The sequence below is a fragment of the Homo sapiens genome, chromosome 7 (assembly GCF_000001405.40).
Source record: "Homo sapiens chromosome 7, GRCh38.p14 Primary Assembly".
In the NCBI taxonomy this organism is placed as follows: domain Eukaryota; kingdom Metazoa; phylum Chordata; class Mammalia; order Primates; family Hominidae; genus Homo; species Homo sapiens.
This window is the reverse complement of record NC_000007.14, coordinates 135542698-135656114: the sequence shown is the minus strand read 5'-3', so window position 1 is coordinate 135656114 and position 113417 is coordinate 135542698. Positions and strand designations below refer to the sequence as shown.

General features: G+C 39.7%; 1 protein-coding gene and 2 pseudogenes across 2 annotated transcripts, besides 5 other annotated features; all 3 read right to left on the bottom strand.

Moving 5' to 3' along the window:
- LOC101027084 (MAX pseudogene) lies at positions 2810-4281 on the bottom strand (annotated as a pseudogene).
- Positions 4563-5654, bottom strand: LOC124901801 (protein max-like; annotated as a pseudogene).
- Positions 7362-98198, bottom strand: NUP205 (nucleoporin 205). Of its 2 annotated transcripts, none has more exons than NM_001329434.2 (43): positions 98143-98198; positions 84868-85010; positions 82290-82461; positions 79701-79845; positions 78987-79146; positions 78091-78319; positions 77189-77364; positions 71108-71283; positions 68424-68540; positions 68123-68260; positions 64515-64665; positions 62923-63128; positions 61386-61568; positions 58697-58747; positions 57908-58117; positions 55146-55245; positions 54608-54745; positions 53121-53310; positions 51655-51775; positions 49889-49970; positions 49200-49364; positions 48744-48868; positions 41842-41956; positions 40050-40199; positions 39389-39460; positions 38868-39025; positions 38433-38513; positions 37512-37703; positions 36425-36692; positions 36227-36325; positions 33190-33338; positions 30760-30951; positions 29754-29875; positions 28004-28142; positions 25645-25771; positions 20458-20534; positions 18056-18184; positions 17432-17558; positions 12757-12923; positions 11097-11220; positions 10519-10647; positions 9884-9957; positions 7362-7711 (listed from the first exon to the last, which is right to left on the bottom strand). In NM_001329434.2, exons 8-43 carry the CDS (start codon positions 71249-71251, stop codon positions 7559-7561), a joined length of 4965 nt encoding a protein of 1654 aa, NP_001316363.2. In that variant the 5' UTR covers positions 71252-71283; positions 77189-77364; positions 78091-78319; positions 78987-79146; positions 79701-79845; positions 82290-82461; positions 84868-85010; positions 98143-98198; the 3' UTR covers positions 7362-7558. The 2 variants fall into 2 exon arrangements, with proteins under 2 accessions (NP_001316363.2, NP_055950.2); NM_015135.3 differs by having other exon boundaries at positions 77200-77364.
- Positions 38040-38334: a silencer, noted in NCBI's record as "tiled region #5720; K562 Repressive DNase matched - State 15:Elon". NCBI's record gives its function as "represses a minimal TATA promoter and a strong SV40 promoter by Sharpr-MPRA in K562 cells {active_cell/tissue: K562}" and the evidence as "EXISTENCE:reporter gene assay evidence [ECO:0000049][PMID:27701403]".
- Positions 97488-97607: an enhancer, noted in NCBI's record as "active region_26721". NCBI's record gives its function as "activates an Ori minimal core promoter by ATAC-STARR-seq in GM12878 lymphoblastoid cells {active_cell/tissue: GM12878}" and the evidence as "EXISTENCE:reporter gene assay evidence [ECO:0000049][PMID:35858748]".
- Positions 97678-97737: an enhancer, noted in NCBI's record as "active region_26720". NCBI's record gives its function as "activates an Ori minimal core promoter by ATAC-STARR-seq in GM12878 lymphoblastoid cells {active_cell/tissue: GM12878}" and the evidence as "EXISTENCE:reporter gene assay evidence [ECO:0000049][PMID:35858748]".
- Positions 97798-97847: an enhancer, noted in NCBI's record as "active region_26719". NCBI's record gives its function as "activates an Ori minimal core promoter by ATAC-STARR-seq in GM12878 lymphoblastoid cells {active_cell/tissue: GM12878}" and the evidence as "EXISTENCE:reporter gene assay evidence [ECO:0000049][PMID:35858748]".
- Positions 98228-98357: an enhancer, noted in NCBI's record as "active region_26718". NCBI's record gives its function as "activates an Ori minimal core promoter by ATAC-STARR-seq in GM12878 lymphoblastoid cells {active_cell/tissue: GM12878}" and the evidence as "EXISTENCE:reporter gene assay evidence [ECO:0000049][PMID:35858748]".

The following is a 113417-nucleotide window of genomic DNA, read 5'->3' as shown; positions in this document are numbered from 1 at the left end:
AAGCCATTCTGAATGGCTTCAATTCAGCCATGTGTAATTAAGCAATTACATATAAATTCAGGATGTGTAATTACCTCATACACATCAAAAAGAAAAAACCCAATAGAAAAAAAAATGGGTAAAGCCTTTTGAAGGGGGGAAAGAATGGTACACAAAATATGCAAATCAATTGAGATAATATTTTATACCCATTAGATTGGCAAAATTAAAAAGCATGACAACTGGGCCGGGCGCGGTGGCTCACGCCTGTAACCCCAGCACTTTGGGAGACCGAGGTGGGTGGTTCCCGAGGTCAAGAGATCAAGACCATCCTGGCCAACATGGTGAAACCCTGTCTCTACTAAAAATACAAAAATTAGCTGGGCGTGGTGGCATGTGCCTATAGTCCCAGCTACCCGGGAGGCTGAGGCGGGAGAATCGCTTGAACCCGAGAGATGGAGGTTGCAGTGAGCCGATATCGTGCCACTGCACTCCAGCCTGGGCAACAGAGCGAGACTGCATCTTAAAAAAAAAAAAAGGCCGGGGGCCCATCCCGGTTGCAAGGTTTTTTAAGAACAAGATATTTGAAGTATCCCTCCATGGATCACTTGTTATAATGGGAAACACATATTTTACAACAAAGATGTGTGTCAAATACCACCTTAACCAAGTGGTCAAGCTTAATATAATTGGACACACTGATATGCACCTCCTCCTGATGTGATACACTGAAGGCACATATCAGCTGTACAAGTGTGGTATTCTGGCCACAACTGTTTAACCTGTTTAAAAGAAAACAAATTGTAGGACCTTTTCCAAAACAGCTAAAAAATGTCAGTTATAAAAGCCTCCCATCCTCCGAAAAGCCAGGGAACTGTTTTAGAATAAAAATTGACTAAAGAGATAACTAAATATTGGGCCAGGTGTGGTGGCTCACACCTGTAATCCTAGCACTTTGGGAAGCCGAGGTGGGCAGATCACTTGAGGCCAGGGGTTCGAGAGCAGACTGGCCAACACAGTGAAACCCTGTCTCTAAAAAAAAAAAAAAATTACAAAAATAGGCTGGGCATGGTGGTGCACGCCTGTAATCCCAGCTACTCAGGAGGCTGAGGCACGAGAATCACTTGAACACGGAAAGCAAAGGTGGCAGTGAGCCAAGATCGAGCCACTGTACTCCAGCCTGGACAACAGAGTGAGACTCTGTCTCAAAAAATAAAAAAAAGGGATAACTAAATATAATGTGGTTTTTTTTTTTGTTTGTTTGTTTGTTTTTTTGAGACGGAGTCTTGCTCTGTCGCCCAGGCTGGAGTGCAGTGGCGCGATCTCGGCTCACTGCAAGCTCCGCCTCCCGGGTTCACGCCATTCTCCTGCCTCAGCCTCCCGAGTAGCTGGGACCACAGACCCCTGCCACCACGCCGGGCTAATTTTTTGTATTTTTAGTAGAGACGGGGTTATCACCGTGTTAGCCAGGATGGTCTCGATCTCCTGACCTCGTGAACCGCCCGCCTCGGCCTCCCAAAGTGCTGGGATTACAGGCGTGAGCCACCGCGCCCGGCCAATGTGTGATTCTTAATTGGATCCCGGGTTAAAAAAAAAAAAAAAAGTTATAAAGTGCATTTTTGGGACAATTGAGGAAATTTTAATGGACAGATTAGATATTTTTATTGTATTTTATTGTCAAATTTCTTGGATATGATAATGGTGTTGTGGTTAGGAAGGAAAATATCCTTGTTCTTACTTGTTAAAATATTTAGCAAGTAAGTGTCATCATATTTAGTAAGTGTCATAGTGTCTACAATTTAGGGAAGAAAACTAGCATATATATATATACACACACACAAAAAAAGCAAATGTGCAAACTGTTGACAACTGGCGAATCTAGGTGAAAACTGTATGGGTTCATGGTACCTTTCTTCCAACTCTTTTGAAGATTTAAAATTGTTCAAAATAATTGGGAAGGCCGGGTGCTGTGATCCCAGCAGTTTAGGAGGTGGAGGCAGGCAGATCACCTGAGGTCAAGGAGTTGGAGAACAGCCTGGCAAAGAAGGTGAAACCTCATCTCTACTAAAAATACAAAAACTAGCCGATCATAGTGGCGAGCACCTGTAATCTCTGCTACTTGGAAGGCTGAGGTAGGAGAATCACTTGAACCCGGGAGGCGGAGGTTGTAGTGATCTCAGACTGTGCCACTGCACTCTAGCGTGGGCGACAGAGCAAGACTTAGTCTCAAAAAATAAATAAATAAATAAATAAATAAATAAATAAATAAAGTTGAGAAAACACTAGACAAATATTTAGAAAAGATTATGTTGTATATTAACAGCTGTTACAGCCCAGATTAAGTTCAGACATAATTTCTATATTACTAACTGACCAAAACTACAGTAGTAATGACTAGGAAGAGAGTATGTACCTCTTTTTGATTTTCTAACCCACCAAACTGATTCACTCAGTAAAAATGCCATATTTAAATCCTGCATTTATTTAAAATTTAAATGTAGCTTTTCAAAACAAACTATCCAACACTGGTTTTATCCTCTCTGCTTGCTTCGGTGAAGAGTGCGTGCTGCACCTGGCGCCCTCTCTCCATGCCCCAGGTAACAGAATGCAGAGGTCAGGCTGAATGTCAGCCTCTCCCCGCTGTGTCACACAAACATTTCTGGTCAGCAGTATGATGCAGCTGCAGGCCTGCCCGCCTCTCCCTCCCACACACTTCTCCACTGCCCCCGATTCTGATCCACAGTCAGTGGTAATTTGGGACAAAATGATAAGAAAACAATATGAAACACAGTAAATCCAAAATCTTTATTTTTTTAAGACTATAGTCTTGTAGTCTGATAGTAAAGGGAGGAAGCCTTAACTTGCAAGGATATGTACAACATACTTTTTATTTCTATGGAATGGAATCAAACCCAGACAGAGACTACAGAATATATACTAGAAATTAGCAAATGCCAGGAACGGAGCAGGAAAAAGACAAATGAGGCCTAAACACACAAAACCCTTCACTGGGATCTGTTGACTGCAGCCAGAACCAGGGCTGGATCACACAATGGAGGCAGGTACCAGGGCCGCAGGAAGGGAAGTAGCTGGGGCAGGGAAAGGCCCACACTGGGATACCGGTTTAGCACCAGGTAAATCACTCTTGGTATTTATATACAAAATCAGTTGGCTCTATTTCTTAGACATACACACAGAAAGCAAGATTTGATCATTACTTTATGAATCTGTCACTTTGCAATACCGGTATTATCAAGAAATAGGGACAACTCACTCAGATTCAAATTTCAGTAGCAGGAAATAAATATCGAAACACCATCATTGGCCCTCAGTACAAAACCTCTACATCACCCAATATTGCCCTCCCTACCCAACCCCAAAGGACCACTCCCTGGTGGCTGCGACTTCACTGCTGCCATCTCCAATACATACCACAGGTGTCATGCAGCCCTCCTTAAGGCTGGCACCGTAGGCTTAAACAATTGGCTGAGAAGCAGGAGAGAAACACGCCAAAGGTTCTGTGCTGCAAACACGACCCCTCTTTTTTTTACACCACAAACTTCTTTAAGGATCTGGTCACTCAATTGGAGGGATAAATAGCTTTTTAGAAAAAGAGAAGAAAGTCTTTAAAAAGGAGAAAGTGTAAATCTGATTACTCCAAACCAGTCATCTTTTTTTTTTTTTTTTTTTTTTTTGAGATAGAGTCTCGCTCTGTCACCCCGGCTGGAGTGCAGTGGCACAATCTCAACTCACTGCAACCTCCGCCTCCCGGGTTCAGGCGATTCCCCTGCCTCAGCCTCCTGAGTAGTTGGGACTACAGGCACGTACCACCACGCCCGGGTAACTTTTGCATTTTTCAGTAGAGACAGGGTTTTGCCATGTTGGCCAGGCTGGTTTTGAACTCCTGACCTCAGGTGATCCGCCCGCCTCTGTCTCCCAAAGTGCTGGGATTACAGGCGTGAGCCACCATGCCCGGCCCAGTCATCTTCTTAAAGTCATCTTCTTAAGAGCAGTTCACAGATTCTCAAAGTCTGTTAAACAGAGGTGAGCATGGACCTGGAGGCAGCCTGGGTGGGGCAGGTGTCCTCCAGGCATGTGCCTGGGCAGGGCTGCAGGAGCTGGTGGAGTGGGCAGGATACTGTGCTCAGAGGTCAGGCTGGCCATCTGTCCTCCACAGAAAAAGCTGCCAAGCTAGGGTGTTTTGGTCTAAAAATTCTTGGTGGAGACAGGGAATCCCTGAAGGGAACACTTTTTTTTTTTTTTAAGTTATAGTAGAAATGGGGAAGGAGGACAAGAGCTTTTTTGGGGGGGTGGGGTAGGGAGGGGGCTGGAGTGCAGTGGTGCCATCTAGGCTCACCGCAACCTCCATATCCTGGGCTCAAGCAATTATCCTGCCTCAGCCTCCGGAGTAGCCAGGATTACAGGCGTGCACCACCACGCCAGGCTAATTTTTGTAATTTTAGTAGAGACAGGGTTTCACCATGTTGGCCAGGCTGGTCTCGAACTCCTGACTTCAACTGATCTGCCCGCCTCAGCCTCCCAAAGTGCTGGGATTACAGGCGTGAGCCACTGTGCCAGGCCCCAAGAGCTTTTACATAAAAATTTAAAAAACAATTTTTAAGGGAGAAAGAGAAAAATAGTCTCTCAAATGGTTCTGAGGAAACGGAAAGGAGGATGATGGAGACAGTGTTTATTGCTGGCCTGCCCTGAGTAACTCAGCTGGCCTCCATCTGGAGTTTCTTCCTACTTCAGGCCTCTTCAGGCTCCAACTCTGAGCTGCAGTCGGAGCCCCCATCAAAGGCAGAGGTGGTGCTGCCCTTGGCATTGGTGTAGAGGATGCTGTCTGAGGAGGGATAGTTGGCCTGTGGCTGGGCACTTGACCTCCCCTTCGGTGCACGGACTTCCTCCTTCAGAAGAGCATTCTGCCGCTGAGGTCATCAATATCTCAGTGGCGTGTGGTTTTTCCCTTCGCATATGCTGGATATACTCTATGGCCTTCTCTCCTTGGAGTGTTGGGACTGCGTCCCACAAACTGGAGGCTGCCTTTGATGTGGTCCCTACGATTTCATTCCAGTGCATTATGATGGGCCCATTCGTCAGCCGCAGATTGAAATCTCTGTTGTTGCTTGTCACTCTCCACCCCGACGTCATCATTATCACTCACTTCCTACAACCCAGGGAGCAGCCACTGCAGCAGCAGTAGTCGGGGAGGCGGAGGGATAGAGGAATCTGAGGAAGTCACTGACAAGAAGCAGAGTTCCCCTGCCTACACACACACACTCACTTGCTCTCACTCACATAAAACACAGGCAAGAACCACCTCCTCACTCCTAAAATCCCAGTTCAAAATTTAGCTATATGTCTTGTCTGTTAAGAAGGCTTCATACTTCAGAAGTTTATAAAATGCTTTGATTTCACGCCTAGGCTCTTTGCTAATCATTTCTAGGTTCATACCTGTGCTCCAGATGACAGAGATAACCATATGCCTGACCAGTGGAGCACTATGCACTGTAACTACATTTTGGATCCATTTATTTATTCTTTCACATCCAGGACTTTTATTTATTAACAGAATGTTTTCCAGCTAATGTTTATATCTGGTGGGCGGTAAATTAATTACAAAATATAACACTGACAAAGCCTTTATATTTTTCTTTTTTTAAACCTGACAGCATAACTTCCTCTAAGATAAAGATGTTTTAAAGATGCTTGAAGGCCAGATGCAGTGGCTCATGCCTGTAATCCCAGCACTTTGGGAGGCTGAGGCAGGCAGATCCCTTGAGGCCAGGAGTTTGAGACCAGCCTGGCCAACATGGTGAAACCCCGTCTCTACTAAAAATACATTAGCTGGGCATGGTAGCACACGCCTGTAATCTAGCTACTCGGGAGGCGCAGGCAGGAAAGTCACTTGAGTCCGGGAGGTGGAGGTTGCAGTGAGCCACGATCATGCCACTGCACTCCAGCCTGGGTGACAGAGTAAGACCCTATCACCAAAAAAAAAAAAAAAAAAAAAACCACAAAACCCAAAAACCAACGCTTGGAAGCCATAGAAGTTTTATTGTAAGCATTTAAAAACAACAACAACAACACTAGGCTGGGCGCGGAGACTCACGCCTGTAATCCCAGCACTTTGGGAGGCCAAGGTGAGCGAATCACAAGGTCAGGAGATTGAGACCATCCTGGCCAACATGGTGAAACCCCGTGTCTACTAAAAATACAAAAATTAGCTGGGTGTGGTGGCGCACACCTGGAGTCCCAGCTACTCGGGAGGCTGAGGCAGAAGAATCGCTTGAACCTGGAAGGCAGAGGTTGTGCTGAATCGAGATCATGCCACTGTACTCCAGCCTGGTGACAGAGCAAGACTCTTTCTCAAAAACAAAACAAAAAACAAAACAAAACAAAAAAACACTATGACACTATAGAATAATTATCAATTTTATTCTATAGTGTTATAGCGTTTATTCTGTTACTAAATGAAAGCAAAGACTTCCTCTCAGCAGTCTCTCCTATGTATTAGGCTGAAGTAATTGCTGTCTGGAAAAGGAAATTTGCAGTTTCGGATGATGTAGTTACTTGAACATGAAAACAACTGGGTAAGAAATAGAGTGGTGATCATGTAAATGTTTTGTCCTAGTGATAGCCATCATATTAATTATATGAGAAATATTGGCAGATGATTAATTTGAGAAATTTCACAATCATTTCTAAGGAACAAACACAAATTACTGTAGAGTCAGCTCTCCATATCCCCACGTTCAAAATCTGCAGATTCAACCAACCACAGATCACAAATATTTGGGGGGGAAAAAACCAGTGTAACAGCAAAAAATAATACAAATTTAAAAACGTAGTATTAACCACTATTTATATAGAATTCATATTATATTAGGTATTGTAAGTAATCTAGAAATGATTTAAAGTATACAAGAAGATGTATCTATATTATATGCAAACACAATGCCATTTTATATAAGGAACATGCATGCCAAAACATAGGTTTTGGTATCCGTGGGAGCCCTAGAACCAGTAATCACCAGATACCAAGGGACAATTGTATTGTCAACTTACGTGCAGAAAAGAAAAAAACAAAAAAAAGGAAAACCTAAATAATTTTAGGAAAAAGCTTGACTTTTTCAGACATTTTCACAGTATTGAGTACACTATTCTATAAGAGCATGGCTATATTTTAGTAACCCTGAATATTGTTAATAGTGTAATGTAGCTACAAAGGGTGAAAAAATTAGAATTTTCAGACTATGCCTTTAATCTGGCATTCAGAATAATATCTCTATGGGAAAATCACCACTGTTGAAGGTTTATTTGTTAGATTCCTGATAATGCTGATCAAAAGATAAAAGATCAAAAGATTAACCATACATTTGTTTTGTTTTTTTAAAAAGTATTTATTTTTTACTAGTGAGGATGGAACTAGGGGAAGAAGTTTACAGAAAAGATGTCCATATACAAAGAAAGAAATAGCAAAATATTTTTGGTCATAATTTAGAAAGAAACTAATCTATAAAATGGAGACAATTCTCCCCAATTCATCTCTCTCATAGAAGAGCATAAGCACGGGCTCTCAGTTCCTTGATATCCTCAAGAGGCCACGGATACGTCTGACAAGAGCCTGTATGAAACTATATCGAGATCGAACTTTTGAATATAATCCTTCAATGTCCAGAAGTTTCTTTTGTAGTGATTCTCCAAAAGCGTTGATTGCATCAGCCTGAAGCTAGCGGTGACACAAAAGACATTTTGTTAAAATTGTTGTCTCAAATATTTCTTTTATTCTAAGTCTTCCAATTTAAAACACTTTAGAATTTTTGTAATGTGGTTCTTTCAATGTAAATACTTTTGAATTTTTGTAATGTGTTACTAAATTAACTAAACATTCACATTTTCTACCTTAGAATTTTTTGGTTTAATTCTCATGTTTTTCCTGCTTTCTTTTCTTGTATAAATTTAAAAACCTGCTTTAAATAGCAATGAATGTTGATGCTGATGCTGATATACTAACATACACACAAAAACATTTCCTGAAGGGCCATACAAGAAGTCAGTAAGACTGGCGGGGGAGGGAGGGAAGGAGAATGCAGGGAAGGAAGGGAGGGAGGGAGGACAGGAGGGTAGGTGGGAAAGAAGCTTTTACTTTTTACTTCATTTTGCAATTTTTAAAAACCCACTTGCATGCTTTTGTTTTCAAAAAATATTAATGTGGGGATACACCTGTTATATGCTTTAGAATTCATATATATTCTAGAATGCATATGTAGTTTCAGATGGATCTTTTTGATGTTATACTAAAAGACTAAAATTAAGTACAATATTAGATCAATCTACCTGTTTTCAGTTTTGCATTAAAATCACAACACAGAGTGTGAGATTATTTATTAATCCTGCATTTTTTTCTAGCTTTTTCACAAAGCAGTCTAAATGAAATAGTAACAGTTATTACTTCAAAATATATTTATTTTTGTTGTCCTAGCTACTCAGGATGCTGAGGCGGGAGAATCACTTGAGCCCAGGGGGTTGAGGCTGCAGTGAACTGTGGTCACACCACTGCATGCCAGCCTGGGTAATGGAGTGAGACCTTGTCTCTCAGACAAAACAAACAAACAAACAAACTTCTGAATAATCTTCTTTGGCTAATTTTGCACATGGCCTCAATTAACACTAGTTCTCCTAAACAAGCCTAGCCACAAAACGAATTCCTTTTATAAAGTCACTAAGGGGCGAATGTAGTCTGGATTGGGATGGGAGCGTGGTATTCATGATATCCAGCAAGCTGTGCTTTGGAGGCTGCTGTAACTGCACCTTTCATTCCCAACCTTGTTTTAAGAAAAATAGCAAAAAGAGGGATTTGGGAGGAGCAGAGGCTTTATCAAATCATGGCTAAGGACATTCAGATGGCTAGCAGAGGATCTAGCTGTAATTCATTTTCCCTAACATCACACACCCTGATACCTGCTTTGTTAGAAACATAACTTTGCTATTAGTTTAATATGAGGTTTTCATTGTAATTGTTTTTGGCATACTCTTCATTCATTCTAACACTACTGATCAACAGGTTAGTAAGAGCACAGTGTTGTGTACTATGGTCTATGACGGCGGGATTTGTATTGGCTGCTCTCAATCTCACCATTAAATTATTTCCTGAAAAATAAGTGCTGAGTGATACTTTGTACCTAAAAAGTTCTACAAAGCTAATCAAAAGACATCAGGAGTTTCCAGATCATAATGCCTACCAATCACGGAATGCTTACCATGTTCTAGGTACAACACTAGCAGCCTCACATACATGAAACCTCACTTAATTCTGACAAAACCCTCTGAGGTTGAATCCTCCTATTTCTTAGATGAAGCAATTGAGGCTCGGAAGTTAAGTAAGTTGTTCAAAGTCATATAGCTGTTAAAATGGTCAAGCTAGAGTTCAAACCAGGTGTCTGTAAGCAACCCTGAAAATCATAATCTTATTAACATACCAGGCTTTCCTTTTTACTTACTTACTTACATTCATTCATTTATTTATTTATTTATTGGAGACAAGGTCTTGCTTCACTCTTTCATTCATTTATTGGAGACAAGGTCTTGCTCTGTTGCCCAGGCTGGAGTGCAGTGGTGCAATCACAGCTCACTGCAGCCTCAGTCTCCCAGGCTCAGGTGATTCTCCCACCTCAGCCTCCCAGGTAGCTGTGACTACAGGTGCATGCCACCACAGTATGCCAATTTTTTTTTTTAAGAGACGGGGTCTCACTATGTTGCCCAGACTGCTCTCAAACTCCTGGGCTCAAGCAATCCTCCCGTCTCGGCCTCCCAAAATGCTGGGATTACAGATGTGTACCATCACACCCAGCCCTTTTACTTTAATGAAGAAAAATAAAAGAATATGAGAATAGAACCTTACCTGGTCTAAATCATGTTGGCTCACTATAGCCAGCCCACTTCTAAAATCTAGATTGGTTTCTGAGGCGAAGGAATCTAGAGATAAAAAAACAGAGTCATACCGGCTGTGCAAGTACCTATCTACCACACAGTGGAGGAACCTGATGACAATGAATAATAACAATAGCACCATGAAAAACACGGCTCAAGATTGGGAACTCAATTTTCAACTTTTAGCAAATGGAAGCCCCTAGAAAGCATTTCACTGGTCCAGACCAGGGTTCTCAGCTTTTCTCTATTTCCTTCCACCTAAGGGATCCAATATATGGCCATCAGTCACAGAGGCCCACTCCAGCAATAAGAATCAGCATAATAGCAGACCTCCTCCATTCTTCTAGAGCTGGATCAGCCCCCTAACTGCAGCAAGAAGCTAAGGAACAGCTGATGAGCAGGCTCTAGAATATTCTTATGCTCAGCACAATGTCCCGTGAACAGAAAGTAAAATGCAAGAAATAGCTACGTCTAGTGACTAAACAGCTCTTGATTCACCCAATTCACTCTAAGTAATCTGGAAACAAAAATAAAAAAAAACTGGTACTAGCTTTTCAAGGCACAAATAGGTATTTATGGTTCATTAATTTTTAGCAGAAAGTTTACCTTGCAGTCTTCTGCTTTTAAACAAGGTTCTCGAGGCAAATAAGGAATCTTGAGAATCCGTGGGCATGCAATGTAACAAGTAGTACTCCAGATGGCGCCAAAGAATAAATAGGCAGGTCTCTATGATAACTATACCAGAGCTCAGATTAAAGGAACATAATCTCATCAAATATGTTTTACACACCAGTTTCGGAGGAGAAGAAAAAAGGACAGACTGCACTCACTTAATGAGGTACCCACAGCCTCAGTCTAACAGACAGGGTCTCACTGAAGGCTCCTCAAGAGGAAGCAGCAAGGTGTGCTGAGGAAAGAGGTGGGGACCTTGGGGTCCTGTGCCAGCAGTCTCATGTCCCTACCTTCTTCCCTAACAGAAAGTGCCCATGTATTTTATCAGTATTACCAGCTACTCTAAAAGATAAGAACAAAAACTATGATTTGGAAATACATTAGGCATTTACTGGGAAAAAATTAAGTTTATCTCCTTCCACCTGGTTTTGGTGCCCAAATAATATGAGAATAAGTGAACAGTTCCTATATTTCAAGGTCATCATTCAAGTGCATGATTTCATAAAGGATACAAGAACAAAGGGAAAGCAGTTTAGCTCGATTGTTGATCACCTTCACCAAGCGCCGTCTTGCTAGAACATATTTCTGAGCAGTGGAGATTTTATCAACACCAGCAGGCATCACAGACTGACACAACTAGAAGAAACAAATGTGGTATTAGAATGACATCAACTGGAATGAAATTTTTAATGAAAAACTACTATCAGCAGGTCACCATGATAAATGCTATGAAAAACACTCAAATTTAAACATCCTTGCAGATAAGAGTTTTTATCTAAGAAGCTAGCAATTTTTAAAAATTACAGCCAAAGAAGCAAATTCACAAATGAACATTTATCTGCTGCCTTTTGAAAAAGTCTGTCCCTGAAACACAGTCAGGGTTGCTGATGAAACCCTGAATTTCCTGTCACATTAAAACAAACCAAGACAAAATGATAGGTTTTTCAAACAGTAGCTATAACAATCCCATGGAGAATTTCTAACAGTTGTCAGGTATCTTCTGCAAAAAATACAAGGTAGACACCTAGAGCATAACTAAAATCTGATCATCAACCAAAGCTCCCATGACCACTTCTCAATGTGGCACACACACAAGCACAGTTGTTCCAGCTAATGTTCTGATGCTGGGTTCCACAGAAGGCGTACTGAAGTGAGGCTGATGGAAGGCCACGCGCTTCATGATGATGATGCAATTCCTCTTACAAGTACAAACATCACTGATTAGCTACACATTAGAGGAAGGACTGCCAGGCATGAACCCAAAATTTCAGGGGTTACCTAAACCCAGTCATTGACTCCTGCCTCACCCTGTTCCTGCCAGCTACATGCCTTTGGGTAAGTTATGCAAGTCTTCTGTGCCTCAGTTTCCTCACATGAGAAATGAGAATAGAAACAATATCTGCCCGGGTGTTAGGTAGAACATGTAGTTCAGGGCCTGGCATGTTGTAGACACTCAATAAATGTCCCCTGAGTTTACCAGAAAAGTGGCAAGAGGGAGTAGGCATGGACTACTCATAAGAGTAACATGGAAGTTTTTAGAAAACTTGGTGCAAACCAGGAATGACAAAGTGGCTCAACATTCAGGCTGCGACAGGACACCAGGAAGCTTCAGCACTGCCTTAGGAACTGGCCAAGAGATGCCTTACATTCAGCTGTGCCAAATGGAAAAGGCAGCAAGCTACTTAGTAGCAATCCTGGTAATGCAGCATCTTTAGTTATTAATACTGTAAGTAGAGGGAATGCTTCTGGGTCACTGAGGGAAGGCAGTCAAGTCTCATATGCTATCCCATTTGTTTGAAAGATTTGCTAAACAGATATTGAAGATGCTGAAGGCACAGAGACATTTACCCAAGTTCTATTAAAAAAAAAATCTGTAACAGAAGCCTTTCTCAGAACAGATTTTAGAGTATAAATGACCCAAAACTCTTCATTCAAAGGCCAGCTGCCTTTCTATTTTCTTGAACAGGTGCTACACTTCACTGTTTTTCAGTCAAGAGTTTCTATGCTTATAAGGCTGGTGCTACGGCGAAGGAGTCTTCTTCAAATCACACAGAAGAATCATTCCAATTCCTTCAGTCATACTGTATACGTTGTCTTTACTCAGTCTGAGTACCCTGGCCTAGTAACAGCAATGATTTCTCAAGTCCCCCCAGCTCATTATAAGATTCGTACCTCTTTTATCTCATCTGGGGGAAGCTGCTCTACATTTTGTAGCTTGCTGACACTCTGTCGATGACTGTCATAATAGCTGAAGAAATCATTAGCACTCTGTTTCAGCAGGTAGATGATAATGCCTAAACCAGGCAGGCGCCAGTATGGAACCACTGGAGCTTGGGTATCTAATAGAGGTGATGACATAAAACAATGTTCCACTTATAAGCATTTCATATGAATTTCAAATGACCTGTTTTAAAACAAGGGATGCCCCAGAATTTAAGGACATGTAACCTGTCATTAAAACCAACCCAAGATTACTTTTAAATGCCATTTATAATTTAAAGAACAAATGGTTAGGAGCCACTGTAATCAGGTACATACATAAGGCTGGAAATCCTGCGAGAATAAAGAAATCTGACTGATGCACATTGGCAGAGCCTACCCTTTATTAGGCAAAGAGTCCTTTGAGAACTCTATCAAAGTATAAACCTTACACACACACACACACACACACACACACACACACACACCCCTCCACATCAAAAACAATATACACAATTGTGGGGTTTCTTAACACCAAGTGACTAATTCCTGCTTTGCCTGATGGCTCTAGTTGTATGGATTCATTTCTGGTCTGCATCTTTCTGGTTACTAAATTGCCAGCTCAAAGTCATTCTTTCAAAGAGACAAGAATAGTAACTGAAATATTCAAAAAATATAAATGGATTTAAACTTTAAAAAATCTTTTGCCACAACAGCTACATTACGGTAGTAAAACAAAATGATCTGCCTTTTACCTGGCTACTGGCTAATGAAGATGCAAAGGAACAGTGGGATGTCATAAAAGTTGTTTGCAGAGGGAAAACTAGAAAGCAATAACAATATTATCCTAGGACAGGCACGGTGGCTCACACCTGTCAACAATTTGGAAGGCTGAGGAGAGAGAATGGCTTGAGGCCAGGAGTTCAAGACCAGCCTGGGCAACAGAGACCCCGTCCCTACAGAAAAGAAAAAAAAAATCATCCTAGAGATAGTCTGTGTAGTGCAATTAGAGCAATCTCCTCTAGTGACTAAGGGATTTCGTGGAAACATTGTGGCAATTTCTTTTTTTTTTTTTTTGAGATGGAGTCTTACTCTGTCATCCAGCCTGGAGTACAGTGGTTCGATCTCGGCTCACTGCAACCGCCACCTCCTGGTTTCAAGCGATTCTCCTGCCTCAGCCTCCCGAGTAGCTGGGATTACAGGCGCATGCCACCACACCCAGTTATTTTTTGCATTTTTAGTAGAGATGGGGTTTCACCATGATGGCCAGGCTGGTCTCAAACTCCTTACCTCAGGTGATCCACCCGCCTCGGCCTCCCAAAGTGCTGGGATTACAGGCACGAGCCACCACACCTGGCCCAACACTGTGGCAATTTCAAGTTCAATTTGGAGATAATCTTTGTTTAATGACCCAAACTGCCATGAATACTGAAGGAGAGATCTACATTTGCTTTTTCTTCACTATCAACTCCCTTAACTTTGCTCTAAAGTCTGACTCATAGATCTTTTTCTTTCTTTCTTGTTTTTTTTTGAGACAGGTTTCTTACTTTGTCACCCAGGCTGGAGTGCAGTGGCACAAATAGGGATCACTGCAACCTCAACCTCCTGGGCTCAGGTGATCCACCTCAACCTCCTGGGCTCAGGTGATCCTCCCACCTCAGCCTCCCAAGTAGCTAGGATTAAAGGTGCACGCCACCACACCCAGCTAATTTTTTTGTATTTTTTGGTAGAGATGAGGTTTTGCCATATTGCCCAGGCTGGTCTCTACCTTCTGGGCTCAAGCAACGTACTGCCTTAGCCTCCCAAAGTGCTGGGATTACAGGCGTGAGCCACCACACCTGGCCAATCTCATACATCTTTATACAGAGGGGAAGAGACAGAAGAGTCCTTTGTCTGTGGATGCTGCCACCAACTAAGACATCCTAGACAAATTCAGTTTGCCAGGTATCCTCTTCTAGTCTACAGCAAGATGTGACAGTTTTCACAATACATTGTTATAGAGAGCCTTCTCCTACTGAAATTAGGTATCCTGGTCCCCAGATAACATTTGTATAATCTCTACCCTGGTAGGAAGATACCCACAAAGAGGATGATTGAATGCTTGGAGGACTCCAAAGCATTTCAGGAATTCTTACCATACTAACTTGCCCAAGTCTAGAAAATATTTGCGCATTCAGAGGCTATCAGGTTTGTATAAACCTTTCCCCTCATGCCTTGGCCTGATTCCAACATGCAGATATTGGAATCCCCCCATGGTGGCCCCTTTTTATCCTATCTTCCTGGCAGCAAACTTTTTTTTTTGTTAGAGGCATGATCTTGGCTCACTGCAGCCTTGAACTTCTGGGCTCATGTGATCCCCCTGCCATAGTCTCCTGAGTAACTGGGATTACAGGCTCAGCCATCATGCCCGGCTCCAAATTTCTGAATACAGGAGAAAACAAGAACTATATAGAATTAACTTGTTTAAGCCAAAGGAACTATTTTACATGTCCAGTCTAATTTAACTATTTTACTCTATAAAATAGAACTACAAATCTTTGTAGCTACTTCCCCAGTTTCTTTAAGACATCCTGTCACCTAAGACTACTCCCTTTCAATCACTGAAAGATACCTTTAAATAAAGGTTATTTTATTAGCTATTAAGGACTTAGTTTGTCTTAATATGACAAACTAAGATTCTACCAGTCAGTACTCTTCTCCCCCATCCATGGCATAAAACGAAAAAGCCTAGACATAATACAAACAGAAGCAGACACTGGTAGGAGAAGGCAGAGATTTTGTGACAAAAATCAGAATAGTAGATGCCTGGGCCGGAGTGGAAGGAAACAATCAAATGCAATCAAAGGCAGGAAGAAATCTTTAAGGAACAGGGAATTGTTCTGTATTTTGGCTGTGGTGATGGTTACCCAACTTTATATAATTACCAAAAAGCATTCAAACTGTATACCTAAAATGGGTGAATTTTGTTGTACATAAATTACAACAACAACAAATTTAATACTACTAGCTAGGACCTTTTATAATAGAATTTATCTAACAAAGTTCTTAGCATAATTTATATAGGATAAGGTTGAATGTTGCTAAACTAATATATTTTTCTTTTTTTCTTTAACTTGAAGTTCTGGGATACATGTACAGAATGTGTACGTTTGTTACATAGGTATACATGTGCCATGGTGGTTTGCTGCACCTATCAACCTGTCATCTAGGTTTTAAGCCAAACATGCATTAGATATTTGTCCTAATGCTATCCCTCCCCTTGCCCCCTATCCCCTGACAGGCACTGGTGTGTGATGTTCCCCTCCCTGTGTCCATGTGTTCTCATTGTTCAACTTCCACTTATGAGTGAGAACATGTGGTGTTTGGTTTTCTGTTCCTGTGTTAGTTTGCTGAGAATGATGGCTTCCAGCCTCATCCATGTCCCTGCAAAGGACATGAACTCATTCTTGTTTATGGCTGCATAGTATTCCATGGTGTATATGTGCCACCATTTATTTATCCAGTCTATCATTGATGGACATTTGGGTTGGTTCCAAGTCTTTGCTATTGTAAATAGTGCTGCAATAAACATGTGTGCATGTGTTTTTATAGTAGAATGATTTATAATCCTTTGGGTTAAACTAATTTTTTTTTTTTTTTTTGAGACAAAGTCTCACTCTGTAGCCCAGGCTGTAGTGCAGTGGTGTGATCTCAGCTCACCGCAACCTCCGCCTCCTGGGTTCAAGCAATTCTCCTGCCTCAGCCTCCAGAGTACCTGGGATTACAGGCGCGCGCCACTGCACCCGGCTAACTTGTTGTATTTTTAGAAGAGACAGGGTTTCACCATGTTGGCCAGGCTGGTCTTGAACTCCTGCCCTCAGTTAATCTGCCTGCCTCGGCCTCTCAAAGTGCTAGGATTACAGGCGTAAGCAACCACACACCCGGCCACTAATATACTTTTCATAATGTCATTTTATACTATTATTATACTAAACACATATTTTTTGTGATTAAGTAATTTTCAGGGATAGTAAGATCTTGAAGAAGATGAAAATGTGACAAAATTTTTCTCACAGATCTCAAACAAAGACTTCCTGAAATCACCAACAGTCAATTCCATTATCCCCACCAAGATACTAATGGGCTTTTTCTTCTGAGTGTTCCATAGGATAACAGCTTTACCCATTATCCTGCCCCATATTCAAACATTCCCTACTGAATCATTAAAGAATTATAGGGTAAGTTGGCCTAATTAGTATCTAAATTGTATTTCGTTATGTTATAGAAATTTGGAGCTATAATAAAAAACCCAGTTTAGACACTGAATTCAGCTTAACATGATTTAACATATAAAACTGTTTGTTGTATTTTCATCTTTTCCACCCAGCCACCTGACTCCCCAATTTAGATCCTTTGAGCCCTCAAGTGCTATTCAAAACATGGTTCCTCTAGATTTACTCTCAGTAAATCCTGAATTTCTCTATTCTCTCCAGTCTTGTACATAGGTCTAATAATAATACCTCCCGCTCAACTTTAAAACTTATTTAAAATGTTTCCCATTAATGACACTTAAAAGAAAATACTGCATCTTACTGGAGCCAAGCTGGAGAGCTATGTCATAACCATAGCAACTTAGTTCCTTCAATACAGAATGAAAAACTAAGCTCACCTTGCCGCGGTCCATCTCTATTAACTGTTTCTGAAAGGCTAGGAGTGAAGAGACACACAGCATGCTGGAAGGTAGGGGAACTCTGTAACATGAGTGACTGGCAATATTCCATTACATTGGCACAAATCTATAATCAAAAAACAGTAACAAAAATGTTAAGACCCTGAAATGTCTCAATTAGCATGAAAATCGAGATTTGAAGAAGAAAAGGTTATCAATCAATTTGTAAAATGACTCACATCTGTGTATTCTTTTTTTTTTTTTTTTTTCAGATGGAGTCTCCCTCTGTTGCCCAGGCTGGAATGCAGTGGCGTGATCTTGGCTCACTACAACCTCTGCCTCTTGGGTTCAAGCAATTCTCCTGCCTCAGCCACCCCAAGTAGCTGGGCACACAGGCACGTGCCACCATGCCCAGCTAAATTTTTTTTGTATTTTTAGTACACACAAGGTTTCACCATGTTGGCTAGGATGGTCTTCAACTCTTGACCTCAGGTGATCCATCCGCCTTGGCCTCCCAAAGTGCTGGGATTATAGGCGTGAGCCACCGCACCAGGTCCACATCTGTTATTTTTATCAACATTTTCCAAAAACATAAAAACCTTAGAGAAGTCACATGGTTCTTACCTGCTGCATAGCCAGTTCAATCTCATCTTTCTTGCTTACTTTATCTCCCTCCACATTATCGTCTTGAAATTTAAACTGACGCAGTCTGTCAGAGCCACCAAAGCGACTTAGTAGTCCTAAGCACTGGCGCTAACAAGAAAAAGATATCTTGTTAAATGTATTTAAAATTAGTAACCTCTCTTTCTTGAGGGATAGAAACAAGAAAAACTCAGTGGAGAATGGAATCAGTCCTTAAGGCATCTAATATCTTACTTAAAACTGAGCCAACTAAAAGTAGCATTATTAAAATTCAACTTTTTGCAAAGGTATTTGATTGGTAGCTAACAGATGAAAAGAGTACCCTTTTTTTTTAAAGCAATAAATCCCAGTATCATCTAAATGTTTGCCAAATAACTTTCTGCATTATATCAAAGTAGGTATTAATTCTTTGGAAGATACTCATTAAATGAAAAACAAGTTTATAAACAAAAGAGAAGCAAAATGAGAGGGCAGTCACAAGATGGACACGTTTGTGATAATTTTGTCTACCAAGGCACAAATCTAAAAGCTGTTACTCCTGTGGTTGCTCCCAGGGACTTCATAAAGGGGTTACAAACACACAGATCACCTTGGAAGATAAATGCAAATGTCCCCAGTTTCAAATGTTAATACTTCTCACCTGAGAATACAGTATTTCCCATGGTTCTCAAAGAGAAAGGACAAGCTTTTCAATATTGGCAGTATATCCAGAGGTTAGCCGATGGCTTTCAAATTAGAGACATGGGTTCCAATAACAGGTACAACTTTTTGCTCTGTGACCTGGAATTTCTCACGCCTGCATGTTCACATTTCTAAAGTGGTAATAACAATTCCTATCTTATAAGATGGCTGTCAGGATTCCCTGAGACATGGTATTATATTTAAAGTGCTTAGCACAATGTTCTGCACATAGTAAGTGTATTTTAAATGAAACATATATTTTAAAAATTGGTAATACAATATACAGATTTAGATACATAGAGAGGTATACACGTACATAATACACACTGTCTTATTATTTTATTTATTTATTTTGGAGACAGTCTCTCACTCTGTTGCCCAGGCTAAAGTGCAATGGTCTGATCTCAGCTCACTGCAACCTCTGCCTCCTAGGTTCAAGTAATTCTTGTGCCTCAGCCCCCCAGGTAGCTGGGACTACAGGCGTGCACCACCACACATGGCTAATTTTTGTATTTTTAATAGAGATGGAGTTTAGCCATGTTCCCCAGGCTGGTCTCAAACTCCTGGCCTCAAGCGATCCACCCACCTCAGCCTCCCAAAATGCTAGGATTACAAGAGCGAGCCATCCCACCCGGCCACTGTAAGTTTCGATAAGGCAAAACATATTAATGAGACTATAATATAAACTTATTTTGCCAAAATAGTTCTATCTATGTTTAACATTTATAAATGTGTGTTTGCCGCTTCTTACAGATAAAATAGATGCATTCAAACATTTCCGAAGCTCACCTTATGAAAGATCCATCAAAAAGGTGTCTTCCTCCATACCAATAAAAGATGACTTAAAAAACCCAAAGTATTTGGGTTTTGTGGGTGAGAGTACAATCTTTTCTGGAATGCTGTTTGACAATTATGATTTCAAAATGATGTACTATGTGTATACCCTCGGTCCCAGTGATACCATGTGTTATTTAATCCAGAGTAAAATATGTACACAAAAATGCTAATAGTAGCATTTTTCTTATGAAATCTTGAAAAACAGCGCATGAAAAAAGGACTAGTTAAGAAAATTGTTGTATCAAAAACAATGGGATATAAACACTAGTACATAAATACAATTACTCTGCAGTCAATACAAAGTAAAGATGCTCAGACCAAACCAGGCCAAGAGGCTCCCAGAAAGACTGATAAAATATCTAATTGACAAACTAATATGTTAGAACATATTGAGAGGAGATTACAGAGCTTGTAAAGAATCTGGGGATAAATTAGTAATAAGTACATAAAAACCAAGCAAATAAAAAAGAAAACTCTAGGGCAAACAGTCTGCTCGTGGCTTATTCACAAATGACATTTACACAGTCATAATAATGTAACACTAAATATTAATGTAACCAAAACTATGATGTAATTATATTGAGTTTCAGGGGGTGTTATGGGAAATGTATACATTGTATGATGGAAGAAAAGGAGTAAAAACATCTAAATTCTCATCTCCTCCCCATCCCCCAACAATGGAAAGTCAACAGATGATTACTAAAATTAGAAAATCAAGAAGCAGCAATATAAGCATATTATTTAGAAAAACTAAAGAACCAAAACAGTTGAAAGGGGTTTCCCAAATCTAGGGGGCACAATGGGGAGGATGGTATATTTTGTAACATGTCTTATAACTGCTATTTAAAGAAATAAGAATCAGTTACCTGGAATCTTCCAATATGTCCCTGTAGCTCCATTAGAGACCCTTCATTTACATCAACGTCAAGTTCACTTAATATTCCTATAAAATGTAGAATGCTTTAAAACATATTATTATAATAAACAAAAACATTAAAAACTAGGAAGAGAGGTTCTAATATTTTATATTGTTTATGTGCATGAACAGATATTCTTGCCATAAAAAAGTTTTGAGAACTATGATTTTACAAAGACTGTAAGTACCTGTTATATATTAATAACAGCACCGGTACATGCGCATTCAAAGCCAATCTAAAATGCAGAGTGAAATGATCTTAAAAGGCATTTTTAGTTTTCAAGAAAAATCTAATTTTTTTATAATGATAAAAGTAATTTTCTAAATTACTTTCTCATAAAGGAGTTTTTAGAATATGAAACAGTAAGAATAAAATGCATTTCTTTTTAACACCTCTAAATATACATAATTTGCTTTTGCTTTTCCCCTAGGCAAAGTACAATTTACAAAGAAAACAAAAACATTTCCATTCAACTTCTTAGTTTGGACCCGTTACAAAATTCCTAAATCGAAATGACCCACCTCTAATAGTGCCATAGCCTCTCCTGATTTCTAATGAGCCTGCCAGTGACCATAACATGTCATTCTCCCCATCAGTTTGTTTCCTTGTTCCATCACTAATCATGCTGAGGAATACCCACCTAAACCTATCCTAGCCACTCAAATTTCCTATGTATTTTCAGATTCCTTTAATTCACTTCGTACTCACTTCCAAGCATAGACTCCATAGCACATAACCAAGAACCTGATCCTTCTCTCCTCATAATGACAAGTCCTCCTCTTTTTAGATTAGCTCAGCCCTCAACACAAACTGACAGAAAATCCTATCATCTGGTACATGTGGGCTCGTTATACCTCTATCCGTGCCTCACCGCTTCCCGAGAGCTTATCCTGTCCCACCTTCAACTCCTCTGAGAGTCTCCTCCCAGGATCGCTTTCTCTTCTAACATACTAACATCTACCCTGCCACAGAAGAGTTTTCCTATTTGAAAATAGGCTAAAGTCTTTCTTGTACTCCAAAACAAAACCAAGCAAAAACTTGGTTAGTATCAATTTTTGGAAAGTTTTTCTTCAGTTGCTGCTTGTATTCATAATTCTTATGCCCTCCTTTCCCATCTGAACTCCTTGAAACCTTGATTTTGCACCTAACGCTATCATGAAACTAAGACTTTTTTTCCTCTTTGTCCTCAAACTTGCTGAACTCTGCACCAGGTATTGCTGTTCCAAAGTTCACTTTCCCCTGCATGTCAACTGCTGCCTCAATTTAAAAGGACTTCCAGTTCTCAGGTTCCGTAAGATCTTTCTGCTAAATGCCATCTAACTATTCTATGTATATCAATCACTCTCAACTCCAAAATACTTTTCAGAATATCTGTGAGCCAGCTGGGCATGGTGGCTCACATCTGCATTTTGGGAGGCTGAGGTGTGAGGACTGCTTGAGTCCAGGAGTTTGAAACCAGCATGGACAACATGGTGAGGCCTCATCTTTATCTGAAAAAATGAAATTAAAAAATATATATATCTGTGAGTCACAGAAACAAAATAAATCTGCTGATAAGATTTGTGGAGGTACAACATACACGGTAGTGGGCTAGGCAGCATGGGGGATACAAAGTTACAAACAGAACTGCAATCTAATGGGAGCGTTTAAGACAAATGTGCATAAATTATAGCAAATTATAGGATAATACAGGGCTGAACTGTACACAACAGGGTTGATAGTAGTATAACTTGTTTAAAAGTGTTTTCAAAAGCTTGGGAGGATATTTGGTATTATTTTTAACAAAAATGTTAAGCACATATATTTCTGATAAAGTACTGCCAGGAATTTATCAAGTCTTATCAGTTCAAATGGACAAAAATGGGGCCGGGTTCAGTGGCTCACGCCTGTAATCCCAACACTTTGGAAAGTTGAAGTGGGAGGATTGCTTGAGGCCAGAAGTTTGAGACCAGCCTGGGCAACATAGTGAGACCTTGTCTCAACAACAAAAAATTAAAAATTAAAAAAGTAATAAAAATAAAAACAAATGTAAAAAATGTTCATGAATGCATATGTAAATATATAGCTAGAGGTAAACAGATAAGTACACACACACATATACACACAAAATTATTAAATGCCACACTGTTTAAAATTTTAAGAAGCTTGGAAACAGTCAACATGTCATAGAATCTGATTAAAAAACAAAGTACTAGCTAGGCATGGTGGTGTGTGCTGTATTCTCAGCTACTTGGGAGGCTGAGGCAGGAGGATCATTTGAGCTCAGGCGTTCCAGCTATGATCATGCCACTGCACTCCAACCTGGGTGACAGAGTAAGACCCAGTCTCTAAAACAAACAAATAGGCCAGGCGTGGTGGCTCCTGCCTGTAATCCCAGCACTTTGGGAGACTGAGGTGGGAGGAATGCTTGAGGCCAGGAGTTCGAGAACACCTGGGCAACATAGCAAGACCCTGTCTCTACAAAAAATAAAAAATTAGCTTGGTGTGACAGCATGTGCCTGTAGTCCTGCTTACTTGAGAAGCTGAGGTGGGAGGATCACTTGAGCCAGGTAGGTCGAGGCTGCAGTGAGCCACGATTGCAGCTTTGCACTCCAGCCTGGGTGACAAGAGTGAGACCCTGTCCCCCCAAAAATAAAAACAAAAACAAACAAACAAATAAAACAAGGGTCTGGTTAACTATCTCACAACTGGAAAACCAGGCAGTCAATTAAAAAGGATGGGCAGGAGCTGTATGTGCTGATGAGAAAAAATCTCATGGAGACCCTGCAATTTACAGAAGTACATTGAGAGTAATTAGTTAAGTCCTGGAAAAAATCAAAGGAAAAACCATTAGGAGTTCCACCCCACAACACTACAGGACCTTAGTAGAGACAAGAAGGGTGGCCTGACTTGGTATCATCTTAGGACACTGGAATGAACTGGTGAACGAAGCACACCACAGGCTGGGTGGAATAGACCCTGGGATCTCCTTGGAAGAAGCACAGGCTCCAAGTAACTCAGCTGGCACTGTACTCAGCCCTGGCCAACTCTCAACGTCTCTCAACCCAGAGGGCTCAGCCACCGAGACAGCCCAGACAAAAAAAATTATTGGGGATTATAGGGTGGATTCAGAGGTTGCCTCAGACATCTCCAAAGCAACATAAAAATGGAGGTAGTGTAGCCTCGTAGTTACATATATAGATTCAAAAGACGTACTGCCTGGGAAACTCTATACTATGCAGTGTTATCTGTGTGACTTTGGACAAGTTAACCTCCCTGTGCCTCAGCCTCCTCAGCTGTAAAATGTGGATAATGACAGTTCTACCTCATAAGACTGCTGTGTCTTCCAATCAATTAACATGTCAAGTATTTAAAACAGTACCTGGCACATACATGCTTAATAAATGCCAGCTACTATCATTTATATTACATATTCTAAGCAAAAGAAAATCATAATCGGCCGTCCTGTCATTAAAGAACAAAGACAACCTTCAGACATTCTTAGAGAATTTCAGGAATATGAGACAGCATGCTTTTTCTTGAGGGAAGGAACCTCAGTACAAATTAAAAATACCAAGAGATAGGCCGGGCGCGGTGGCTCAAGCCTGCAATCCCAGCACTTTGGGAGGCCGAGGCGGGCAGATTACAAGGTCAGGAGATCAAGACCTGGCTAACACGGTGAAACCCCGTCTCTACTAAAAATACAAAAAATTAGCCAGGCGTGGTGGCGGGCGCCTGTAGTCCCAGCTGCTCGGGAGGCTGAGGCAGGAGAATGGCGTGAATCGGGGAGGCGGAGCTTGCAGTGAGCCGAGATCGCGCCACTGCACTCTAGCCTGGGCGACAGAGCAAGACTCCGTCTCAAAAAAAAAAAGAAAGAAAGAAAGAAAGAAAAAAAAAAATACCAAGAGATAAATCAAAAGAAAGAACTCGTGAATGGTGACGCCATGGTGGGGAACACAACTGGTGTTTTGCAGTGAATCCATGTAAATATACAACTAAAACTAAGTAGCTGAGGATATTATGGTTGCATAACAGATGTAAATGTTACAAAACCTGACAAGGTTAAAATGATATAAGCAAACATCATCTGAGGGTGGAAGAGGAAGTGTAAAAGAAGTCATCATTTCATCTTTCCCATCAGGGAGTTAACTGATTCAAAATTTACATGTAGTAAAGAAATTATAAGGGGGGAAAGTAACCAAAGTATCTTAATAATGTTTCATAATGTTTTTCCTTACTCGCAGTGATCTTTTAAAAGGTGACATACTCTAGTAGTAAAGAAACATTTGTCTGGAATTTGGCAATTCCTTTCGTTTCTCTTCAATTAGATTTTTGTCTGTGTTCATGTAAAATTCACATGTATACCTATGTAACAAACCTGAATGTTGTGCACATGTACCCTAGAGCTTAAAGTATAATAAAAAAATAAATAAATTCATGTAAAATTAAATATTTGTTTTTTAAAACAGCATGTAAAAGGTCATCCTATTCTCATTAGTTGCCTCTGTATGTCTCTGTTGCTTTCTTTCTCTCTCTCCCCCTCCCTTTCTCATATGTACGTACACATAAAGCAATGTTTGAAAATTTATCAAATGTCAACATTTGGTAATTTCTAGGTGGTGAGATTTTGAGTGTTAGTTATCTCCTTTTGAATATTTTTATAATAAGCCTATATCTTAAAAAAAAAAAACAAAACAAAACAGAGACGGAGTCTTGTTCTGTTGCCCAGACTGGATTGCAGTGGCATAATCTTGGCTGACTGCAGTCTCAACCTTCCCAACTCAAGTAATCCTCCTACCTCAACCTCCCAAGTAGCCAGGACCACAGGTGAATGCCCCAACACCCAGCTAATTTTTAAAATTTTTTGGTAGAGACAGGGTGTCTCTATGTTGCCCAGGCTGGTCTTGAACCCTTGGCCTCAAGCAATCATCCTGCCTCAGCCTTTCAAAGTGATGAGATCACAGGCATGAGCCACCACACCCAGCCAAGCATGTATCATTTTATAAACATAAACTTATTACATAAATAAAGGCTCTGTTAGCAGTACCAATTTCAAATAAGTCATATATAGCTGCAAAGTAACAAAAAAACTCATTCTATTAATTTATGTCAGTCTTTAAAGAATTATTAAAAATCCTTTCAACATAATCAACTCACCAGGAAGTGCTGCTTTACTTATAATTCCTGTCAGCAGAGCCAATTCCTGCAAAGACCCAGCACTAACATCCTGACAGCGCAGAATTGCTTGTATGGTATCAGAATGTGAAATAAGAAACTGCAATACCTAAGCCATTGAAAAGGAAGAGGAATAGAAAAAACAGGTAGAAGTAGAAAATTATATATAAATGCATAATTCATTTTATAAATAATGTTGAAGGAAGTAACCTTCAACTTTACCATAATACTCAGTAATACAATACTCAGCCTCACAATAAGTGAGGATGAGTAACAGATAAGCAATTGTTTTCTGCACTCACATATTTATCTCTTCAGGAAGTAAACATTTAAAATTCACAAGACTAAAGGATTATTTTAAAGCTTATAAGTTAATACATTTGGAGACTACTGTAGAAGAATATAACTCAGAACTACTGTATGAAAACTATTATCTGACCCCTATTTTCTTTATTGTTTGGCCAAATGAACTAGAGTAAGAATGTAATATAAATGGGTATAAAAATGACTAGTGAATTCAAGAAGCTGTTCTATGAAACAGTAACTAGCATGACATGGGGAAATCACATAAAAGCTTTTGTCTAATTCTTTTTTTAAAAAAATTCATTTTTATTATAATAGAGATAGGAACCAGGCATGGTGGCTCACGCCTGTAATCCCAGCACTTTGGGAGGCTGAGGCGGGTATCACCTGAGGTCAGGAGTTTGAGACCAGCCTGGCCAACATGGTGAAATGCCATCTCTACTAAAAATACAAAAATTAGTCAGATGCAGTGGTGCACACCTGTAATTCCAGCTGCTCAGGAGGCTGAGGCACAAGAATCACTTGAACCTGGGAGGTGGAGGTTGCAGTGAGCTGGAATCGTGCCACTGCACTCCAGCCTGGGTGACGAAGTGAGACTCTGTCTCAAAAAAAAAAAAAAAGAGAGACAGAGAGAGAGACAGAGAGAGAGAGAGAGAGAGAGAGAGAGAGAGAGAGAGAGATAGGGTCTCACTATGTTGCCCAGGCTGGGCTCAAACTCCTGGCTAAAGTGATCCTCCCACCTTGGCTTCCCAAAGTGCTGGGATTACAGGCATGGGCCACCACACCTGGCCATAACTCTCCTTTTGATGCGGTTAAAAAAAGGAGATATAAATCCTGACCTCCCAGCTCTACCCTTCCACTTTGGCATTTTATAATGTACACTCATGGAGTCCTCTTTCAGTATTTTCACTTAGGAATATCTCAACTAGCTTACAAACATTTTAAAGGCAGACTATATGCCAAAACAAGCCAAGGATGTGAATCACTCAGAATTGTGATCATTTTTGTTTTTTAATAAAGATTCCTAGCCTAAGCTTATAATGTCTGGTCACAGAACTCAGTCATCTGTGCTTCTCTAAGAGGCTCCTCAGGTGATTCTGCTTCAGTCAATACAAGATTGGTGTTAGGGAACCAGTGTCTTATATCATAATGTCCCACTTCTACTAAAAAATCTTAATCTCAATCTAGGGGAAGAAAGGCAAAGTCTCTGAGTTTTAAAAAGTACTAACTTGAAGACCACATAGGCCTAAAAGAAGTAGGACGTCAACCCAGATTGCTATGATATAAAATAAGGTGCCACTTTAGAACAGCAGCATCTACCTTGGTGAGATGGCCTAAGGCCTGATGGTAGAGAAAGCAGAAAAAATTACCAGAAATCAAAGTGTTTTAGGACACAGTTCCAAAATACAATAAAGCAATACAAGGTTGTAGATTCATGATAAGCCTAATCAATCAGTGAAAGGCTAAATTACATATAATATTAATTTTTAAAAAAATGTGTGTTGGAATGTTAGTGTTTCACTGAAAAGTAATCAAAATAAAACTAATTTCTGGTATTTAAAAAAATTTTGACAGCAAAATCACTCATTTAAATTATTTCATTCTCTATCATATATAAATGCAGTATTATCATCTGTCAGTCTCCCGAAGTGCTGGGATTACAGGCGTGAGCCACCATGCCCAGCCTGCAAGGCCTAGCATAGCCCTCTCTCAATAGATACCTGGTTAAATTACACTTTAGAAGCCAGCTTACTCCTATCACAATAACTGCTTTCTTTTATAGAAGAACAAATTTCAATCTCTTGTTTCCTGTCTTATGATTCTATTAATTAGCTACAGTGTTTCATTCAAACAACAGTATAAAAATGGACCAATGTAGTTAAGAACAAAGTACAGGGGCCTCTTTTCTCTACCCTGCTCTGCCACAAACATTAGGACTAACGTAAATTCACTTAAGCATTCTATGTGTGTAAGGTTTCTGTACTTGTAAAATGAGGATTTTGCTCTAGACAATATCTAAACAAAGGGTTCACCTTACCTGCCCTGCTGCCTGCAAGTGCTGGGCCATACTAGATGTGAGGATGACCTGGCACAGCTGGAGAGCTGGGAGGAGAATCTGGCGGTAGCGATCCACTGGGGTAGGGATGAACATTGGAGGGTCTCTCATGCCAAACATGCTTATTTCAACCAAACAAGGAGAAAACATTCCAAGAATTAAGGTATACTCTCGGCAATTCCTTAACACTGATATGGCAAATAAATCAGAGCCGGCTGATTAAGATGTGAATCAACTAGTGAGTACTCTGCATCCCATATATACATCCGCGGTCCAGAGAAAGATGTGTCTTCCTAAACTCATAGCTTAGTTAGTAAAAACAGTTATTTGAATTCTGAAAAATCTTATCGAGGAAAACCTATGTAATTTGACAAGATAATGCTTGAAACTTCCAAAACATTTTTATTCTTCTCTAAAGCTTCCTTGGGCCATATAGGCTGTTAAGTAAGAAACAGATTTAAAAAGCTACTTTCCCTAAAATTCTCTCTCCTCTACCCAAGCCAAAAATCCACTATGCTGCCCATTGTATAGGGTGAGTACCACTTACCCAAAATGCTTGGTACCAGCAGTGTTGCAGATTTTTTTGGATTTTGAAATATCTGCATTATACATACTTACTGGTTGAGCACCTCTAATCTGAAAATCCAAAATCCAAATTGCTCCAATGGGCATTTCCTTTGAGCATCATATTGGCACTCAGAAAGTTTGAGATTTAGCAGCACTGCAGATTTCAGATTTTCAGATTAGAGAAGCTCAATCTGTATAAAAATAAAACAAGATTTAAGAGTCAAAATGAGGCTGTAAAATCACTTAACCTTTCAGAGTAGGTCTCAGAACATCGTATTAATAAGCTAATATTTATTGTTAATGTTTATATTTAAATTTTTAGACCAAAAAAATGGCTGCCTATTGAGGGGGAACGAAAGCAGAATAAGAAAATAAGAGACAGGCTTTGCACAGACAAGTGATAATAGCATGCCATGAACTAAAGAGTATTTAACTCAACCCACTTTACCTAAGGTGAAAGTAATAACTCTCATGTTTGAAACTTTAGACCGCAATACTAAAATAAATGTTTTTCCCTGGAGGTAAAACAGTTCTGTAGTTAAGCCTTAAAAATCCAAACATTCAAGTTGCTAATAGATCCTTTTAAAACAATTACTAAACTCAAACTAAGTATTATTTACTTCTAGGAAGGTATGCTATCTACCTAACAATGCTGCAGTCATGTAAACAAAAAAGAAAATCAAATCAAATTTTCCACATTCAAATCGAATGTGAAACTAAGAAATCAGCTGAAAAGCTTGAAACTTGAAAACAATTCCATTTGAAGCTTTTGAATTAGCAAGCAGTAAGCAAAATATTGAAATCAGAAAAAATATATATATAATCTGAAATTCTATTCAAATCATCCGGAACAGGAAATCCATAACAAATTATAATTTTACTACAACTCTTTAAAAGATAGTGTAACTGCAAACAAGTATTTCAATTGAACATAATAATAACATTGGGCAAGTACACATTTACTAAATTCTCTCCCACTCCTACCTACTTTTTCCCTAGTAGCAACTTCCATTTATTAGTAAATGACAGGGGCACAGTATGACCAAAAAAACCCACACCAAGATGAAAGAGAATTGCTAAGCGGCAAAATTATGTTTGGAATTTTTTCTTCCCTTAATAATCCTTTACTGGGAGTTTAACCAAATTAATCTATACAGACACTTACCTCTGCGGGTCCGTTTCTGGGCGCATGTCATAGACTTGGCATTGAGCTAGTCTCACAATCACCCCTGATCTTAGCAGCTCTAATGCACCCTGCTGTATCTTTGCCACTCTTGTGAGAAATGCCTGAGGAGTTACAAGAGAAAAATCATCAGTGCTGAAATCATGTCCAAGGGCCTCAGAGAAAAGTGCAACACTTTGATGGCAAATTTCTCATCCTTAGTTATCACTGAAGAGAAATCTGGGCTAGTGACAGGTTACATTATACCGCTTTCTTCCTAGGATTTTCATGAGGACTCAGTGTTCAACATATCTAAAGCGCCCACAGACAGTAGCTTGCATGATTCAAGTATTCGTTTACAGTGTGGGTCCTGTTATTATCATGTGGGCCCATGGAGGGCAAGGAATTTTGTCTGTTTTGCTAACAGCTGTGTCTCTAGTACCTAGTGCCATGCCTGCCGTTTTGCAGGTATTTAATAAATACCTGTTAAATAAATGAAGGAGGAAAAAGGAGTAAATGAAGAATCTAAAATTTCAGTGCTTCTATTATCGTAACATTTGTGATCCTTTTAACTAGGAGGAAAAAGAAATTAAAACAGATTTGCAGGCAAAGAAACAATGAATTATATACTATATTGAAAATGCTGTGTTTAGAATAGAACTAGCATATCTACATGGAAATTTTCAATAGGCAACTACTATAGTCTAAATTGTATTGTGAGAGGACAATTTTGCTCTGTCCTCACGGAGCACTGGCTGTCATATTGCCATCATGAGCAACCTGAGTGAGTGAGGGAAGCAGCAGTCCCATTATCCAGCTATCCCTTTGAGGATCATTTCACTCATCTTTTGCACACTAGGAAGATTCCAAAGTTTAAAACTCCTTAAAAAAGGATTCCAGCTTATGATAGAAATATTCAGAATGTATGCCACATTAATTTTCTTTAATACATCTATAGCCAAGAGAAAACGACTTCTTGATCTAACATCAAATGTCTAGAAAGCCTTACCATTTTAGATTCATAAGTATAAAGTGCTTTTAAAAGGGGAGGCTGTGGGGTGAGTAAGCTCTGCAAAGTACGGTCATCTTCTACCAAGCTGTCTACGAGGACCTTCAAGTAGCCACTGTTAGAAAGATACAAAAGCCACTGCTGCTGTTTATCCACGGAGACAATTCTATCAAGTAGAGCCAGGGCCAGCATCTGAAGGAAGAATAAATTAAAGTCCAAAACATGTAGATGCTACCAAAATCAACAACAGTAACTGAATTTATCTGACATCAGATATGAAATATGAAGAATGTTTTTCATAAAGAGAATGTTACTTGCAACAAAATTTCCTTTTTATTTTTTTTTGAGAAGTTAAAAACTATGGCTCCAGAACCTCAATTTATCAATAAAGGAAAGCTCTCAGGTAAAGATGTATTTCCAAAACAAAACCTAACACGTTAAACTAGTGGCATTAGATGTATTTTAGTAGACTCTAACATTGCTTGTTAGAGAAAAGAAATTTTTTTAACAGCTGTTTTTTCTCACTGTGAAGTTTTATAATGCTCATTACAGAAAACACAGAAAAATAATAACTAGGTTGGGCACAGTGGCTCACCCCTGTATCCCAACACTTAGGGAGGCAGAGGCAGGTGGAGCACTTGTCAGGAATCCGAGACAAGCCTGGCCATTAAAAAAATTAGGCCGGGAGCGGTGGCTCACGCCTGTAATCCCAGCATTTTGGGAGGCCAAGGCGGGTGGATCACGAGGTCAGGAGTTCAAGACCAACCTGGCCAGGATGGTGAAACTCCATCTCTACTACAAATACAAAAAAAATTAGCTGGGCGTGGTGGTGGGCACCTGTAATCTGAGCTACTCGGAAGGCTGAGGCAAAGAATCACTTGAACCTGGGAGGCAGAGGTTGCAGTGAGCCGAGATCGTGCCACTGCACTCCAGCCTGGGTGACAAAGCGAGACTCTGTCTCAAAAAAAATAAAAATAAAAATAAAAATTACCCCAGCATGGTGGTGCATGCCTGTAATCCCAGCTACTCGGGAGGCTGAGGCAGGAGAATTGCTTGAACCTGGGAGGCAGAGGTTGCAGTGAGCCGAGATCATGCCACTGCACTCTAGTCTGGGCAACAGAGCAAGACTCTGTCTCAATAAAAAGAAAAAAGAAAAAAAAAGTAATAACTACACAATCTGATAAATACAGTTCATCCATTTTGGTCTGTCTCCTACCAGTATTTTTTCTATGCATACAAATATTTTAAAATTTTTAAAACATAACTTAAAAGGTGGCCGGGTGTGGTGGCTCATGCCTGTAACCCCAGCACTTTGGGAGGCCGAGGCGGGAGGATCACGAGGTCAGGAGATCGAGACCATCCTGGCTAACATGGTGAAACCCCGTCTCTACTAAAACTACAAAAAATTAGCCAGGCGTAGTGGCGGGCGCCTGTAGTTCCAGCTACTTGGGAGGCTGAGGCAGGAGAATGGCGTGAACTCGGGAGGCGGAGCTTGCAGTGAGCCGAGATTGCGCCACTACACTCTAGCCGGGGCGACAGAGCGAGACTCCATCTCAAAAACAAACAAACAAACAAACAAAGAAACGTAACTAAAAGGTTATGCCAGTTTATTTTTTAAAATCCTATTTCCTATGGTCTTCAAAAACATGATTTAATTGCTACATAATTTTGCTACATAATTTTCCATTAAGAAGAAGTTATCTTCTCACTGCATCATTACCAGTGTGCCACCATACTGTACAAGAAATATAAATACAAATTCTCCACAAAGCAATTAGGCAGACAAAGATCTATTCAGTACAAGGCAATTTATTCAGCATTCTCTTAACCAAAGATCTTTATTAAGCAGCGTTTCTGTTGTTTCTACCAGTCAACCTCAAAATTAGCAAGAAGATAATTCTGAAAGGCAATTCTGAATTAAGATTCTAACAAAATTAAACACAACATATGAATAAATAAAACAGAAGTCTCAAATTATAGCAAATAAGAAAATACAGTATATTATAAAAAATGATTCTTAATATGTACCATACATTATTAAAAGTTGAATCAATTTATTTTATTTTATTTTTTGCAGCAGGGTCTCACTCTGCAGCCCAGGCTGGAGTGAAGTGCCTCGATCACAGCTCACCGCAAGCAACCTCTGCCTCCTGGGCTCATGCAATTTTCCCACCTCAGCCTCCCAAGTAACTGGGACTACAGGTGCATGCCACCATGGCTGGCTAATTTTTTGTATTTTTTGTAGAGACGGGGTTTCACCATGTTGCCCAGGCTAGTCTCAAACTCCTATACTCAAGAAATCCACCCACCTTGGCCTTCGAAAGCACTGAGATTACAGGCATGAGGCACCACACCCAGCCGTGAATCAGTTTATACCTTAATAAGTCAAAATACTTATTCAATTATAATACTAAATAAGAGTTGCTTTACCCTTCCAATCTCATGACCATCACAAGCATCTCGACAGACCACTTCCATGAGGGCGGCGCCATAACTTTCAATAATGGCTATGTTTTCTCGCTGTAATTTGCTAAATACATCTTCAGGGGCTGTCAGCCTTTCCCACATGGTTTTCTTGGCTAAAAGGATTAAAACAGAAAAAAACACTCCAGTAAAAAGCAGTGTAATAACTGAGTAATTATACCTCACATGCTAGGTATGAGCTAAGGAAGAAAAAAAAAAAACGCAACAAAAAAATCCTTCCATCACTGCTTGTACACAAAGGCCCACTGACCGGTGGGTCCAAGCAGGTTAACTCTAATAACACAATGCACCTATTTCATGCATGTTTCATAACACTAAGATAATAATTGTACCTGGAAAAGGATAAATCATTCTGAAAGAGATCAAAATGAATTACAAGACTCCATGAGAACCAACGTCCTGTATTTATCCTGCTCATCAGTCTTTTTTTTTTTCCTTCTTTTTTTTTTTGAGACAGAGCCTGGCTCTGTCTCCAGGCTGGAGTGCAGTGGCATGATCTTGGCTCACTGCAGCCTCCACCTCCCAGGTTCAAGCGATTCTCCTGCCTCAGCCTCCCCAGTAGCTGGGACTACAGGTGCATGCCACCATGCCCAGCTAATTTTTGTATTTTTAGTACAGATGGGGTTTCATCATGTTGGCCAGGATGGTCTTGATCTCCTGACCTCGTGATCTGCCTGCCTTGGCCTCCCAAAGTGCTGGGATTACAGGTGTGAGCCACCGTGCCCAGCCGCTAATCAATCTTTTATCTTTTATTGAGATCTTTTAAAATTGCCAGGCGTGGTGGCTCACACCTGTAATCCTAGCACTTTGGGAGGCCGAGGCGGTGGATCACTTGAGGACAGGAGTTCAAAACCAGCCTGGCCAACATGGTGAAACCCCGTCTCTACTAAAAATACAAAAAATTAGTGGGGCGTGGTGGTGCACACCTATAATCCCAGTTACTGGGGAGGCTGAGGCAGGAGAATCACTTGAACCCAGGAGGTGGAGGTTGCAGTGAGCTGAGATCGCACCGCTGTACTCCAGCTTGGGCTACAGAGTGAAGCTCTGTCTCAAAAAACAAAAGAAAAGAAAAGAAAATTTAGCTAGAAAGGATCAGGTACAATGTAGACAAAAATTTGCCTCCAAAAAAATCAGATATTTTTATTCTTTTTTTTAGTTGAAATACTTATTAAAAATAAAAGCACACCTATTATAAAAATAAAAGCACAACCATTATACAATGATTAGGAACAGTATGATCATACATTTTATGTAAGACCCACAAACATACTCTTATGTGAGACTCTTTAAAAATTTCACAAGTACATTAAATAAAGCAATAACTTGTATTGGAAACTAATCTCATTTTTTCCAACTGCTACATAGCAGCAGTTTTTAAATTGGCATCTTGATGACTTCTTATAAAAAGCCTATTGTAGAGCCCCACCTAGTGGTTAAGTGGTGACTTGGCCAATTCAACTAAATGGAATGTTAAGAAAAACACACACACAAAAGAAAAATGTGGGAGGTGCTGAGTGGAGAAATCCCATTACTATCTCTTTTCTTAAAAGAAGCTCATGTTTGCTTAAAAAACTTCTCTAAACTATTCTGTTATTTTTCCTCATCTTACAAATATTCTCATGCATTATTTATGTGGGTGCTACATGCCTATAAATCTACCATTTGGCTATTACTACCTTATAGGGTACTATGTATGGCATAAAATACAACCACCATAAGGATAATGAGATCAAGTCAACCTTACGTACACAGTGGTTTTTAACAGTGTATACAAAATAACACTCACAAAGGTGAAGAGCCCAAAGAAAATCCATTATCAGAAGGTGCTCTGACAACTTCTTAACAAATGGCAGAATAACTCTGAATAACTTGATTGAACATCAAATGTCTATAAAGTATATAAAGCATTATATACTGATGTGTTGAACACTTAATAACATTTTCATGTCTTAAGATTAGTTTCAATTAAAAATGCTAACTTTTTAGAAAGCAGCATTTAGCAATATTTTAAATGTGCCTAACTTTTGACCAAGAAATTCCACTTCTTGGAATTTATCCAAACAAAACCTCACTAGTACAAAAAGATACATGTATACTATTGATGAGTTTATACTGGAGAAGGTCATTCATTTGAATCTTTTTAAAATAAAAGTACATACTTTTACACATGGAAATTCCACCATTAAGCAGTATCCTTTTTGAGAAATATAGGCATATAAAAAAAGTTGATGTAGCATTTTTGTAATAAAAATTTAGAAACAATTGAAATGCCTGTGAATAAGGAAAATGGCAGATAAGTGTTTCATCCATATCATGGAATAACAAAGACTTTTGTGTTTCTTTTTGAGACAGAGTTTCACTCTTGTTGCCCAGGCTGGAGGGCAGTGGCGCAATCTGGGAAACCTCTGCCTCCTGGGTTCAAGCGATTCTCCTGCTTCAGCCTCCTGAGTAGCTGGGATTACAGATGCCTGCCACCATGGCTGCTAATTTTCTGATTTTTAGTAGAGATGGGGTTTCACCATATTGGCCAAGCTGGTCTCGAACTCCTGACCTCAGGTGATCCACAGGCCTCGGCCTCCCAAAGTGCTAGGATTACAGGCGTGAGCCACCATGCCAGGCCGAGATATTTTAAAAGAATCAACTAGATAAGTACTCTGATGTAGCACAAAGGAAAGAAAGACATTGGACCATTCTATGTAGAGCACACTGTTCAGTCGGACTTGAGGCAAGTGAGGGAGTTACAGAAGTATATAAAGCTAAAGTATTATTTGAAGGTTATCTTAAAAGTAGTACTCATGTACTACTTCATAATTCTTAAAAACTAAACATTCTTCCTCAACTTTTGAGTAAATGCTTTAAAAATGACACTAACACTCATTTTTTACAGTTGTGATTAGTCAAAAGATGGAGAAGTGATTTTTTTTTTCAATTTAAAGTAACCATCTCCCAATCCAGAAAAGATTAGGAATTGATCTCATTCTACCTGCTTCTAAGGTGTCTGGTTCATCAGGTCTCTGGGCAATCTGTAAGTAATAAAGCAGAGAGCCATACAAGTGAGTCCTCACTCGTTGGAATCCACCACCTAGGGAGATTAGGAAGATGTCAAATGAAAATCTTTTCTCAATTAAAGTTAAAACAAATACAAAAGATAGAATTTATAGACAATTTAAATGAAAAAAACCTGTCTTCAAAATGAAGTCTAACAGTTTCTTCAATATGATGTAAAGTGAAGAATCTCCAATAGAAGCAAAACCCACTAATGGGTTCTCTTCAGGAGGAGGTGAGGTGAAGCAACTATCAAGCATAAAAGCGTAATGGGCCTCTGCTGGTCCCAAGACTGATGTTTCCTTCTGTTCAGTGAGGACGGCCTGGCTTAGGTGAGCAGTCAGTGTGAACACTGCCCCGGCGACCACAGGCATTAACTCTTGCGCAGCTTCATCATCCAGTATCTTAAAGGACAAGGGCAAATTAGAGTGAGAATCCTGCTTTCAGCTATAATCATTAACAAATTTCATAGCTTTTTTTTTTTGAAGACAGGGTCTCGCTCTGTCACCGAGGCTGGAGTGCAGTAGCATAATCTCAGCTCACTTCAGCCTTGACCTCCTGGGCTCAGGAGGTCTTCCCACCTCAGCCTCCCGCAACTGTGACTACAGGTGCACACCATCATGCTCGTAGAGATGGAATCTCACTATGTTGCCCAGGTTGGTCTCAAACTCCTGGGCTCCAGTGATCCTCCCACCTTGGCCTCTCAAAGTTCTGGGATTGCAGGCATGAATCACTGCACACAGCCCATTAACAAGTTTTATATACATTTAGCTTGTCAACTATGGTAACAATATAAGAATGGAATACAGAAATTAGTCAAGAAAGAAAGAAAGAAAGAAAGGAATCTAATATATACAGAGAAATTTAAACATGATGCTAGGTAATGGGTGTTCTTAACCAGAAGGGATTCCTATCAGAATTCCCTAGGGAGGTTTTCTTTTTGAAATTCACATAAATGGTCTCACCACTACATTCAGTAGGTCTGGGGTGGGCTCTGTCCATGTGAATTTTTACAAAGCTCCCGAGATAACTCAGACACACACTCTGGTTGAGAGCCACTACTGTACAGAATTAATCCCTTTCTCAAGGAAAGTCTTAACGTTGGTATTGCACAATTCTATTTTACTCCCAATCGAAAATGGAAAACAATTAGGATGCCAAAATATATTTGTTTAAATGATACATTCGTTCAGCAGTATAAAGTATTTTAGGAAGTACGTCACCTTATCATGCACATCTTGTAAAATATCACGAATAATCAGTTGTCGATCCTCTGCCTGAATGAGGTCCTGGGGACAAGCTGTCAGTATAATTTCTACTAGTTGCCTCCACGACTCCAGAGCATGACGTTTTGCATGAAGACACTGCAGCAATTTATTTCTTCCTACCACATACTGAAGTACAGTGCTGATTTCCTAAAGCCACAGGAATTGAATCACAAGGTTAAACAGGCAAATAAGATCAGTTATCTGTCAGTTACTCAGAAAATATTTATTTGGAAACCTACTACATGCATGCCAGGAAGCAGGTATCTTTTCATATTATTTCAGTAGCCAGGGCTATAAAAAATATTAACATATAAGGTGTGTATGTGTGTGTATGTGCATGAAAGGTAGGGGACAGAAGTGGCATAGATAAATATGTATTTTTTGACACCATCTTCTTTCTCCTTGTACCTGTCTACTTATACTTGCTTACTCTAGAGCACTAGAATTATCTAAACTCCAAGTTCAATGGCATGTTTCTCTGACATCTCTTTTATTTCTTTGCCTCTTGCTTTGGCCTGGCCGGCTGTATCTCCATTCATGTGGTTCTTCCCACCTGACCTCTTATCTGTAACTTTCCACTTGTGATGACAAATGACCCTCCTCTCTCACTGATGGGGACCAAGTGAAGTCTAATACGAAATATGGTCAGGTTGCAAATCCTTAACTAGCCTAGCAGAAAAGGTGTTATTTATTTTGGCATACCAGATAGTTCAGTTTATAAAAGTTATAAAATCAAAAGTGAAAGACTCCCTAAATGTTTAATTTTTAGGCAGCTTACTAATTAGCAAACTACATGTCAATATACTATTTTAGTCTTTTCACCAGCAACCTAAGTAGTTAGAAGTTTGAAACGAACACATACTCAATAGAGCTTACCTCCATTAGTAGAGGTCTCTGTCCTATGGCTGCCATACCCTGAAGGGCATTTACTTCAGCTACAAGAACCCTATGAAGAAGCTGGATAATTAGGAAAAGAAAGAAAAATAAGACATTTCAGACACTGGTAGAACAGTAACACCTAGCAATTACCATAAACTGCCCTAAAGGGAAAGGTGTCAGATACCTTTATATATAATCTAACAGGAGCACTGTCCAATTTCCAGACCAAAATATTAAGTATCCCTTTTCAAGAAGTTAGGTGATATATTAAGTTTTATTTCAGGGATATTTTACAAAAATCACAGTCCTTCCTATAAACTACTAAACCAATGTCTCTATCAGAAAGAAAACCTATATGGTTCTATTTGTTTCTGATGACTTAAAGTCTGAGCCACTTGACACTGCAGATATGTACTTTAAAGCAATCCTCACCTTGACATTGCAGACTGTCTGTCCCCGTAAATTCTTGTGTTCACAGTTAGCAATAACTTGTTCAATCTGGGCCCGATCAAAAAAATCCAACTGCAAAGGCTCAGGGATCTCCTGACTGAAGTCAATCGAGTCAAGAATATTTAGAATTTTTCGACGTACTAGAAATAATAAAAAGTAATTTGATTTTACTTGGGACATTGAAAAGAAAGGCAAGCCATCATATTCAGTTGATTTTCAAAGACAGTGCTATTTTCAGAAAGAGCATAAAATAGTCAAGAAACTGAAAACTGTATTGGAATCTAAATTTGATTTTATTTCTGATACATCCATTAACAAAAATATTTTCTTTCCTTTTGTATAATCCTATTATAAAAAAAATTTTCAGGTGGCAATTAATCCTTTATATAACTTTTCTATACCAGTTCAGAGTTTGGAGGCACAGGCATAATAATCCCTTGAAGTTTTTTTTTTTTTAATATATGTCTATAAAATAAATTTATTACAAATTCAAAGGGCATTACCTTTTGTAGCAGTGTCAAAGTGAAGGAACCCAGAAACAGACCTGTTTTCATCTTCTATTCCTCCTTCACCATCTGTTGGAATATCAATAATATTGAATCAGAAAAAGAAGAACATACTCTTAAAACTATTTATTTGGAAATAACAAACACAAGGTATCTTATTTCTAGGTCATTGTTTCTACATCAAAGAGCCCTGTGCAAATGGATAATTAAAATGTAAAGATTGATGAGGATTTACTACCAACATTAATCTAATTATTTCTGTCCCTATGGAATCCACTGCACAATTGTAAAGAGAATAATCAGATTCTCAAAAATGGCAAGACCCAATCATGCCAATGAGATGATTTTAAAAGTTTATGCTTAATTTGCATGAATAATACATACTGAAATAGCTTAGGTCATGCTGGCTCAGTATGACAAACTCCACTGACAATTTTGTATATAATACCGGTATGATTATAGTGTAATATGGATGCTTAAAATAATAATAAATGACAATCATAAGATGAGTTAAAATTTTTGTGTTTTAAGAAAAAAAAATTCTAAAAGTGAGAAGATAGTTTTGGTCTATAGTCACATACTAAGCACAAGCTTCAGATTTGTGCTTGTCTTCACGACAACTAGTCACCAGCACAATAAAACAAATACTAATACTCACCTGAGTATGGTTTCACTGGCATGTCATCCAGTAAGAGGTGTAGGAGCCTCTGGGTATGTGACCGCTGACGATTCAGAGAGGTTACCCTTAGCTCTATTGAGGCAGTTTTCATAAGCCATGACATCTGGTTCAGCATAGATATTTCATATTCTAGAATTTAAACATGTAAATTTTGTTTCCCAGAGTAATAACACAGTATCAAAACAGACTTAAATTCTGTAACTCAACAGATATTTTCCCATGTAACAAAGTCAATAATTTATGAAACTCAGCAACATAATAATTTCTCACTCTGTAAAATTACAAGAGGAAAAAAAAGATACCAAGAAAGAAAAAAATAAGCTAGTATAAATTTACGAAAGATGGGCTAAAGTAAATGAAGAGTAAAAGAGAATCAAGTTTTCATTACTGATTTTAATTTCACAAAGATCCTGAATCTATCGTATTTTGACACTGATATATAAAACAATATTTTAAAGTAATTTTCAAATACATAACTCAAAAAACTATCATAGTTTGGTTTTGATTTCACAAAACAAATACATAAGAAAAATTAAACTTAAATTGCATGATTTTATAATACCTCAATTAATGATGTGGTTTAACATTTAATTAAGGCTGAGAATCACTTATACAATAGTTTTTATTTTTATTTATTTATTTTTTATTGTAGAGACAGGGTCTCACTCTATTGCCCAGGCTGTACTTGAACTCCTTGCCTCAGTGTTCCTCCTGTCTCAGCCTACCTAAGCACTGGGATTATAGGCGCGAGCCACTGTGCCTGGTCCTACAATAAGATTTTTTTAATCCAATACTATTTTAATATGCTTGACATTGAAACCCTAAACTGTGACAGTATAAACATAAAATTAACCATATAACAATACTAATAATAATTTCAGGCAAAGCTAAATGAAGTTTTATAAAACACATACCATAATAGGTAAGATGTTAATTTTTATTTTTAATTAGGTGTAAAGAGGGTTTCTAAAAGCTTCTTAAACAAAATCCCAGAACTAAAAATAAGACACTTATGAAAATAGAGTGAAAAACCTTTTGCCATTAGATAATTCTCAGAGGTCTAACGCCATTACTCTAAAAGGTAAATTAGATGCTGACAATTACTAGTAATAGAAATTTGTTTATGGCATGTGTGAGCCTCAACTTCCTAAAACATAAAGATGACACAAGCTAAACTTTTAAAAAACTCAACAGACTAAGACTGTCTGAATATAGTCTGAATTCAGAAAACTGTTAAAAGTTGGTCAAAAAGAAAATAAAGTAGAATCTCGATAAGACTGCATTAGCCTGGAATAATTGTTAGCCATGTCAATAAACTAAGTTAAAACTGTTTTCTACCATAATTAGTTTTCAACTTTTCATTTCAAGATCTGAATTGGTTTCAATACAAACACAAGAAACAAAAATAAACCAGGATTTTTTTTTTCCTCATAAACAGCCTGGGAAGAGAAAATCAGAAATCTTCGTAAAACAATTTTCATTCAAAAACTTTAAATTCCCATTAATTTTCTAATCCCTTCAACACAATCTTTAAATTTTATTTGTTGTAAGAGAATCAAATTCCATCCTTGATAGGCTATATTTAAATAAGTTTTTGCTAGCAGTTAAAATATCAGCCTTCTTTAAGCAGAAATTACAAAAAGAACCCAAAATAACAAAGAAGCCAAAGTATCAGAATGAGAACAGAATTCCCCCAAATATTGTATAAATAAAATCACTTAACATGGAATTATAAATGTGTTCTTATAAATACGGGAAAATAATGGCCTACCTTTGTTAGAAAATGGTAGATACTGCAACTGGGAAAATAAGAAATCCTGGCTGGTTCTCAAGTACCTCATAGTAGGACCAGATGTATCAGAGCATGCACATAACTGATATATGACCTAAAGCATTAAAGTAAGAAAAATCCCTGAATCAGTCTTTCTGTGTTACACATATTATGGTAACAAAATATGAACTTAGACCTACTAAGTGAAAAACTAGGACCCATCAACAACTCAAGTAAAATGGACAAACAGATGCACAAAACATAAGCTCAGAGTTATGAACAGTCCTTGGCAACCTAGCTCAAGAAAATACACTGAAATACAATGGAGTGCTGGTGACATTATTACACAACTATTATTAATATACTTATTAATATATACACATATAGTTAATTTTACTATACACATATAGTACATTTTAGTATTTTAGCTTAATTATTAGTAGCAGGCCGGGCACGGTGGCTCACCTCCCAACACTTTGGGAGGCTGAGGTGGGCAGATTACTTGAGGTCAGGAGTTTGAGACCAGTCTGCTCAACATGGTGAAACTCTGTCTCTATAAAAATACAAAAATTAGCCAGGCATGGTAGCGTGTGCCTGTAATCCCAACTACTCGGAAGGCTGAGGCAGATTAATCACTTAAACCCTGGAGGTGGAGGTTGCAGTGAGCCAAGATCATGACACTGCACTCCAGCCTGGTGACAGGGCAAGACCCTGTCTCAAAAAAAAAAGAAAAAAAAAGAAAAGAAAAAAATTATTAGTAGCAAATTACTTGGAAATAACTTCTGAGAACCATAAGAGTTACATCTCAACCTCTGGAAGATTAAAATTACCAAAACTAAAGCAAATGCAGAAATTACAAAGAAGATCCATAAATTCAACTAAATAACAATAAACTGAATAAAAATTTAACAAAAAAGAATAGATAAGAGAAAAAGTTCTTATATTAAATATAAGAAAAAGTTGCTAGCTCTAATATATATAAAGATCTCCATTACAGATATGAATAACATAAAGATCTAAGTACCCCAGATGGTAAAAGTAGCCCATATGGTAAAAGACATTTTATATGAGAAAAATAAAAATAGCCCATAATAAAAAATGTCCATCTGTTTTCAGGAATTAAAAAAAAAAATCAAGATGATAATAGGTAGGTATCATATTATAAATCAGCAAATTTTTTTTTTTTTTGAGTCAGGGTCTCACTCTGTCACCCAGGTTGGAGTACAGTGGTGCAATCACAGCTCACTGCAGCCTCAACCTCCTGGGCTAAAGTGATCCTCCCAGCTCAGCCTTCTGAGTAGCTGGGACTACAGTAATTGCATGCCACCATGCGTGGCTAATATGAACATTTATTAGATGCTTTCCATGTACCAGGCACTTTAAGACATGTTTATTCTGAGCACTATTAATACCTAGTATAATTGTTATGACTACTTGTGAATTAAAATCTAAAGCCAAAACTCTTGATAGTCTTTGACCCAACACAGTCAATCCTCATTATTTACAGATTCCATATTTGCAAATTCACCTAACATGCTAAAATTTATTTAAAATCCCAAAATCAATACTTGCAGTGCTTCCATGGTCCTTCATGCGCGGGAGAACAGCTACAAACTGCAGTCACCGAACTCTCATGCTCTCTAATGGAGCAATGCTTTTCCTGTTCCAGCTATCATACTATAAAAAGGGTTCTTTAAATGGTCTATTTAGTGCCACGTTTTTTGCATTTTTGTGCTTTTTGTTGATTTTGCTGTTTAAAACAGCCCCCAAGCATAGTGCTGAAATGCTGCCTTGTCCCTAAGTGCAAAAAGGCTGTGATATGCCTTTAAGATAAAATACTACATTAGATAAATTTCATTCAGGCTGAGTTATAGTGCTGTTGGCTATGAGTTTAATGTTAATGAATCAACTACATTAAGTAAGGTGTCTTTAAACAGAAACACACATAAAACATGATTATGAATTCATCAGTTGACAAGAATGTTGGAACCAGACACTTGCAGGAATCCTAGCCTGTATTTTCCATAGGGGCAATGAATTCACCAATTCAGTTTTCACAATGACTTTATAAAACACAACTACTGTGAATAACGAGAACTGACTATAAACCCTTGTCTGGAAATATATTCTGTTTTTTTTTCTTCTGTTTTTTTTGAGATGCAGTTTCATTCTGTCGCTCAGGCTGGAGTGCAGTGGCGCGATCTCGGCTCACTGCAAGCTCCACGTCCCGGGTTCATGCCATTCTCCCGCCTCAGCCTCCTGAGTAGCTGGGACTACAGGTGCCCACCACCATACCCGGCTAATATTTTGTTTTTGTATTTTTAGTAGAGACGGGGTTTCACCGTGTTAGCCAGGATGGTCTTGATCTCCTGACCTCATGATCCACCCGCCTCAGCCTCCCAAAGTGCTGGGATTACAGGTGTGACCCACAGTGCCCGCCTGGAAATATATTCTTAAGAAAAATACAAAACAACCAAAGGTAATTTATTTATTTACAACTGCCACCTCCCAGGTTCAAGCGATTCTCCTGCCTCAGCCTCCCAAGTACCTGGGATTAACAGGCACATGGCATAACGCCTGGCTAATTTTTGTTTTTTTGTTCGCTACAGCAGAGTAAAAAAAAAACTGGAAACAACCTGAATGTAATTTACATTGTTGCAGCACAGAAAGTTTATACAGAGAGGAGTAAAAAAGACACAAAATTTCATGTATACTGAATACAACTATAAACAATGTATATACACAAAGAGAAAGAAGACAAGGAAAAGAGTAAAAAGCTCTGCTACAGATGTACATTGACCTTTTAAACAGTTTTGATACCATTTTGATATTCTATAAACAAACAAAAACTTAAGCTAATACCGAACTTCTCAAAACAAAATCAGTTAGGTCTATTACTGGGGGAGTTAAGAAAACACAAGAAGATACTCTAACAAGTGGAAGAAATAATACTATCAGAAGAGAACTGCCAGGCAGTGACTCACGCATGTAATCCCAGCACTTTGGGAGGCCAAGGTGGACGGATCACCTGAGGTCAGGAGTTTGAGACCACCCTGGCCAACATGGTGAAACCCCGTCTCCACTAAAAATACAAAAATTATCCAGGCGTGGTGGCCCAGGGACGCCTGTAATCCCAGCTACTTGGGAGACTGAGGCACGAGAATTGCTTGAACCTGGGAGATGGAGGTTGCAGTGAGCCGAGACCACACCACTGCACTCCAGGCAAGGCGACAGAGCAAGACTCTGTCCCCCACCCAAAAAAAAAAAAAAAAGAAGAGAAGGACACAAAAAGTGAGTTCAAAAAGCACTGAAAGCCATTTTATTAAGATGTGGGCTATATCCTTCCTGGTTTCCAAGACCAGGGACCAGGTAGAAGAAATCTCCGTTCTTAAAGAAAAGAGGGCAAAGGCACCAGGCCTCAACTTCTTCACCCAGAAGCCCTTGTGTTGCAGGACAAGGAAGGTATCAGTAAGGACCATTTCCCTTTGCTACAATCAGATTTATTTAAACTAACAAGCTCTTCTTACTTAGAGGTTTAAATTTTTTTCTGAAGCAGGGTGAAGTACAAACATATAGGTATAGGGAGTATATTTAGTTATAAATGGAGCAGTGCTTTCTGTAAAAATGCAGATCCTGACTCATCAGGTCTAAAGTGGGGCCTCAGATTCTGCACTAATAAGCTCCTAGGAGATAATGCTGATGATACTGGTCCCTGGGCCATATTTGAGTAGCAAGGTCACAGAGCATATGTTATGGCCGGGCACGGTGGCTCACGCCTGTAATCTCAGCACTTTGGGAGGCCAAGGCGGGTGGATCACCTAAGGTCAGGAGTTTGAGACCAGCCTGGACAACATGGTGAAGCCCCCTCTCTACTAAAAATACAAAATTAGCCGGGTGTGATGGCACATGCCTGTAATCCCTGCTACTTGGGAGGCTGAGGCAGGAGAATCGCTTGAACCCGGGAGGTGGAGGTTGCGGTGAGCTGAGATCGTGCCACTGCACTCCACCTGGGCAATAGAGTGAGACTCCATCTCAAAAAACAGTAACAACGACAACAGAGAGTATGTTATAAACTGGTAAACTGCTGGTATGGACATGTTTTCCTTGGCTAGTAGAGTGTTCTAAAAGTTAGAACAACTTTAACAAAAATTCAGATTTCCAAATTCTTTTAAAAATGAATAAATAAAAATAAAAATTCAGACAATCTGGCCCAACAAATCCTGCACTCTGGCATGGTAAAATAAGCCAGGGATGAGTAGGAAGGCACATGCTCTCCAGTCTGCCAGATTCTCCTTTCCTCCCACTCCCTTAACTGGACCCTGGCTTCATTCATTTACTTCACCTGCCATTAGCCTAGGTGTTAAGCTTATCAGTTGTTTCTACTTATATATCAAATTCTGTAAATCTGTGCTAATATGTACATCAAATTTGTTCCCCCATAAGGAAGAATTAATTTTGATTTACAGGAAAACCTAGCTATAGTACTTACAGTGAAGGGATGTTTGGACAGCCGGAGGACAGAAAAGATAGTAAAGAATTACAAAAAGAAAAGCAGGAGATTAACAAAGAAAAATATCCATGCCAGTAACACTAAGAGGTTAGTGATGCATTTCTTTTTTTTTTTTTGAGATGGGGTCTCGCTCTGTTGCCCAGGCTGGAGTGCAGTGGTGCGATCTCGGCTCACTGCAAGCTCCGCCTCCCAAGTTCACGCCATTCTCCTGCCTCAGCTTCCCAAGTAGCTGGGACTACAGGCACACACCACCATGCCCGGATAATTTTTGTATTTTTTTTTTTCTGGGACAGAGTTTCGCTCTGTCGCCTAGGCTGGAGTGCAGTGGCGCGATCTCGGCTCACTGCAAGCTCCACCTCCCGGGTTCACGCCATTCTCCTGCCTCAGCCTCCCGAGTAGCTGGGACCACAGGTGCCAGCCACCATGCCCGGCTAATTTTTTGTATTTTTAGTAGAGATGGGGTTTCATTGTGTTAGTCAGGATGAATTTTTGTATTTTTAGTAGAGATGGGGTTTCACCATGTTCACCAGGATGGTCTTGATCTCCTGATCTCATGACCCACCATTTCTTATCCTAAAAATGTAAATTTAGGGTAACACTTAAATTGAGAAATTAGTCACAGCTTATAAAGCCTGGTTCTTTTTTTTTTTTTTTTTTTTGAGACGGAGTTTTGCTCTTGTTGCCCAGGCTGGAGTACAGTGGCACGATCTAGGTTCACTGCAACCTCTGCCTCCCGGGTAGAAGCAATTCTCCTGCCTCAGCCTCCTGAGGAGCTAGGATTACAGGCGTCCACAACCAGGCCCAGCTAATTTTTTTTGTATTTTTAGTAGAGATGGGGTTCCACCATGTTGGCCAGGCTGGTCTCTAACTCCTAACCTCAGGTGATCTGCTCACCTTAGCCTCCCAAAGTGCTGGGATTAAAGGCGTGAGTCACTGCACGCGGCCAAGCCTAGTTTTTAAAACACTTATAAAATGAATAAAACAATAAACAAAAGTGAACAAGCGAAATTATAAATTATCATTATAGTTTACTTATGTATTTATTTTTATTTTTTTTGAGACAGAGTCTCACTTTGCCACCCAGCTGGAGTGCAGTGGCATGATCTTGGCTCACTGCAACCTCTACCTCCTGGGTTCAAGCAATTCTCATGCCCCAGCCTCCCAAGTAGCTGGGATTACAGGCACGTGCCACCACGCCCAGCTAATTTTTGTATTTTCAGCAGAGACAAGGTTTTGCCATGTTTCCCCGGCTGGTCTCCAACTCCTGGCCTCAAGTGATCCAGACCACCTCAGCCTCCCAAAGTGCTGGGGTTATGGGCGTGAGCCACCATGCCCAGGCCCAGCCCTCATTATAGTTTAAATGTTAATCTGACATTCTACCACTTAACATAGTTGTATACAGGACTTCTTAATTTATTTGGTTATTAAAAAGTGCTTTCTGGCCAGGCGCGGTGGCTCATGCCTATAATCCCAGCACTTTGGGAGACCGAGGCAGGTGGATCACAAAGTCAAGAGATTGAGACCATCCTGGCCAACATGATGAAACCCTGTCTCTACTAAAAATACAAAAATTAGCTGGGCATGGTGGGCACGCCTGTAGTCCCAGCTACTTGGGAGGCTGAGGCAGGAGAATCGCTTGAGCCTGGGAGGTGGAGGTTGCAGTGTGCCACAATCACGCCACTGCACTCCAGCCTGGGCAACAGAGCGAGACTCCATATTAAAAAAAAAAAAAAAAAAAGTGCTTTCCCAGCCTGGGCAATGTGGCAAAACACCATCTCTACTAAAACTACAAAAATTAGTCATGCATGGTGGGACACACATATAGTCCCAGCTACTTGGGAGGCTGAGGTGGAGGATCATCTGATCCAGGGGAGGTTGAGGCTGCAATGAGCTGTGATCACACCACTGCACTCCAGCCTGGGTGACAGTGAGACCCCTTCTTAAAAAAAAAAAGTGCTTTCACTTACATTCTCATTGAAGTCTCTCAACAGTCCATTTCACAGTTTGAAAAACTCAGAGTCAGAGACGTTTCATGCCATGCCCAAGGTGACTTCACCTGTCATGGGGCAGAGATGGGAACCAGAGGTCTTCTGACCCATCAGAAGGAGCTACTTTAAACACAGCACTGTTGGAAAGTTTCTACACTACTGGTAAAAATCCATCACAAAAATCTAATTTCCTCTATTTTTCAAGTGATTAACATAAGATTTGGGTCTATAAGAACTTGGGGTTTGTGCTTTACGGATTTTATCCACAAATGAAAGACAGGTCAAATTGCTAAATGAACTCATTTCAACTAAGTCCTGCTGTTATACTGTCATATCTGTGGCGTACTCATGCACCTGGTCAAGTTTCTTCTATTCAGTACCACAAAACGCAGTTTTCTGTGTACCTGGTAACATAGCTCAGCCAGCTGAGGAGATTCTCGCACCGCCACTGGGCCTGTTCTCCCTTCCGTTCCTTTCTCCAAGATGTTTAGAATGGCGTGAAGGCATGTCCGAGGGCAACCTAACACTCCTGCATGAAACCAAAAAGAAATTCAACTTTTCTTTTAGAATTGCTGCATTAAAATCTTAGACTGCCTTTTCAAAAGTTAAATTCTTTAAATATATGCTGTACTGTAAACACTCTTTCAAATACTGATAACAGAAAATTGATAAAGGCTGATTCTCTATAGCTCAGTTTGTCCAGTCTTGTTCTAAGCCCTAAAGAACTGACCCATCCATCACATTACCTTTCTTACACTTTTTCTTTCAATGAATTATCCCATGAGCCCAGAATGCAATCAGTGACCCCTGAGATACACAAATATGGAAGGAAAGAAATGCCTTTATGTCTTAGGCTATACCTGGATCTTGTAGGTTTGTAGTACTGACAGGTTTTTTCAATTCAAAGCCCAACAGGTAGAGAGCAAGATTGGGTGGATTGCATTCCAGAGAGGTAATGAGAAGATTCAAGATGTGGATTCTTGTTTCATGACGAATTGCAACTAATTTCTTTTCAAGTTCTGATCCTTAATGCAGAAATCACAAAACAAAATTACAAAACAGTGGAAAGTTAACGTAAGTCAAATAAAAAATACAAAACTTGTATTCCAACTCCATGTTTTCTTTAGATCGTTTGCCTGATTATCTATCACATTCATTTCAGATTTATTTAAAGTGGAATCCTAAAAACCTTATAAATTTACAAGTTGAGTACTCTTTATCTGAAATGTGTGGGACTAGAAGTGCTTCAGATTTCAGATTTTTTTGAATTTTAGAATATTTGCATTATACAGGTTGATGTATAATCCAAAAATCCAAAAATCCAAAATCCAAAATGAACCAATGAGCATTTCCTTTGAGAGTCATGTTGGTGGTGGTCAAAAGGTTTCAGATTTTATTTTGGATTTTGCATTCTCAACCTGTATTCTAGCAAATTCTCAATTCCTCTTACACCATCACTAAAACAGTTAACAATTACAAGTGTTTTCTTTAAATTAAGCATATATAAAAAGTAAAAGAATGCGTGTATGCACATTAATCTAAGGCATACCCTCTTCCAGACGTACAAATTCTTCTGCATCTTCACAATCCAAACACTCCACAAATCCAGCCATTAGTTTCTGACTTATACTCTGAAGTAACATGAAGGTAAAAAATGACAAATTATTACAGGTTTCTAAATATTAGAAAAACTATGATTGATATATGTAAATATTCATCCATAAGGAAAAATAGGCAAACCTGCTTAGGTATTTACGTTTTAGTTACATTTTTAATAGAAAACTCAGTTCCTTAAGTTGCCGTAAGTTAGCTCTCTATACACATAATTAAAGAAACAAAAGTTTTATAAATTCATTGATTTCAAAACTTGCTTCCTAATTTTCCTTCCCAAAGCATCAAGCTAGTTAAAAAAAAAAAAAAAATCACGAAATTGCTGTTTACTGACCTCTTCATTATATAGTCAATGTTACGAGATCTTAACTAAAACATAAAATAAAATTTTCATCTTCTCTCTTTAGAAATGTATTACTTATCACCCATTTTCTATTTCTGAGCTGATTTTGCCTTTAATAATCTAGGAGGATGTTAAATCAGTAATAACAATTTATACCAAAATCAACCCAAAAATCAGCACATCAAAAACCTTCAGCATCCCCTGATTATCACAAGGTTTCATAAACCTCATCCATAAGCCACAGATGAGACTTACACCTCTTATGGTGGTTCTCATGCTGGGTGGTACCACCACTCCAAAGGGAACTTAGAAATAAGTGGAGTCATCTAAGTAATCACATCTAGAAGTTACTACTGACAGATAGTGGTATCTAGGGATGCTAAAGGTACTAGATGTGAGGGACTATAACACACAAAATAAGATCTGTGCCATCCAACATGCCAGAAGAATCCTTATTTCAAAATAGGGACTCTATGAAGGACTACACAATAAAATCCTTCAACGAGGCCAGGCACGGTGGCTCAGGCCTGTAATCCTAGCACTTTGGGAGGCCGAGATGGGCACACTGCTTGAGCTCTAGAATTCGAGACCAGCCTGGGTAACATGGTAAAACCCAATAATACAAAAAAACTAGCTGGGCGTGGTGGCATGCACCTGTAGGATCGCTTGAGCCCAGGGGCAGAGGCTGCAGTGAGCTGAGATTGTGCCACTGCACCCCAGCCTGGGTGATAGAGCGAGTTCCTGTCTCAAAAGAAGAAAAAAAAAAATTCTTCAACTAGCTAAAGCAGTGATTTCCAACATAAAGATACAATGGGATGAAATGTTCATAAAGAAAAAAAAAAGCAGATTCCGCAATTGTAGGTATTCAGTGAACAGAACTATTATAACTTGAATAAAAAGAGGAACTCCTAAAAACACTCTACAGTGTCATCAAATGAAGTGACACACAGGTGGATCACAAGAAAACCAGTGAAGTAGACAACTTACAACAACGAAATATTCAGAACTTGCAGAGGGCTCACTTAGAACACAGGCAACTGACAGGTCGGGAGCAGTAAACAAACAAGTTAACAGCAAACCTAATCATTTTGAACGTGCTGAGAGTAGCAGTGGTCATGTACCCAGAGTAGCAGTGTGCCACATACCATAATTATGCAGTATCACTGTGAATAGCATTATCTTCAAAGATAAGTCATAGCCAAGTTCGTGGGTAGGTTTTCACCCATCCTATACAAATATACTTACTCTTAATGAATTTTTCCACAACCAAGAATATGATTCCTCCATAGACACTAGAACTTCCATATATAGTCAAAATGCAAAATGCACCAAAAAATAACAAGAGCAACAAAATCAGTTACCTGGTCATGTGTGAAATCTCCAACCAACTTTATCTGAATATTAGAGTTGCAAGAGATACAACAGAGGATCTTGGCACTTTCAAAAGCCAATTCTGGATTAGTATTGCCATGATATAGGTATCTTTAAAGAAAAGAAAACATTTGAGGAACAGTGATAAAATTTTTGGTGTCTCACTATTCTCAATAAAGAAAATTTAGAACCAGGGCTTCCCCTGCCCATACAGCACTTCAAGGTAAATAAGAAAAAGCTGTCCCCTTCTAAATAGATGCAGTCTGTTAGGGGTTGAATCATATCCCTGCCCCCAAAATCCTTATGTGAAGTCTGGCTAACCCAGTGACCTTATCTGAAAGTAGGGTCTTTGTACATATAGTCAATCGAGTTCAGACGAGGTCATTAAGGAGGCCCTAATAAAATATGACTGGTGTCCTCATAAAAAGGGTAAATTCAGACACAAACACACACACAGGGAAACTGCCATGTGACGCTGAAAGCAGAGATCAGGGTGATGCTTCTATATGCCACGGAACATCAAACCACCAGAAAGCTCAAGTTTTCTGTGAAAAGTCTGCTTCCTTTCCAGCCCTATCCTCCAAACACCTAGTTTCCCTACAGGAGACAGACAATATTGTCATTTTAGACTTAGAGATTTCGGGTGGGCACAGCGGCTCACACCTGTAATCCCAGCACTTTGGGAGGCTGAGCTGGGCGGACTGCTTGAGGTCAGGAGTTTGAGACCAGCCTGGCCAATATGGTGAAAGCCCATCTCTACTAAAAATACAAAAATTAGCTGGGTGTGGTGGTGCACATCTATAGTCCCAGCTACTGGGGAGGCTGAGGTGGGAGAATCGCCTGAGCCTGGGAGGCGAAGGTTGCAGTGAGCCAAGATTGTACCACCGCACTCCAGTCTGGGTGACAGAGCGAAATGTTGTCTCAAAAAGACAAAAAAAAAAAAAAGTAGACTTAGATTCTTAGAACATGGAAGAGAAGAAATTGTAAAGTTCAGAGTAATTAAAATCAGGGTAGCTAAAGAAGGCAACAGTAAAATAAGGCTGGGCGCGGTGGTTCACGCCTATAATCCCAGCACTTTGGGAGGCTGAGGCGGGCAGATCATGAGGTCAGGAGTTCAAGACCAGCCTCACCAACATGGTGAAACCCCGTCTCTACCAAAAACACAAAAATAGCTGAGCATGGTGGCACTCACCTGTAATCCCAGCTACTCAGGAGGCTGAGGCAGGAGAATCGCTTGAATCCAGGAGGCAGAGCTTGCAGTGAGCTGAGATCATACCACTGCACTCTAGCCTGGACGACAGAGCGAGACTCCATCTCAAAAAAAAAAAAAAAAAAAAAGTAAAATGAGGCAAAAATAAAAAAAAAGGTGATGCACTAGATACCTAACCAGATTTGAAAATCAAAGCTAGAATGTCTATCTGTTTACTTCATTTCTCTACCTACAAAGGTAACTTACCTGGCAATGTTTACCACATTATCTGCCTTCTTAGTTCTGGGATTAATTCCCTGCAAAAGCTGTTCTAAAGGACAGACTATTAGAGCCAGTTGACTCTCTCTTAGAAGGTCCATAAAAAGATTTTCCTTTTGCAGAGTAAGATTGAGAAGTGCAAGGCAATGCTGTACTGCTTTCTCCAGGTGTTTTTTCCCTATCAACCAAAAATAAAGTTAGAAAGTTCTAAATTTATCTTAAAAACTCACAGTCAATTCTTAGGAAAACAAGACAAATGACAAGTTTTAGATTTTCAGATCTAGAGATTCAGACTCTTGTTTCCAACTTTCAGCAGCAAAACCTAGAGATTTATGCTCTCATTGTTTCAAAATTTCAGCTCCAACTTCACAAAACCATTCATCTATGCAAGTCATCGTTATTTTGCAATCCAGAAAACTCCCATGGAATGGATTCTCAAATCACTTCTTTATCTTTTCCCTTATTGTTTAGAGCAACAGTTCTCAGAATGGGGTGGCTGAGCCCCAGGGCACATTTGACAATGTCTGGAGACACTTCTAGTTGTCCTAACTGGAAATGTGCTACTGGCATCCAGCTTACAATACACAGGACATCATCCACAACAAAGAATTATTCAGCTCAAACTGTCAATGGTGCCAAAATTGAGAAACTCTGATCTAAAGTAAGACCAAATCACTGTGGAAAATAACGCAGAAAATAGAAACAAGGATCACCTATAATCTTACCAATCAAATTTAAAATTGTGGCCTAATTCTTCCTATAGTGTCTTATCTGTATATTCTGACTATACAGTTATTGTTCATATGTTTAGAATCTCTTTTCTCATTTTGATCACAGCCACATTAAGTAGAGGTAATATAGCATCGTGGTAAAAAGCATGAGCTCTGGAGCCAAGATGACTAGGTTCAAATCCCAGCTCCCACACTTGATAGGGAAAGCCAGTATAACTTCGTTGTATTTCAGCTTCTTTATTTGTTAAATGGAAATAAGAAGATCTAACACATTTTTGAATAGATTGAATGCATTAATATATGCAATGTGCTTTTAAAAGAGCCAAATACATAGTAAGCATTCAATAAATAATAATTAGTGGTAATAATAACAAGTAAAATTTATTGACCACTATGTATCAAGCACTATAGTAAGTCCTTTTAAAAATATTATGAGGTGGGGGATGGACAAAAAAGTACTTTAAAGTTAGGGATGTTAAAGATGTTAAAATGATAGAAAGATCACTTTACCTACAAAAGACCCTGCAGTGAAACACAGTGACAGTGAGATTCTCTCTGTACTTTAGTCTGTTTTTACTTACAATACTCTCATTTAAATGATTCACTGAAAACACCACTTCAGATACAGAGAGAGAATCTTACAGTGAAAAATGACTTCAGAGATCATCTATTTCAAATTCTCAGTTTACAAAAGATGAAAACATCAAAGCTGTTTGCAAGACATGAAGGCTTTTAAGCATATACCAGGAAAGGGGGCATAGGTGTCAAGCTGCTTAACTCCTTCTTCCAGTAAACTGAGAGCAAGCTCCAACATTGGTGACTCATTCAGCAGATGATACATCAGACTAAATCCAGGTGGCTTATAGGCTATGATTTCTTCTCCTAAATAGAACATAACATATTCCAAGAGATGATGGGTTAGTATTTTTGTCACACCCTTGATTTATATGAAATGTATGAGACTTGTAAATTAGATGGCATCTAGATAGATAAAGGCAAGTTTCAATTTAGAGACACAGCAGTAATTCTCCTAAGGGCAAATCTGCACAAAGCAGTTAGTCAGCTATTCTATTAACTCATTAGAGAAATTGTAATGCAGTGTTCTTGATCTTCCATTCAATAATTTTTTCTCTTGAACAGAAAAATTAAAATGATTAAAACAATGAAACAAAAGATTAAATTCTAATTTAAAAGTATAATTTTTAATTTATATATAACATAGCCATAATTTATAAATTATAAATAGTTGACAACTTGTTTGAAAGTGACAGAATTAAATTACCTTGTAGTTCCACAAACTGGTCTACAAAATCTTCAAGCTGAGGCTCATAATCTCTGAGCAATTTATAAAACACCTCCAAAACCACCTCAGCAACTTCCCACTATAGAAAGATATAAATAGGTCAATAACAATAAAACAGACCAAGGTGGTGGCCTTGCAAGGCTTTTCACTCTTCCCACTTCTTTTTCCAGAAAATGAGTGAAGTTTCTTGTCCACTTTATTCACTTACGCTAAGCAATATAGAAATCCCAATTCATTTTGCTTTATTTTGCTAAAAGATAATGAATTGGCTCATTTTCAAGGTAAAATATTTTCAATGCATTATTCTTAAAGATACATTTTTATAGATGTTTGGAATTCATTAATACATTGAAAACATTTAGTATCTAGTCATATTCAATTTATAATTAAACATCAAATTTGGACACTTTTCAAGTGCCAAACATTTCACATTTTCTCTAACAAGCCTGCCTGCAAAGAATCTGAGAAATCATCTCATCTAAATTCCTTATAAGTGAAGCAAGTGAAGCTCAGAGCAGTGAATGAATTCCCCAAGATCATAAAGCCTGGCAGCAAACAGGCTGAAAGTCAAGCCCAGGCCTTCTCATTCTCAGACCAGGGTTCCATCCGTGACTATAGTCAAAGAAGGTTAAGAAGACACAATCACTGGTAGGCTTGCCCCAAATATTCCCATTATCGCCTTCTTATTCAAAATGTATTTAAAAGCTATGTACCAGTAAAGAAAAATACTTATGCCAAAAAAATTATATACAACTGCATAGCCAGTAAAATTAAAACTTTGTTTAAAAAATCCACTACATAGAATTTTAATAAGACTGGGTTTGGTCATTGCAGACAGGGTGGTTTTATGAATTACTATTTTAAAATTATTATTTCCACTGCACATAATTGTATCAAGGTTGAGTTAGAAAATGGGACTATAAAGTGACTTTTAAATTATTTTTATATTATTCACTGTTTTGCATTTTCCAAAATTTTCAAAAAATTTTATTTAAATAAAAAAGGCATATTACCACATAATAATGGATTTAGGACTGGTAAACATACCAATTGCCTCTAACACGCTGTTATTTATCTCAATCCAAAGCACTGTTTGTGTGAGCAGCTAGTGTCCTAAAATAGTCATATAAATTAGATCTCAAGAACACTTTCAAGTAAAATAAATTCACAAAATTGAGGGAAAGTTTTTTAGAGTAAGTTGGGGTGGAACTGAAATCAATGGCAGCCAGGGAAAAGCAGCAACACTTGAAGTGTGGCTCTGCATGGGTGAAAAGTGATAGCATCTGGAGAGAATATGGCTAACTAATGCTCTAAACACTCAGATCACAATGACCTTTTTAAGAAAAAGCATATAAGACATTTAAAACAACTGTAAAAAAGTATCAGAACATTTTGATGAAATGAGTGCTGTAATTATCAGCACTCATTATTCATCTGAAATGACTTTATTAATGAGGCATGGTTGCTGTTATTGTTTTCTTCCCATCAGGAAATACATGTTAAGTTCTAGAGCCTAAGTAAAGTGTATACCCCACCTCAGTGTTTATTTTTACAACCTGGCAAGCAAAAATTCTAATGCAATTGACAAAAAAAAAGAACTTCAATTATTTGTGACTAAATATAAAAAACAAGCTATATCCAATGACAGGGCAGTGAATAAACTATGCTAGATACAAGTAACAGATTTTATGCAGTCACTAAAAAGACTATTTTCAAAGAATATCTTAGGACATGAAAAAAATCCCCATGATGCTAAGTGACAAAAAAGAAATACAAAGTAATATAACTAATTATCTCAATTGTTAATTAAGTCTACAGGCATAGGAAAAAGACTAAAAGTAGTTATCCTTCCTTTGGCAACAAAATTAAGGATGATATAATTTCTTCATATATATATACACTTGTTTTTTTCAGATGGAGTCTTGATCTGCGCCAACTACCAAAATAAAGCAGAAACATTCCTACAAGATACAACCAAGGGTATTCTGTAAGGTTAATAAACAGTATTATAGACTAACGTGAATTACATCAGAACCTGGAAGAGTCTCTTACATAGCTTAGTGGCTATGAGCTTGGATCTGGAATCAGAGTCCTAGGTTCAAATCCTGGTCCTGGACCTTAGGCAAGTTCCTTAACCTTGCTAAGCCTCCATCTGTAAAATGGGAATATTAAATAGTACCTGCCACGTGGTAATATTGGAATTATATAAAATGATATATATAAGCTCAGTGGTTAGTGTCTTGCAACCAGAGCAAATGTGTCATAAAGATCAGTGCTCTCTCAGCCTCCATCCATGGCAGACATGCCTAATGGATTACAATACTCCTTCCCGCTAAACCAGTACTCCACAACCCAGTGCCACTAATCAATAGAAACTGCTGTGCAAGTTTAAACTTATTTCAATCCCTAACCTAAACCATTCCAATAAGCAGTAGTAGTGTGTTTCCAACAAATGTGACACTTTTTGTTCCATTTTAGTCAAAACTTGTTAAACTAAGGATATGAAATATGAACTCCTATCAATTAGATTACTGATGACTAATGTCAGTGCTTGGGTTTTAATGACCAAACTTATTTTTTAGTGCACATAAACTAATCAGACCACTTCATAGATATTTCAAAACAAAGACTGTGAATTTTACTACCTTTCAAAAGCTAACATGAATTTAGCACCATATACTTTTGATAAAAGAAAAAGCAGTAAATGCATAAGGAGAAAAAAGCTTTTCTCTGAACATAACCTTTTCAGCTGCTCTCCGGTAAGCTCTTGTACGGAATCGTAGAAACACAGAGTCTCTAAGGAACTGCAAATAAGGGTCAAAGCCAGGGGGCCGCAGTCCAGCACCCAAATTAGAAGGAAATGAGCTCTCCACCAGAGTACTAATAAGCTGGCAAAAGGCCCGAGTCAATGGGTATTCTTCACACCGGGATTCTATTTCATTTAGTTCAACCTTCCAAAGAAAAAGAAAGAAAACTTGGTAATAAAAACTATTAGCTATGAAGTGAAGAGTATTATGCAGACATTAACATATTAATAGTGCTAACTCACACCAAAAGATATAACAGATATTTCTGTTTTTCATTTAGAGGAAAAGATAAAAAAGTATTATATGAATCCAGATGAGTCAGATGGAAGAACTCCAAATTCCCACTTACTGTCCCCAAACTTGAATTTAAAACAGAAATCTTTAATGTTTCTTTTAAAAGAGAGGGAGAATTAGAGAGAAAAGAAAATAATTAACTCTCATTTCAGGTTGACTCAAGTAATCTAATTAAATTGAGTTAAAATCAAGAATTTTCCATTTGGATGGTTGCCATGTAACATCTTTTTCCAACTCTGAAACACAAAATATTTTGGTTCCTTTTATTAAAAGTTTCATCTCTATTTCAACACTGATCAGAAAACCCTTCAAATAAAAATACATTAAATTTGATAATTATGGAAACGTAAAAGGGTAAGAATGATTCATAGACTTCTTATCATTACATGCATGAATGAATTAACATTTAAACTAAAAGGAAAACTTTACCTCAATACCAATAGCTTGCCTTTGGCTTGGAATCCTCACGGTCTGCAGTATCTTAAAATAGTAAGAAGTAGATGTCAGGAGCATTCCTCATTCATCAATGAATATTAGTGGCTTTGCAATATAATAGTCACATACCTCACCCACTGGACCCACAGATCTCACAATGTCCACCAAAATGACAATCAATTAGTCCCTGGATGGACTTTCATTAGCAGTTCTGCCAGGTTGAGATAGAACTTTTGACTGTCTGGGGTTCTGAAAATTGGTAGTTTCTAAGAGCACACAAGACATTTTTTCAGCAAATTTCCTCTCAGATATTCTAGGAAATGAATCTTTAAAAAGGATTTATGGGATGAAATCTCACCAGTGTTCAAGATACTGGACTGTTTACAACTAGCCCTACTGGTGGCACAAAAAACCCAAAAGGAAACTTCTTTTTTTCAATTTTTTTTTTTTTTTTTTGAGACAGAGTCTCACTCTGTCGGCCAAGCTGGAGTACAGTGGCATGATCTTGGCTCACTGCAACCTCCGTCTCCTGGGCTCAAGCAATTCTCCTGCCTCAGCCTCCAGAGTAGCTGGGATTACAGACGTGCGCCACCATGCCCAGCTAATTTTTTTTTTTTGTATTTTTAGTAGAGACAAGGTTTCACCATGTTGGCCAGGCTGGTCTCAAACTTCTGACCTCAGGTGATCTGCCTGCCTTGGCCTCCCAAAGTGCTGGGATTACAGGTGTGAGTCACTGCACCCAGCCAGTAAACTTAAGAACAGGCTTATTAAAGGAGGCTCAAGTTTTGACTTAAGATGTTCTGTCCAGACCTCGATATGGGCCTAAGTAGTCTATGGTATAATAAATAATCCTACTGTCATGATACTTTACTTTCTTGCAAATCAAAAGTATACTAATTAGGTAGAATCCTTTAAAAACAATACTGTTGCTCTAAGGATACAAATGGCTAAACCCAATCACATTTGATTTCAGGTGTAAAGAAGCACTAAGCCCGTAAGACACTAGCAAGTATTGGTACGCTCAGGAATCAAAAGGTGAAGTATCCATAGTAAGCCAACCCCTCTCAGCAAACCCCAACTCTGTTAATTATTATGTTAACAAAGTATCAATAACATCTTCAGGATATGTATGTCAGAAAATAATCTAGAGTATTTTACTGCTTCAAAATGGTTGCTTCTGGCTGGGCGTGGTGGCTCACGCCTGTAATCCCAGTACTTTGGGAGGCCAAGGCAGGCGGATCACCTGAGGGGAGAAGTTCAAGACCAGCCTGACCAACATGGAGAAACCCCGTCTCTACTAAAAATACAAAATTAGCTGGGCGTGGTGGCACATGCCTGTAATCCCAGCTACTTGGGAGGCTGAGGCAGGAGAATCGCTTGAACCCAGGAGGTGGAGGTTGCAGTGAGCCGAGATCACCCCATTGCACTCCAGCCTGGGCAACAAGAGCAAAACTTCATCTTAAAAAAAAAAAAATTTTTTTTGCTTCTATGAATAATGAGTTAGAATCCCAGACTCCCTTAAGTTGTATTACTTCCAAGACAGATATACATATCCCACCTAACCATTTTCCTAGAGATACGTCTATAAAGCGCATCCATATTTTCCTTCATTTTATCACATATAAAATAATTATACCTGATAGAAAATTTTTAATGGAGCTTATCTCTAGAGAAAAGAATGCTAATATTTTGAAGTTATTGAGACTTCAAACATTATATCATCCATTTATTTCCCCACATCAGCAAAGGTACATTCCCTCAGGGTACAGAAGTCAAAAAATCCAACTGTCACATTCCCATTCTGCCCAAAGTTAAGTTTATGGTCCTGGCAATAAACCCTCATAACCACCAATAAAAAGTATTCTAGATGCTGTTAAAATTTCTCTGCAGGCTGGGTGTGGTGGCTCACACCTGTCATCCCAGCACTTTGGGAGGCCGAGGCGGGCAGATCACTTGAAGCCAGGAGTTCAAGACCAGCCTGGACAACATGGCAAAACCCCATCTCTATTAAAAATACAAAAATTAGCTGGGCGTGGTAATGCAAGCCTGTAATCCCAGCTACTCAGGAGGCTGAGGCACAAGAATCGCTTTAACCCGGGAGGTGGAGGCTACAGTGAGCTGAGATCACACAACTGTACTCACTCCATCCTTGCCAACACAGCGAGACCCTATCTTAAAAAAAAAAAACAAAAATCAGTGCAAACTTGACAAACAGTTAGACCTGCCCTTTAATGGAAAAACAACCCCAGTGACCATGTAGCTATACAGAGATACTTCACTCTTCTGGTATAGGGCAGGAAAGAGCAGATAAGAAAAACAAACATTCCCCACATTTAATGAGTGCAGGTGATTTGTGAGGGCTTACAGCAGCCTGGTTTAAAGACAGAGTGGACAAATTCTGTCCATCTAGTAATATCTTAATAGACATCGAAAAATAAGGTCTTCAGAGAGGTACAGTACATGAAGAACCAATCTCTGGTAACCTAGTGATGTTATCAACCAATCTAAAAGAAAAACCCAAGCCTATTAGTTTCTATTGCTATGCTCAGTCCCTAAACCGTAACTCTAGTTGGGATGTTCATGATATACTATAAGTTCCAATTGCATGTTCTTGCTTCTATGGTATTATCAAGCCCAACTTTCCACATTGGGATAATATAAATAAGGGACTTCAGAGCCCTACCTGAGTGTATTCCAATGACTGCCAGAGGGAAGCAGCAATTTCAGGAGATTTTCCAAAAGCTGCGAGTGTCTTCAGTAGCTCAGCTTTTAGGACAGGGGGAATACTGCATTGGAGGAGTCCCAGAATCACCACAACAGGGGTCCACTGAGGGTGTTCACAGAGTGCCAAGCGAGCATTTTCACTCTAAGAATTGACACAAAAAGAATGAGACTTTCCATTTTTAAAAGTTATTAAAATGACCAGCAATCATCTAAATTGCTATCATTTATACTGAGTCCTCATGGGCTTAATATATACTAAAACAAAAATAAGCCTATCATTTATGTTTGAAGTCTACCAACACATCAAATCAGATCACTCATTTATTCGAAGTAAAAAACTGGAGGAGATATAGACTTTGTAGAATTACTTTTGCAGTTCCAAGTATGAGAAATAATACAAACAGAGATAAATGGTCCGCAAGGGTTGGATAAATCTTACCTAGGCATCTTAAATCCTTTCTGGAACAATATATTATACTGCAATATAAAGTATGGATGAAAAAAATACCTTGTCCTTTTCTCAAAAAAAAATATAGAGATATACAGTATCAAGTATCACAACATTTTTTTCATTTTTAGTTGATATGTAATAACTATACATATTTATAGGGTACAGAGTCATATTTTGATATATGTATACAATATGTAATGATCAAATCAGGGTAATTAGGATATCCATCCTCTAACATTTCTCATTTCTTTGTGTTGGGAACATTCAAAATCCTCTCTTCTGGCTTTTGAACATACACAATGAATTACTGCTAGTTATATTCACCCTGTAGTGCTATAGAACACTAGAACTTTCTTCTTCTCTATCTGTAACTTTGTATGTTAACCAACCTTTCCCTATCCTCCCCTCCCATTTCCATTTTAATTCAGTGAGAAATAGTTAATAACTGACATTTTGATGCCTAATAATGTTAAGTACTATTAGAAAAGCCAAAAACTTAGAAGTTCCTATTCCTACCCTTCAGAGAAAATGTCAGACTATTCTAGTGAACAACAGACATAACTAAAAGATATTTCTGAGTTGGGAAATTATATACAGTCATGAAAATGTTTTTTACAAAGACCAATTTGGTAGTGGCAGATAAAATGGTTTGGTATAAGGAGAGAAAAAATAATACAGTAAATGACTTTTAATTACAATATTCTTTATGCATACACACATATAAATGCACATATATATCTCTACACTTATGCTGGAAACCTAGAAGCATATGCATCCAACAACTGGTTCTTATTTGCCCTTCTGACTATTTTCTTTCAGGCTCAGGCTATTATTTTTATACTAAGATTATGCCAATGAGCAGGGCTACCATAACTTACACCCTGTAGAGGTCAAAAAACAAAAAACTTAAGGGCAGAATGCTATATATCTGTCTATCTAGATAGGCTAAGTTTATTACTCTTAAATTAAAAGAAAATGTTTGGGGCTCTTAAAATGCTACTGTGCTATAATAAAAATAAAATTATGCTGGGGATGAGTTACCTACCCAAGTAATGATGGTAGACGTGAGCTGCAAAAAAGCAATCAATCCATCTTGCTCCTTCTGGGTGATGCCACGGGAAGGAAGGTGACGGTACTGGACACTATCTGCACTTGGAAGATCCTTCCGAAGGTGTTCGTGGTAAAGCATCAAGGAGTGAAAGAAATGTTCCCAGGAAACAGGACTGCCACCTGCTCCCTGAATATTTTCAACTATAAAGAAAAACAGCACAGAATTTTATTTAAAAAACATCTAAGCATTTGCTGGGAAATGGAGAGAAAATTAATTTAAAACAATATACTTTTTTCTTTTTTGAGATAGAGTCTCACTGTCACCCAGGCTGGAGTGCAGAGGGGCAATCTCAGCTCACTGCAACCTCTACTCCCCAGGTTCAAGCAATTCTCCTGTCTCAACCTCCCAAGTAGCTGAGATTACAGGCGTGCACCACAACGCCTTGCTAATTTTTGTCTTTTTGGTAAAGACAGGGTTTCACCATGTTGGCCAGGCTGCTCTTGAACTCCTGACCTCAAGTGATCCGCCTGCCTCGGCCTCCCAAAGTGCTGGGATTACAGGCATGAGCCACTGCACCCAGCCTAAAACAACAAACTTTGTTTGCCTTTGTCTTAGCACAAAGGCAATCTCTGTCCTGCATAAGCGGTGTGCTGAAAATGGGTTAGAATCCCTCTGTGAGCTAGAACTCTGGATTAATTTTTCCTCTGGATTAACTTTTACTCAAGAAAGGGGCTACTGCCCATGTAAATGTAAAGGTAATTTACTTTGGATGTCGGTTACCTACTTCACATCCAGGAGAGTTCTCTGTGCTCTCATGTAACTGTACAGGGCTGCTTTTTCCCACAGAATAATTCACAAATGTTGAGTTTGAATTCCCAAAGAAAGAGATAACTACAGTCTTAATTTGGGAATTACACTACTCCATTGCATACCAAGCATCGGAAGCAAAAGCATAGCACACAAGACTGGCAGGCTTGACAGAGTAGTCAGAACACTGGCTTTGGAGCCAAGCCGATTTCAGCTCCCATCATGGCTCTCCAAATAGCTGTGATGTTGGGTAAATTCCTTAACTTCTCTAAACCTCAGTTTCTTCACATGTAAAAATAAAAATATCTACCTAACAAAGCAGATGCTTAATTTCTTTTCCCTTTTACAGTGTTTTTGGTCTAACCAAACCAGTCTGAAAATTAAATAAGAAAACTGGGAGACAGTCAAGAGAAAAATTCTAAGTACTGAAATTAAGAAAAAAAAATACGAAGATAAATTAATCAAACTTATAAGGCAAGGGCATATGCTTTTTTTGTGGACCAGATGTGTTCTGGAAAATTTTCATACATTAATTCTGATTTGTCAAAATGAACTGTATTTTATAAAGGAGAATGACAAAACTCCCCAATCTGTGAGACCATAATCACAGCATCACTATGCATAAAGCTGTATGCATGCTTCCTTCACCCTATTGTTATGAAAATAATTTATACCTCTGGTAGAACCTAGTTCAAACACCAATGTTCTTAATAGGTAGTGGGATACTGAACTTAAAAGAGTATAACAACAAACTTTAACAACATCCACATATTCCTTACCATGACTACTACCATTGACTTTGAGCAGGCTGAAACAGTAGTGGGCACACTGAGGCCCATTGGCCAATCCCTGGAGCATCTTCAAATAAGGAATATAAATAGTTGGAGGCAACAGGTCACCCATTTGCCTAACAAACTTTGACAAGACAACCTGAAAAAGAGAGAAACAAATGGTTTATATAATGTATATCTTAACTTTAAGGCAACACGGACTAGCTAATAAAGACTACATATAAACTAAAAGTAGTGCTCTGACTTAACCCTCGCAACAGACAAATTTAACTGATATTCTATTTATGAAAAATTGTTTAAGCTTGTCATTAGCAATTTAATGCAATTATAAAATACCTTTATGAAATAAAAGTACATTTTTAAAAAAATATCTCAATGTCACAAAATATAAGACCACTCAGATTTTAAAAATATAAGACATGTGACATTTACTCATCCAAAAATCAACCAGCAATTCAAAAGTACACTTAAAATCCAGAGTTCCTATATCCCAGCCAAATTAGTATCTAGACCTAGGAAATTTAAATCATTTTTGATGGTAACTTAAGCATATTCTGTTCTGTGGTCAAACCAATGCCACGTTCCCATACTCCTGTTCTTTAAGTCTATTTCTTAATTTTCCCTTTTTCTTCCTTATGCCTTAAACCTATTATCAACAACTAACAGTATTACTCAAACTCACTAGTTGGAACTGAGAACTGAAAACACTACAGATGTCTGGAAATAACTATTAAATCAGCTAGGTTTAAAAATGGTTTGGCTGGGCGCAGTGGTTCACACCTGTAATCCCAGCACTTTGGGAGGCCAAGGCGGGCAGATCACGAGGTCAAGAGATCAAGACTATCCTGGCCAACATGGTGAAACCCCGTCTCTACTAAAAATACAAAAATTAGCTGGGTGTGGTGGCACACACCTGTAGTCCCAACTACTCGAAAGGCTGAGGCAGGAGAATCAATTGAACCCAGGAGGCAGAGGTTGCAGTGAGCCAAGATTGCGCCACTGCACTCTAGCCTGGCAACAGAGACTCCGTCTCCAAAAAAAAAAAAAGGTTTTATGATGATGTAGCAAAATAACATTTTTAAGAGAGATATACTTACTTAAATATTAAGGGATAGAATTCATGTATTTGCCTATAATTTACTTTAAAATAAAACGAAAGTAAAAATAATATAGCAGGCTGGGCACAGTGGCTCACGCCTGTAATCGCAGCACTTTGGGAGGCCAAGGTGGGTGGATCACCTGAGGTCAGGAGTTCGAGACCAGCCTGACCAACATGGTGAAAACCCGTCTCAACTAAAACAATACAAAAGTTAGCTGGGCATGATGGCGGGTGCCTGTAATCCCAGCTCCTTGGGAGGCTGAGGCGGTAGAATCACTTAAACCCAGGAGGCGGAGGTTGCAGTGAGCCGAGATCAGGCCATTGCACTCCAACTTGGGTGACAAAGTGGGACTCTGTCTCAAAATAAATAAATAAATAAATAAATAAAATAATAATATAGTAGATGAAGCAAACATCATAAGATGTTAACTTAAGATGTGAAATTAAAATGTGGGGCATTCCTTATAATAATTCCCTCTTCCACATGTTTCAAATTTTTCATTACTGCTAGCTTTCTTAAAAACTTTAAAAATTTTTAAGGAAATCTTTCTCCAAAACATTCTTTTTCTTTTGAGACAGGGTCTTACTCTGTCACCCAGGCTGGAATGTAGTAGCACAATCACAGCTCACTGCAGCCCAAATGATCCTCCCACCTCAGCCTCCCGTGCAAATGGGGCCATAGGTACGCACCACCATGTCTGGCTAATTTTTAAAATATTTTTTGTAGAGACAGGGTTCACCATGTTGCTCAGACTAGTCTAAAACTCCTGAGCACAAGTAATCTGCCTACCTTGGCCTCCCAAAGTGCAAGTATTACAGGTGTGAAGCACCGTGCCTGGCTCAAAACGTATTTTTTAAATGAGAAAAACACTGAAACAATACAGTTTAAAAAGTGGCATCTGGGCCAGGTACAGTGGCTCATGCCTACAATCCCAGCACTTTGGGAGGCTGAGGCGAGTGGATCACCTGAGGTCGGGAGTTCGAGACCAGCCTGACCAACATGGAGAAACCCCATCTCTACTAAAAATACAAAATTAGCCTGGCGTGGTGGCGCATGTCTATAACCCCAGTTATTCGGGAGGCTGAGACAGGAGAATCGCTTGAATCTGGGAGGCAGAGGAGGTTGGGGTGAGCTGAGATTGCGCCATTGCACTCCAGCCTGGGCAACAAGAGCGAAACTCCATCTCAAAAAAAAAGGCATCTGATCTGGAGTCCAGAAAAAAAAAAACACACACACACACATTGCATAAAAGCTTCTAGAACAGAAATCCCCCAAAATGAACATGGCAATCTCCTGCCAACTCTTTTTTTTTTTTTAAAGAGTCAGGGTCTCACTCTGTTGCCTAGGCTGGAGTGCAGTGGCGTAACCACATCTCACTGTAACCTCAAACCCCGGGGCTCAACGTGTCCTCTTGCCTCAGCCTGAGCAGCTAGGACTACAGGCTCATGATAGCACACCGAGCTAGTATTTTTTGTAGCGATGGGGTCTCATTACATTGCCCAGGCTGGTCTCAAATTTTGGCTTCAAGCGATCTTCCCACCTCAGCTTCCCAAAGCACTGGGATTACAGGTGTGAACTACTGCATAGCAATTCATTTTATTTGCCTCTGCACATCATACTTTAGTTAATACAGAAAGAATTTTTGCCTGTATTATCTACAGACTCATAGGCATTTTGCCATCAATTAAAACGTCTAAGAATTCTCCTTTAATACTTGTACCTCTCCTATCCTCCCAAACTTGAAAAGATTGTCATGCCTATGGAGAACTAAAATACTAATAAAATTCAAGTGGGGCACAGTGCTCATGCCTGTAATCCCACTGCTTTGGGAAGGCTGAATGAAGCCAGGAATTACAGACCAGCCTGGTCATCATAGCAAGGCCCTGTCTTTTAAAAATAAGTAAATAATAAAGAGACTGGATGCCTTTCTGCCTCTAATAATTCAACACATATCTAGTATCCAATAAAGGATTGACTACATTAACTTCAAAATCAACAGAACTTAAATTTTAAGAGTTTCAAATTTTCTTTTATAAAAGAGAAAAGTAGGCTAGGCACAGTAGCTCATGCCTGTAAATCCAGCACGTTGGGAGGGCCGAGGCAGATGGACACTTGAGCTCAGGAGTTACAGACCAGCCTGGGTATCATGGCAAAACCCCATCTCTACAAAAAATACAAAAACTAGCCGGGTGTGGTGGTGTATGCCTGTAGTCCCGACTACCCTGGGGGCTGAGGCGGGAGGATCACTTCCACCTGGGAGGTCAAAGCTACAGTGAGCTGAGATCGCGTCACTGCACTCCAGCCTAGGTGACAGAGTGAGACTTTGTCTCAACATAAATAAATAAATAAATAAAATTTAAAAAGTGTAAGTCTCTAAAGGTTACACTAGTGATCATTTGTGTTAACAGCAATAAAATCAGGAAGTAATATCTTTCATGTTTTCAAGACTCTCTATCACAGTACCAGAGTATAAAAGAGGAAAACCTAAAGACTCACCTGGCGTTGAGGGGGCCGCTGATGAGCCACCCCTAGATAAGAGCCCATGATAGTCGGAGTCTGAAGAGGCTCTGTGGGACACCAATATTCTAGAGCAAGCTCCAGATGAAAAGGGTTCTTTTTATATAGCTCGCCAATCTGCAAAGAGTAAGCAAAGACTGTAGGGAAATGTCTATGACTGAAAAATTACTTTCAATAAAAAAAAGGACATTTAAAGTATTACACCTGAAATTTTCCAAAGTTAGGGGAAAAAATAATGAAAGGAGGGAAAGAGGACAAGCTTTCTAATATAATGGCTTACCAAAAGCATTAAGTGTTCCAGGTCCCTTCTAAGTGAAATGGGGGGTTCATTACCCATCTGCATACTCATGTGAATCATTCGAGCATCTTCATCTGCCCGATTCCTCAGCTGTTTCACCTATTAAATTTATTAGATATAGTTTTAATATGTAAATGTATTGTACATGCTAATAATAATGAAATCAGGCAACTGTCTTAAAGTGACTACATACAAGAATATATTTTTTAAATATCTATTCCACTTTAGGTGACATGAAGAAACATGCCAGGAATCTTATTTGCAATATTACTACCCATAATGTATAATATCTTAAAACTTGAATGCATTTTCCACTATAGAAAAGTTGAACTTAACTGTAGTATTTCTCAGTGGGGACATTACTGACATTTGGGCACAATGTTTCTTCACTGGGTTGGATTATCCTGAATATTCCAGGACATTTAGCATCCTTGGAACTACCTACCAACTATCAATAACAACACCAGAGTCATCATAACAAGCAAAACTGGCCCCACTCATTTCCCAAACACACTCTGAAGAACATTATACCTCAGTTGAGAATCACTGCTTCACAACATTTGTGTGAACTAAATGCCAACAAAAATAAGAAACAAATTCTGTTAAAAAAAAAAAAAACATAGCTAGACAAATCCACAATTACAGTTGGAAATATCAACACTCCTCTCTCAATATTCAATGGAACAAGTACACAGAAAATCAGTAAGGATATGGAAAACTTGAAAAACAGCATCAACCAACTTGACTTAATTGACACTTGTAGAACATTCCACAGAACAGCAGCAAAATATGTGTTCCTTTCAGGTGTACATAAAATATTTACCAAGATAGGCCATATTCTGAGCCATAAAACAAACCTCAACAAATTTAATACAACTGAAATTCTACAAGGCGTGTTCTCTGAGCACAACGGAATTAAACTAGAAACCTGTGACAGAGATCTGAAAGTCTGTGAACTACCTGGAAATTAAACAACACACTGCTAAATAACCCATCAATCAAAGAAGTCTCAAGGAAAATTAGAAAACATATTAAACTGAACAAAAAAGAAAATGCAACATATCAAAATTTGTGTGGCATAGCTAAAGCAGTGATTGGAGGTAAATGTATAGCATTATTAAATGCTCATATTAGAAAAAAGAAATATTTAAAATCAATAATCTAAGCTTATATCTTAAAAAACAAAATTAAGGGAGCAAATTAAACCCAAGGCAGAGGGAAGAAAATAATAAACATAATAGCAAAAATCAACAATGGTGAAGCAAAATATAAGAAAATCAATGAAGCTAAAAGCTAATTCACTGGAAAGATCAATAAGATCAATAAACTTCAAGCAAGGTTAACTAAGAACTGGGGGAGAAGACACAAATTACCAATTTTAGGAATTAAAGAGAAAAATCACTATAGATCCTATAAAAATAAAAATAATACAAGAATCCTAAGGGCAAATTTATGATAATCAATTTATACTTTTCAGGAGGTATGGTACCAAAACTGCACAATATATTACAAGTGTAGACCTTTCAGGGTGCTTTTAAAAACTGTACATTTGAAATAGGTGGTTTTATAATATAAACACAAAAAAAGACGTTTTTCTCCCTCATTTACTTCCCGCCAACATTTGATGGCTTCTTTGGCACAAAACAGCACACAGAGCATATACTATAAGGAACTGTTTGAAATAGCTCTAAGAATCGCTTTTCAGATGACAGTTACAGCTCAAGCTATCTATTCAAAAGCAGCCTTTGTGTTACGGTTTCTTAAATTCATTATTTTACCTGTATCCATGCTGAAGCCCTTTTATACACTGCAATTCAGAATCTAAACAATCGGGCCAGGCATGGTGGTTCACACCTGCAATCCCAGCATTTTGGGAGGCCGAGGTGGGCAGATCACCTGTTCAAGACCAGCCTGGCCAATATGGTGAAACCCCATTCTAATAAAAATACAAAAAACTACCCAGGTGTGGTGGCGGGCGCCTGTAATCCCAGCTACTTGGGAGACTGTGGCAGGAGAATCACTTACCCAGGAGGCGGAGATTGCAGTGAGCCAAGATCACACCACTGCACTCCAGCCTGGGCGCAATAGAGCAAGACTCCATCTCAAAAAAAAAAAAAATCTAAACAATTATCTATAAAATGCAATTTTTCCACTGTGCCTCTTCCAAATCATGTATAAAAATATTAAATAAAGCAACCTTAGCACTAATCCTTAGGGCAGCATGAGGTTAGTAATTTTCTACCCACAGAAGCATTTTCATTTAATTACTTTCTCATTTATAAACCATTCACTATGTCAAATATTTCTTTCTACTGACTTATCCCCAGTTAAGAGGACTTATTTCCATAGAACAACAGCAAAATATGTCTTCCCTTCAGGTGTACATAGAACATTTACCAAGACAGGCCATATTCTGAGCCATAAAACAAACCTCAACAAATTTAATACAACTGAAATTCTACAAGGTATGTTCTCATATCTTGTAGAGACTCATGACTTATTTCATGAGTCACAAACTGATTCACAAGATGTAATACAGCTACTGGCAAATTTTAGTCTGTATTAAAAATTTTTATTAGTTTCCAAAACATAAAGCTGGTTAATCAGTTTTAAATTATTTTATAAAATTCTTCTACTATTTACTCATCCTACATTATTACACTTACCTTCATTGGCATAAGTGCAAGGAAATCTGTGATGAGATTATGGACTCTGCGAATATAAAATTCTTCCTGATAAAAGTATTCTGATACCACTACAGATTCCATGAGGAACAGGAAAACGTTGTCAGCAATTGCGAGTTCTGCCATTGCTTCATCTGCCTCTGTGAATTCTGCCAGAGCTAGAAACAGATTTTAAAACACAGTACATGGAGGAAAAGTCATTAACCCAGATTGTAATTATATCTCATAATACTCTGCTGATGGTTCAGACATCTTCCCAGCCTTCTAGCATGTGCTATGCACAAAATGAGACTATATATAACTGTAATTGACTCATAAACCCTAAAGAACTCACAAACCCCAAATAACAATATACTCTGAATGTGTATTAGAAAAATACATACTCTTTGAAATAATAACATAACTAATGAAAATTATTTTAGAGATGTGTGATGCAACACTGATGTAGTCAGGGAGCTATCATCCAAACATTCACATATTAAAATGATGTTAAGACTTTAATCCCAATGAAATCTCATGGGTCATCTGAAAAGTCTTCAATCCAAGACCAAAACCTGAACATGAATAGGTAAGTAACTGTGCTAATTTGGTAACCAAGTAGCTAAAATTTAAAAACTAAATTTTAACTTGAATATAAACTTGTCTAACTGTAATTTTTTTATATTTTATTTGGAAAATATCCAATATATATCTAAAAATAAGTATAATAAACCTCTACATACCCATCACCTGTTTCAATACTACCAACTTATGGACAATCTTACCTCATCTATATCTTCCCCCTCTCCACTCATACATATCTCATTAAAGCAAATTCCAATTTAACATTTTACCAGTAAGTATTTGCAGTGTACAACTCAAAAATATACTTAAGAAACAAGGCCGGGCAGGGTGGCTCATGCCTGTAATCCCAGCACTTTGGGAGGATCACCTGAGGTCGGGAGTATGGAGAAACCTCATCTCTACTAAAAATACAAAAAATTAGCCGGGTGTGGTAGCGCATGCCTGTAATCCCAGCTACTGGGGAGGCTGAGGCAGGAGAATCGCTTGAACCCAGAAGGCGGAGGTTGCGGTAAGCCACGATCACGCCATTGCACGCCAGCCTGGAAAACGAGCAAAACTCCGTCTCAAAAAAAAAAAAAAAAGAAAGAAAGAAAGAAAGCAAAAGTAAAAATTCACTACATACTCACACACAACACCATTATCGTATCTTTATTTTATTTTATTTTTTGAGACAGGGTCTCGCTCTGTCACCCAGACTGGAGTGCAGTGGTACAATCTCAGCTCACTGCAACCTCTCCCTCCCAGTTCAAGCAATTCTCAGGCCTCAGCCACCCAAGTAGCTGGGATTATAGGTGTGCGCCAACACACCTGGCTAATTTTTGTATTTTTAGTAGAGACAGGGTTTCAACATGTTGGCCAGGCTGGTCTTGAACTACTGACCTCAAGTGATCCTCCCATCTCGGCCTCCCAAAGTGCTGGGATTACAGGCGTGAGTCACTGCGCCTGGCCATTATCACATCTTTAAAACTAATTCCTCAGCTGGGTGCAGTGGCTTGATCTAGAGTAACTTAATCTGACTTACATTCAACTTTCTATTAAGAGTATGTCATAGGTTATGGTGTATCTTTCCATCAAGAAACATATTGCTGATTACTGCTCTTAAATTTTGAATATAAAATTACTAGGTAATTGTGTGGCAATCTGGCTTTGAAAAAGACTACTACACAGCTTATTCTGTTTGACTGTCATACAAACCAAATACATAGTCTGTTACCGTAAGTACATTTTCATTGCCTTGAAAAGGGCCAGGAACAGATAAAAGCCAAGATAGTCTCAAACAGAGGAAAACATATGATTTGTAGTATTTCATTTTTATTATTTATTTATTATTTATTTCGAGATGGAGTCTCGCTCTGTCGCCGAGACTGGAGTGCAGTGGCACGATCTCAACTCACTGCAACCTCCGCCTCCCAGGTTCAAGAGATTCTCCTGTCTCCGCCTCCCAAGTAGCTGGGACTATAGGCACGCACCACCACGCCTGGCTAATTTTTTGTATTTTTAGTAGAGATGGGGTCTCACCATGTTGGCCAGGATGGTCTTGATCTCTTGACCTCATGATCCACCCGCCTCGGCCTCCCCAAGTGTTGGGATTACAGGCATGAGTCGCCATGCCTGGCCTGTTTTTTTAATGTTTTGTTTCGTATTTTGAAATAAAGTCTGCATTATCAGCCAGGTGTGGTGGCTCATGCCTGTAATCCCAACACTTAGCCAAGACAGGAGGATTGCTTGAGCCCAGGAGTTCAAGACCAGCCTAGGCAACATAGTGAGACCTCATCTCTACAAAAAAATCAAAGAATTAGCTGTGGTCCCACCTACTTGGGAGGCTGAAGTGGAAGGATCATGTGAGCCCTGGAGGTTGAGGCCACTGAGCCATGGTCACACCACTGCACTCCAGCCTGGGCAACAGGGAAGCCACTATCTCAAACAAACAAAAACGTGCTTATCTACCCATATTATACAAAATCCTTGAGAATAAAATATTGTCTTAATTCTTTGGTATGACTAGTAATAACAATTACTAAAATTACTAATTATTAAATATTTTCAGTAACAGTAACAAATTATTTCAAACCTTTACTTGAATTCAAAAACACCAGAATTAAAAGAGAATCAACTCAAAGATTACGTCTTTTATTTTTTTTGAAACAGAGTCTTACTCTGCTGCCCAGGCTGGAGTGCAGTGGTGCGATCTTGACTCACTGCAACTTCTGCCTCCCAGTTTCAGCCATCCTCCAGCCTCAGCCTCCTGAGAAGGTAGGATGACAAGCATGTGCCACCACACCCAGTTAATTTTTGTATTTTTAGCAGAGTCAAGGTTTCGCCCTGTTGGCCAGGCTGGTCTTGAACTCCTGACATCAAGTGATCTGACTACCTCAGCCTCCCAAAGCACTGACATTACAGGCATGAGCCACTATGCCCAGCCAAAAATTACTTCTTGAAGACCATTTAGGCAATAAGGCATCATTGTCTTAATATAAATTGAGTTTCAATGCCTAAAAACAGTATGCTAAAATTCTGTAAAGCTTAGTGAAATTACAAAAATGCTTGGTTTTTTTGTTGATTTTTTTTTTTTGGAAACAGAGTTTCACTCTGTCACCCAGGCTAAAGTGCAGTGGCATGATCTCAGCTCACTGCAACCTCTGCCCACTAGGTTCAAGCAATTCTCCTGCCTCAGTCTCCCAAGCAGCTGGGATTACAGGCACGCGCCACCATGCTTGGCTAATTTTTTGTGTTTTTAGTGGAGATGGGCTTTTACCACGTTCGCCAGTCTGGTCTTGAACTCCTGACCTCAAGCGATCCACCTGCCTCATCCTCCCAAAGTGCTGGGATTACAGGCGTGAGTCACCACACCCGGCCGATGCTTGTTTTTTTAATTTTTTTTGAGATGTGATCTCACTCTGTCACCCAGGCTGGAGTGCAGTGGAGCAATTTCAGCTCACTACAGCCTCTCTCCTGGGCTCAAGTGATCCTCCTGCCTCAGCCTCCTGCGTAGCTGGGACTACAGCCAAGGGCATGTCACCACACTGGGCTAATTTTTAATTTTTTGAAGAGATGAGGTATCACTACATTGCCCAGGTTTGTCATGAACTCCTGGGCTCAAGCAATCCTCCCACCTTGGCCTCCCAAAATGCTGGGATTATAGGCATGAGGCACTGCACCTGGCTTCATGCCTTTTATAGAATAATATAATAAAAACATTTGATAAAAGTTTCAGAAGTCTATGAAGAGAACAGAAACCAATTTTTCAAATTGGAGATCTTCGTTAAAACTTGTCTGGATTATTTCAAGAAGTGACCATTTCTGCAAAATAACACAAGCTAGTCATTTTTTCTAACAATTTTTAAAATGCAAATTAACAGAAAAATTTTTATAGTTTAAAAATTCTAATTATAATACCCCTAACTATTAAAGCTTATAAAAGGATATGAGCATATAAAATCAAAGAGATTAAGTAGCCAAAGATCTGGGACTTGAAACTAGGGCTGTGATTCCTAACCTATTTTTACTATTATTCTACAGCAAACTATAGCATATTCTATTAAACCTTTCAAAACTAGTGCAGTGGTATGGGCAATTATAGCATAAGATTGTGACCATATTACATAATATTATAATAACTATCTATGTATAACTATATTATATAGTTAATATATTAACTATCACACCTGGGCATGGTGGCTCGCGCCTGTAATCCCAGCACTTTGGGAGGCCAAGGCAGGCAGATTGCCTGAGCTCCGGAGTTCGAGACCAGCCTAGGCAACCCGGTGAAACCCTGTCTCTACTAAAATACAAAAACTTAGCTGGGTGTGGCGGCGTGCGACTATAGTCCCAGGTACTCCGGAGGCTGAGGCAGAATTGCTTGAACCCAGGAGGCAGAGGTTGCAGTGACCTGAGATCATGCCACTGCATTCCAGTCTGGGCAACAGAACGAGACTCCATCTCCAAAATAAAAAAAGAAGATATTAACTATCACATAGCCACTTCAAAGGTTAAAGGGTAACTTTATGTCAGAAAAGTAGTGAAATAAGACTTATAAATGATGAGGGTACGTACAGGTGAGAAACAGAATTTGTACGGGAATGTAAAAGTCTAATTCGCTATCAGCATTTAGATATATAGATGACAGACAGATAGAAATTAACTGGCCAAAGAAAGACTCCTAACACAAAAAAAGCTTTCTGCAAACACCTTGGGAACAGCATGACACTAGTGAAAACAAAATGTTCTGGAATTACACGATTGATAAGATACTAGAATCTGTTGATACTTTAGGATTAGAAAACTGACATAAATTGTAAACTTGAATAAAGCCTTTCTAGATTTACCATAAAAAGACAATTCTTTGGGCTTCGTGTTCCATGTATGGTTCTCATTCTGTTAGAATAAACCCCTACTAATATGACAATTAAATAATGTAAATGTAAATAGCAGAATAATATATGCTACAGTGAGTTAACAGGTTGTTAAAAGTCAGTATTCTGGTCAGGCGCGGTGGCTCACACCTGTAAACCCAACACTCTGGGAGGCCAAAGCAAGTGGATCACCTGAGCTCAGGAGTTCGAGACCAGCCCAGCCAACATGGTGAAACCCTGTTTCTACTAAAAATACAAAAGATTAGCCGGGTGTGGTGGCGTGTGCCTGTAGTCCAATTACTTAAGAAGCTGAGGCAGGAGAATCACTTGAACCCAGTAGGTGGAGGTTGCAGTGAGCCGGGATCGAGCCACTGCACTCCAGCCTGGGCCACAAAAAAGAAAAGTCGGGATTCCACATCTGTTCTTGACTGATCCAAATATCTCCTTTTTAATACACTGTATGGAAAAATAACTGTTTTTAATTTGACACAATGTGAAAAACTAGTTTGTGAACAAATCAAGAAGTAAAATATATAAAAATAAAAGGAATAGTATATTTTAATTTTAAAAAACATTTAAGGCCGGACGGGGTGGCTCACGTGTTGCAATCCCAGCACTTTGGGAGGCCAAGGCAGTCGGATCACCTGAGGTCGGGAGTTCAAGACCAGCCTGACCAACATGGAGAAACCCCATTTCTACTAAAAATACACAATTAGCCAGGTGTGGTGGCGCATGCCTGTAATCCCAGCTACTTGGGAGGCTGAGGCAGGAGAATCGCTTGAACCCGGGGGGCAGAGGTTGCAGTGAGCCGAGACTGTGCCATTGCACTCCAGCCTGGGCAACAAGAGCAAAACTCCATCTCAAAAAAAAAAAAAATTAATGTGACACTGTCATTCCAAATTTTAAACTCATACCCTGAAGGTAAAAGAGCATTGTCAGTGGCTCCAAGAATGGGAAATAGTATTTCATATGATATTTTTGAGAGACAAGGAGAAAAAAGTCTGTATTTCACTACTACACTAAAGGTTTCATTTAATACAACTCTGGATATCTTCCTATGCTTATGCTTATGTATGTCAAAGATAATACTCCTTCCAAAAATGTCATTAAGTGCTAACATGCTGTTTCTCATAACAAAATTACCTACAATCAATTCACCTGTCACATCAGGTAGCTGGGATATTCCCCTCAATGCCAGCGCCCAGGCAAGTCTAACAGTGGCTTGGAGCCCAGGCAGTTTCCAAAGCTGTGAGTCCTGAAGACGAGAGTGAATTGTTGCAATGTACTGTTTTTCTGTCAACAGTGGAAGTTGATGAATCATATCTGAAAACACAAAAATAGACCACTTTACCGATCACCAGATAAATTCTCACTTCTGATACACAGGAATAATATCCAAAAGTCAGAAAATCTGAGCATTCTCACAGAAGAATAATGACCAATTAACATTAATTTCTACATCCCAAAAGGTACACTACTGTTGATTGTACACATACTAAAAACAAAAAAAGAAAATGACAATAATCCTAAATTTCAATTTCACTATTTTCAGTCATTTTTATAAGTGTACTACAAATAAACAAGAAAAAAGTTAGACACTCATTTTTTCTGCACATAAATTCTAAAATAGAAATCATGCTATCTAAAGATCACAAAAATTTTATTTACTTCACAGAAAACACAGATCAAAGATTACATTACTGAAATGACAGTCACTGTCTCAGAATGTTTTAATAAAAAGTTTGAAAATGTAAATGAATGGTAAAGAAACAAGCAATTAAGTAAATTAGGCATGTGCAATCATGAACATGTATAATATATGCTTTAATACTTTCCATTCCAAATCCCCCCAAAAAACAGAAATAATTAACAGGACTGCAGCTGTTTTTTAAATGTGATCTTATATATAAATATTCAAATATGAACGGACTGCAAACACAGGAACAGAGCAGACTATTTTAGTAGCTAAAATATCACCCTTTTTAAATGTTATCCCCACAATTTTAAATCTGATTTTTTTAATGTAGGAAAATGTATAAAACTCAATACCATCTCGTTCCTCTGTGCTTTGCTCTATAAAACTGATATCAAAACAGTATAGAAGCGCCATAAGAAGAGCCAGATTCACTGCATCCAGTGAGCCATTAGCCTCAACTGTCACTCTTTCCAAATGTCCAATGAGGAGGAGAGTGTCTTCTTTGCCTAAAGGTGACTGGCAAGCCCAGGCAAAAAGGCTTTCTGCAAGAGACTGCCTGCACTCCTTAATGAGATCAGAAACCTAGAAATAAAAACATGACTATCAGTATAAATAAATTACAGTGAAGCCTGGTCTTATTCCAAAGTACAAACTACCTTTTACAAAGGCTAATAAAAAAACCTATCAAAATCCACAAGTGATCCTAAGACGTCACCTCTGGAATTCTGAACAAACCCTATTGTTTATTCCTTATCCTTAAGTTCCTTAAGAAATTGGGATGACCAATTTCTTGTTCATTTCATAAAAAGAGCTAGAATGGCACATAAATGACTATACCGAAGCTGAAACAACTGCAAGTCAATTTTATGGACACAGCTGACTACAAACTTTAATATACATTACGAGCTGACTACAATTAACAATTTATTGTATACTGTACTGTCAAACAGTAGTACAGTGAATTTTGAATGTTCCCAACACAAAGAAATAATAAACGTTTGAGGTGATGGATATGCTAATTATGATTTATTACATATCATACATATGTATCAAAATACCACACTGTACCCTATACATATGTACAGTTTTGTGTCAATGAAAAATAATAAAAGCAAAAAAAAAGAAAAGTGGCAATCAGGCATGGTATCAGCTACATAATTCATCTTGAAAAAATGAACATTCTAATTGTCATGTTTCTGCCTCTGAGATTTGACAGACAACTCATGAATTGATTTCATTGAACCCTTGCCTCTTTGCGATGTTTTTCACTGCCCAAACCTCTCTCTCGCTGTAGTTTCTCAAACTCATTATTCACATCAATCTGTGACACCAGCGTAAGAACTTTATAAGTCAATCCTTGCTCCATCAGCTCATCTGTAAAGCGTGTTGTCATGGAAGCCAGCTCTGGACTGTAATGAAAAGAAATCAATAAACTACGTTAAACAATATTGTTTATGCTTCTTCATAATAATAGGTATAGCAAACGCTCTTTTTTTGAGACAGGGCCTTGCTCTGTCACCCAGGCTGGAGTGCAGTGGCGTGATCATGGCTCACTGCAGCCTTGACGTCCCAGGCTCAGGTCTTTCTCCCACCTCAGCCTCCCAGGTAGCTGGGACTGCAGGTGCATGCCATCATGCCCAGTTAATTATTCTATTTTTTGTAGAGATGGGATTTCATCATGTTGCCCAGGCTGATCTAAAACTCCTGAGCTCAAGACTGTAATCTGTAATCCCAGCACTTTGTAATCCAAAAATAATTTGGGCCACTGCACCTCGGTCCAAATTATTTTTTATTTATAAACACAATAAAACAGGTTTAAATTGTTATATCTGTCTTGGCAGAATAAGGGAGTATATTACTCAGCTTATGTTACATATTGCTCAGATTGTATATAATAAGGGAAATATTGTCATACTTCAAGTAATTTCAAATTAACCCCTGAAATCCCAAGAAGTAAAAAGACCTGAGTTCTAGGGTCCATGTCTTTCCCCGTCTAGACTGTATCAAGGCTTTCAAGGAATTCGCAATGCATCGCTTTCCATCCCAGTACAGAAGAACAGCTACTAATCCTCTGGTAAGGCCAGGAAAATGTGGCTGTTGATGCTCTCCTAAAAAAGGAAGTTGAGAAATAATATTGTTAATAAACACGTATGTGTTTAGGAGGAGACAAAAATCAATATAACAATGTTCAGTTCAAAGAATCACAGTAGCTCAGGGCTTAAGGGGCCCTGGGGTCCTCTACTACAAACATCCATCCACTGTCTAACTTCTTGCTCAACATATTCGAGGGCCATCCAACTTATCCCTAAACACCAGCAGGGACATGGAATTCACCATTTTCCAAACTCTCAATTTCTAACTCTCACACTTACCTGTGATTTCTACATACTGGGTGAGAATCTTTTGGTCTCACTGTTGTCCACTAAATTTAATTTTATTCAATGCCCATTTTACTATCTCATATGGAATCTTTCAAATATTTCTAAGTTTCTTCCCTCGGAATCTTCTCTGAATAAACAACCTTTTTATAATTCAAGTTCAGTCACCTTTTAACTACTCTCCTTTGAATGAGTTCTACCTTTTTTTTTGAGATGGAGTCTCACTCTGTCACCTAGGCTGGAGTGCAGTGGCGTGATCTCACTGCAACCTCTGCCGCCTAGGTTCAAGCAATTCTCCTGCCTTAGCCTCCTGAGTAGTTAGGATTACAGGCACTTGCCATAGCACCCAGCTAATTTTTGTATTTTTAGTAGCGATGGCATTTCACCATGTTGACCACGCTGGTCTTGAACTCCTGACCTCGTGATCCACCTGCCTTGGCCTCCCAAAGTGGTGGGATTACAGGTGTGAGCCACCACGCCTGGCTAAGTTTCACTTTTTTTTTAAGAGTACTTTGCCTATAGTTTCAGTTTCATTTCCTAAAGCTTTCTTTTCCCCTTACTGCAACTACTCCTCCACTCTACTCCTTTCTGTTCCCCAAATTCATCACCTTGCTTCACCCTCTTGCACAGGCAATTTCTTCTGCCTGGATGCCCTTCATCCTCCCAAATAACCACCTATTCCACCTGATGTATGCTTACTCATTTTGCAACATCTACCTTAAACTTCATGATGTTGTTAAGAGTTCTCTGTACAATCAAGGTCCATCTAATACCATCTCTAAATCTCTGGACCATCTCTAAATCTTGCACAAAACTGCATTAATTGTACTTAATTGTGTCAAAATATTTGTTTCCACATCATTCTCAATTATTAGAATATGAGCGTATTTACACTAGTTGAGATTTTATTCATCTTTATATCACTGGAGTGATATAATTAACACCATGCCTGGCACATGGTAGGTATAGAAGAAATGTTTGTTAAATGAAAGTTCCGAGTTAAACTCAAAACTCAAGCATGTCTAGTGAACATCCCCCTCATTCTCAATATCATACTTCTTTTAGTGCAGGCTTAGGTCAAAAAGGATTTTGGTAGCCATATATTATCTTTAGACATATTAAACTTTTGTTCAACTAACATGCCCATATTTTCTTCAAATGGCTCCTCCATTATAATTAAAACAAACTGCTTATAGTATAGAAATTTTTCTCTCTTTTCTCTACACAGCAGCCAGAGAAATAATTTCAGAGTTAGAATGAATTATGTAATGTCTCTGCTTAAAGCCCTCATCAACAACTTTCTATTGCAATTAGAATAAAATCCAAATACCTTTCATTATCATGCAAAATCAAACATGCTCTGATTCCTGCTGTATCTGCATCTTCCTTTGCTCTCCCTCTCATTTATGATGCTCTAGCCACAATGATCTTTTTATCCTTAAACACGCCTTTATTCCCACCTCAAGCACTGGCTGCTTGCTCTCCCCGGAAAAGCCTTACCCAATAGGTCTGGGTGGCTGGCACCTTCTCATCATTTGGGTCTCAAGGCAAATGACACCATCTTAGAGAGGCCTTCTCTACGGATCCTACTTAGAGTTGCACTAGCCAGCCTCCACCTCTCTATATCTCACTGCTTTATTTTATTTTCTTCCTAGTACTCTGTATTATTGAAATCATCTTATTTTTTACCTACTCATGCATTATCTGAATTACTCTCTCAAAAAGAAATTCCAAAAAAGTGGTGACCTTACCTGCCTACTCACTGACAGTAAGTGCTTTGTGCTATAAAATTTCTGAGATGTCTTTAACAATTCTGATCACTAAACTGAAGCCTTCCTTCCAATCAAAGGTTAAGAAAGGATAGCCGGGCATGGTGGCACATGCCTGTAATCTCAACTACTCGGGAGGCTGAGACATGAGAATCACTTGAACCCGGTAAGTGGAGGTTGCAGTGAGCCGATATCATGCCACTGCACTCCAGCCTGGGCAACAGAGCGAGACTCTGTCTCAAAAAAAAACAACAAAGATTAAAAAAGGAAATATTTTGAATATGGTTTTACCAAACTGCAGCCTTAGAAACTATGATAGAATCTAAACAATAAACTATTTTAAACTATGAGTGATTTTATAATTTTGCATTATTTTACCACTGTTTCAGTTAAATGTCAACCTACCAGCAAGAAGAAGCTCAACAGCTGCCAATTCTCCAATATCAAAAAGGTCACTGAGAATAAAGGCTTCTTTAATGAGCTGTTCAGGAAGAAGTCGAGTTCCCTGTTGACCCTGAATGGCGACTCCCTCTGTACTGGCTTTCTGAACCTTCTCATGCTGTTGAACATTTTTTGGCTACAATGATAAAATTGTAATTGTTATGAAAATAGCACACTGGAGACAAGGTCCCAAAGTGTTACCTACAGAAGCTTATTCATGATAATTCAGCCTGGTAACATGACAAACAGAAGTATTTCTTATCAGCTAATTTAGAACAGACTTTTATGAAGTAATATTTTGCATAACCTTAAACTTTTTATTCCAATACTACCTTCTCAATAACTGTGACTGCTAAACTCTGATCTGAAAAATTTGGAGAAAATATACAAAATAGCATACTATTTTTCAAGTTTCTACAGAACTTTTCAATTACATAATAAATAAAAATAATAAGGTCTTCAAATGGTACATAACAAATGGATATATGAACTGTTTAATTACTTAGCAGAGCAAGTAACAGTTTATTAATGTTATATAAAATGTAGTCTTATTTCCTAAAAGATAATTTGGTGCAAATATTTAACATATGACGTACAGTACAGAATTAGCTGATAGATCATACATCTAAAGTTTCGGAACTTAAAGGTTACACATTGGTCATTGAATCTAGCTCCTCTATTGCAGACAGAAAAACCGACATCCAGCTAAGTCAGGTAACTTGTCTGTGGTCATAAAACTCTCTAGTGGTACAGCCAAGACTGGAAATCAGCTCAACTGGTTCCCAGGCTGGGGTTCTTTCTACTAAAGAAAGCAAAAAAAAAGAAAAAAAAAGAAAAAAAAAAAAAAGCTAAAAAGCAAAAAGCCATTTCTGGTAACACAATCCTATAAATAGTTCTTGGATGGCTTCCTTGCTGTATATAAAAGAAAAGTGCCAGACTGGGCGTGGTGGGTCATGCCTATAATCCTAGCACTTTGAGAGGCTGAAACAGGCAGATCACTTGAGGCCAGGAGTTCAAGACCAGCCTGGCGAACGTGGTGAAACCACGTCTCTAATACAAAAAAATTAGCTGGACATGGTGGCAGGCGCCTGTAATCCAGCTACTCTGGAGGCTGAGGAAGGAGGATTGCTTGAACACGGGAGGGAGGTTGCAGTGAGCCAAGATCGCACCGCTGCACTCCAGACTGGACGACAGAGTGAGACTCTGACACACAAACACATACACGCAAAGGAAAAGTGCCAAACAACAAGAAAAGCATTTTCCAAGTTTGAATCCCCTCCACTAAAGTACCCTATTGCTATTGCAAAGAATTTCAAGATGCAGAAATTAAAAATACTCAAGAATTAATTCATTCCATTAACACAACTTACATAATACTATAAACTACTATAAAATAATACTTAAAATTTTAACGTACATCTGGAAATAAACAAAATAATCAATCTTACCAAGCATAGATGTATTACTAACTAGAGGTCAGAAATTCTAAGGCAGTTAATATTTCTGGAATATACTAAATTTCTTAAATAGTCTTCAAATATTATTAAGTTTATCTCCTAGCTAGAAATAAACATAATATTAACTTCTATAGAGAATAACATTGCTCCTAAGAAAAATTCCATTAAAATCACAGCAGGGCACAGTGGCTCACGTCTATAATCCCAACACTTTTTGAGACCAAGGCAGGAAGATCACCTGAGGCCAGGAGTTCAAGACCAGCCTGGGCAACATAGCAAGACCCTATCTCTAAAAAAAATTAGCTGGGCACGGTGGCACACACCTGTAGTCCCAGCTACTTAGGAGTGAAGAGCCAGGAAGAACGCTTGAACCAGGAGTTTGAGGCTATAGTGAGCTATAATCAGGCCACTTCACTCCAGTCTGGAGGACAGAGCAACACCCTGTCTTTAAAAAATATCTAGAAAAGAAAATCATTGAATCACTGGAGTGAGACAGGTGACATGTTTTTGTTACGTACATTAAGAGTTTACTTGCAAGGACCTACTATTTGATAGCACGACAGGGTGATAGCCAATAATAATTATACATTTTAAAATAACTAAGAGTGTAAATGGATTGTTTGGAAAACAATGGATAAATGCTTGAGGGGATGAATGACTCCCCATTCTCCATGATGTGATTATTTCACACTGCATGCCTGTATCAAAACATCTCACGTACCTCATAAATATATACATCCTTTATGTGCTCACAAAAATTAAAAATTAAAAAAAGTTTTTAAGATAGTTTTTGCAGCTGGCATGGTGGCTCACGTCTGTAATCCCAGCACTTTGGGAAGCTGAGGCAGGAGGATCACTGAGGCCAGAAGTCCAAGACAAGCCTGGGCTACAAAGTTAGACCCTGTCTTTTTTTTTTTTTTTAAGCGTTTAGGGGTACATGTCATCAGGACCTCATGAGACTGTGGCACAGTAAATAAATTTCTGAAAAAAATTTGAAAATTAAAAAAAAAAGAAAAGAGTTTACTTCCTTCCTCGATCTTAAAAAAAAAAAAATCCCAAAAAAACTGAAAAAGAAAATTTCTTACCGGATTTTTGAACAATGAGATGAAGTCAGGTTTGTGTTTCTTCAAAATCTTATCAAGAAGGTGAACAGCTTCAGGTTGTCTTCTCCAAAGAGCATTTCCCACTTTATGCCAAATGTCTTTGTAAGGACCCCATAGACTAGCAGCTTAAAGAAAAAATAAATGAAACCACCGTCAAAGAAAACATACACTTGAAAAATAATGTGAGGTTACCATCCACACATTTTAGTTACACCCACAGCTACTTTTTAATCTAGGAAGTTATCTTAATTAATATAATTATCAATTATATTATAAATATTATAATTAGTATGTTACATTAACTATATTATATTAATATATTATATATAAATATATAATATATAATATATTACATATATTTTATATTTATATATAATATATGTAATATATAATATATAATTTATATATTAATATAATTAATATATATTAATATAATATATAAATATAATTAATATATATTAATATAATATATAAATATAATTAATATATTAATATAATATATAAATATAATTAATTATATTAATATAATTAATTATATTAATATAATTAATATATATTAATTATATTAATATAATAAATGATTGCTAATTATATAAATATCAATGTTGTAACTGATTAAGAGACACTAATATAAAAGCATAGTTTATTAAAATTCTCAAGCAATGATATAAACACATCACTTTATCTGACTTACTATAAAATAAATCCTGACTTTAGGTAGGCACAATGGCTCACGCCTGTAATCCCAGCACTCTGGGAGGCCAAGGCGGACAGATTACCTGAGGTCAGGAGTTTGAGACCAACCTGGCCAACATGGTGAAACCCCGTCTCTACTAAAAATACAAAAATTAGCCGGGTGTGGTGGTGCGCACATGTAGTCCCAGCTACTTGGGAGGCTGGGACAGGAGAAATCACTCGAACCCAGGAGGCGGAGGTTGCAGTGAGCCAGGATCGTGCCACTGCACTCTAGCCTGGCCGACAGGATCAAAACCCCATCTCAAAAAAAATTTAAAAATTAAATAAATAAATAAAATAAATCCTGACTTTAAATTGGAATATCAGCTGAACCTAGTTTTACCACTTCATTAGCTATGTCTACTGGAACAAGGGAAATAACCTCTTTAAACTTCAGTTTCTCTCTCTCTCTCTCTCTCTCTCTCTCTCTCTCTCTCTCTCTATATATATATATATATATATATAAAACATAAACACCATCTGCTTCAAAGAGCTGTAAGTTTTTCAAATGAGATAAACTAAGGAAAACACACAGTCCAGTGCCTTTCATATCATAGGCACTCAATAAAGGTAAGTGCCTTTCCTTCCTTTCCTTCTTGTCATCCAGATGAAAAGCAGCAGTAGGGAAATAACTCAGAATTTATAAAACTTAGAAGCTGAAAATGTACTTTGGGCTGAGACACTGGCTATTATAAAACAGCATAGAAATACAGAATACTTTTATAAACTCATATAAAAAGGATCACATTTTAATTGATAAACATGATAACAGTAAGTAATAATGACTAAACTTGTGCTGTGTGCTACTAAGCATGGCCCTAAGCTCTTTACATGTATGATTATGTCTTAACAACACCCTATGAGGTTAGCACTATGGCTTCCTCCATTTTATAAATATGGAAACTGAGGCAGAGAGGTCAAAATATTCACCACCTGAGGTCACACTAGATAATGTCAGAACTTAAGCCCAAGCAGTCTGGGCATCAGAGTGTGCCCTAACCAGTAAATTGTACTTTCACCATAATTTACTGGAAAGTAAATGACACATTTATACTATAATACATAATACTTAAAAAGTGAAAGTGTTTGGGAAGAATTTAGGTATTTCAAAAATAGTACTAAGGCCGGGCACGGTGGCTCACGCCTGTAATCCCAGCACTTTGGGAGGCCAAGGCGGGCGGATCACCTGAGGTCAGGAGTTTGAGACCAGCCTGGCCTACATGGTGAAACCCCATCTCTACTAAAATATACAAAAAATTAGCCAAGCGTGGTGGCACGCGCCTGTAATCCCAGCTACTCAGGAGTCTGAGGCAGGAGAATTGCTTGAACCCAGGAGGCGGAGGTTGGAGTGAGCCGAGATCGTGCCATTGCACTCCAGCCTGGCAACAGAGTGAGACTCCATCTCAAAAAATAAAAAATAAAAAATTTAAACTCCATAAATGAACAGTAAAGTATCAAAGAAGATAAGACAAACAATCTTTGTCTTACAGCTCACCAGTTGGGGAGATAAAATGTACATAAGTGAAATATTCCAGTAAAGGAATATGATTGTTGGCACAAACAATAAAATAATTTCAAAAGATCAAACTGATGGTCAGAGTTGGCTAAGGAATGGCTGCACTTGTGCAGCATTTGAAGGATGAGGAAAATCTGGGCAACAAACATCAGCCAAGAACAAGTGTGAGCAAAGGATCAGAGACAGGTGTGAAAGCATGAAAGAGAATTCAGAGCAGTAGCAAGATTAAAGAGGTAGGAGTAGTGCTTTCAAACTTTGACTATAATCCACAGTAAGAAATATTTCACATTTCAACCCAGTACACATGTATATACAAAACTGGAACAAAAGTATTATATAAAATACTAAAATTCAGGCTGGCTCTCACCTATAATCCCAGCACTTTGGAAGGCCGAGGCGGGCAGATCACTTGAGGCTAGGAGTTCGAGACCAGCCTGGCCAACATGGTAAAAACCTGTCTCTACTAAAAATACAAAAATATTAGCCAGGAGTGGTGGCGCACACCTGTAATCCCAGGTACTCGGGAGGCCAGGAACCAGAATCGCTTGAACCTGGGAGGTGGAGGTTGCAGTGAGCCAAGATCACGCCACTGCACTCCAGCCTGGGTGACAGAGTGAGACTCTGTCTCAACAACAACAACAATAAAAAACTAAAATTAATTCATTTATTATATTCAATGCCCTATGATATTTTGTGTTCTGTCCCATTTTTGGTGAGGGGCCCACTAAATTGATTTTATCTTTATTGTTTTTAAGATGCAGTCTCACTCACTCTGTCACCCAGGCTGGAGTGCAGTGGCACAATCTCCGCTCACTGCAACTTTCACCTCCTGAGTTCAAGTGATTCTCCTGCCTCAGCTTCCTGAGTAGCTGGGATTACAGGCGTGCCACCACGCCCGTCTAATTTTTGTATTTTTATTAGAGATGGGGCTTCACCATTTGGCCAGGCTGGTCTTGAACTCCTGGCCTCAAGCAATCTGCCCACCTCGGCCTCCCAAAGTGCTGGGATTACTGGCATGAGCCACGGCGCCCGGCCCCTACTAAACTGATTTTAGACTCACCATTTAAAAAATATGACTCTAAAGCCAAAGGTTTCTGTTTGGAAATAAGCAGATAAGGTACTCATATGTGTTTAGACTCTGAAGGAAAAACTGGTCAAAACCAATTACTCAACAGATGAAACTTAGAACTAACTATAGCCTAAACATTAAAGACTGTAAACAGGGTAAACTGTTGAGAAAACCCAAATCCAAATAAAGTTACCAGGATATAAGAACAACATGAAAGATAACTGTAATGTAATTAAATACATTATAACTCAATGAACAACGTCAGATGACGCAATGTAATTTAAAAACATTTTTTTTTTGAGACAGGGTCTCACTTTGTCACCCAGGCTGGAGTACAGTGGTGCCATCTCAGCTCACTGTAGCCTCAACTTCCTGGGGTCAAGAGATACTGCCCCCCTCAGCCTCCTGAATAGCTGGGACTACAGGTATGCAACCACACCCACCTAATTTCTGTTTGTTTGCTTTTTTTTTTTTTTTTTTTTTTGGTATAGACAGGGTTTCACCATGTTGTCCAGGCTTGTCTCAGACTCCTGGACTCAAGCAATCTACCCTGCCCACCTTGGCCTTCCCAAGTGCTGGGATGAAAGGCATGAGCCACTGCACCCAGCCTGAAAAAAAAATTTTTTAAAGGGAGATGTGCAGGGAGAGGACGGACTAAACCAGTGGAGATGGATTATTTATTCATACTTTCATTCACTATCAAATATTTACTGAGGGACCATATATACATATATATATATATATATATATATATATATATATATATATATATATATATATACACACATAGACTGAGCAAGACAGACAGAATCCCAAGCCTCATGGAACTTACAAATTGATAAGACTGACAGACATTAAACAAAGAATTCCAGGCCGGGTGCAGTGGCTCACACCTGTAATCTCAGCACTTTGGGAAGCCGAGGTGGGCCGATCACGAGGTCAGGAGTTCGAGACCAGCCACCTGGCCAATATGGTGAAACCCCATCTCTACTAAAAATACAAAAATTAGCCAGGCATGGTGGTGCGCACCTGTAGTCCCAGCTACTCGGGAGGCTGAGGCAGAAGAATTGCTTGAACCTGGGAGGCAGAGGTTGCAGTGAGCCGAGATTGCGCCACTGCGCTTCAGCCTGGGCAACAGAGCAAGACTCCGTCTCAAAAAACAAAACAAAACGAAAAAACAAATAATTCCAAAGATATCAGTATAATAAAAGATATGATGAAGTACAACGGGCTATGAGAGTACATGAAAGAAAGAGCCTAAACTAATCTGAAGATTAGGGAAGGATGCAAAGCGTCAGGTCTTTGATGTGGGGATGTGAGGAATCTGCATGTCTAGATCTTCCTTACATAGACAGATCATCCAATTCCCTGCTTTGCTTCTCCTGCTTTAGTCCCACACTTTCCAATCTTCTGATTAAAAATATAGCTCGACATATAAATTTCTAGCATGAAGGATGTGTTGACAAGGCAACATGAGTACCTATGCAGACATACTTCCCATTAAAGAGCAATAACTGGCAGACAGGGGTGGTGGCTCATCCGTGTAACCCCAGCACTTCGGGAGGCCAAGGCTAGGAGTTCAAGACCAGTCTGGCCAACATGATGAAACTCCGTCTCTACTAGAAATACAAAAATTAGCCAGGTGCAATGATGCACACCTGTAAATCCAACTACAAGGAGGGTTGAGGCACAAGAATCTCTTGAATCTGGGAGGCAGAGGTTGCAGTGAGCCGAGATCACACCACTGCCATCCAGCCTGGGCAACACAGCAAGCCTCTGTCTCAAAAAACAAATAAATAAACAAATAAAATAAAAAAGAGCAATAACTGGCATACTGGTTTATGTATCTGTCTTTTCTGAATTTGATTAGAGAATAATCAATGAATGGGACCTAATCAACTCTGGATACACTGAAAAAAATCAGATTTCTCTGCCTGCCAAAATGAGGACCTAGATCCTGGTGACTAGATGACTTCCCTCAGGATCATTTTCTTGGCCCTCTCTCTAACTGCAAAGGATAGAGTAGGTTTCAGCCTTGGATTCCAGGGCCATGATGGAATTTTTCCTATTAGTAAATGGCAAAGTTTCCAGTAGCAGATGACAAAATGAAACTGGCATTGTAGGAAAATGGTGTTCTAGTGTGGTTGATGGACTAGAACAGGCAGTGTCAGGAAACAAGGATAAGAGGTAAGTAAGCCACTTATAAGAAAATGGAACCGGGAGGCCAAGGTGGGCAGATCACCTTAGGTCGGGAGTTCGAGACCAGCCTGATCAACATAGAGAAACCCCATCTCTACTAAAAATACAAAATTAGCCAGGCATGGTGGCAGGTGCCTGTAATCCCAGCTACTCGGGAGGCTGAGGCAGGAGAATAGCTTGAACCCTGGGAGTGGCGGTTGCAGTGAGCCGAGATCACACCATTGCACTCCAGCCTGGGCAACAATAGCGAAACTCCATCTCAAAAAAAAAAAAATAAGAAAATGGAACCTAAACTAGGATGAGGGCAGTACAGGAGGAAGAAAAGGTCTGTTAGTAACAGAAAGGACTCAGAATTGGTCATCAAATGGCACATGGTATAAAGGGAAGGTATTAATGATGACTCCTATGCAAATCTGAAATATACCTTACCACAGACATTTCAGAAATCTGATAAAGTGCTGACAAAAGTTAATTTTCTCTCCCTCATTTTAAATATTAATATACAGTAGGACCTCTGAAAAACCAATAAATTTCCTTGTACTATACATATTTAGTGTAATAAGCTCAGTGAATGGTAGAGAAAAATCCAATTTTTCCCCCAATAATGGTAGGCATCCAATTAAAGATCAAAACTCTACAATAGGCCGGCTGCAGTGGCTCACACTTGTAATGCCAGTACTTTGGGAGGCCAAGGCGGGCAGATCACTTGAGGTCAGGAGTTCGAGACCAGCCTGGCCAAAATGTCAAAACCCTGTCTCTACAAAAAATTTTTAAAAAGTAGCCAGGCATGGTGGCGTGCACCTGTAATCCCAGCTACTCAGGAGGCTGAGGTGGGAGAATCGCTTGAACCTGGAGGCAGAGGTTGCAGTGAGCCAAGAGCGCACCACTGCACTCCAGTCTGGAAGACAGAGTGAGACTCCATCTCAAAAAACAAACAAACAAAAAAACTCAACAATAAAAAAACAGGTTCACTGGCCTACTTAGTTCGTCATTAATATCAACATAGCATCAAAGGGCCAGGCAAGGTGGCTCGCACCTGTAATCCTAGCACTTTGAGAGGCTGAGGTAGGCCTCCCAAGCAAGGTTCAAGGAGCTTAAGTGCAGGAGTTCAAGACCAGCCTGGGTCACATGGCAAAACCCTGTCTCTATTTAAAAAAAAAACAGGCCGGGCGTGGTGACTCATGCCTGTAATCCAGCACTTTGGGAGGCCGAGGTGGGCAGATCACAAGGTCAGGAGTTCAAGACCAGCATGGCCAACATGGTGAAACCCTGTCTCTACTAAACACACACAAAAAAATTAGCTGGGCATGGTGGCTAACACCTGTAATCCCAGTTACTTGGGAGGCCGGGGCAGGAGAATTGCTTGAACCCAGGAGGCAGAGGTTGCAGTCACCTGAGATCATGCCATTGCACTCCAGCCTGGGTGACAGGGCAAGACTCCGTCTCAAAAAAAAAAAAAAAAAAATAGCTGGGCATGGTGGCTTGTGCCTATAGTCTCAGCTACTCATGAGGCTGAAGTGGGAGGATCACCTGAGTCTCAGAGGGTAGAGGCTGTAGTATGCCATGACTGAGCCACTGCACTCCAGCGTGGGCAACAGAGTGAAACCTCGTCTCAAAGAAGAAAAAGAAAAAAAAAACACCAAAGGTAGCCGCAACAAAGAGTTATCTTCAATCTGTCTTGAGTTTGACCAATTTCAGTAAACACCTTTTTTTTGTTTGTTTTTTGTGACAGGGTCTTGCTGTCACCCAGGCTGGAGTGCAGTGAGGCAATCACAGCTCATTACAGCCTCAAACTCCTGGGCTCAAGCAACCTCCTGCCTCAGCTTCTCTAGTAGCTAGGATTACAGGCGCACGCGCACCACCAGACCTGGCTAATTTTTGTATTTTTTGTAGAACTGGGATGTTGCTATGTTGCCCAGGCTTGCCTTGAACTCCTGGCCTCAAGTGATCCTCCCTCCTCAGCCTCCTAAAGTGCTAGGATTACAGTAAATATCTTTTTTACTGATTACAAATGAAGGGACACTATAAATTTTTCAAAATTACTAAATATGTATTTTTACCATGTAGTTTAGTCAGTTGAGAAATACATTTATTTTCCTTAATGTTTAGGGATACCTCCAGCAAATCACATTTACTCACTCATTCACCATGTGTGAGGTATTGGTAAGATTATACTGCAGTGAGGAAAAACATTAATCATAATCATACATAAATGTAAAATCTGGCCGGGCACAGTGGCTCACGCCTGTAATCCCACCACTTTGAGAGGCCAAGGCGGGCCACATCACGAGGTCAGGAGATCAAGACCGTCCTGGCCAACACAGCGAAACCCCGTCTCTACCAAAAATACAAAAAATTAGCCAGGCGTGATGGCATGCGCCTGTAGTCCCAGCTGCTAGGGAGGCTGAGGCAGGAGAATCGCTTGAACCCAGGAGGCGGAGGCTGCAGTGAGCCGAGATCACGCCACTGCACTCCAGCCTGGGCTACAGAGTAAGACTCCATCTCAAAAAATAAAAAAATAAATAAAAATAAAATAAAATCCAACTGTGGTCAGGATATGAAGGATATGAAGGAGAGGTAGCCAGGGCAAGAGATCACATAATAGGGGACTCTGACCTAGCCAGAGGAAAGAATTATCCATGAGGAAGTGATAACTAGGCTGAAATCTGAAGAACAAAAGTGATAGTTAACTGACAGGTGGGAGGTGAAGACATGCATTCCAGGGAGAGGACAACCTGTGGGTTTCCATGGCAAGAGGGAATGCGGCATGTCAAAGAACTCAAAAGGCCAAGAGAGCTGCAGTACAGAAAACGGGTTTGGCAAGATCATCACACAGGGCTCACTTGCCCACGTTAAAGAATTTTGATGACCGAGTGTGGTGGCTCAGGCCTGTAATCCCAGCACTTTGGGATACCGAGGCGGGCAGATACGAGGTCAGGAGATCAAGACCATCCTGGCCAACACGGTGAAACCCTGCTCTACTAAAAATACAAAAATTAGCTGGGTGTGGTGGCGCACGCCTGTAGTCCCAGCTACTCAGGAGGCTGAGGCAAGAGAATCGCTTGAACTTGGGAGGCAGAGGTTTCAGTGAGCCAAGATCGCGCCACTGCACTCCAGCCTGGCAACAGAGCCAGACTCTGTCTCAAAAAAAAAAAAAAAAAAAAAGGATTTTGGTCTTTACTCTAAAAGATCAAGCCAAATGAAGATTTAAAACATGGGGACTTTCTGCTCATGCCTATAACCCCAGCACTTTGGGAGGCCGAGGCAGGTGAATCGTTTGAGGTCAGAAATTCGAGGCACCCCTGGCCAACGTGGTGAAACCCCATCTCTACTAAAATTACAAAAATTAGCCAGGTGTGGTGGTGGGCGCCTGTAATCCCAGCTACTTAGGGAGGCTAAGGCAGGAGAATCTCTTGAACCTGGGAGGCAGAGGTTGTAGTGAGCTGAGATCACACCACCGCACTCCAGTCTGGGCGACAGAATGAGCCCCTGTCTCAAAATAAAAAATAATTTTTTAAAAAGGAACTTTCTGAACTACAAGAAACAGAAGTTAACCCTATTGAGAGCTGTTTACAAGGATGGAAGAGACCAGAATGGGTGAAGGAATAGGAGGTATGAAAAGGGAGTCAGTAGGCTGGGCATAGCAGTTCAGGCCTGTAATCCCAGCTACTAGGCTGAGGCAGGAGAATCATTTAAACTTGGGAGGTGGAGACTGCAGTGAGCCGAGACTGCACCACTGCACTCCAGCCTGGGCAGAGTGAGGGAGGGAGGGAAGGAAGGAAGGAAGGAAGGAGGGAAGGAAGGAAGGAACAAAGGAAGGAAGGAGATGGAGTCCATGAATACTAACAAATCTTTTGAAAGGCTTGACTAGGAAGAGGACAGTAAGTGGAGTGACGCATGAGATCATCAGTGGAGAGAAAGGGAAGAGCAAGAGAGAGAAGTGAATATACAAGACAAAAAAAGGGGTAACAGGTGAAGAACACAATGGGTGGGATTTACATTAGATAGGAAGACAGAGGAAAAGTGATTCAAAAGAATGCAGACACACCTAGGTTTGTAGGTTTGAGAGTGAATAAAGGGAGTTCATGTATGTTGGCTCCTATTTTCTCTGTGACTAGAAGTCTGAGGGTTTAGTTAGTTGCAGGTTAAAGATTTGAAGAGTGTAGAAAGGTCTGAAGTAGTCACTGCTGTGAATGGACGAGGTGACCAGACTATCACAGAAGGACTGCCAAGCAGTGTTAATAGTTGCTTATTCACAAGTCTGTGAGTGTACTCAGCCAGGTTGATACAGGTCACAAGACTAGTTAAGTTATACAGCTGAAATACAAGCATAGGTTTTTTTGTTTGTTTTTTGTTTGTTTGTTTTTAAGACAGAGTCTCGCTCTGTTGCCTAGGCTGGAGTGCAGTGGTATGATCTCGGCTCACTGCAACCTCCTCCTCCTGGGTTCAAGCAATTCTCCTGCCTCAGCCTCCCGAGTAGCTGGGATTACAGACACCTGCCATCATGCCAGGCTAATTTTTGTATTTTTGTAGAGACAGGGTTTCACCATGTTGGCCAGGCTGGTCTCGAACTCCTGACTTCAGGTGATCTGCCCACTTCAGCCTCCCAAAGTGCTGGGATTACAGGCATAAGCCACCACACCTGGCCAACCATAGGTCTTAGAACTCTACAATCTCTGTATTTTTTCCTTACAACTCCAAGATGTTTGATTTTTTAAAACTGTAATTTAAAGGAAGCACATAACATAGAATGCAATCTCAACAAATTTTAAGTGTACAGTTCAGCAGTGTTCAGTGTATTCACATTGTGCAACAGATCTTCACAGCTTTTTTCATCTTGCAAAACAGAAACTCTATGCCCCCTAAACAACTCCCCACTTTCCCCTTTCCCAGCCCCTGGCAACCACCATTCTACTTTCTGTTTCTATGAGTATGACTACTTCAGATACCTCATATAAGTGGAATCATGTAGTATTTGTGTCTTGTGACTGGCTTATTTCACTTAGTATGTCCTCAAGTTTCATCCACGTTGTTTTATGTGACAGGATTTCCTTCCTTTTTAAGGCTGCATAAGGATACTATATATATGCATGTATACGTTATGTTATGTATATGCATGTATATGTATTATGCATATTGCATGTATATGACACATTTCCTTTACCCACTCAACCCAACATTCATTCCTTGATGGAAAAAGAGTTCCTTCCCTAAGACGTTTAGTTTTTTAAAAAACCAGCTCCTGACTCTTGGCTTTTAAAAATGTTTCCTATGTTGCCAATTAAACACTCCTGACACAAGGCTTTATTATACAATGTACACTCTTTGCTGCTGTTGGCAACTCCTTTTCCCTCCAATGATTTGTTTAATAATTATAATAGCTTAGGGCGAGTATGTACTAAAGGAATGTATATAGGCCAGGCACAGTGGCTCACGCCTGTAATCCCAGCACTTTGGGATGCCGAGGTAGGCGGATCACCTGAGGTCAGGAGTTTGAGACCAGTCTGGCCAACATGGTGAAACCCCGTCTCTACTAAAAATACAAAAAAAATTGGCCAGGCGCAGTGGCTCACACCTGTAATCCCAGCACTTTGGGAGGCTGAAGGGAGTGAATCACGGGGTCAGGAGCTCGAGACCAGCCTGGCCAATATGGTGAAACCCCTTCTCTACTACAAATACAAAAAATTAGCTGGGTGTAGTGGCGGGCGCCTGTAATCCCAGCCCCTCGGGAGGCTGAGGCAGGGGAATCGCTTGAACCCAGGAGGCGGACGTTGCAGTGAGCCAAGATCGTGCCACTGCACTCCAGCCCGGGCAACAGAGTGAGACTCCATCTCAAAAAAAAATTAGCCAGGCTAGCCAAGCATGGTGGCGGGCGCCTGTAATCCCAGTTACTTCAGAGGCTGAGGCAGGAGAGTTGCTCCAACCCAGGAGGTGGAGGCTGCAGTGAGCCGAGATCACGCCACTGCACTCCAGCCTGGGTGGACAGGATGAGACTCCATCTCAAAAAAAGAAAAAAAAAAAAAAGGAAAATAAATGTGTATACCTTGCGTACTGGCTCACACCTGTAAACCTACCACTTTGGGAGGCCGAGGCAGAAAGATCGCTTGAGGACAGCAGTTCGAGATCAGCCTAGCCAACATGGAGAAACCCCACCTCTACTAAAAATACAAAAATTAGCCCAGCGTGGTGGCACATGCCTGTAATCCCAGCTACTCAGGAGGCTGAGGCAGGAGAATTGCTTCAACCTGGGAGGCAGAGGTTGCAGCGAGCCAGGATCGCGGATCGCATCACTGCACTCCCGCCTGGGAGACAGAGCAAGACTCCATCTCAAAAAGAAAAATTAAAAAATAAAATAAAATAGAGAAATGTATTATATACAACCACACGTTAAGCATATCTAATTGGGAAGGAAGGACCGCAATATTAAGCATGTAACTTCATTACTAACCTTCTAATATATACGTCTAATATCATAAAATGAATTAGGTTGTGCTTAAGCAGTAGCACTAAGTAGTTTAAGCACCTAAGACTGACTTAGATCATTAGATGTTTAACTCTGGGGACATTACGTAACTATTTGAAGCCTCTATTTCCAAATCTGTAAAACGGAGTATGTAACAGTAACTACTCCAAAGGTGTATAAACGGGAACTGAATGAGATAAGCACGATAATAAGTGCAATGCTGGGATATAGTATGTGTTCAGTAAACATAGCCTTCATTATAATTTATCATAGCTTTTCTGAAATGATTTGATTTACAAAACAGATTTAGACAACTTTTCAAGAATATCAGTCCTGTGGAAAATAGAACCAATACTTTAAAAAAGAGTCCTTTTAAGTGAGATTCTCACAAGCATTTACCACACAGATATACTCTTAATCTTGCCCGCGAACTTCAGAGCATCTCAATCGAGGCATTAACATTCTAGGCACCAAATTATTTTTCCGGACTGCTCTGACCATGAAGGACTTTCTGCATCCTTGCCCCGCCTACTATGCGACAGCAGTGTACCCCAGGAAATATGACAATCAAAATGCACTCACTCATTCAAACACCACTGGAGGGCGGTACGGCCCGAATTGAGAATCACCGAAAGAGGATCCACCCCAAATCTTCCAGAGTTCCTTTACTACCTTCTAGATTCAATTCCACCCCGAAAATCTACAGCTCCAAAGGTACAAGAACATCCAGGGCCTAACCACATCCGCAGGGTTAGAAGACGTCTGCTGAAGCCCCGCCACCCTCTTCCTGACCACCTTTCAGATGGCCGACTTCATAATAGGGAGTATTCGCTGCCTGCAAGATCTCCCACCCTATAAGGAACTCCGACGCCTACTTTCAGCCTCTGCTCATGGCTGGAAAATATCTCGGGTCCTCTGGCTTCACTGTGGAAGACCTGATGCGTATTCCAGCGAAATCGGGACCACAGACGCACAGTGAAACTTGGGGGTGAGGGGGACCAGACTCAGCCCTGGGCTGTGAGAGATTACACACCTGGGTCCAGCGGCCCAAGCCTCACTGCCTGGAATCTCAAACCCCAACTCGAGGGCTGGAGCCGCAGCACCGACGCGCGCCATTCAAACTGGGGAGGGGTGGGACTCTAGGCCCAGAATTAGGGAAAAGCAGGCACCGCACATAAGTGGGGTCCTAGACTCCGAGAAACCTCACGGTCTCGTCTCTCCATGAAGACCTGGTTATCGCTCAGCTCAATCGTCTTTCTGTCTGGCCACACTTACCCGAATTTACCGCCAAAGGCGTCGCCATCTTAGAGGCGCACTAACAGAGCCCTTCTGCCGCATGGAGGCCCCGGGAAAGGGTGAGGCTGACCTGAGCGAAGCCTGAACAAAAAGGCACCACACTGTCCCCTCCACGCTGGGCCGTCCCAGGCGTACAAAAGGCTCCAGAATCTGCTCTGGGTCACAAACATCAATTTTCATTGGGATTATTCCCATTCAAATAAGGCGAGGGCAACCACTTCAGAGACACGAGGTCCTCGATCCGACGTTCATCGTGTAGTGCATCCTGGGACTTGTAGTTTCTAATGATGAGTTGGTTAAGTGGAGAGGAAAAAGTAAAGTGGAATAGAAAAAGATATTCTGAGAGTAGTTATTAAAATGACGCCCATTTATGACATTATAAAAGCCGTAAATTCAAATCATTATCTCCGCTTCAAGTTAAATCTTCCTTACAGTGGGGAGTGAAGTAAGGTATGAAGTGTCTACACCTCAAAAAGCCACTGACCGGTTACAAACTAAGTTTCCGTGACATTTCAGTTTACCAAATATATTCTGTCAACATAGTTGCGTAGAGCGAAACAAATCATAATTTTTAATTATAAAATTTTCAAACGGATACAAAATTAGAATAGCAAACACTCAGCATCAATAACGTGGCCAATTTCCCACCACGGCAGCCCCAACCCACCCTTACCACCCCAACACCCTCCCCTCCCCACCCCCCGCCCCCGATTAGTTTGAAACAGATTCCAGACATATCGTTTCATAATCACCAAGTATTTTTCTACCTGAGCACCCAAAGTAGCTGAACTCTTTCTTCAGCTGTTAAATTTTAGTTTGCTGATTTTCAAACTAAAATGTAAATAATCATTGCTATTTACAGCTATGTATTAAGAAAAATTTTATAGCCATTATCTCATTTAATCCCTGCAAACCATTCTATTGGGAAAATGATATGATTATAACTATTTATGTCAGAGACGCTCCATGTGCCTTACAATCTCATTGTATTAACTCTCCATCATTCCCATTTCACTGTTGGAAATCAGAATCAAATAATTTAGACAAAAGCATAGAGTATGTTAAGAATATCCAGAACTGGCAGGGCGCAGTGGCTTATGCCTGTAATCCCAGCACTTTGGGAGGCCAAGGCAGGCGATCACTTAAGGTCAAGTGTTTGAGACCAGCCTGGCCAGGAAGGTGAAACCCCGTCTCTACTAAAAATACAAAAATTAGCCAGGCATGGCGGCACGCACCTGTAACCCCAGCTGTTCGGAAGGCTGAGGCAGGAGAATCCCTTGAACCCGGGAGGTGGAGGTTGCAGTGAGCTGAGATCATACCACTGCACTCCAGCCTAGGCAACAGAGTGAGTGAGACTCCATTTAAAAAAAAAAAGAATATCCAGAACAGAACATTTATTCTTTTGAACAAATAATATCAAGTGACACAATGTACATTAGGTTTGAAACACAAAAATCACTGGTGATTTTTTCTAAAAGTCATTGATATATAGAGACAAATGCCAAACTACGATTAAAGTGGTTTTAAGGAGTGAAGTGGGGAAGAGAGAAAGTAAACGCAAAGGAATTTTTCAAGAAGTTTATCATGAAACTGAGAAGAATACTGAGCAGGAACTTGACAGGAAGCGGCATTCAAAGATTTCTCTCTCAGCACAGCTATTACAAGCCTTTCCCTCTCCACATGCACTTTTTAAGCCCACACGCTTCCCTCTCAGTAGATAACTTTGCTTTCTATAAAGTAACTCTTTAAATTCCAGCAACTCCTCTTCACCTGTCATTACACTTTACAAGCATTCTCTCACAGGCTTCTTCAATTCGTAGCAATTGGGATATTGCCATCATAAGCCCCTCTAAAACTGCGCTTGGTATGTTTACCAGTTATCAGTCATCAAATTCCATGGGCACTTTTCTGAATTATGATAGTTATAGGCCGGGTGCAGTGGCGCACGCCGGTAATCCTAGCACTATGGGACGCTGAGGTGGGAGAATCACCTGAGGTCAAGAGTTCGAGACCAGCCTGGCCAACATGGTGAAACCTTGTCTCTACTAAAAATACAAAATTAGCTGGGCGTGGTGACAGGACTCCTGTAATCCCAGCTACTTGGGAGACTAAGGCAGGAGAATCGCTTGAACCCCAGAGGCAGAGGTTGCAGTGAGCCGAGATCGCACCATTGCACTCCAGCCTGGGTAACAGAGTAAAAACTCTGCCTCAAAAAAAAAAAAAGAAAAAGAAAAGAAAAAGAAAGAAACAAAATTATATTATCCTGTGGCTACTGGGGCACCAATGATACTGGTTTTCCTCCTCTTTCCAGTTCTTTTTTAGTGTTTTACGTGGACTTCTCTTCCTCTTCTACCCACTAAATCTAGCTCTTCCCCTATAGTCATCTCTAGTTTCTGTCCTTTTCATTCTACATGCTTTCTGTGGGACATCTTATGGTTTCTTACTACCACCTGCTTGCTGATGAATTCTGTGTTTGTATCTCTAGTCCAGTCCTCTCTCTTGAGCTTCATATTTGTAGAACCAACTCTCTACTTCATATCTGTATTGATTGCCACACAGGCGTTTCAAAACCAACATGTCTGAAACGTAAATGATCACTTTTCCCCTAAAACTCTGCCACCTGTATCCCCACCCAGTTGCCAAAATCGGAAACCTGGGATTCTTTCTGTATTCTTCCTTCAATTGTCAAATCCTGTTCATTCTACCTCACAAATATTTCTGGAACCCTTTTCCTCTTCTCTGCTTTCTATGCCATTGTTCAAGTCTCATCTTCTTAAACTTGGTATTTTGCAATAGCCTTCTCATTTGTCTTTCTTATTTCCATCTGATCTTCCTTTCATGGACTCCTAAGGTGATTTTTATTTTTTATTTTATTTTATTAATTTATTTCAAGACACAGTTTCACTCTGTCGCTGGAGTGCAGTGGTGCAATCTTGGCTCACTGCAGCCTCCACCTCCCGGGTTCAAGCGATTCTTGTGCCTCAGCCTCCTGAGTAGCTGGGATTACAGGGGCATTTCACCACACCCGGCTAATTTTTGTATTTTTAGTACATGGCGGGGGGCGGGGGTTTGCCATGTTAGCCAGGCTGGTCTCGAACTCTTAACCTCGGCTTCCCAAAACACTGAAATTACAGGCATGAGTCACTGTGCCCAGCCTGAAAGTGATTTTTAAATACAAAAAAACATGACCGGACACGGTGGCTCACGCCTGTAATCCTAGCACTTTGGGAGGCCAAGACAGGCAGATCACCTGAGGTCAGGAGTTCGAGACCAGCCTGACCAACATGGAGAAACCCCGTCTCTACTAAAAATACAAAATTAGCTGGGCGTGGTGGCACATGCCTATAATGCCAGCTACTCAGGAGGCTGAGGCAGGAGAATTGCTTGAACCCGGGAGGCAGAGGTTGCGGTGAGCCAAGATCACGCCATTGCACTCCACCCTGGGCAAGAAGAGTGAAACTCTGTCTCAAAAAAAAGGAAAAAAAAATATGGCCAGGCGCAGTGCCTCACACCTGTAATCCCAGCACTTTGGGAGGCCGAGGCGGGCAGATCACGAGGTCAGGAGATTGAGACCATCCTGGCTAACACGGTGAAACCCCATCTCTACTAAAAATACAAAAAATTAGCCAGGTATGGTAGAGGGCACCTGTAGTCCCAGCTACTCAGGAGGCTGAGGCAGGAGAATGGTGTCAACCAGGGAGGCGGAGATAGCAGTGAGCCGAGACCGCACCACTGCACTCCAGCCTGGGTGACAGAGTGAGATTCTGTCTCAAAAAAAAAAAAAAAAAAAAAAAAAAAAACACATGATGTGGTTGTTCTGATCAAAATTTCTCAATGATCTTCTATTACTAAGAGTTATTACTAAGAGTATCATTTAAAATCTTCTTAGCAAGGCACTCATGACACTTCCTGATATGGTTCAGCCTCGTTCTTCAGCCTTCCACACTCTTCCTCAAGAGCCCTTTACTCTAATCATTCTGAACTATTTGTTATCCCCAAATACAACATGCTTTCTTTTGCCATGTATCAATGTCTTTGCACCTGCTATTCTGTCCTCCTGGACTGCCCTTCCTTCCCTTCCTTATTCACCTGTGACCACCCACCAAGTTAACCTCCAAACATGATCTGCTCTCCAAGTCTCAGGGCCTGTGTTAATGCTGCCTTCATGATGCTGTCCTTGATCCCCTGCCCCATCAAATTCGGGTGTTTCTTTGCCTGCAGACCTATTGCACTTTTTCCCATCTTTATTACGTCCCAATGTGCTATGACAATTGTCTCCTCACTAAAACTGTTAGCTTCTTGTGGTAGATTGTTATTAAAAGGCCCTCAGTGAATCACAGGTCCCTGAATTGAAGCCATTGTGTAATCATCTGCCACATTGAATCTGGGTTGGCCTTCTGACTTGCTTGGACCAGGAGAATGCAGAGGAAGTGATGTTGGGCACTTCCAAGCCCAGGATTTAAGAGACCTTGTTACTTCCTTTTTGCTCTTTTGCCCATGTAAGGAAACTCGAGCTTGTCTTTTTGAGGACGAAAGACCATGAGGAGAGAGGCCTAGCCAACCCTTAGCCATTCCAGACCCTAGCTGAAATGTTGAACATTAGTGAGGCTATTTTGGATCCTCAGTACTAGTTGATCCACCAACTGACTGTAAATGTGTGAGTCCAGACCAGATTGTAGAATTGTGAGCAAGTAAATGGCTATTGTTTTAAGTCACCGTTTTGTGATTTGTTATGCCCAAGAAATAACTGATATACTCCTAGAAAGCAACAGCTGTGTGTTTTTATATTTATATTCCATGCTCCTACCACATCTCTGGCTTGCAGTTACAATTCAGAAAAATAATTTGCAGAGCTTGGTGCTTCCACTGCCTACTGGGAGAGACCACATACAATTGTGATGAAGTGCACAGGACTTAGAGCAAGGCTTCCTGAATTCAAATTGTGTTTCAGTTACTTATTAGCTATGAAACCCTCCTGAGTACCTTGGTTTTTTCCTGTCTAAATAGGGTGGCAATATCAGTACCTATATCATAGGGTTGTTAAGAAACTTATTTGTAAAGTCCTTAAAATATGTCTGACATGTAGTGCTTACATGAGTGTTTGTTAAATAAAAATAAATGATTTCTAAGGCCAAATAGGTATAAATGGAGGTATAATTAATTACTCAGGACTAGCTTAACTAAGTTGTTAGAGTGTACTGCAGACATGGCAGCATTCAGCAATTAAATAATTGTGCCCCAGTCTAATTGATCCATTATTGGTAACTTTCCTCATTACCCTTGGTGAATTGAGTTTCAACCTATGCACAAAGTTCTTTGAGATCTTAAAATAAGGACAGCTAATTCTTATTTGGATTCAGGGAAATGAAAATTATGGGAAATTATATGAAGTAAGTCGCATTTGAATGGACAGATGATAAGACTTTACATAGTCATCAAAGTGTATGGGATAGGGAGAAGGGAAATAGACCAGTGAAAAAGTGACAAAGTTCAAGGTTTGGTATTTACAGAGCTACAACAACTCCTCTGGACAAGACTTAGAAATTTAGATGAGTTTCAAGCTCTGTAATTTTCCATATGGGCCCAGTGGAGGACCCAAACACGACTGGTCCATGTTTTGACCCCCAGTCAGTGGCCAGCTGTAGGCTGTAGTTGCAGATTCACTGACCTTGTGATACCGGCAGTATCTGGTAGAGTAGGGACCCACAGCACAATGCAGCAAATGGGTCCTGTGTAAGAGCTTCCTTCCATAGGCCGGATCATCCCAACAGCCTCCTAACTGGCCCTTCTGCCTCCAGTCTCACCTATTTCCAATTCACCTTCCATCCTATTAGAAGGCTCAAAGTGAAGCTATGTTTGTACAAAGAACAAGAAAGCGCAGGCCAGGCACAGTGGTTTACGCCTGTAATCCCAGCACTTTGGGAGGCCAAGGCAAGTGGATCACCTGAGGTCAGGTCAGGAGTTCGAGACCAGCCTGGCCAACGTGGCGAAATTCCATCTCCACCAGGCATGGTGGTGCACGCCTGTAATCCCAGCTACTCGGGAGGCTGAGGTGAGAGAATTGCTTGAACCTGGGAGGCGGAGGTTATAGAGAGCCCAGATTGCACCACTGCACTCCAGCCCAGGAGACAGAGTGAGACTGTCTCAAAAAAACAAAAAATAAAAAGAGGACTTTTCCTGCACAAGCTCTCTCTTTTCATGTTTTTTTTTTGTTTTTTTGTTTGTTTGTTTGTTTTTTTTTTAAGTGAAGCTATGTTTCTACAAAGAACAAGAAAGCATAAGCCGGGCACAGTGGTTTAGCTCTTTGGGAGGCCAAGGCAGGCAGATCACCTGAGGTCAGGAGTTTGAGACCCGCTTGGTCAACATGGTAAAACCCCATCTCAACTAAAAATATGAAAATTAGCCAGGCGTGGTGGTGTGTGCCTGTAATCCCAGCTACTTGGGAGGCTGAGGCATGAGAATCACTTGAATCCGGGAGGCAAAGGCTGCAGTGAGCCAAGATCGTGCCACTGCACTCCAGCCTGGGTAACAGAGTGAGACTGCGTCTCAAAAAAACAAACAAACAAAAAGAAAGTATTAATTGAAATAAACTGCACACTTCAGGACATGATGCAAACTCAGAATCTTTGTGGGTGCTATCTTCTCTTTCTAGAACACCTTTAGCCCCTTCTTCATCTGATTGGTTTTACTTGGCCATCAAGCCTCAACCCAACCCAAGCATTACCTTCCCCCACTCCATTCCTACCCCCAGATTGGATTAAATGCCCATCCCATAACATATTGTTATTTTTCATAACTCTGTCCCATTGGACTGAAGCTCCACATAGAAGAGAGGTACCCAATAGGTAGCCAGTAAAAGTTTTCTGAATGAATAAGGATGACAAAAGATCAAGCTGCTATCTACTACCCATTGCCAGACTATATTGTGGGCTCTTTGAAGACTCTTCATAAGCCAGCATCTCTCTTGCGAGTACCTGAAAACTCTAGGATAAGAAGGCTGGGTCCCTCTTTTCCTGCTACATGAACTATCAATGTGGATCTGAAGGAGGCAAGTTACTCCCTATTTCCTTCTATGTCAGGTCCTTGGTCCTGAGAAGGGCTTGTGCCACCATGGAGCATGACGTAAAACAGGAAATCAGGTAGGAGTAGAATAATGTAAAAGTGCTGGTTGCAAAGTCAACTTATATGATCAGAAAGAATCTGGGCCAGGCTTGGTGCCTCACGCCTGTAATTCCAGCACTCTGAGAGGCCAAGGCGGGTAGATCACTTGAGGCCAGGAGTTTGAGACCAGCCTAGCCAACACAGTGAAAGCCCGTCTCTACCAAAAAATACAAAAATTTTCGGGGGCATGGCTCACGCCTGTAGTCCCAACTACTCAGGAGGCTCAGGCAGGAGAATCTCTTGAACCTGGGAGACAGAGGTTGCAGTGAGCTTAGATCATGCCACTGCACTCCAGCTTGGGCGACAGAACGAGACTCCGTCTCAAAAAAAAAAAAAGGAAAGAATTTGGATTGTACTCTGGGAATTAGCATGAATACTTGGCTCCGGCCCTGGGCAGCAGTGTGTGGAGGAGAGTGGGGAGCTCCTGAGGAAAGCAGAACTCTGTCGTGAGTTGATGAAAGAGCAGAAGGTTCATCCTATCCAAAGGCTCAAAGTGAAGCTATGTTTGTACAACGAACAAGAAAGCATTAATTGAAATAAACTACTGTACTGTTCAGGACATGATGCAAACCCAGAAACAAGGGACAATAGAAAATATTCCCAAGTGAAAACAAAAGCAAAAAGTAGGTAAATAGAGAAAGAAGTTTTGTTTATTTGTTTATTTGTTTTGAGATGGAGTCTCTCTCCCGTCGCGCAGGCTGGAGTGCAGTGGCACGATCTCAGCTCACTGCAATCTCCACCTCCCAGGTTCAAGCGATTCTCCTTCCTCAGTCTCCCGAGTAGCTGGGATGAAAGATGTGCGCCACCATACCTGGCTAATTTTTGTATTTTTAGTAGAGACGGGGTTTCGCCGTGTTAGCCAGGCTGCTCAAACTCCTGACCTCAGGTAATCCACCCACCTCGGCCTCCCAAAATGCTAGGATTACAGGTATGAGCCACCGTGCCCGGCAGAGAAAGAAGATTTTTAAGAAAGATTCCAGATTCACATGAAGCTGTGTGTGCACCATTTCTCTTCTTCCCGTGGCTCAGGCCAGTTCTTCAGTGATGTGTATTTTGTGTCTTCTCTTCCCCCATCATGGGAGAATTGAGATTTCAGGAAGATAATGATCACCAGTAGAAGCCATCTCGTGCTGGTGGAGTTGAGAAGACTCCTGAGACATACTGCCCTGAAATTAAATTTCTACTTCACCCCTGACTTACTGTGTGTTATCAAGCAAGCTATGCAACTTCTGTGAGACTGAGTTTCCTCATCGATTAAAACAGAAATAATAATACTTTCCAATAATACTTGGATTGGTGTGAAGATTCAGTGAAATAACATGAATTTAACATAAAGTACTAGTAATAGGATGATCCAACTGAAGAATGAAGAAGGTAAAGTATAGGGATTAAAGAAAGGAAAAAAGGAGCTATTGAATGAAATGTCTGATAAAGATGTATTAATTCAGTACTAATAATAGTATAGCATCAGTGATTCTATTAATGAAGTTCCCATGGCAGTGTTCACCACATTGCACAACCATATACATTTTAAATTGCACATTTAGTAAGCACACAAATAATAATAAGACTAATTTAAATACTTCCAAAATTAGATAGAAAATTGATGTGGCTGCAGGAACTTGGAGTTGAATTTTACCATAATTTTAAGGTTTCAATCTCCAGCCACAAGCATGACAACTCCATAGCAAGGCAGTCATTTTAAAATTTAATTTAAGAAGAAAAATGGTACTATCCAGCATTGAAATATTCTTGCTTCTTTGTTTCTTAAATTAACTCTGCATAGTACCTATAGCAAGGCTGAGGTACTCATTCTCATACTTTTTATTGTGGTAAAAATATACATAATTAAAAATTAACCATTTAAACCATTTTTTTTTTTGAGACAGAGTCTTGCTCTGTCACCCAGGCTGGAGTGCAATGGCACCGTCTCAGCTCACTGCAACCTCCACCTCCTGGGTTCAAGTGATTCTCCTGCCTCAGCCTCCTGAGTAGCTGGGACTACAGGTGCATGCCACCACACCCGGCTAATTTTTGTATTTTTAGTAGGGATAGGGTTTCACTATATTGGCCAGGCTGGTCTTGAACTCCTGACCTCATGATCCACCTACCTCGGCCTCTCAAAGTGCTGGGATTACAGACGTGAGCCACTGTGCCCGTCTTTTTGTCTTTTTTTTTTTTTTTTTGTCCTTTTTGTGGAGAACAGGGTCTCGCTATATTGCCCAGGCAGGTCTTGAACTCTGGGCTCCAGCTATCCTCCCACCTCTGCCTCCCTGACAGCTGGCATCACAGGTGTGAGCCACCACGCTCGGCCAATTTAAACCATTTTTAAGTGTACACTTCTGTGGCATTAAGTACATTCACACTCTCCTGCAACCATCCTTACCATCTATCTCCAAAACATTTTCATTGTCCCCAAATGAAATTCAGTACCCATTAAATACTAATTCCCCATCCCTCCCTTGCCGCAGCCCTGGGCAACTAATATTCTATTTTTTTCTCTCTAGGAATTTGAATACTCAAGGTACCTCATATAGCTGGAATCATACAGTATTTGTCTTTTTGTGGTATATTTTCATTTAGCATAATGTCTTCAAAGTTCATCATCTTGTAGCATGTGTCAGGACTTTCTTCCTTTTTAAGGCTGGCTGAATTATATTCCATTGTATGTATAGACTACATTTTGTTTATCTATTCATCTGTTGATGGACATTTGGGTTGCTTCTACTTTTTGGCTGTGTGAATAATGCTGCTATAAAATTGGGTGAACACACATCTCTTCATATCTCTGCTTTCCATGTGACTGGGCATATGCTCAGAAGTGAAGTTGCTGGATCATATGGTAATTCTGCATTAAATTTTTCGTGGAATCACCATGCCATTTTCAACAGAGGCGGCACCATTTTACACTTCCACCAGCAATGCGCAGGAGTTCCAGTTTCTCCACATGCTTGCCAACATTTGTTATTTTCTGGGTTTTTTAAAATAACAGCCATCCTAATAGGTATGAAGTAGTGTCTCCTTATAGTTTTGATTTGCATTTCCTAAATGATTAATGATAGTGAGCATCTTTTCATGTGCTCATTGGCCAGTTGTATATCTTCTTTGGAGAAATATCTATTCAGACCTTTGCCCATTTTTTAATAAGTTTTTTTTACTGTTGAGTTGTAGGAGTTCTTTATATATTCTGACATTAAGCCATTATCAGGTTATTTTTATTTCATTTTTTATTTTTGAGTTTTTAAATGCATTACTTTAAAAACTAGGATCACTCCACAAATAACCAGGAAAAGTTGTCAATTACGTTCAAAATGTTAGGTGCACATTTAATAAACACACAAGTAGTAATAACCCTAATTTAAATGCTTTTAAAATTAGAAAATGGATAGAATAAATCAATTTTCTTCCTTTATTCATTTTTCAAACAGTAAAAGTACAAAAGATAAAAATTTAAATCACCATAATATCAGCCTAACAGATAGCCTCAGTAATTTTTTTTTTATTGATAATGTCAGGAAATCTTAGTGATGCTAAAGCTAGCTAAAGCTAGAAAGATGCTTATGAAAATTAGTCTTTCTGACTTCAAGCCAAACAAGGCATAAATATGACAGAGGAGAACACATCTCCCAATAAATACCATCTCTCTTAAAAAGATGACTATAAATTCAGGAGATACACTAGACAGGAGATCTGTATCAGTTGTTAGGGTATTTTATAGTTGCAAATAAGTACTAGAAGTCATAGTGGAGATACAGGAAGAAAGGAGTATGTCAAGACTTCAAATGGAAGAGAACCCTTGGTTAGGGATAAATATAGACCAAACGAAAAAATTGTAACCACCAGTAGCACATATGATCCATGTGGGCAGGGATATTATTTTATTCACTCACGTCACTCAAGTACCTAGAACAGTACCTAGCACCTTGTGGTAGATGATCAACAATTATTTGTTGAATGAAAAATTTACAGGAGAAAAAAGTTGGTACATGAGACAGAGTGAGATCGAGTGAGAAAGAACTATCCAAAAGGCTTCAAGAAAAAAAAAATCACAGGCAAAATCAGAAAATATTTTAAACTGAATAAAAATTATTCGTCTTGGAAAAGCAAAGCAAATTAAATATATAGTGAGGCCAGGCATGGTGGTTCACACCTGTAATCTCAGCACTTTGGGAGGCTGAGGCGGGCAGATCATGAGGTCAGGAGATCGAGACCATCCTGGCCAACATGGTGAAACCCTGTCTCTACTAAAAATACAAAAATTAGCTGGGCGTTGTGGTGCGCACCTGTAATCTCAGCTATTCAGGAGGCTGAGGCAGGAGAATCGCTTGAATCCGGGAGGTGGAGATTGCAGTGAGCCGAGATCGCCCCACTGCACTCCAGTGTGGCAACAGGGAGAGACTCCATCTCAAAAAAAAAAAAAAAAAAAAAAGGAATAAATAAATAAATATATATAGTGAGGAAGAAAATAATAAAGCAATGGAAATCAATCAAATAGAAAATGGGAAAAGAGAAAAAGAGAGAAAGTCAATGAAACCAACCACTATGGTTTGAATGTGTTCCCCAAAGTTCATGTGTTGGCAACTTAAACCCCTCAATGCAACAATGTTGAGAGGTGGGACCTTTAAGAAGTGATTAGGTCATGAGGGCCCTGCCTTCATGAATGGATTAATGAGTGGGCTCATTATCTGGAGAGTAAATTTGTTATAAATTGTGTTTGTTCGGCCCTCTTACTTTCTCTTGCCGTGTGATACCTTCGGCCATGTCACAGTACAGCAAGAAGGCCTTTAGCAGATGTTGGTCCCTTGATCTTGAACTTCCCAGCCTCCAGAACTGTAAGAAATACATTTCTGTTCTTTATAAATTACTCAGTCTCCATTATTATGTTATAAATACTGACCATTAGTTCTATGAAAAATAAAACTGATAAATTTTTAGCTTAACTGATCAAGAAAAAAGGAGAAAATACAAATACATCACTTCAGATCCTACAGATAGATAAAAGATAACAAGAGAATATTATGAACAACTTTATGTCAATATATGTCCATGGACAACTTAGATGAAATGGTCAACTCCCCTAAAAGATAAAATTCCCAAATAGAAAACCGAAATAGCACCAGCCTGGCCAACATGGTGAAACCCCGTCTCTACTAAAAATACAAAAATCAGCTGGATGTGGGCCGGGCGCGGTGGCTCACACCTGTAATCCCAGCACTTTGGGAGGCCGAGGTGGGCGGATCACAAGGTCAGGAGACCGAGACCATCCTGGCTAACACGGTGAAACCCCGTCTCTACTAAAAATACAAAAAATTAGCCAGGCGTGGTGGCGAGCACCTGTAGTCCCAGCTACTGGAGAGGCTGAGGCCGGAGAATGGCGTGAACCCAGGAGGCAGAGCTTGCAGTGAGCCAAGATCGCACCACTGCACTCCATCCAGCCTGGGCGACAGAGCAAGACTCTGTCTCAAAAAAAAAAAAAAATTAGCTGGGTGTGGTGGCATGCACCTGTAGTCCCAGCTACTAGGGAGGCTGAAGTGGGAGGATCACTTGAACATGGGAGGCGGAGGTTGCAGTGAGCCAAGATCGCACCACTGCACTTCAGCCTGGGCAACCAAGTAAGACCCTGTCTCAAAACAAAAAACAAACAAACAAACAACCAAATAGCTTCGTATCTGTTAATAAAATTGAGTTTGTAATGAAGAATCATTTTACAAAGAAAACTTAATGCCTTGATGGCTTAATTGGTAAATATTAATAAATGTTTAAGTTTTAAAAAAGATAACAATCCTACACAAACTCTTTCAGAAAATAGAGGTGTAAATGCTTTTCACTTAATTTTATGAGACCTATTAACCTGATACAGTAAAGGCATTGCAAGAAAAGAAAAGTACACACCAATATTCCTTGTGAATAGATGCCAAAATCCTTAATAGGAACAACTACTAAATAGCCAAACAAATCCAGTAATATATAGAAAAAAAATCATGACCAAATGGGCTTTAAAATTTTAATTTTAGCAGTTTCTTTTCAATCACAGAGGGAACTGACTTTCATTAATTCAATTTTTTGGGGAGAGGCCCGGCGCAGTGGCTCATGCCTATAATCCCAGCATTTTGGGAGGCCGAGGTGGGCAGATTGCTTGAGTCCAGGCATTCAAGACTAGCCTGGCCAGCATGGTGAAACCCCATCTCTACTAAAATTACAAAAATTAGCCAGGCTTGGTGGTGCACACCTCTACTCCCAGCTACTCAAGAGGCTGAGGCAGGAGAATCGCTTGAACCCGGGAGGCGGAGGCTGTAGTGAGGTGAGATCACACCATTGCACTCCAGCCTAGGCAACAGAGCGAGACTCTGTCTCCAAAATAAATAAATAAATAAATAAATAATTCATGGGGAGAGTAAATCCCAAATGAAAATAGTTTCTTTACCCAGAGATATTACTCAGCCAGCTGAAATCTTTGGAGAGGCTGGTCCAGGCACTCTCTCTATAGGGCATTGTGTCACTCACAAATCTAGTTCGTTTGCTCCCTTTTTTCCCAAGAAAACAAACTCTATTTCTGGTAACTTTTTGTTGTTGTTGTGTTTCATTTTTTCCAGAACTGATTCATTCAACAACCTCTTGATGAGATTAAAAGCACCCCTGTCTCTGGATTGGACTGGGTCTTCTATAGTTCTATAACAAATTTGCACTCCATCTCGTAGAATTTCTTGCAGCTGATCATTTAAACCATTAAGTTGTGTGATCACTATTTTAGTTTACAGTTTATAATAATCATTATTATTATTTGGCAGACTGTTTCATGCCTAGCCCTCCTACTAAAGAATATGGGGGCAGAGGCCATTTTCCATTCACATGTAATCACCTTCAGCAACTAGTGTGGTACCTGGCTCAACAAACAGCTGAGTAAATGATCTGGGGATCTCAAAAAATAACCTCCTCCTGACCAGGTGTGGTGGCTCATGCCAGTAATCCCAGCACTTTTGGAGGCCGAGGCAGGCAGATCACTTGAAGTCAGGAGTTTGAGACCAGCCTGGCCAACATGGTGAAACCCCGTCTCTACTAAACACAAAAAATTAGCTGGGAGCGGTGACACGTGCCTGTAATCCCAACTACTTCAGAGGCTGAGGCAGGAGAATCGCTTTAACCCAGGAGATGGAGGTTGGAGTGAGCAGAGATCTGGCCACTGCACTCCAGCCTGGGCAACAGAGTGAGACTCTGTCTCAAAAAAAAAAAAAAAAATAATAATAATAATAATTTTTTAAAAAAGGATAAACTTTTCCTGACCTCATTTCCCCAATTCTAGGACATCTTAATATCCTGTTACTGACTATTTTGTCAGACACAATTTAACAAAAAGTCCTCTTTCCTTTTTGTAGTATTTTGAATACTATGAGTAAGAGTCATCTTGTCTCAAAAACTTGAGGATGGGAAAAAGTACAAAAATCCTTTCAACAACCAAGACTAGTCCAGCACCTGGACATATAGATGGAAGGTAGTACTATTTACTATTATCCAGGATGACATTTCTACTTAGGGCCAACCAAAAAAGGTTGTCAAGAAATGACAGCACCTAAATCTGGGCCACCCTAGAGGATCGCTCCTCCCCACAACAGGCCATCTTGAGTTCCTTGACCTTTAGCCCATCTCAGCATTGCCCTCACCCCTAACCTGCTCATGGTGACCGAATGGACCTCTGAGCAGCATTTGTCTGTTTGCTGTGGAGGTGGGAAGCTGGGATCCATAGCAAGTAGAGTCTCTCCAGAGTGAAACCTCACTTCCAGGTACTGCTGCCCTCCTGCTAGCTCCTGGGTATTTTGAATCCTGGCTCTAATTGCAGGGTCCTCAGCTAGATTCCTGTCTCCTGCAGCCCGAGGATTCAACTAATTCTGAACCTCTGCTGGAGGTGAAACTGCATTCTTCTATGTAATCTCAGTTTGTTTGTTTTTTCCTTTTTAAAAAATTGATACATAATGGATGTACATATTTTTGGGGTACATGATTTAATACATTCATATAATTTGTAGAGATCAAATCAGGGTAACTGTGATATCCGTTGCCTTAAATATTTGCCTTTTCTTTATGCTAGAAACATTCAA

What these genes read in the sequence shown, in the direction of transcription:
- NUP205 (NM_015135.3), bottom strand. Translation starts at nt 98,170, where the DNA reads ATGGCGACGCCTTTGGCGGTAAATTCGG. An exon ending in ACTTGCAGGCAGCAGGGCAG is followed by an intron (nt 25,772 to 28,003) that starts GTAAGGTGAACC and finishes TCAATGGCTTAG; the next exon opens with GTATTGCAGTTTCTTATTTC. An exon ending in TTGAACTGGCTATGCAGCAG is followed by an intron (nt 17,559 to 18,055) that starts GTAAGAACCATG and finishes TTTTGATTATAG; the next exon opens with ATTTGTGCCAATGTAATGGA.